The sequence below is a fragment of the Triturus cristatus genome, chromosome 2_2, assembly GCF_964204655.1.
Source record: "Triturus cristatus chromosome 2_2, aTriCri1.1, whole genome shotgun sequence".
NCBI lineage: Eukaryota > Metazoa > Chordata > Amphibia > Caudata > Salamandridae > Triturus > Triturus cristatus.
In genome coordinates, this window is record NC_140582.1 from 212,720,673 (window position 1) to 212,864,851 (window position 144,179).

The following is a 144,179-nucleotide window of genomic DNA, read 5'->3' on the forward strand; positions in this document are numbered from 1 at the left end:
GAATATTGAAAATGCTTCTGTTATCTTTGAAGTTGCATCACAGGCAGTGAGCAGCGGCACTGCTGGAGAGTTGAGATGTTTTTTTCATCCTGAGGGTGAAGGCAAAAATGAGGAGCCCGATAGGTACCCGTCCCTTTAGACACCTGCTCTTTAGAACTGCCGGTGCTGAGAGTTCGTAAATGCCTCCAATAATCGTAAGGGTCAGGGATCCACAAAAGCAAGCAACCATCCTGACGCATGTCAATGTAAAGTTCAAGCCGGGCCAGCTCTGTGTCAAAGATAGCTACCTACCTACCCTCTTACAACTGCTCCGAGCGACAACCCTGAAATTTAATCGTTCGTGCGTACACTGGAAGGGTCGGGCTGGCCACATTTTTTCGGAGGCTGGCTGTAACTTTCTTATGGGAATGTAGTGGTCAGGGAGAGTCTTTCGGGAACTCAATACAAATGGCCATATTTAGGCGCAGCGCTGCGCGGAGTGGCAAGGTCGGGAAGCAGGTGCGGTCACTGCAGAGGGGCGGCTGTGGGGGAGGTGCTGGGGAGGGGGAGGGCGGTGCTGGGGAGGGGGAGGGCGGTGCTGGGGAGGGAAGGGGGAGGTGCTGGGGAGGGAGAGGGCGGGTTGGGCGCTGCGCGGGGAGGCGGGCTCCTCTCCTCAGAAACACACGGCGATGTCTGTGTAGCGAACAGAGCGAGGTTAGCCGAGTGCCAGCCGAGAGTGGTGCAGGCGCTGTGGAACCGCCGAGAGGGGTGTGCGGATGGTGTACCGAGCTGTGCCCCTGACACACCGCCCGAGGCTCTGGACTCACCGCCGCAGGGGACGGGTGGCTCCCACCACTGCTCTTTGCGAAGCACTGGTTCCCAGGGAGGAAGGGTCTGTGAGCACCAGAGACGCCGCAGCACACGGAGGAGGTGTGCGGTCTCCTGGGACGGGAGAGCCAGGATCACACACCCAGGTGAGTGAGCGCCGAGCACTGCTTTACCGCGCAGAACAAAAAAACGAGACCTTTCGTGGTCCAGGGAACCCCATGCTTTCTCATCCTTGATTATACCACCTGCTGCACAATAGGTAGTAAATCTGCTCACCCTCCACCTCTTTGTCAGGGGTGCTCGTTGTGGTAAGATATGGAATGATATGTTGTGAGTTACATCATGCATAACACCTTTGAGGAGGCGCTGAAGCGCTTTGCAGACGGCTAAGACGCTACTGCGTTGGTGATTTCAGGAGTCACGGTTTCCCATAGCGGGTGGAATCATGGGTGCAGCGCATCCTTCACTCGCGTCCCTGGCTATTGGACTGTGGGTAAAAGAGTAACTCAAGTAGGTGCAATGATTATCTTGACTATGAACAAAGTACTGTCGCGTGTAAAACGCGATAAATAGATGCAAATACAGCTTATTGTGTTTAAAAGCTAGATTTGAAATTACACAGAAGTTTCTTTGCCATACAATGTGAAAGGTCGATGTGAAAAAATGATGGTATGCATTGTTGTATTAATGCAGTTTGCATGCATAATATATTTACACTGCGAGATAGGGTAGCAGAGCTTGTTTTAGAAATGTGCATTATAATTACAAAGTATGCATTAAAGAAGATTTTACAGGGTTACCATACCCATGCCTCCGCAGGTGATGTGCTGCCTAGAGTATCAGCAGTCAGTAAAAAAAAAGTGCTTGCAGCCAGTTGTGTCGTTCTAGCGCGCTTGCAGCTGGAAGTTTGTGTAGTAGAGTATTGAATAACTCACTGAGCCATACGGCTTGATTTAAGCAGTTTTAAAGCATCCGAGGGGAAGGGGTGCTGGAAACGGGCTTCTTGAGCACAAAGGTCCGTGCTGCAGGCGGTGGTAGAATTGTGTGCTGTTTCCATTGCTAAGCAGAGGTTTCCACAGAAATTTCCAGTTGTAGGGTGACCCTTGCAGACAGCGAGCAGGAGATGTGGGAGAGGGGAATTCCATCAGGCCCGAGACTCTGCACTCCTGTTTTAGTGCCTAGTAGACCCACTGGCAGTGCGTGTGTTTAATTTCAAGCCACTGAAAAATAACTGTCCTTGGAGCTAATTTCTGCCTCCTAACGAGCAGTAGCCTTTCAGTGCACGGGTCCGTACGCATAATGCGCCACACTGACTGACCCACGTCAGAATCTGGCCAACCACTGTCCAGACTCCAGCCCATGCTCACCTCACCGACCACCACCCACAGTGACTCATCTCTAAACAGCCTGAGACGTAAACAAACACATATCAGCAGACCTCTTCCTGTCACCCACTAGCCAGGGACAGTAGGGGTCCGGGCGCCTAGATTCCGAAAGCGCCACGAAACTTCCAAGCTGTAGTAAGCGCTATTCGTATGCACATAACAAAGGAATGGGGGGGGGGGGGGGGGGGAGACAAGGTAGAGCCAGACGAGAAGTGACAAGTGGAATATTTTGTGAGGTTTAATTGCAATGCGTCAATATACTCCATGTCAGGCTGTATATGGCGACAAAATGCTGCTTAAGTGGCCTCATACTGTATTGCAGGGTGTTGTGTTTGAATCCCAGAAACCTCTGGCGACATGTGATCCTCGACGTTTATTTGTTTAATTCTAAATTTAGCCCCGGGTGACTATAGGGCAGATGCAGCCTTGAGGCCAGCTCTAGAGATGCCTGCGCTGCTGACCACTGGGGACCTGGGAGGAGGGGCCGTGGGGGAGGGAGGGCCGTCTGGACTAGGCAGCCAGAGTTGGTGAATCACTCCCGCTGCACATTGTAAAGCAGGGGTTAGGGTGTCTGCTTTTCATGCTGATTCAGAAAAACAAACCTTGGCGATGCTAGCATGCGTGTGGGCTCACCTACATTTCTTATCTGTTTTAAAAATCTGAAATACAGCCTGCTGGCCGATTTGTTATTGTCGGGCGTTTTTTTATCTTTATTCTTCAAGTAGCGACGTCATGCATTGCATTATTTTTTGTTAAGGCAGACAGACATCTGTGGGTTGGTGGCGTAAATGGAAGAGACGGTAAATCAAGTAAAGTTACCTGAGGAGTGGGAAATCGTAGGCGTATCTCTGAACGTCGCAAAGGGGGGTCCGCTCAGCTGAGGGGCGAACTGGTCTTCCCAGCTGGCCAGGGTTCGGATGAGAAGACCTGCCCCGTATATATATGTATATTTCTTAACTCCAAATTTACATACCTTGAATATGTGTGTGTGTGTGTGTCTCAGTACATAGATGAGGAGTTAAGAATAGTAACTCTACTTCTCTGTGTATACCTATCTTCATGCAATTGTGGTAGTCAATATGCTAGTTACATTTTTATATGCTAATAATTAAAATATGATGCTTCTGTAGAGAACCATCGTAGGTGGCTTATACGAGAAACGCAGGGCAAATGATGACTTTGATGAAAGGGAGGGATGGGATGAGGGCGTCTGGACATATTTTGCTCTACAGAATAGCGTTAGATTTCTAATATAGGGCAGGGTGGGCACTTTCAAAGATTCTGAAGGCAATGCGCCGCTCCACTGGAAGCCAATGAGGTTCACGCAGGTCAGTGCTTAATTATTATTATTTTTTTAAAGTGCCAGGGCCCTATCCAGGAGGCCATTGCAGTTTGCTCTGCGCATTGCCCAGTCAGTACTGCCAACGACAGTACTTACACAGCTACTAACCATCACACTGCTACAAGTGCGACAATTCAGACTTGTCGAGGCCCCCAAAGCTATAAGAATGGCTTGGACGGCAGATATTAGTTGCTTTTAATGTATATTAAATTATTAAAAAAACTGTTTATTCTGCTCATCTCTAAATCGCAAAAGCCGTGCCCACGTGGCATCGGTCATAAGTGCTGGTGTTGACAATTAAGTGCTGGTGCCGAGCACTGGATACCACCTGCTCAATTTAAGCACTGACACAGGTGAACCTGAGTTGCGTATATTTGATGAGGGAAAAATAATCTGGAGTCCAGTCCTGAAGCCCAGGTTAAGAAATGACAAACCTGGAAGGGTAGTATTTCAAATGGAATGGACCACCAGGAAAATATTTTCCTTTCAAATGATGTTCAAGACAGTGTATCTTAAAGTAGCAAATGTAATATTTTTTATTCTTCTTATCATAGAAATGCATATACACAAATCGTGCAGCCAATGCGTTTCGTTAAAAAAATATTTCTTGAACTTCCTCAGGGCTCGTTAGTATTAGCTTAAAATAAATGGTGAGCTTCAGGCTCAAGTAGCATTCCAAAATTGTTTGTAATACTCATATATCTGAGTTCCTTCTAGTTTTACATATCCATTTGTGCCCAATTTCTTATGTACACAACAATGAGGAATGTGCTCCCATCCAATTGGCCTCCACAAACGTCTCCCACAGCCGCCATCTTGAGGAAGTCACGGAGGCAGGACTGGAAGGGTAGAACTGCCCTTCTGAGGTGGCCAGAAGACCAAAGTTTGTTGCTTCTGCCCTCCACCATAATCTCCACCTGTGACTCCCATCTACTGAGGAATGGCCAATGGATATGATTTGGAATAATTTGGTGGCTCACCCACATCATCCACCTCTTTAAAGAGGATTGGGTCATCGGCACATGTGTCAAGATGAAGGCTGGTTGACGGAATGTGAGCAGCCAGAGGCTGAAGAAAGACACTAAGAACATGAGTGACAGGGAGAAGCCCCGGGAAACACCATTCAAGATGGACTTTGCATCAGAAAAGCTACAGGAAATGGGTAAGATTTGCAAATGTCTAGTGGGATATGATCTAATTCGTGGAAGAGCTGTGTTCAAAATTCCGCTCTCGTTCTGAATTGCAGCAAAATGGCCTACAGCGCAGCGTGCCATCCATTGTCCATCTAAGATCTGCCAAAGAAGAACACATGACTGGCTCCACCCTGGGTGAACGGAAACCCACATGAACCTTGTTTAGTCAGTTGGAGTATGTTGTCAAAAGCTGGACTTTCTGCCTCACAATCCTTTGTATTGACCTTGGACAGAGAAGGACAATAGCCAAATGGGGCAAAGTCTCCCCAGATCACTTGGTTCGAGTGTCTGGTTTCTCAAAGGACTTTTTTTTTATCTGTTCTTGTTATGCACACATCAATCCAATTGCACTGTCCTGCAGCGGAACACGCCTCTCATGGAGCAAAGAATTCCTGTACCATACAAATTAACAAAACATTGATGTTCTTAAATGCCAGTACATATTGCGGAACTGGTGAATCCTTGGCACAATCTAAAGCCCTGAAGAAGTCCTTTGTTGACGAAACACGTCGGCTACTGGATTTTATCTCTTATTTCATTGATGTATTTTTATACACAAAGAAAATTAATAAAGGGCTAATGAAGAAAGAAAATTATGACATCTACATTGTCTATCTGTTGCATACATGGGCACAGTGATCATTGTGTTTGTCAATTTAAAAATGTATCTGCTGAATTGCACATGTAATTTACATAATACATTACTAATCTTGAGTGCTGATCCATTGTTTGCCAATTGTATAATGACAGATATAGAAGAGAGCAGAACTTGCGGCAAGAAGTAAACCACACAAGCATCGTTAGGAAATCCAGGCGTGATTATTATGTAGATTATCAGAAACTTGGCGGTGAACAGTTCAAAGTCTACTCATTAAAGAACCAGAGATGATGCTGATGTTAATGGGCAGAGGAAATTATATTATGTATAATATTCTGAACCTATTAATGAAGGATATTAGGAAGTCGGATGCATAACTTCTGGAGGAGAATGATCTCATTTTCATTAGCATTTAAGGAATATAGTTCATCCACAGTCTTATGTACGTTTCCTGCTTGTTCGAGTTTACAGTTTTCTAGAGAAACATGGATCTTTGTACTTCACCAAGACTTTCTTATCACCCTTTCAAACAAGTTTGAATATTGCTCACATCATCACTCCACAAGCATGGTCCTGCATTCATCGTTTCTTCCTCAGTCTTCAGTTTAGCTTATTCAGCATTAGATGAGGGTGGTAGTTGTTGGTTCAAAGTCATTTTTGATTTGATAGAATAAATGCAGATTAAAGGTCGGTTTATAAAGTTAGGAATGTTAGAATAAAGCACAGACAGGTTGGCGTTCAAACAATGGGGTGCATTCGCCATCTAGGTGATATGGAAAAGCTGCAGAGACCAACTTGACAAACAAACCTCACTTTCAATGGCAATGGGCAATGTAGAAAAGTATGTGTCTCATGTGCCATGAAGCATCTGCTGGAGGCCCAGAAGATGTAAATATGAGGATGTCAAAGAAGCTGTCCAGGATGAACCTGAAAGACTGCCCATGCAGAGGTTAGACTCTCAAGACACAAGGCGATTGATGGTGGATTCAAAAGGAACTTGTGCAACCATTTCAGCTGACTTCCTTGTGAAGGAAGCTTTGCATCCCTGTCAGTTTACGCTAAGTGAATTGAAGCTTAATGATTTTAGGAGAGTGGTACTTTGAGTCATTGAGTGTGGGATTTACCTCTAAAACAAAGAACCCCAGATTTCTTCACCGTGATGTGAACATTATTTCCCATTCTATGGCCATCTCAATTTTTCTACAACTGTCTATATTCTGGGTTTGCTCCAGGCCTTGAAGGCTCCTTACATTTACTTTCAGTTGCATATAATGCTGAGGGATGTACATCAAGCTTGTGCTTTTGTCAGCATTTAGGGTAAGTGGAAAACATTTGCATAGGTTTGTAGCTGACAGTATTAAATCTCCTTTGAAGACATCTGCTCACTCCTCTTGTAAAGTGAGTTCTTCGGTCATTCATTGAAGATGGATAATTGGCTAGTGATGCCAGTCTAAAGATCAGTCTCCTCAGACCAGTCCACAGACAACCATTGACCCCCCCCCCCCTTCTCCCCCATGGAAGGAAATGATCGACCCAAGTCCTCCATCACAGGCCTCCATACACATCGCCAGGGCCACAGGAATTACGCAACAGAGGAGGGCCAAGTTATGTGACTGGGTTGATTAAATTATGCTGCAAGAAAAGGCAAGTTATGCGGAATAATGCTCCACATTTTATGGTAGTATAACTTCATTATTTTATTTTGTCATTTTTACACATTAACTCTGTCTGGGCAAAGGTTTCACCTAATTATTACATTTTTTACACCCACATACGGCAATAAGCAACTGAAAGGTGACCAGTTAACCTATCTGCATGGCCTTCCACTGCACGGTAACCTATGTAGCCTCTTTTTAAGTAACTTTTGATCCATTTTATTTCCAAACAATTTTTTAAGATCTGCAAATGCTCATGAAAGTACTATGGCCGCAGGATCGCATAACTCTAGCGTCCCTGCAGATAATACATTGCCAAGTTATCACGTTAACCAGTGCTAACAATGATTAAACAAGTCCTCGCTAAGCAAACAAAGCTGGCTGGGGAAACCTCGGAAGCACGTGGAAAGGCAGCCCTGACCCTGAAAGGCCTTGTGTGCCAAGCAAAATGGTACGAGTGCGCTTTGCAACTGCTGATAATATAACGCCGACTATAGCCACACTGTATTGGGAGCAAAGTGGCACGGTGGCCACGAAAAAGTGACCAGCTGTCTGGCGTTTTAACCCAGTCATAAACACCTAGTCGTGTGATCCTGGGCAAAGAGCCTCAATTCTTGTATCTGCTAAAAGCAGGGGCATTTGGAAATAGTAGTACACACCACGAAGCATCCGTGTGATCGTGCACACATACAGGAGACTTGCCCCTTCTGCACCTTCCCCACTTGTTGCACATCCCCCCTCCCCCTTCGTCTCTACTGAGACCCTAGGCGCCCTGTGTATACGCGGACAGGCTTTCGAAGTGCGTGACTGGGTCGTCCCACTGAAATTTGCATCCAGACAGGTGCCACAATTATATGAATCGTTTTTTCTCAATTCTGTGGTTGAAATGTATGCTGAGGCATCCAGGCCATTTCACTCCTTGAATGCTGTATTTTGAAGTGCTGCATTGGCACAGACCGATGTCCCTAGACACACACAAGTTGCTTCAGGCAATATTAGAATATGCACAATCTAAGTGAATTTGGCGATCGCTGCTGAGAACTAAATGCAACTTCCAGGTCTCTTGTTGAGATTGTACCTGCTGTTCTCGTTCTCCTCGCAGGGAAGACTAAATAAACGCGTGTGGGTTGTGGTAACAAGCGCCTGTTGTTTACAGCGCCTTAAAACTGCAGGCCGCTGAGCTAGCTCATGGGTCTGGGCGTCCACCCAGAGTCTTGCCCACAGGTTTGACTTTATGCTGGGTGGAAACTGTTATATCCTTAGCTGGAAAGAATGATTCCCCTTGAGTTATGCAGCGATAAGACAGTGGTTGGGCTAGAACTGTTCCCCGTGTGCTCAGTGCTGCCATGTAAATAGCCTGTGTTATTCAGACAAGTGTTACAGTATTTGGATATGGAACATGGATGTAATCTGACTGATTTTTCCTGTTGTTCGCTCTTACAAATGACCCCAAGCTCGCCACCCCCGGGGATTCTTAATTCCCTCAAATAGCTACTTCTAGCTGGACTGAATCTCGGCTGCTTTAAAAGGCCGTTGTCGGTGTGGAGATATGCTTGTATTGGCTGATCGAATACTCGGCTGGGGAGCAGTTTAGTGCCCTCTGAGGCGGAGAGCTTTCCTTGTGAGATTGAGAAGCTGGGATAACCGTACCTGCTGGCAGCACTGACGTACCCAGGCTGCAGCGGGCACCAGTGCAAGCGAGGTACACGTGCCCTCCCCTCACGTTCATTAATGTGTTACTAAAACACATCTGCTGACTGGTTTAGCCGGGTCGTCTCTCCGTGGGCTCCCTGTGCCACTGTACCTGCTGCACTGTTAACAGCTACTCCGCTACTTGGCAGTGGAACTAAAGTGCGCCTGTTGCGCGATGACGCCAGAGACGTAAGCAGTGCGCCTGGGCCCCAATGCAAGTGAGGAAGAAGCCCCCCTTTATCCCCAGCTAGGCAGTAAAAGATAGGGAGCGCAACAAGCCCCTGCGGCGCGGGGAGGGGGGTGTGGGGCACTAGCAGGACCTCCATCATTTCAGACGGCCCCAGTCAATGAATGTCGTGAATCTGAGCCATCATCACATTCTGCAGTGTGTGTGTGTGTGTGGGGGGGGGGGGGGGGGTTGAGAGGCATACTTGCTGTACGCCACTGATTTGGGTGGAGTGTGACCCTCCCTTAGGCTCTCGTGCCACGCACCTGCTGCACTATTGACAGCTCTCCCCTGCCACAGATGTTGAAGGTTTTGTTGATGCATCATCTGACCGGCAGACGGTGCCCACACCGTGCCGTGAAGTAGCAGTTCCGACCTCTTTGTCCTTATCGATTTGGAACATATGTCGGGGAAACCTTCTCGTGTAGGGAATTGCATCGGCCTGGGAGTTCGGGAATGCAAAGATGTGTTCTGAATGAAAACATAATGCAGTGATGTCCGAGTGGCTTCATCTGTGGGGTGTGTCTCGGCGGCTTTAATGACGTGTTGGGTGATGCTGGCTTGCTGAAGGCGTCCGGGCATCAGAGACGCTTTGAGAGTTTCCAGCGACCTCCAAACAGATGCTTTTGGTTACACTGGGGTCTGAGCGGCTTCCTGTGTTTACTACAGCCTGCCTTCCAGAAACACTTCTACTTTCAGCGTAGTGTTATTTAAGTCCTGATGTCTATCTTCGATGCACACGTTGTTTTTCAATGTCGACCCAAAAGGCTTTGTTTTATGTTTATGCACAGCAGCACTATGCCCTTTATATAGCGTTTGCAGCTTCGGAGCGCTGTAATAACTTATTTTCTGGCGTTTATTTTGTCAAACAAGGAAGGTTTTGAAAAACTTAATCAGCTTTTCCCACAGGCATACATGCGACCCGTAGTGTGTACTGACAGACTTTTTGCAGTGGGCACATTATCCCACTGAGCTGTCTGCTGAGAATATGGTGTACACCCATTTAAGATGGATTATTTTACCCAGAGCGTCTTTTTCACACTCCCTGTTGGAAAATACTTGAAGAATATCCGAGCCCTCGCTTTAAAGCATTTGACGTTTAGCCGGGGTGGGAATTTTCTTTGGATTTTGGAACATTAAGTTCTTGGTTTATAATAAATTAAACAGGATTATGAATACCAGCAAACTAGGAAGAAAGCCTGCATTGCATAAGGGATTTTGGTAACTTGAGAGATCTGAAAACCGACCACATGCCTTGTTTGTCACCACTGGCGAAGGAGGGTCCAGAGAAATTCGGTCTGGACATGGAAAGATTAAAACACATTCCCGTCCCAGCTCCACTGCCTATGTTGTGATTAGCCCCAGATATAGTCTCCATGGACAAGAGTCACGGCTTCTTCCGCGTTTGCTTTTGTAGAGCAGAGCATGAACAAAAAAATTGCCTGTTGTAATTTCCTTGTTGTATTAATGATTGATTTGGGAGCGGGGGAAGTGTGCAAACACTAGGCGTGGAAGATAAGAACTGAGTAAACAATCAGCCTTCTTTTCTGTATTGAGCAAAGGGATGTGCCTTAAATGCACCTTTTTTGTTCGATGGTTGGGGCTAAGAACGCGCCATGTTTAGTTCTAAGTGTACCCTGTTTCTTTTTTATAGAGCTTGGATCTTCCTTTCGGTCTTTAGAACGAGATGCCCACAAGGTTTGCAGAGTGCAGAACTAACTTGGGAGATGTCTATTTTTGGTTGAATGTGGACAATCCAGGTTAGTCGACGCTGCAGTGTACAGACAGTTATCCACAACTGTTTTACGAATGTAGCCCTGTGTGGGTGGTGTGGCAACAGGGGAGTTTTTAGGTCTCGCCTGACCAAGCGCATGCGCTGGTCTGGCAAGACTTATTGAGAGGGCTCCAAAAAGTGCTACCAGGCCAGCCTAGAGCTACAGTGCATGTGAGCGGGCGCGCGCGCCGCGCTTTACCGCGATTACTTTCACTTTAGCGGCTGCACGGCTGCTTTGATGTGTGATCGTGATGGCGATCACTTTCACTTTCGCGGCCGCAGGGCCGCTTTGCATAGCCAATAGGTCTCGCTTTTGGGACCTTATAAGTATTCAGTTATGCAAGTGTTGCATAGCTAAACACTTATAAGGTCCCAAAGGCGAGACCTATTGGCTATGCCAATGCTTGTTTTTCTTCCAGCTGTGCTGTTGGTAGAGAGGGTCAACCTTCTGCCATTCATTCTGACTAGCCACAAAAAGAAGCAGTCTTGCCCAGTTAGTCCATGTCTTATCTGCATCATACACAACTCCAGACCTATTTCTGCCAGCCAGGCATATTCACGGACTTACATGTTTCGCCCCATTTGCTGGCAAGACATAGGCCTGTGTCTGGATACCCACATAATCTAGTGTTCCTACAGTTCTGAGGCCCAAAGAGGCTAGTATTCATGCTATGTTTGTTCACATTGTGTGGAAAGTGATGTGGCCAGAAAGCCAGCATTACACGTTTTTTTGAGCGGGTCTGACGGACATGCGTATGGTTTGTCTTTCTATAATGGGACAAGGGAGAGCAAAAAGAAGCTTAAGGCATGCAGTATAGAGTTTACCTCCGTAGAAGCTTGTAACATAATGTTGCAAGCATTCCTGTCACAATTTTTAGGTCTAGCTTTAGCTGTATCACCAGCCTCCTGTTTTCCTAAACTTTCCTAAATAACATATATATGCATACATACAGGGGCTTTCAGTCAGCCCTTGTTATTTTTTTGTCTGTTCAAGTGTCATTCACCTTTTGCTTCTGCCCAACACAGCTTACGTCATGGGCAGTGGGTCTGCCCCCATCACCCATTGCCTGCCCCACACTGAGGATGACTGCATTTTGTCTCATCACATGTGCACAGCTGCTTGAAAAGGGTGGCACTTAGGTGCCAGTGCTGATACACTTAGAAGAGTGACCCAGCAGTCCATCTCTATATTTTTTTCAATATGTCGTTAATTTTTTCCGCATATTCCCTATTTTTGCACACAAATTCAGTGTATGCCTGCCAAGGCCAGCTCTGTTGCTTTTGCAATGACAGTTTTTTTTACAAAAGATGAGCGGGGAAGCCAATCTGGAGGATATTGGACAAGGTAAAGCTTTCTGAGTAGTGGGTTAAAATATTACTGATTAAGAAGCAGCTAAGCTACTTTTAAGAAGTTTGTAGCTTCTGGGGAAGAGCTTTCTGGCTAGATGTAGATCAACACCTAAGGCAAAATGATAGCCTTTCAAAAAAAATGAGTGTCTAAAATTTCACTTAGTCTGCCCACCTCACAGATAGAGAAATGCCTTGGGCAGAGCGGCGCCGCTGACTGGCCCTTGATAAAAGTTTGAGAAGGGGAAATGTGTATGTATCCGTTAGGAGTCCAGGGTTGCCTTGTGTCGTACATTTCACATACAGACTCACTAATGTGCTAAATTGAGACGTCAGCAGACGTTTACCTTTAAATTTTGAGCTGTTTCTAAACAGCCACAGGCTGGGCGGCTCTGCTTCCAAGTAATACTGTGACCCCTTCTTCCTAATTGAAGAATCTGGACACGTTGCACTTCCAGTGGTCGGTTTAGAGGCGACAACGCAGGCTTTCATGGTGGCCACGTGCCTCAAATACTTTTACAGTTATTTTTTAAATGAACAAGCCTTGCTTTCATTTTTTAGCATGATCACAAGTGCATTCATTACGCCTCGACATATCAGCTGGGGCTGTTTTCTTTTTCTCTATGCATAGTTGAGAAATTGTGAGTTGCTGCCGAGTGTGGAGTTGGTGGTTTCATAAAAGAAGATTTCCTATTCACTTTATAGTACAGATATGAAAAAAAACTGCCAGTTTTCTTTCTGCCTCTTTGTGCTTAGTCATTGACTAGCATGTTTCATCACTAGGCGCTTTGAGCAGGAAGGCCTGCATCTGGATACCCACATCACTTAGATTTGCAGTTTGTGCACACTGTGCCAATAGACTCCTCCTACTTATCACTGCCTAGGCACAAAGAGGATAAGGACTATGTTATTTGCTTTGCATAGCGAGGGATGTGGCATAGCGGTTCAGCCAGGACAGCTCCTTCTTGGAGTTGCTCTGATGGGTATGCCTGTTGTTGCCACTCTCCTGTAAAGGAATATGGAAGAACGAAAATACTGTGATGGAATACAGCACAGGGGAAATGAAAGCAGCAACTTTTTAACAGAAAAGTTGAATGCATCACAATTACAGCATACGGTAAGAGGTGAACCACCTCAGAGACGGGCACCTCCAACATTTTCTTACAGCTCTTTCCCTTCTGGCTCCTCTTCTGGTAATCACGAGGAGCTATAATTTGATCTCCACACTCACAGCCCCACAGTGTTTTCTTTTTTCTTTCTTTGTGGGAGGGGCCATCTCTTCATGAGCCTGATGACTAAGTCCCCAGAGAGTGTTCATGAAAGTGCTGGCTACTCTTCTGGTGAAATTTCTCAGTGCGGGTGAGGGAGATGGGAGGAGGTGGTTTCAGAGGACCGTGCCACCTTATGGATCAGCTGAACTCTTATGTTCATCTCCTCCAGAGTCGGTCTATCTATTGTCGGGTTGCCGTCCACGTCTCCTGTTTCCCATTGGTGCCCGCCACCTGTTCTTAGGGTTTTGCATCTACCTCCTTCTGAACCTCTCGAGGCACTCTTCTTGAGGTTTGTGTTCTTTAAGGTTATTTTATGAAAGTTGTCGGGGGAGATATGTTCCCCAAATTGTGTTCTCCCCTTATTGCAGGGTGTTTCCTGAAATGGTGATCCACACGTTGTGCAGTCCGTTCCCTGCAAAAGTTCCCTTCAAGCAGAATTTGGACAAGAAAATCACTCTGCCTTCTTTCTACCCAATCCAGTATTTAGGAGGAACAAACATTTTACTGTGGATGTGCACAGGGTGATTGCAGTTGACCTGTGTAGATGGATGATGTTTGGTCTTGTGATTCCCGCTGGGTCAATTTTGGATCTGCTTAGACGGGCCTTAAACCTTCACTGCCTTTTCTCAGCCGATGAGTCCAATCTGTGATTTCTAGGGCTCAAACGTCGCTTAATACTGAACTTCCTTCCTGCGTTCAGCAGAAAACTCCGGGAGAGATCTCTGCCTCTTGGGTTGAAGGACAGCAAGTCTGAATCTTTGATATCCGAAGGGCACGCCCCTGGGGCTTGCCTTTGATGTTCTCCAATCTTTATAGGTGGGTGGTGAAGGAGAGATGCATTTGGCTCTAATGCGTTGGCTTTCGTCTCCTTGGGCCGATAGTGCTTACTTTTGTTTCATTTAAATTTCACGTGTAATGACAACATTTTGGCCTTGTGGTGTTTCTTGGGCTGTTGACATGTTCAGCCAGAGGCATTGACTTAGAACATCCTCTTGATGTGTGGAAAGGGATGAGGAAGTGGTTCCAGGAGATAATGGCTGAATTCCTTGATGGAACTCTTCACTAATCCTGGGCCATCTTCCTCATCACCCTTCTCTTATTCCCAGTTTCATCCTGACTGATCGGTTGACTTGGTTGCCACAGGGTGTAGAGCACATTTGTAGCCCCTCCCTGAATGACGGAGGAGGATTTACTACTTCATGTGTCTTTGTATTTGTACTATTTTTTTATGAATTAATGACGAAAGATGCCTGTCTGGGAGGTGATTCACCTTATAATTGAAGGAATGGAATGAGGTAGATGGTCTCGGGAGTAACGAAAATTACTGCAAAGAAATTAGGCGATTACACGTGTTGGAAAGGATGAACATGGAAGCTGATCTGAAAGGTAATTTATAAGGTAAAGCTTTCACGCGTGTGGATAAATGGGTTTCTAATCGCATCGTGCCAGTGACTAAGCTAATTTTGAGAACTTTGACATTTCTGAGGGTGAGCTTTTACGTTTTGGTCAATAATGAAGGCAGAGTGATGGACCCTCTGGGGGAAAAAATGGTGCAGTGCTTCTAAAATGTTACTTGTGCCGCAGGCCCCAGTTATCCAGAGGTCTTCAGCTGAGGTGGGCCAGCTAGGACCCCGACAAATATTTGCGAAGAGTTGAGAATCTAAGTGCTCCAGATTGTACTGGACTGAACGTTTCTTATCAGGACGTCTATAAAATAGAAAACTGAGCTACCATCAGACATTTACTATTCATATTACCCAGCTGCTTCAGCACCACAGGGCGAGCTACCCTGCATTCTCCTGGCACGGCGCCACCTTCAAAATTCGAAGTATCCCGACACATTGCAGAGCCAGTGGTCGGTTTGTGAGGCGTTCATGACGGCCACGTGCCTCGAATATATTTCAAGTTATTTATATTTAAATGAACAAGCGCGCTTTCATTTTTCAGCGTGGTCACAAGTGTGTTAAGAACATGCCCCGGGACATTAGCTGGGCTGAGTCCTGGCTTTAAGCAAGGTGGAGACGGGGGTGGTGGCGCGATCACGAAGCAACCGCAGACCTCCCTATTCCCCCTCCCCCTGGGGGGGATGCCCTGACACAAAGATGAACATTCTGTCTTCTCATGATGACACAAGGAAAAGGAAGCAATTTAAATTTCTTGTATATACGTATTTCCATAAAAGTAAGAGGGGCAGTGTTTTTATTTATTTATTTTTATCTTGGCTTTGACTGCTGACTACAGAAAGTTTATGGGCAGCCACTTCCTTCTTCGGGACTATCGGGATAGGAGAAATGTGTTGGGGAAGGGTTTGTTGATGCTGCGCAAGACCCTTGGGAAGGGCCCGTTTGTCGCTGAAAGATAATGCACCAATATTTATATCTTATAGGCGGACCCCCGACTCTGCTGCTTCGATTAAAAGTGTATCTCTAGGTGTCCCAAAGATCAGCTGTGCTGCACATGTCCGAGCTGATGCTCGAGTTTGTGTATATAGCGCTTGCACTGGTGAAAAAGTGACAAGTGGGCGTGCTAGTTTTACTGGTTGAGTATTCGAGGTCCTTTGAAATGAGGGGAACTGCATCCCTGTTTCCAGGGGCATTTTTGGCCTCGTTTGAGTTCGACAAACCTGGTGGCCCCAAAAAGTTCAAGTGGTCCCCTGTACCGGGCTTTTAAGATGCTCGGGACAATATCGTGTGACAGTGCACGTGGAAGGTTTTCCTGGGCTGAATTAAGGGTAAGAAGGAAAGCACCCCCTTGTAATTTTATAATAATTTACAGTTCTGAAGTGAGTACCATAAACTAGTCTTGGAGAGGCTGCAGGGCTTTAAGTGGGCCGGGTCTTGCTGGTGCTCAGCACCGGCATTGCTAAAAAAAATAGGTGCCAAGTCTGGTGTCTATCGGGCTCTCCACTTTTGGCCTCGCCATCGGGGTGAAAAAAAATCTTAACTCTGCAGCAGTACCATCCTTCGATGTAACTTCAAAAAGACTCGTTATAGCTCTTTCACACTCACTATTTCTGAACTGAAGCATTTTTAATATTCTATACAACAAAGCCATAGTTATTGCTTATTTATCTTATGCAACTAACAACCATTGGAAAAAAACAATAGTCTTGGCTTGTTGTAGGTGTAAAGGTGTAATGTTTCTTGTTGTTTTATATATCTGGATGCAGTGAAGCCGCAAACTACCACTCGGGTGGAACACTATGCTAAGCACAGGTTTTAAGCTTCCTGTGTTTTTTAAGCCACGCCCTTAATTACATCGACCACGCCCCTTTGAGAGTCTCTCCCCCCCCGTTTTTTAATCCCACTTAAACCCGTGAGAGGCGATATGTTTATTTGTTTTGGCTGTCTCAATAAATATTGTGTTATAGTCACATTTATTCAACGGTTTTATTACTTAACCCAGTGTTATTTGCTTTTGAAATCTAAGCTGGCAGAAAGGTAGTGTTAGGTTGATTGGGGATACAGACCTGTGACTTTCTTACTGCAGCGAAACTATCTCTGCAGCAGGTGATCAACCCGTTGAACTTACTTATCAGCCTGCCTCCATCTATCCGTGCACCCTATCAGAGAGGGGCTTTTATAGGTTAATTTGGCCATTCCTTGTTTGGTCACTTTTTTTCCTGCTACCAAGTAGCTGGCTACCTGTTTTCTTACAGGAATAGGTCGTAAAAAACTCTTTGAAAGAGGGCTTTAAAGCCTCCACGGTGAGCGTCCTTAAGGAATGCTAGGCCGGCTTCTTGCGCTCTAGTCATTCCAGTCCTAGTTGTCGGCACAACCGCAACGATTTAGTTGTTGTAACTTATTTAAGGTTTTTTTGCACCTGGGTTTTTCCCACTGATTCCTAATTTCACGGTGAAACAGAACTCGTAGCTCTGGTGGTGGGTGCATGAGTGCGTGGTTGAGCCCAGTGGTGGCAGGGGAGAGCACAGTGTGCATGTTGGGCAGCAGATGACTGATTTTATCACTGTGCTGCTTTCGGACACTCAAATCCTTGCAGTCAATTCACAAGACACACTTTGCTGCATCTCCACCCAAGGAATGTTAGCGTTCCAACTCAGCAAACTAGGGTTAGCCCCTGGTAAGTCTAGTTAGTTTGGGGAAGCATTCATATTTGTAACATTTTCAGGCAGGCTTCCATCCAGGTAGGTGCGTGGAAATGGCTGCACTCTCCGCCATCGATGACCTGGCCCTAATTGTTGATTTGAGTGGAGTTGGCGCGCTTGTGTTAATACATCTGCAGCCTTTGACATCATTGATCATTCGATTATAGTGTGAAAACCATCTGACATTGGCATAACGTCAAAGCTCCAGAACGACACTCCTAATTTTTAGAGGATCGTAAGCAGATTGTAGCTCTTCAACAATATATAGAGCAAACGAGTGAAACGTCAATTGTTGTGACCCGCAAAGTTCCATACCATCACCTCTCTTGTTTATTATCTATACGACATCTCTTGCAAAGTTGTTAGCAGAGGATGGGACCTCTTCCTTTGTGTTTCCAGACCATACGCAAGTGATTGTTCATCTCACCATTGGGTCGTCCTCTTCCAGTGCGTTGCCCTCTATGCCCAATTGCCAATCTACCACGTCTGTCTCTCTATCAATCATTCGTTGTTGGATGTTCTTCAGTCATATGAAACTTAATCCTGACATTACCAAGTTAGTACTTGCTTTTTCTCAGGCCTTTCTTACGCTTGACCCATAACTGGAAAATTTCCCTACTCCTTTGGCTTCTGTGCATAATTTAGGAATTTTGTTAGATGCCAAGTTGTCTTAAAAACTAAGGTCAATCCTGTCTCAAACATGCTTTTTGCATTTGTAAATCCTACAATCTGTACTTCCATTTATTGAGGCAGCAAATTATACTGCCATAGTTAATGTCTTGACTCAATAAAAGCTTGAATATGGTAATGTGATTTATCTTGCTGCCCCTGAAGCACTGGCTCACTGACTTAAACTGGTTCAAAATGTGTCGGGCAGGCTACTCACTTACACATAGAGAAGAAATCATATGATTCCTATATTGTCTCAGTTGCACTGGCTGCCCTTTAAGCAGTCTGATTGTTCAATTATTTTCAAAACCATGATTGTAGTGCATAGAACTATTTACCAACACTTGGTTTTCTAGTGAAGAAATTCTCTTTTTACCCTCCTGCTAAAGATCTATGTTCAGCACATGCCTGTCTTTTGACCTTTCCCAAAACAGGAGTATGCGAGTTCGGAGACTGCTTTTTCAGTCGCGACAGAGTGAGATCAGAGCCGAAAGCTAAGGGAAGACAGTTCTATATCTTAACTAACTTCTTTTAGGAAAGCACTGAAGACATGTATTTATTTTAAACTTTTTCTTTTTAGCAGTGTCCGTGATCTTCGGGCTTAGCAACGGCATGGTGCTTTAATGAACAAGTGTTTTACTAGTTTCTGCCATTGAGTGTAGAACATAAACCATAGTTTCTGCCTTTGCTCTTACGCTACAATCATCCCCTGTGTCTGTCTCTGACCTTTTTGAAGTGCTCTTACTGATATTACACCACCTAAAAATCAGCCGACTGAATAGGTAGGTTCCTGTTAAACAGAATAGGACATTGTTGCTCTGTGGTTGATGGAGGTTGTTTTATGACAGGGAACTGTTAATCAGAGGTGTAGAGGGCTTGATGTGATGGGTCCAGCCATAGTCTGCAGACTGGGTCAGAGCAGTGGCAGTCATCAGTGTTGTCTAAGGTGGAAGTTGGCATGGCCTGAAAAAACCCTGCAGCAGAGCAGAGGTTCCAGGAGTTCAGGATAAACTATGGATAGAAAGACGGCTAACCTTGGTCGGCTGACTGGATCTCCGAGGCCCTATGTAATGCCATGTTAGGGAATGAAACGGCCTAGAACATGCGTTTCTACACCCCGCCGGTAATGTTGGGAAATGTCCACTCAGCCTTAGATGTTGTGAGAGGTAGTCCTAGACTAGAGACTTGTGCCTTGAACATAAAATGACCATCCAGCAAAGCTTTGGCAGTAGAGCAGATATAGAGGTGGTTGATGGAGGCAAGATGCCGGATACACCACAGCACTCTTTGTTGTCTGGTAGGAGGGGCAAAGCCGCATCGCACTTAAAAGCTAATGTTACTTTTTAGGTCTCCCCTGACCCAGCGCATGCGCTGGTCTGGCGAGACTTATTGAGAGGGCTCCAAAAAGTGCTACCAGGCCAGCCTAGAGCTACAGTGCATGTGCGGGGGCGCGCGCTCCGCGCTTTACCGCGATTACTTTCACGGCGGCTTTGATGTTTGATCGCGATCACTTTCGCGGCCGCATGGCCGCTTGGTATAGCCAATAGGTCTCGCTTTTGGGACCTTATAAGTATTTAGATATGCAACTGTTGCATGGCTAAACACTTATAAGGTCCTATTGACCTATGCCAATGCTTGTTGTTTTTATGTTGCTGAAGAAGAAGGCTTTGCATAGCTGATGTAAGAAGCTGTTTACACTTGGCAGTACCGTGCAATTTACACTTGGCTGCCAAATAGCTCTGGATTGCTTTCATTGTATTTGCAATTCTTTTTTATTTTTTTACCGTACCTAAGTAGCCAGAGTTTATTTGTCAGCAATTATTCTGTGTTTATTTTGTGAAATACCGCACCGAGGAGCGTACAGGTTTTCATAGAGTTGTTTATTCAAGCATAAAAGGAAATGGCATCTTACCCTTTTGTATGAAGAGCCGCCTCGTTACCACTTACCGGCAGAAGGGTGGAAGCACACATGGGCCTGCTAGGAGTGAATGAATCTTCCCTACCGCTGGTTTCCAGCCAGACAGAAAGCACCATGGACCATAATAAACTTGGAAACCCCCATTCCCTGTGTGCCACCTGATGTGGAAATATTCTTTTTTATTTTATCTTGGCAGCTCACTCCACGTGCAGGCGTGACAGTCTTCTTCCCAACGCCTTCGCTGCCACTCCTAGTGATTAACTCATCAGAGATGTGACTTACACCATTCACCAGTTTCAGTAGCACGTGTTCCTTTCCAGTGCTGCTCGAAGTTTAGCATTTTTGGCTTACAAGAACTTCCTCAAAATCTAGCCTAGTTTAAATCTGTGAGTTCCTCTTGCAGCCGCAGCCAGAAACTCTGATTTGTAGCCTCGAAATATGTTAATGAAGTCAGTGGAATAGTCTTTTTTTGACTTAGTGCGATGGAAGTACAACCTTGACAGGGTCTCAGTAAGATTTAAGCCAATTTTAGTCTTCTGCGGGCAATTCACTGTGTTAAAGCCTAGATAGTGCCTACAGCAATTTAATAGACTTCTGAATGTACATCTCCACCCAGCCTTTCCTATGATATGCCGTATTGTTTAAATGATGTGAAGGAAAGTTGTATCCCTGTGACTTTTTTGCCCGTAAGCATTTAGACGTTTGCCATATATATATTTCAGTTGTGGAAGTTCTATCTCAAAAACAAAGTTGAACTGGTCAACACATGCATTATAGGTTATAGTAGGCAATTACTAATGGGTAACAGTACAGACGGGGACATTTGACATTCTTGGACTTCCTTTCTCGCTGTTTTGATTGCAGTTACAGATGTAATTGGACGTGCTATGAATATCTTATTGTTAAAGGTTCCTAGACCGGATTTGGTGCAGGCATCGAAGTCGTGCCTGTCTATAGCACCAGTAAAGTTTTTCTTCATGTTTTAGAACTGTTAATAGTACTTGGTGTTAAAAAATAACTACTATACAGCGTAGTGACCTGTGATTTGTCCTGATACGGTGTCCAACACTTTTTAGTGATTAGCTTATCAGGGTATTTCACCCCAGACTTTCTGACAGTGGGGTTCAAAAATACTTTTATTTAGTTTCCCCTGCATATTACCTTATCCTTTGCTGATTTTGGGCCTGTCTGTGAGTAGAGAGTCAGCTCTTCCATTAATAATTTGATGCAAGGTTGGATCACTGTGTTGAGTCCATACTGTTGACCTGGCCTGGTCAGGCCTACAACAAAAATGATCTCCCCCCGTCAAATAGAAGGCAGGTAACAATATACCAACAAATAAAGTCTATCTCCACTCATTGTCTGCTCAGGGTTTACCTTGATTTGAAGGTGATAAATTGCATTTCTGAAATACAACTGCTTCCCTTTAAGGGGGGTGCTGCGACCAGGAGATGCGAGCACGGAGGGCAGATTTTTTATGGTCACCATCAAAGTTTTGGATGGTGTGTCACAAGGTTTCTTAGCCATAGTGCCAGCTCAGGCCATGGCTCTCTGCTAGATCTGCCACTACCAGTGCGTGGGGAAAAACAGAGGCAAGAACAAAGCTTATCAACAATATTGCTTTCTTTTGAAACCTATGTGGGTAGCAGATAATCTGCCAGCAGACTTGGGGTAGTTGAAAATGGAGAGAGCTTTTTTTTTTTTTCAGGTGAATTTTATATATCGACCTAAAAGCATCAGAAACTTGCCCTAAGTAGGGCAGGAATTCCGACATAAGCCCACCAGCCATGCACTGGCTGGGCTGTTGGCAAAGTTTTTCAACGGGTGATGTCAGTGAGGCTCCGCAACCCTGCCTGTATATGGGGGTGGGAAACCAAGAGCAGGTTGGATGGGACAACTGCTGATTTTTAACCAGCACCCCTCTTTAAACCCCCGCCCCCCACGCTCCTTTTTAATGGCCAGTTCAAACCATTTTTGACTTTGGATTTTGTTTGCATTTAGCATTGAAGTCAATTATGCTCGTTAGGATTTCACTTTTTTATGTGATTATTTCTTGTAATGATTCCAAACTCATTGACATCAGTATGGGGAGGGGGATTAACAAATGAACGTGCTTCATTCACAGTTGAAAGATAGTATGGAGGTTGGTAAATTTGTGTGCATATTTGGTAAAGTAAGCAGGCAAGCAAGACGTTACATTTCTTTCAATGTAATCCTTATGTGGAGCTAGGCCGCATTCATGCAATGCCATTGTTGTTGCCTGAAATAATTCAGTGATATAATTTCACCTTTGGGAGAATGCTTCCTCATGAGTCCACCAGAATGAGTAGTGTGTTTAAAACAAAAAAATTGCCATTTCCTGCATATAAAATTATGGACGAGTTTGTTGCTCTTGACCTAATATGATTCCGGTATCCCTAATGACCACTCTGAGCAAATCCGCTATGCATGACATGGTATTTGTTTATTAAGCCTTGGACAGAGAAGTTTGGCATCTCCACAGCTAAATGCCACACCCTACAGCTTTTAGAAATGGACCACCCCATGCCTGTAATGTTCTTTATTTACATGCACCAGGGGAAGTCATTCCCAAGCATCTAAATTCTTTTCTCAGTGTTGTAAAATTCACACTTTGCCATTGGATCGCCTAGACACCCTTTGCAATTGGAGTTTCCACCAGGGTCGAGATGAATCTGTGGTTAACTTTGCAACCAGTATAAGCAAAGCACTCTTTAGAAGTGTGATCCATGAGCTCTGCTTCGCTCGCAGGCTTCCGCTGCTCTTTCATTGGTCATGAGCCTGTCTTAGAATTTGTGTTGCTGATACGTTACCTTGCAACCGGTTTGTTATCGAGCTTACACTGTTGTGTTACATTTTCCACCGCTGCCAGCCTCACCCCGGCATTTCAAGCATGCCTCCGATACTGCGCCATGGGGCGCCTATTGGTGTTTGAAAAGTAGTGAAAAAGATGGGGCAGGTAGGGTCTTGCCGCATATTTATTTTATCCTACATTCGTGCTTAATTTGAGCTAGGAGTTTAAGGTTCAGCCACCTTTGGACAGGCATGCTCTGTTTTCTGTATGTTCAAGAGCCCGTGAACCGACGTGGGCATGTTTGCCCTGTATGAAACCCCTAAATAGGTGAACCCTCCTGCAAACATAGCGCATAAAGAGCTGTAAGCAAGAACGACTGCCCCCTCCAGCAGCTGGTTTAGTGGTTAAAGAGCTAGAATTGCGGTGCAGTGTGGGCCCTGGCGCCACTGCATCGTCTGCACTATGGATTCCTGCGCCTCTGAACATGACGCATTAGTGGTGGTGTCGCACTCTTTCAATAGTAGGTACACACGGGTACATAGTGCCTGCACTTCTTTAAATTTAAAGGGAAGTACCTGCACTTCCCATCAAAGGTTCAATACTTTATTTGGGAGACACAGCACTTCTCAGTAGCGCACAGCTACTCTGGGGCAAAGAGTACCTACACTTGTTTAATTCCATTTCAGCCTCTGCTTGTGAGTGCTTAAGTTGATATATTTAACTCTGTGCCGATGCCTTCTTCGCGAGTGCCTCGGCGCTGCCCAGAGCTAGAGCGATAAAACGCTGTATTCAGTCCCTCACCCCGGTGCTACCCTTTGCCGACCAGTGTTTGTGCTTTGAGTCTGTCGATCCCTCATCAGACTCGGGCGTGGTGCAGACAAACTTTCTTTTTGAACTCGAGACGCATCAAGGGACCTGCTCGCCCGCCAGTGACTGCTCTTCACTATAATTACACGTCTTCAGGTTGTGTTTACCAGAGCTCCGTAGCTTGTTTCTGTTTGAAGCCCGGCTCTTTATTGCCTCCATTTTGCTGGCTCGTCATTGTGCGGACGGGGATCAAACAGGCGAGGTGATTGTCAGGTGTGTTCATAGCTCAGACCGAGCCTCCGCCGGTGCTTCCTAGAGCAGATAGATCCCTGCAGACAAATGAGGCCGCCCCTGGTATTTTAATGATGTCTGTCGATGCTAATCTCGCCCTGTCTGGAGTTCATGCCCGGAAGCTGGTGCCTGGTAATGGCAAACTTGAATGGCCATTTCTCTGTCTGCAGACCCTACCCGGGTCCGATGCGGTCTTTGTTGCATTGGACTTTATTAGCGCTTTTCGTGGGCCCCAGATCTCTTTGAATCCTGTCTCTGGTTCATTCGGTCAACTGAGCAACCAACCTTTACATTAAAAGCATCCTTTGTGCTGCATCTGACGCTTCCGTCAATTACCCACGCTCTTGTTTCTCTCACACATCTTATGTGTTCCCTTTATATAGAACATACCACTGGTTTACCAGCGTCATAGGCCCTGAAGCAAGTTTAGACTATGAGTTGCCTTCCTTCTGATTGGGTAGTAAAAGACAGTTGTAATAGGGGAGCTTTGGGCCCCTCACCCTGGGTTTCAGTACTGTGCCTCACTAAAGATAACTACAGTGCAGGTTCTAGAGCACTTCTTCGCTTCCACAGATGTATTTGGTAGCCACAACCTCCATTGCAGGTATTTGTCCTACCTTTATTTCTGAATTCAGCTGGATATGCCGTTGTGCCCAGGGCAAAGGCTCAGTGAGTGCAGGACAATTTCCACCCTACATCTGTAAGTAAATTATTCATAATGAATTGTAACCTCATAGTTATAAACCAGCTTTGAGGTCAGCGGCTTTTTGAATGTAAACCAACTGGGATTCATGTTTCCATATGGCAGTCAGTCCCTCCCTCATTTTTGAGAGTAAGTGTTGCACATGATGGAGGCCATCCTGCGTTCACTCCCAAGGATAAAATCCTCTTTTGAGTCCCATTACTGGCAAGTAGCATTTGGGGGCTTTTTGTCTAACATAAGTTCTAATCTGTGCCACCTCCCTTCTTTACAACTGTTGGGCCTTGTGTTGCTCCCTTTACTAGTTTAATTCAACAACACTACGTTTTGATGCCAAATTCACAAAGCTCACATTCAGAGGATTAGCAGGCATGCCAACATCACTCCGGCCATCACACCATACTTCTGCATGCATGGAGGAATAATGCTAGCATTGCCTGGCTGCAAGATGGAAGCTATGTTCGAAGGGACTATAAAGCCGTACTCTCATATAAGGGTTAGTCTTCTACACCAGTTTCCGTAGGACCCAAGATCTGTATCTTATGCACTCGAAGTTGCTTTTTATAAATTTAGATCACTCAGTGGGTCTAGAAAACACATTTTATCTAATAACACCTTTGCTTTTCTCAGAAAAATGCCCCACAAGCCAGAATGTGCCAGGATACGGTTGCTTGGACATTTACACATTATATATTGCTCTGGTACAATGCAGGTTTGTTCTGACATTTGGCTAAAAAACTGGTGAATAATGTATTTTTTTATTGATTATATGTCGCAAAGGTCAGTGCAAAATTGCATTGCATCAGTGCAGTCTCTATAATCGGGCATTTTGCTAGAGCGCTATTACTATCTTCGCTATGGTACTGCACGGTGGGGGAGGGGGGCTGTGCATCCTCACAAAAAATACTTGAAATGTGCGAAAATTACTGAAGAACCAGGTCACTGGGGTTGTGCACGGCTGAAAAATTAGAGCCCAAATAGCTAATGCCCCAGAGACAGCTACACTGGATGTCTATTATAGAAAGCATTGATTTTTAAATTATGCCCATTATGCAGGGATCATTCTGGGGCGGTGATGAAGCGAGTGCGGTCACTTGTTCAGTGTAACTGCCTCCTGAGGCCTGGCCTACCGCATGTTCACAAAAAGATTCTCCTCACTAACCAATTTAGCTTCGCAGATCAAGAGATATGTTACATGTATATTATAAGTATTTTTGGGCTTTCACGAAGGCTTGTTTACTCCGTCTTTCTAGTCTTTTCCTTATCGCTCTGCATATTGTAGCATTCAGTGGTAAGTCCCCTTAAACCGCCTTTGCGTGATTGGTCACTGCTGAGACTCATGTCATGCTTGTTTCCTTGTCATTTCAGTGCCATATTTCTAAACTTTTTTGGCTACACCTTTCTAGTGCACTATGGCATTCTTGGAGGACGTACCACATAGACCGTCCATAGTGTAACATTTTTATCATATCCTAACCTCGAGGACTGCATTTCTAACCGCCAAACTCATTAAATGTCTGTATAAGATTTTCTCCTTGTGTCTCATACAGTCAAGCCTCCAAACCTGACTCATCTGCTCTGACTCTGGAATATGTGTGTCATTTACGGCCACACTGATCTATAACTCTTTCCCTGAATTCTCCAAAGACCCCACTACTGAGAAACACCTTGGGACTCGACGTTTTGACATTCCTTGTATCTCACCTATAAGTTTCTATAAAAGTATGCGAGAAGCATTCCTCTCTTTTAGGGAGTATTGTCCAGTTTTTACAATCATGTCTTGGACGTTTTGACCCGGGATTCCTGAGCGCTTCCAGGTGATGACTTTGTTTCGCCTCCCTTGTGAAGGGTGCCACAGTGATGTGCTGGAAGTCTCTTAGAGGGGCAGAACTTTTTTCTGGACTCTGTGTGAGCTTTTGGAATGTCATGCCTCACTGATAAAAGGGAGTTCTCCAGTCACCCAAACTCCAAGACACTATGCAGAAGCTGCTGCTTTGTTTGTCTTTTTCTTGTCTCCACAGACAACAAGACTCCTTCGACTCTCTTTAAGCATTACAAGGTCATGGTACGCTTTCATGCATCAACAAAAGTATCGAAGACAACTTTCTCCAAATTCTTGCTCAGTTTTGTGACTGTGATCTCGAGCTGCACAACTCTCCTAATTCTCATTATCTCGTCTTCCTCCAATTTTCTCTGCAACCCCGGATCTCCAGTCAGAGGTCTGGGCAATCATCTGGTTAGTAAAAATATCATTCAGCATTCTGTTTCTTCAGCAGGTCAGACAGCGTGGTTGGTGTCCCGTGCGCTTGTATTGATACCCCTATTGTGCTGGTGAAGATTTTATCATGCAGATCCATCACAGCGAGCCGGCTTCACTCCTGCCAGCTGGTCATCTTCCTACAAAGAAGCGAGTAGACTTAGTGCCTAAAAATGGATGGATTATCAAGCACTTGAATGCAGTTCTTGGGGCAGGTGTTTGTGATTAGGATCATGATTGTGAAGTGTTGGGGGTGAATGGAAGGCGGCCCAGGCTGGGAATGGATTAATGGATGCGGGGAGATAATTGGTAATCGGGGATGGAGAGGCCCCTATAAATGGACTGAGAGAACTGAAGGGCGGCACAACAATGATGTAAATGGTACCATTGAAAATTGTTTTGAGAGCTTGGCGTTGGAAACAGACGAACATCCAGATTACAATATGTCTGATCCCATTTAAGGGCTTTTCCACCTTATTCATTGAGCATTTTTAATTTAATGCACTGCACAAGACTATTTAATAGATCTCGTTTGTCACTGGTTGATAAAGTAAGCTGGAATGTGATTGGATACCTGGTGAGCAAGAGATTCGATACATTGTAAGGAACAAGGTAGACCTTTCAAAACTTTTGTAGTTGTGAGAGCCAGTGTTGGTGACACTGCGAGTGCCGGTGACTGTGTTGTAGGAAGATAGGCCTTCACTGACATACGGTACTACAACGATAATGTGTTGGCATCCCTCGTTATTTTACAAGTTCTGCATAGTTTTACGGTTTCTTGACTGTGCAATAGCCTTTCATAAGGATGCCTGGTGGTGTAACAGGTTGGCAAGGATTCTGCAGCATCCACGAAATTATCTGAATGCCTTCTTTTCAGGTCGTTATTAGCTTTCGCTTTCTGTTTAGATAATTCCAGTTCTAATGGATCCATGTCAAAATAATCCAGTAATGTTTAGCTTAATTAGACAATATATTCAGTGAAAATTATTATATGCTCGCCTACTCGTCGTGTGGGATTTTTTTTTGTCCCCTTTTGAGTGGTTTTCTATAACACTACTGCAGTCTCGTATAATTCCATATGATTTCACAGAGCTCTTAAATGTGGCGGTTCTCGCTTTATTCCAGTCAGCCCCCCGTGCCCGGCTGCAGCAGCCTCTTGTGCTGGACACGTGTGTTTTATGCTCGCCCGCTTCGCTGCACTGAAAGCAATTAAAGCTGTGCTTGAACAGATGCCCGCAGCGGCTCGAATGTGACTTTTTAGACACGGGCGCTTCGCCATTTTGATGCAAATGCCCTGCGGCCTTCTCAATGACGACGGCGCGGAGCTTTATTTTCGTCTCTTTGTCGTCCTTCTGTGTTGGCGTTTGGCCCTCTCCCATTGTTTGTTTGCGAGTCCCCTGGCACGCCGCGCGGCCGTGAATGCCTCCATTGTGCGGCGTGCTGCCCGGGGCCTGTGCCCGCAGCTCGCCGTCCCCAGGAATCCGGCTAATGGCTTAATGGCCGCTGCGGGGCCCACGGGAGGCGCGCTTTGTGTGGGCGGCGCAGATGGAGTCGCTCCTCGGCTCCAGCCGCCACTGTGTCGGGCTCTGGACATCAGGTGCACGCGCAGGCGGCTGCTTACCCAAGGCCAGCTCTGTTTATAGCCGGTTTACTTCAAAACGGGGGATAGAAAGCGAGGGGGAAAGGCAACCGCATCTGCGCTGGCACAGCGTGTTCTGAGTGCACATAAAGCCTCTGGCATACAGGCGCGGCGCCGGCAGTAACAACTGCCCAAGTGTGGGGTACTTTGTATAGTCTGATGTCTGGCTGGATTGAGCCAGAGAGCTTTGTCATATCACGGACCGCGCTCAACCCTATAGTGTAATGAGCAGAGGTGCAACAGGTGCAGTGGCACCCGGAGTCCGGGGGAGTAGGGGATATTGAACCTTGACATCTTCTGTATATACTACCCTAACAGCTGTGAAATGGGCTGTGTTTTTTTGCGTGCACCAGGACCCTCGGCATCCTTGCTATGCTGCTGGCAATGAGGGGTGTTTTAAATTGAAATGTAAGTCAAACCTGAGCATGCCATTGATATGCCTTCTGCCAGCAGGATATTTGTGGTTTTTGGTAAAAATTAGTGTTCTGTGGGGGAGATTTGTTTAGTGCTGTACTGATAGTATCATGGCTTCAGAGCGCTGTCGAAAAAGGGCAGCAAGGGTGACTGGCGTGGGCCCAAGTGCTGTCCAGGAAACTGCGTACTCCCACCTCTTGAGGGTAGTAAGACAGCCGTAACTGGAGTGCAGTTGCCCCCCCTCACACCTGTAGGGCCCCAGTGCCCTCCACTTGGTTGACTAATGATGGCTACGCCCAGAGTTCAGTATTTTCAGGCCTTCGTCTGAAGAATTCTATCACATTCTTGAATCTGTTTTCTAATTGAGTTGGATCTTCAGTTCTGTGGTGCTTTCATGTATATTTGTTTGCATAGGTGTTCGAATGGTTGGTGGCATTTGGTTTGTGCATGCAGAGATCTTCACTAACTTGGTACGAGCCATCTGAGAAGATAGGTATCAATGTGGCCCGACATGAAGTATGCATCTGAGGTACTTGAGTGTATGGTGTAAACAAGATGGCCGCCGGAACGGAGCCCTGAAGGAGAGCTGCTGGGCTTCGGGATCAATTCTGTGGAATATCCCTCCCTGGCCGGCCCCCACAGATACCACCGACACCGTACTGAACCCGGTGACCCCGCTCACCTCAACGGTAGCTTCGGTTGCTCACTGGAGCAACGACTGACCCCACCACTCGTCGGAGCCTCTTCCAACTGCTCTCTCTCTGGAGCCGAGATGGGGGCGGTATTTGAGCTGCCCGGACTAGCAAGGAGTCTCACTTGCCTGGGGCTCTGGTGGACAACGGGCCTTTTTTGACTCGCCGATTCCCGCGACTCTACTCGTGGTCTCTGAAGAACAGGTTCACGGGCGTGAGACAACACACAGTGCCGCATCACTCTTCAACTGACGGAGAGTGTCACCCTCTAACCAATAACTAATACTACTGGGGCGTACCAAGGCTAATCACAATCCAGATGACAGGCACTGAATCCGGATAAAGTGCTGCTCTTTTGCCACTATTATTGTAGCCTGAAATGCATTTATTGGGATGCTATCTTCTCCGGTAACTTCACTGTCCGGAACAGTACGATCCCTCAAAATGGCGGCTCTCGCTTTTGCAGTAATGGCGGAAGCTGAGATGCCCGCTTTTCCACATGTACCACTTGCTCCACGATGACTTCAGCGGCCCCATCGTACAAGTAAGGCTCAGTCACTTCTCTGCAGCCTAATTTTAAATCTTGCTCTACCCTCGTGGCGATCTATCTTGAACTGCAGCCTGACCATATGATGGCGACCGTAAAACTGTGATACAGGCACCCTTGTGAAGCCCATCAGAGCCTTGGCCGTCTATGTAGGGAAATCAGCGATTCTCCCTCTTTCCGGCTCGCTTGCTGCAGCATATTACTTGTGGGGTTTGAAGGGGTTTCCTTGCCTTCGTGACGATATGGCCTGCAACGAAGCCTGACCCTAAGATGGCGGCCGTATCTCCATGAAACAGTCTCCTTTCAAAACTACTCTGAGCCCCAACCACCTGGGTCTGTACACCGAGCGCTTCTCCCCTTTCTCTACTGGGCCACGCTTGCACAATGACCATCTCGTCTCGCTTGACGCGCCTGATGCGGTGGATATGGTGCGCCGGGTGGTAGCCTTCCAACATGGGTGGCTGCGCCACCTCCGCCTGATGCAGTGAGGCCACCCCCGGGCCTGCACCCCACCCAAGCCCGCTCGCACCGCCAGGATCCTTGGGTAAGCAATGGCGCCGCTGAAAGCTACGCATTGCGGCCTGGGGGTGGAGGTGGCTGCTGCTGCGGTGGCCGAGTCGGGGCGGCTGCGCGAAGCACCGTTCGCAGGAGTAATTGTTGCTCCCACCTTTAAAGGAGAAGGGGCTCAAGCGGTGCTGATTAATTGAATCGTAGGGGCTTGGGGGGCTAAGACAGCTCAGGCATCTAGATGAGCCCTGCCTGACTTCAACATGGCGCCCAAGACGAGACTTGCCTGACCCTGACTTGACGCCCGCAGTATAGAAGAGGAACAACATGCAGGAGCGAAGCCACTGTAAGATGGCAGCCAAGCTACATACCCTTTCCTATCATGCCATCCTCATCATCTCCCTCCTCCCGTTTCTGGACCCAAGACTTTCGGTCACCCATGAACCACCCTTGAGTGCAACTCCACCTGAACACCTGGCTGAACGATGGCAAGAATTTCCTGCTCTGTAAATATGTAATATATAATTGTCCTAGCCTAATCGCTGTTAAAATGTAATCCTGAGTGAATTTGCAATTTGTATATATATTTATCTCTAACCACTAGTATATGTAGTAGACCTTTGTACTTACTACCATTCCTATGTGATTTTAGAGTTTATCTGTGCGTATCTCTTCCTTGAGTGACTTTACAACTTGTACATTTGCATTTTTTTCCCCTCCTTTCGCTCCACTTGTACATTTGCAATTCTTTTCCTGTTTATATCTCTTATGTAGCTCATGTAATCCAAAGTCCTTATGTAACGCAACTGGTTCTTTTGTAAAGCGCTCTGACACCTTCGGGTAATATTCGTGCTATATAAAATCGCATAAAATAAATAAAATATATGTTAACCAGACCACTTGTGGGGTGTTGGGTGAGTGTTATTTGGTAATCATGTAGTCATATATGAAGTGTAACGCTATTGTGAGCATGGTGAAGTCCAACCTTGGAGAATCTCTGAGCTGTGGTGGATGGGTCTGTGTTGTGTCTAATGTGTTCTTCTGGGAGGTCTGACTCTTTATTTATAGATATATAGTTTTTAAGCGTAGTGATAACAAATATATGGAGTATCCAAGCTGATTTAGATGGGTTCTCAGTGTTGCCATATGTTCAGTTGGATTTTGTGTATTCTTTACTACTGGGTGCTGTTGTGTGCACTGTGACATAATTTTACCTTTCTTATCTGAACAGTTTTGCACTCATGTGCAGCGCAGCCTCTTTGAATGTGTTCGGTTTAGAATTTTTGGGCTAACATTTTGATTATTGTTTTGCATGATGACGGCTCACTGATACTTAACTACATGACATAGTTGGTCTGTGTTAGATGTGTGTGCAGACAGTGCTTTAAATGGGCAGGTACGTAGTATCAGCACTGCTTTAATTCTGAAGTGAGAGTACAAGCACTTCTCAGCAGTGCCTTTTAATGGCAGAGTGCTAGTTGTTCTCAGCAGCAAATGGGTACTCTGGGACAAGGAGTACCCACATTTCTATATTTCCATTTCAAGCTTTGTTGTGCAGGCAAAGTCCTGTTAAATTTGTTGTATTGTGTGTTTGTGATTTGTTGCTAGAAGGGGAATTAAGATGTTAGGCCTTCACCCATCCTCTTTCCTTACCTGGGCCAGAGTCGGGCTATCGTGGGCCTACATCAGTTCAAAGTGGGGGTGATGGTTCAACCCTGTAACCGAGCTTCGGGCTCACTGCTGTGTGATCTTAGTCCAAGAGGCTTAGCGGTGTATGAAACAACCTGATATTTCACTGTTATGGGTGCCTTACCCTTTCCAGCATACAAACCACAGGAGGGTTTCTGTGACACGTTGTACATTACTTTTTTCCCTGCTCTTGGAAGCATATTTATTTCAGTGACCCTTTCAGAGGTTAGTGAGGATGGCTGCTTCCGTTGTTTACACCCCACAGTTGGACGTTACCCCAAACCTGCCGTATTTTATTTTGTAAAACAATAATGGACTACCAAGTTTATACCTATGAGTCAGTGGCATATGCCAAATGATGGGGCCCCCTGCAGAATGTGAAGAGGGCCCCCCTAGTCTCCGTTATCTCACGGATATTCATTGGTCTTGGGTGGAATGGGAGCCCACATAAGGGTTGCCCCCCTTCCCCGCGCCACAGGTTCTTACTTTGCGCCCTTAGTATGGGCAGGTCCTTATCACGTTTGTACTCTCCTGCACCTTCTGTCAGCCATACCTCTTATCTGCAGCCTCTCTTAGGAACAGGCGAGCAGCTGCATTTTATGTAACTTTGGCTTGACTTTAAAATGTACCTTCGTTTGTTAATGCAGCTTTAGAATGACATTCTCACCCCCTCTCTTATCAAATAAACCAACACCATCCTTAAACTTTCACTTGTGATGGCCCTCTGCACAATTCTGACTGTAAGCGAAAGGACTGTGATGAAACTATACATACAAATATAGAATGGTACTCTTTTTGCTTCACTCTCTTGAAATTCAAAGTGAGGTTTGTGCCTTAATATGGCTACACTGTTAAGTGTCCCTTTTGAATCAGAATGGTGCGGTTGGAATGTTGTTATGGTAATAAGTTGTTCTTTTGGTAGCCTTTTATACCACCTTTCTGGAGGTTCTATGCAGTATGGAGAAGAAAAAAACCAATTGCTGTCCTCATCCCTTTCTAATGTCAGTCTGTTTACTGGCCTTGGAAGGATGGAAGGCAAAGTTGTCCTTACTGAAGGGGAGCATTTAGCTCACCGAGCCACGCTGCAGTTGTTGTGTCACATCAGTGTTTTGATATGTTGTTTCATCACAATTGTTATAGCAGCAGACTTCTGATTTTACCGCACTACTAATAACCATATAATGATGGGTGGGAACGCTTGAATTAATGCCAGCCAATGACCTTGTTCTGCTTTCTTTCCATCAACTGTTGTTTTTGCATTTGTCACCCCGTGTGGGACGGGTATGCCCAGACGCGGGTCCTGTGCTCTCTATGCCACTGGAATCAAGCTATCCTGGCTGACTGAAGAGGGGTGAAACCCCGAAACCGGTCCTAGGATGCTTGTTTCCAGTCCAGGGAGGACCTGGCTTGGCAGTTCGGGCTGGACTGTTCCCATGAGGCACAGGGTCAAGACTGATTTGCATATGGCTGGGTTCAAACTGGAATGGCATGGTGAGCAAAAAAACGATGGATTTAGGCCCAGATCCCTGTACTGGGGTGAATGTATGACATTCTTCTGCATTCTGCCCATCAGCTGTTATTTTTGCATTTGCACTATCTTCGTGCTCCTGGTATCATATTCATATTTCATACTTTCTTGAAAATGTAACAAATATTGTGATTTCAAATCCTCATAGAAAATGATACGGCCACTCATTTAGCTGTGTTTGAGTGATGCAAGTCCTGTCCCTGTCCTTCAAACAGAAATGAGCAGGAGTAATGGATCCCCATGTTTATGTGATGTTGTGCATTTTAAAACGGGAATTAGAACCTTGGAGTGTTGAGAGCTGCATTGAAGACAACTGAGTAGCTCTGGGCTTATAATGTCTGGTTTAAGGCCAAAGCTCCAATAGTCCAATGTTTGTCTTCATGTTTTTCCCCTTTTTAATTTGGGACATTCTGAGTGGATAGAATGTTTCAATAACCCTTCTGCCTTGGGCTATATCGGTTGGTAAAGGCCGTTTTCCTTTTACTAAGCCCTTGCCTAAGGCTCGGGCCTATATCGCGGGTTTAGGGCCTTTAACAACTGGTTTAGCCCTCTGCAGCGGGCTATAGGGGTACACTGGTGGACGTTTGGACTCTAAATGTTGGCAGTCAAGTTTATAGATACTTATGGTTTTGATGTGACTTCTTGAGGCAATATTTTATATTTTTAAACTCAGGACTTAATTGTTGTCGCCATATGCAATAGCAGTAGACACAAATAAAATATTGAGAACAAATACTTTCCTTGATAAAACCGTAAAACAACATAAAAAGTTAAAACGATGACATGATTATTTTACGGTGCATGCATTTGCTTAATAGCTGAAATATCCGATATATTCTTCATTACGTGTTGGACGCTCCTGATGCTATCCCGTTACAAGGATAAAGTGGAGGCTATGTAAGCAACCACTTCTAATTAAGTAGTTCAAAGGCGAGGCCATATAGCAAAGTTTTACCCCTGGTTAGTCCTCCCATTGATAAGCCTAGCAGACCATCATTTTTTATTAAATCCACATGACCAAGAGCTTGATCTACTGAAAGGCTTTCTTGTTTTCGATGAAAGTTCTTCTTGATTTCAAGGAAGTGTCTCGTGGGTTATCGCGGTATACTTTCTAAATGACAGAACCGTGTAGTTGAACAACCCGACAATACCATGGGTTTCTTCCTGGCTATCCTTTTTCTCATCAGGACAATCCTTGACCTATTTAAAGATTTTCAAGCCGTGAGTAGTGGAAAATAAAATACGGCTGCCATCCACAGTGCCGTCTTTTTACCCCTGTGTAATTTTGGGTTCTCAGTGGCACAGTGTCATGGATAAGTCTGTTGATGCTCTGTGAAGCCACCAAAGGAAACTAGAGTGCATTACTGAGGGTGTTCCTGGGAGTCCAGAGCGAGAAAGAGTGCACCAGTTTGAGAAGAGCCTGGCTTACTATTCTCTAGTTGTTCTGATTCCCTTGCTGAAATGATTTCTGCTACCTGGTCCCTCCTTTTTTTTTTTCTAATATTCTTATGATCTATCATTTCAGTTTTATTCAGTTTATCTCTGCTTTCTTCCAGTATTCAATCCTCCCTCTTATGTTCCTTCTTTTGCACTTACTCCTTACCCCTGTCTCGAATTTCTTCTGCACTAGCTCTCTCTTCTGACTTTTGTGTCACTCCCCCTCCTCTACTATTATACTTTCATTCTTCATGGCTTTCCTTATCCTTGATAGATATATACATATTCGCTCTCGCTCTCTCCCCCCCTCCCCCCTCGTGCACTGCGATAATAGCCCCCTTACAATTCATTAGGTCTTGCCCATATTGCGTGCCAGAACCTGAAAAAGAGAATGGTGTTGTTGGTAGGCATGACCTGCTTTTTGCACATGCTTGTTCAAGTACTTTGGGTGTGCCTAGTTCTTTATATAGCACAACCAGAAAGGGTTTGGCACCTGGCTTCAGAGCATGGAGAAAAGTGCAAACTCTGTGGATCTGAGTCAGAAACATTTTTGCACACCTGAGTTGATCTTGCATGCTCAAACAGCGATTTCAGAATATACATTCCAGATTTATGGAATTTTACGCTTGAAATGTTTACAAAAGAGTGCAGAAACTCCCACTGTTTGGCACATGGCTGGTAGCAGGATTGTGGGTTTTCTTGGATGTAGCACCCTGCTAAAGCCATAAACACCTCTCAACTTGTAAGTGGATGTGTTTTCTGAACCTGGAGTAAATTTGAGTGATTGCGTTCCTAATTAATCTTCAAGGAACACCCCCACATTTAGTAGGAATTGATTTCTCCCGAGCAAAAATCCCTTCCCCAGGTAGAAAAATGAAAAAAAAAAAAAAAGTTACAGCTGCCAGTGAGCATCTGTTTCATGTATGTATGCATGCAGAATTGTCCACCTGTTGGAAACACCATATGCATAATTTGCATGCATTTGAGCCCCGCAGGACCGGTGCAACAATTGTAATTCCCCTGAAGTATTCCCAGCCATACTTTGTCAGTTCCAAAGCAGTTCTACATTTTACTCCAAGCAAAGGAGTAAGCAGAGGGCAAGATGATCTTCGTTGGCTTACTTGGCAGTTTGTTAATCAGGCCCTTCCATTATATGAGGGGTCGAACATTGAGGGAAATACCTAGCTTCAGAAGGGGGGCTTTAAGATCTAGGGCGCTGGGTTATACATCTAAATGTTCCTGATCTACAGGAACATTATGAAGAGGTTGGGGCATCAGATGGGCACCCAATTCCGAGGTCACGCTTTAGAAGACCCTATATAATTATGGTTGGGGATAGCCAGCCTGGGCTTCACCCGGCTTGTTTGTAAGGAGGAATAGGATCATGTGACTTAAGAACTGAAGGGTTAGTCAAGTTCACAAGAATCTAGTGCCTAAGTCACAAACTGCTTTATTGGTTAAAGTCTTTGGTGGAGCTTTGGGAACATGAGGGTAAATAATGTGTTTGATCCTGAAGTCCTTGGGATGTGGAACATTGTATAAAAGAGTCAGGGTGCAGTGTCTGCAAAGAGCAAACTCTAGAAAGAAAGTTTGCAGAACCCGAAAATATCCCAAAACACAGCCATTCAGTGTAAGTGAGACGGTAGCTCTTGACCAAGTCTAGTGTAGTGATCTAAGTTTGAAACAACTTTAATTTGTATATGTTATTGTGGGGCAAAAATATAACCGCTAATAGAGAGATTGTGGTGGGGCAAACATTTGCTTCCTGTCTTATCACTTATAAAAGTTGACATATTTCATTTCCTTTGTTCCACAGCGACATTGTAACCCTCGTTGACTTTTTCTTTAGTGAATTTGCTTTACTTACCTTTGTGTGTTTTTTTTTTTTTTTTTTTTCGTCTTCAGGAAAGGATGCCTCAGACTCCTACTTTTCCAACGATGTTTGACAGCAGTGGGAACAACCGGAATCTCTTTCAGTCAAAGGACAGCAGCTGTGGGGCTCTTTATTACAATGACAACACCCTTCTGTCGGGCTCTTTGGATGCGCTTATTCAGCATTTGGTACCCAATATTGATTACTATCCAGACGTAAGTGTCCATGCTTTCGGGATGTCTTTTGTGCCACTGGAGTTACTACTGTGGTGTTTTGTTGTGATATATTGGATACAAATGACAGCAGTAGTAGCATTCAGGCTTTGTCGGTGCTTTGCAGAGTTGGTCCAAGGAATCCATCGATGGAATTACCACACCATGATTGCTTTTCTGCGCCTTGGTGGAGTGGTTCAACATTCGGCTTGTGGCCACCAGCCACCGTCGTTCATAGCAAAACACTCTTACAGTCCAACATAGAGGAGGGAATGAAAGTAGAATCCTTGATGCAAAGTACACAGTAATGGCATCACTCTGGATTAGCTCGGGAGCATCAATGAAACATTGAGGAGGTACAGAACCCAGCAAGCACCCAGTGCCGTATCGGGAGAGAAGACTCAAACTCCACTCCACCCAAAACAACACCAGCAAGCGTGCTGCGAGGGAACTGGAGCACACAATAACTACACTCTGTTGACAAAGATAATACAACATGCTCCCACTTTCACACAGGCACGTGTTGGTGGCTGCCTTTAAAATCAGCACCTGATATACCACACCATCAGAAGTTAGCAGTGAGGGCGACAGGGAAGTGCACGCGGAAAGTGAGTGTAAGGACAAACCTAGCCAAGCCTAACTTGAGCAATAAACACATATAGACAGACTCTGGACCAAGCAGCACAAATGGAACCAGGGGTGCGGATACCACAGTTTTTAAGCTGAAAGTCATGGGGCAATCACCGTTGTAGTCCTCTTGTCACTAGGATGATAAAAGGTCACACAGCCAACAGACCTTCAAAAATGGTACACGTTGCACTAGAACAACCCCTCAAAGTGACAATTAAGCATTACATGATTCACCTCAAGGCACACTTGAAAATCTTGTAGAGTGGCTTGTTATTTCCTCATGAAAGGAACATATTGTGATCCGAGACACTCCCTAATGCATTAATTGCAGCCCAGTTAGCAAGTAACATTGGAAAGGTTTCAATCCATTTGCTGCTCTGTCACGTATAAGGTTCCGAGGCAGCCAGCGTCTGTGAGGTGGGTTCTATTAGCCTACATGTTTAGCAGAGGGGTCGGATGAGCGGGCAGGGGGTGCGGTGCGTAAACTTTGATTTGATTGCAGACACAAGTCGGTTGGATTGCTTTTAATGGGCCTGATTCGAAAATATTTTGCCCACATAAGATGTGGAAAACATTACAATTTCCATTGCAAACCCCTTGCCGTGATTAGCTGGATTAGTGGAGCTCTGAGATCTTATATTGCATGCAATACAGGAGGTGTGGAGTCCAATTGTCCTTATAAATACAGTTTAATACATCCCATGACTGTGTGTCTGAGTGAGTTTCAGTTTACATGTGGCTTCCAAATAAAACTTATAAATTACTTTTGTCAACAGAGAACATACGTGTTCACCTTTCTTCTCAGTTCCCGGCTCTTTCTTCATCCCTATGAGCTAATGGCGAAAGTCTGTCATGTGTGTATTGAACACCGGCGGCTGCACGACCCTGGAGCTGACAAGGTAAGATGATCCATTAAAACATATTTTTTATAGTAAGTTTTTTGAAACTCAGAAGCCACTGGTGCATGTTTTCCACTTGTCAAACATGATACAAGCATATGTTTCACTGCTGCTATACAAAGGTCACTGAGGCCGCGTGGCCACAGATTCATCTACCACTCTTGACCGTGGCAAGGTATTACAGAAATAGTAAAAATATTAAGAAGATGTATTTCCCAAGTTTGAAATGATTTCAAAAGCATACAATTTTAACCTGTGTGGCAGATGGAGAATACTGCTTTTCTATTCAGGAAGGAAAAAAATTTACATTGTTAAAACATAAAATATAAATACGTTTAAATGCTTGCTTTTGAGACTAAACGGGGGAATAAATTGGCAAAGCTATTGAGTTGCCATGGGTGTTCTGTACTTGTTGTGGTCAGTACAAATCACTTCCAGATAGAAATTGATGGAGCGGTCACAGGCCCCTCCTGGTTGTACTATCCATCCTATGATTAGAACGTTTCATTTTGTCAAATACCTAGAATTCATTAGCTGCTGCTAGGACAGGAATCACGACCACACCAAGACTGTGTAGGCACTGTTGTGGCAATCTGATATGTTTGCGAAAGTACCTCCCGTTTCAACGGGTTGCCATAGAGATTGCCAATTAGGAGCAAATAATGTGCTCAATTATGATTTGGAAATGCAATTGACTTAAAACATTTTATTTCAAATGTTGATGTATTGTAAACTAAGGTTAATTTGCTTCCTTGTGTGTTAGCCCTTTTTTAATCTGTATATTTATATGGTTGTTAACCAACAAATATAAACTATTTAGTTTAACAAAAAGTATTTCTGCCTAATAAACCACGTTAATCATCACTCGGAATTTGAAGATAAGAAACTGATTGATATTTGTACTCCCAACATCAATGAATGCCACTTTCCTGGGGAACTTATTTTTTTTTGTTTGAACAATGCAGTGACCTGATACTTTTTTATTATCACATTTTATGTTTTTATATTAACCTAGTAAATATAGCACACATTTAGAGGTAACATCTAATTGTTTATCAGAAGTAAGTCCCTTAACCCCACATCTAGCCTGTATGTGGTTAGTTTTTCACTAATATGTTCAAATGTCAAATTAGAAGAGATCCCAACTTGTCAAAACTCAGAACTATCAATAAGTCTTATATCTGTCGGCTCGTTACAGCTTTGATTTTGGGGTGGAATAATGCACAACTTATTCTGTAAGCAACATAGCATTGGCCAGAATGTTTTTTTCTATTTTTGGCTTGTGGAAAGGTTTGTTGTTGATGCATTGTAACACTCAGATGATTTGTTTGTCAGAGCCGACTGCGGAAAACGGCACCTCGGATCCTACAGCTATTGACGGAGTGGACAGAGACCTTTCCATATGACTTCCGGGACGAGCGAATGATGCGCAACATGAGAGACCTGACACAGCGTATGGGGAGCGGCGATGAGGTCAGTTTGCTGCTGAATGAAGTGTGGGAATAGTTGAATGCTCTGTCAGCTGGGTCACTGTGATTAGTGTCTCCTACAAACGAGGTCTGATGGCCGCCTTTAGATATATTGTATCAGAGTGTATTGTAATTGCATTTATATAGCACTTAATACCCTTGAAGAGGCGTCAAAGTGCTTTTTCGGCGAGTAGCACGCTACTCCGGAACCCACAAAGGATTAGTGGTGAATTAGTGTATGGAAATACGAAAGTAATTTGAGTGGTGGATATGTTACTCAGTTATTTGGATTGAGAAGGATAGTGGAGGGATAGAAGAGGGAAAAAGATAGACCAACATGTCCACCATTCAAGTTAATTTCATATTTCACTATACTAATTCACCACTAATCCTTTAGGAGTTCCGGAGTAGCGTGCTACTCTTCGAAAAAGAGCTTCAACGCCCCAGGTAATGAAAACCTCCAAGTTTCTAATAGATATAATTTACTTGCTACCCTCAGTACTGTTTCTATTGATACCCTTTCTGCACCCTCTCATAGAATTTCATTAACACTTTGTTGGTGGAGACAAATTGTTTGGTAGATATCCAAGGTCCTGCCTATTAGGAGACTTTTGGGCAATTCCAATGTGAAGATTGTGGTAGCCCCTTGACGCAATGCACCTGAAGGCCAAATTGTATATTAATTTATTTTCCTATTGTGCGTCTTGTCACCTGCCTTGTGTTGCCCGTGCTCTGCTACTCCTGTTTGGATTACTTCTACATACAGTGGGTGACAATATCACAAAATGCACACAAAAGGCTGATGGAGGTGGGCTTCCTGTATGTGGTGAATTGCTAGAAATGGAAAAGGGGCACCTGAACATAAGTGCTGCTGTAAAGGAGGCACTTTCTATCTTTTGGGAGAAATTATGAGAATACACTAGGCTGTACTTGGTGGGAGAAGGGACAGTTGGTGAGTTTAGGTGAAAGCATGTTGACTCTTTTATCGCAGCCTTCATTCCTGCCACTTGGACTCCTCTTCCCCCTGCTCGCCATGACTCGCTCAGCTCGGTCTACGGAGAGCATGAAGTATTTACATTTGGCTTCGAGCAGGAAGAGCTTTGGTTTAGCATTCAGTTCTCCATTTTAGAAAGATTATCTAACTTAGCCAGATCAAGCAAGCCCACTGTCCTCATAAAGTAACTGCACAGTTCAAAACTACCTTACCAATAAAAAAAATATCCATTAATTCTCACTTTGTAGCCACAGTACCTCTAAACTCACAAGTATGAGCGCAGATCTATATTCATAGTTTTTTTTTCATTCATTCATTTTTTTGGGCCCTCATTGTTTGATTGGGCTCCACAGCACACCTGTCTGCACTACACATTGGTACCAATTCTTTAAAAAAAAAAATGCAGTGTGTGCTTTGGCCCCACCCAGAGGAGAACTGCTCTCTCAATGGTGTATCATTCCGCCTTCCAGTAAGTGCTTTCCTTGGGATGTACAAGAAGCTATAGCGATGTAGTCATGCAGGGATTTTCTGCAACCAGATGTGCAGCCCTTCCTGGCGCCATTGTAGGGAATGGTCCGGTGTACCTCGATTGCGGTGCACCAAACAGACCTGAGGAAGGAGCGCAAACTTCTTAGGTGACGTCAGGAAACTTTGCCCACCTTTGCGAAGGTGGCAATTTTCTGACTTTGTACGCAAGTAGAAATTTCACCGCTCCCTAAAACTAGAGCTCACGCCAACGCTTGATTTGTCCAGAAAAGATCATTTACATTTTGCCAAAAATACATACAGCATTACTTTAACCACTTGTTAAGGCTTGGAGGTGATGTAAGTAGCTCTTAGAGCTCTGCGTTGTTTAATCAATGAGGAGATTGCTTTTGTGCCGCACATCATCCTTAACCCCGGCTTCTTCACGCTAATTGACCTGTCCACGTGTACAACGAAGATTGCGTTATCGCATTTATCAGTAGGACAGTCCAGACACCTTTACTCGGGAATGGGGTTATTTACTAATCTCCAGGCTGTGGAGCATAGATCCATAGCAGTTTGAACTTTCACCTTTTCACATTTCGACAGTGAAACATTAAACATTGCAAAATAACATTCAAAGCCACCACAGTCTTCGTTTCACATTGCCACAGCTCACAGAATCCACCATAACAATTGTGCTTGTTTTTCGTCCCTTGTTTACATGCTCGTGTGATGCAGCTTTGTGTTACAGTTTTCACTAGTAGGTCATCTTTGAGCTTGTGGGCGGTCAGATGTGCATTGCTGCATTATTCTGTCAGGAATACCCTTTCACATGTTTTCAGCAATCTGAGTGGGCGTTGTAGCAGGGCCAGCCTTAGGGCAGTGCGACCGGTGCGGCCGCACTGGGCGCTGACGTTGGGGAGAGGGGCTGTGGTTACCAGTATCTTATGATTAGAGAGATGAGGGGCACTTTTGTCGGGTGGTAGTGAAAGAATGTGAGAAGGCGGTTATGGGGCGTGGTGGCTCCAAAAGCGATTGTCGTACTGGGCGCCACCAGCGCTAAAGCCGGCCCGATGTTGTAGCTTGCTAGCGACGTGTGTATAGGTAGGGCAACATTCTGAACTTGCATTTCACAGTAGGTGGTCAGGTATTGGTGAGGGTGGCAGGTCTGAGAAGGGGGTTGGACTTAGAGGGTGAAGTGTCTAGGGCACTTCCCGAGAGAGGCCTGTAACTCCCTAAGGGACCAGTCCCCCCTTTTATTGTAACTCTCATGTTTTCCATGAGGTTTTAGTTAAAACTGCTTCAAGCCATCAAATTCTCAAGAGGGAACTGCAGCGGAGAATGAGGAATCACAGGACAAATTAAACCCAGAATAATCCACGTTTGTCGTTCCCAGAAGCTTGAAAGGATGTATTCGTGTAAGAGACCGCGGGCTGTGAGATCGGGCTAGGGATCTTGCGGGGGGAACCGAAAATTACAAGGGAAAATTATTCATGCACTGGAATCTAATTAGGCCTTGTAAAAAAAAAAAGTAACATCCCTGCACATCAATAGGTCGCTCACGTGAGGAGCAGGTTGAAGGAAAAAGTGTCCTTGCAAAGCAACCTTCTGCAGCCTGAGTAGATTCAGCACAGCAGAACACCCATCACAATGAATATTCAGAGCTAAACATGTATGAATTATCACTCACCTGAGTGTAGATTTTCTATTATTAACTTAAATATGATGCCACTTTGCAAATTACATTTAGAACGACACATTTTTTTCAGAAGATATTAGTGCCAACTATTTTGGCCCTTTACCTCAGCGAGTGGTCGCCGGATATTATGTAGGTCTGACTGATTGGCAGTTGTCTTATTCAAATACTCTAATGATGAGGCTATAAAAATAGAGTGTCAGAATATGCACTAGGCTTCATGAGAGGAAGTCCAAAAAGGCAAAAATGTACAAACTATGCTTTTAGATGGACCTTGCTTTACTGTCGATTTGTGGGTCTGACTACACTAAGAACATAAAATAAATATTCAGTGTTTACAGTTCACCAAGGCGTGTGGCTGCAGGAAGAACAACACAAATTGTTGAAGTTGAGAAAGTAAATATCAGCTTGGCACACTGGCTTTTCCAAACAGTGACTCAGACTGTATTTCCCAAGTGTGTGCACAAACCACGCCATGGGCATGGCGGTGTAAGTGGCTATCGAATGTACATAGAACTACATGTAGCATAGCTTTCTAAGGTAAAAATCTTTTCGGAGTACTTTATATCATTTGATTTGCTTTGTTTCAGTGCTTAATTTAAGCCGGTGGTTTCCGGTGTTTGGCATGTGCACTTAATTGTCAATACAGGCCCCTATCAGAGTCTGCCTCATGGTGGCACTGTTTGCCTTATTTAGAGTTGAGCACAACACTAGTCATTTATTAATTCATTACAAATTACCAATACCTGCTGCCCAAACCATTCAGCTTTGGGGGCCTGGAATAGTCTGAATTGTCACATTTGTAGGAGTGCGATAGTCAGTGGTTGTGTTTGTATTGTCATTGGCAACACTGGCAGGGGCAATGGGTGGAGTGAGTTGAAGCAACCTCCTCAGGAGGGCCCTGGCAGTTATGTTTTTTACAAATTAAGCTGCGTCCTTTCTGGTAGAGAGTATCTAAAAGCTATGTGTGAGTCTCCTCTTTACTATGGTGAAAACTCAGCCACGTGGAAGGTTTAGAGATTGACAAGGAAATGCTTAAGTTGAGATAGCTAATCACCTCCTTCCTGAAAGTGTTATCCTTTGAAGAGTAATTCATGTCGTTCCGTTATTTAAAAAAATTCCCAGACTGATTAGCGTGCAGAGCAGGGGCTACCACCTGGACGTTCCATTGCTCGCTACATGTAGCTGCTTAAACTTGAGAACTGACCGAGGCAACAAACCAAGTTAAAGTTGACATACAAATGATTAACTTTGGAATGAGCCAAGCATCTTCCACCTCTGCATCTTTATTGACGGTTTAAGCTGAGACTTCATGGACTGGACCTAAATTGCGGTCTTCCGCTTGGCAAATATCTATTGAATGTCATGGTTTGTAGCCTCCACCCAGTAATAGATGGCATCACAAACTCGACCGAAGGACGGTAAGACCGAATCCAGGGTTTTTACATTTGAGGACCATCTTTGCAGAACAATGCAAATGAGCCTCAGGCATCCAATATTTTTTTTTAATGAAATCGAAAAAGGGTGACATCTAATGCAAAGGTTTAGATCACTTGGCTTTGAGCCAGTATCTTACAAGTTGCAATTGGCCTCTGTCAGAGCTGTTGTTCAGTGATGTTTACTTTTTGGGATTTGTTGTGTTCAGAATTTGCAGAATTTTTGCAAGACTTGACCGTTCAATTCATTCCTATGATATTAAGCGTGATGTGTGACCCTTGCAGATCTACCGGAGGAGCGTGCAGCAGATCATCCAGAAAGTGATTCGGAGGCTTGCTGCTCTCAGCCAATACGAAGAACTGATCGCAAAAATCAGCGCACAGGCCACTGACCGGCTCACAGTGCTGAAGACCAAGCCACAGGCAATCCAGAGGGACGTTATCACAATCTGCAGTGATCCCTTCACTCTAGCACAGCAGCTTACGCACATAGAACTCGTAAGTGGTTTTAGCTGATTGCAGCGCTTGCTTATTTAAACCGCAATCTGTCTTTGTGTATTTCTGTTCCTCCTAAGCCCGAGCGTCACTTCACAAAATTAAAATGGAGCTTCCTCTTTTTATCTATGTATTTATTTGTTTATTTATTTGTGCAATAGGAGAGGCTCGCATACATCGGGCCTGAAGAATTTGTGCAGGCTCTTGTACGGAAGGACCCTTTGGACAATGACCAGGTAAGTTTAGCTCTTGTGCATCAAACTGAATGCTGCATATCCATCTACTTTCCATTCCCAGCTCATGGGATGTCTGTGGCACAATATAGAGAGACTGATAAATTCTCTTGGAATTTGAAAGGTATGAGATCTGGGAAAGCAAACAAATCTCTCCTAACCCTTACGCCACCGACACCATCCCGACACCATCCCGCAAGTCCTGTATGTCATGCTGCAGAGGTGCAGAGAAGCATCACTGCTTTATGAAAGTGGCATATTTGTGAGTTTTAGGTCTGGCTTGACAGTGCGACAGTTTGCAAGACGTATAGTTACCAGTTTTTTTTAAATATTCAGAGAGTGGACTTTGGCTCCGCCCCGAGGAGTATTCCTCTCTGACCTTATGGCATTAACTACTTGGTGCAGCATTCCACCTTCCCGGAAGTGCTTCCATTCGAACGCATGAGGAACCATTTTACATCACAAAACTACACTAGGTCATGGCACTATTTGTCTGCAAGGTGTGGTAGATGGCACATTGCCCCGGGTCTCCATAATAGCACATTAAAGCGGTGAAATGCTAAAGTAGCACATGGTGTCACAAACTACAGAAATGAATGACCGGCTGCATTTAGCTCCCTGTAGGAGCGAACGAGTCCGGTCAGTCTGAGCGCCAAGAAACGAGACTCTGTGTTGTGCGCTACATTAATGCTCATTATTGTTATAATCAATCAATCAAAACATTTATAAAGCGCGCTACTCACCCGTGAGGGTCTCAAGGTGCTGAAGGGGGGGGGTGCTGCTACTGCTCGAAGAGCCAGGTCTTGAGGTGTTTCCTGAAGGGGAGATGGTCCTGGGTCAGTCGTAGGTGGGTGGGTAGGGAGTTCCATGTCTTGGCAGCCAGGTAAGAGAATGATCTTCCTCCGGAGGTGGTTGTGCGAATCCGTGGTACGCTGGCGAGGGTGAGGCTGGTGGAGCGGAGCTGGCGGGTTGGAGTGTGGAACGTGAGGCGGCTGTTGAGGTATTCGGGGCCCGTGTTGTGGAGCGCTTTGTGTTACCCTTCCCAGGCCTCCTACTTATGCGTCTCAGTGTGAAGGTTTTGTCAAACTGGAGCTGAGGGAAGTAGGGGGATATTCTTGAAAGAAACTAAAGCTACAACCTCAGAGACGAACAGGTGGGTGTAAAAAACTGAGGTCCTGAAAAGGGTGCACCTGTGTTCTCCAGAAGCAGTCACAACAGGTTGTGTAAAGTCAGTGGGACTATAACTATTACTCTCCGCATCTTACACGAAGTGTGATGTACATCCACTCAGGAAGTGGGGGATTAGATCAACAAACCATATGCAAGATGCATTATTTTCCAGACAAACATATATATTTCAACGATACTATGGTGCGCCCAACCCACATTTTCAGGCAGGCATAGTCACCGGTGGTAAACTCTTCTCAAAAAATTCTGATTGTCTACAAACTAAAGCAAGCATTGGCAGAGGTCAAGCCTTGGCAAGCTGGTGTAATGGTTACATTTGGTTTTATTTTTAAGTATATGGCACAAACATTAAAAAAGATTGGGGAAAAAACACCCTGCCACCTAATTGACGCAGTTATAAGTTTCCATTTATAAATGTAAATATAAAACCAAATTAACAATTGCATATCATTTTAATAGAACCATAGAGCTTCTTTCGGGGAGGCGAATGTACCCTTTTTAGGTCGAAGCCTACCTAACAGCGGAGTTGTCTGGTTGTGAAAAGACTTCTTGTGTGCGTTCTGAACGCTTCCTGGGAATTAATTCCACCTATTGCTTACCATTGGCTTAGCGGTTTGTAACTCACATCTTCTGGCTTTCTGTTTTCTGGCTTTATTTGTTTTAGGCTGTCCAGCATGGCTCCGTCACTCGTCGTGGAACAAACCTTGTTCACAATCCCTCCTGGGATTCTCCCACACATGCCATTACATTTTGTTCCTATCTTGTCACATTTGCTGTAGTTCAAAGACAGAGGTCCAATGTCATGCTCTGTCTTGCAAGGGAGCTTGTTTACGTTTCTTTGTCTGACTTTAAAGTGAGAGGATTTATGCGACAACATTGTCAGTTACTGGGAAAGAGAAGTATTTTTTCTAGCACACAACAAAATGTAAATGTGTGTAATGAACTGTGCAAATATTTCAGAATATATCAGAATTATGAAAGCACAAATGAAGCACATTTACTTTGTAATTCAAAACTGTGATGGAAACAAACATTTTAATATGATGAAAACAAATCCGAATTCTAGGTGATTCAATTTCCACACACTGTTTGTGCACTGTGTAGTTTTATCAGTAAAACTGTATGTGCATAGCTAATTGTCATTTCAATTGAAAATGTATTGGCAGCAATGGCAGTGCCCTACCACACCATGCATACTTCACACTACACCACTCCACGTCTCTCTACTCCACGATGCAACACTCCACTCCACGCTGGGTCGCTCTATTCCACTCTGACACTACCCTCTATGACACTCCATGCCACTTTACTCCACTCCATGACACATTACTCCACTCTGCGCTGTGCCACTCTATTATATATGCACTCCATATATGCACTCCAGTCTCTGCCACTACACTCTACGACAATTTACTCCACTCTATGCCCTCCACTATACTCCCTTCCACTCTAGGGTGCTCTACTTTACTCCACTGAATGCCACCTTGCGCCACTCTGCTGTATGACACTCTACTTAACTCCACTCAATGCCACTTCACCCCATGCCACTTCAATCTTAGACACTCTACTCCACTCTACAATACTATGCCACTATACGTCACTCCACGCTATGCCACTTCACTCTAGGCCACGCACCTCCAGTCTACGCCAATGAACTCTGCTAAATTAAGTAATAATGAACAGCAGCCACGCTGGTGTGCAACATGGCTAAAACACATTGGCAAAGCCAATAGCTCTTGCAAAGGCGACACTTATTAGCTTTGCCAATGCTTGTTGACAGGGTTTCTACACTGGCTATTTTTTTAGACACTTTGTTTTGTTCTGTAGAAATTATTCTTATGCGCTGCATCATTTGCAGTGTTTTGCCCTTGTAGGCAACCAACGTAGCTATCCTCACAGTACACTATGTGCCCACAACTCCGCACCTGCATATTTTACTTGCAAGGAGATAGTAGACCCCTTACCTTCTGCCATTGGGGAGTTTCCCAAGGAGGTGGAGAACTTGCTTGTCATTTCCAAACCAATGAACATTTATTGGTGACAGTCTAGAGTAGCACTGCCGACATGGGGTAAGGTATTCATCAGCAGACCGCAGCACACCGTCTGCAGTATGTTGTACTGTGTAAACACCAACAACATTAAGCAGTATTGAAAATGTACATGTGGCCTATTTTCATCTCTTTCCTGTCCCTTTTAATTGTCTTAGAGCTGTTATGGTGACAGAAAGAAGAGCCGCAACTTAGGAGCCTATGTGGAGTGGTTCAACCGACTGAGCTATTTAGTGGCAACAGAAATCTGCATGGTGAGTAGGTTTCTTTGTCTTTGCAGTGCCTGCATGCTAAAGAACTAAGGTATAAAATGTTATTTAAGGAAGCAAAGGTAACTATTTACGAAGTTGGTGTGAGCAGTATGGTATGGAATACATAGGACCCATGGTTGAGGACACAGAAAGAAGCCCATTGGCCTCACAGCCTCAAGACCCCTGAAAATTGTAGGAAATCTGATTGACAGACTGATGGCTAATCAAATATCCCTAAACATTGAGGCCAATTAGCTGAGGCTTGAGAATCTTTCAGACCAAAAGACTGTTAGCCTATGGCCAATCGGAATGGACTTCAGCTGGCAAGGCAATCTGATTGGTCATTAGGTCCCTGTTGGATTGGCTTAGCTTCCAGCTGTCTTCCTGGACATTCAAGTGAATAGGGTGGGTGGAATTCAGAAGTGCAATTGGTTAGATTCCTTTCCAAGAGGGGGTGCACAGTAGAACACCTATGGGGAATGAGACACTATGGTTAACTCCCAGATATGCAGTCGTTTCACTGTTTTGTGATGGGGATGCAGCTCTGAATCTGACGTTAGATAGAGTTAGAAAACATGAGGTAATGAATGTTTTTCTTTCTTTGCTGCAGCCGGTGAAAAAGAAGCACAGGGCACGAATGATAGAATATTTCATTGATGTCGCTCGGGAATGTTTCAACATCGGCAATTTTAATTCCCTAATGGCAATCATCTGTAAGTACTTTCAGCCTGGGGATTTGCATTCAGAGCTCCAGTACCTAAATCACTTCTGACACAAGGAAACTGTGTAATATCAAAATGTGCTGAGGGACTTTCAGAAAGAAAAGACCTTGTGCGCTTGTCGTGCCAAAGCAAAATCAGCTTATCAGGGACCTGTCGGAAAGAGGATGCTGGGGATTGTATTGTAATAATAATATTAAATTGTGTTTGTATGTTTTACATGCTGCCACAGTTTCATTATATTTTAGCAAACTAACATGTTACTATATCCACAACTAAATAATCTATTTGCCTCAAAAGTAACGAAAGCAGAGCCATTTTGTTGACTGTTCACACTCGTGATTTGCAGGTTGCGAACAGACTGTGATAGCAAGTGCTTTACGAGGGGATGCAGTTAGTTCCATGTCAACAGGATACCGTGTTTCCAGCCTTAGGCTTTCATTTGACAACCTAATAGCGGCGGCTCCTCCGTTAAGGCGGAGGACCGTTGCCCCATTGCTCGCAAAGCAGAAAAGAAAAATTATGATAAAATCGTTGTTCTTGTTTTATTTTTTTGTAGAGGCGGGCCTAGGTTAGGGTGGGCGGAGCTGGTGGGACAGGGGGCATTTAGTCTAGAGGCAGTGAGTAGTTCTGTTCATGCAGACATTGGGTTCATCAGTTTGGTACTTTTCACATATTCCTTGGGATCCATGCCAAGGTTTAGGAGCCTTTACCTATACCGAAGTATATAAGTAAGATACTAAGAGCCAAAGTACTGATGCATCGTTTCGGGGAGATGTTCAGGATAGAATGATGTTCCATTGCTCCATCCTGTGGGAGGCTGTGAACCATAGAGGTATGCTATGGCCATCTGTTATTGGGAAACAAGTACTGCTTTTTACCATTGAAGTGATGCTGCCGAGTCCTGTCTCCCAAGTCATTATTCATTAACATCTGGGAGTGTTCTGTGAGCTTCAGAGTCCAGTGCATTGTTGCTGAGAATTTCTGAGGCATGATCTACTGCAGAATTAAACCCTAGGACACAAAATGTCTATTTACATTAGATGTTTGCATACAGGGAAATAATAACAAGGGCCTTTTGTAGGAACTCTGTTTCTGGGATATTTAATCTCTGCATTGGGAAGCATGTATTGCTTTTCCAGGTTTGGAATTTGTCACAAAATGTCTCTTGGAGGGCGCGAAGGATGAGAGTTGAACTCAGTTTGCATGCTGCCACAAAGAGTGTTTATTAGCATGGGTTTGAGAGCTGGATGCATCTCATGGATTTATGATCATTAGAACTTATGACTGTTAGCAGGATTGCAGCTTTGGACATTTATTTCTGCTTTTCGCCGAATTTGGTTGTTAGTTGTTACATGACTTTATCTGCCTGCCAATCACGTCTTTGCACAAATTGCACCGCTCTGTGCTCCTGCAAATATATCCAGCTGAATAAATGTGTTTTTTCTTGAACTCCTATTTTATTTTGATAGGAATTCCCCTTTAGATCACCGTCTGGCAGTACATATCTACTGGCAAATGAGCACATGCAAACACTGCTTGGGAGTAGGACCTTATGGAAGATGTGATCATAAGGTCATGTGTGGCATGGCATTTAAGCACAGATGGCCTAGGAAAAGGAAATGGAAAATATTTGTTTGTCGATCGTATTACTCAGTTACGAATGCACAAGGCGTAGACTGCAGTAGTAATGATCCAGCTCCTGTAAACACGAATCCGCCCTTACCATACCTGGCAATAAACAAACACCATAGCAATTGAGCATTTTAAATGTGGTGATTGTTTGTATTAGAATGGAAGTTTGGGGCTGTGTGCTGGGGAAGAGACTGTAGGGTAGTACAGCAATAGAGGAGTCCAACTTGTGACATCTGTCCCTTTTTGTTTTTTTTTTTGTTTTTTTTAAGTCCCTAATTTATAAGAGATTGCTCTTTCTTTATAACAATCTTGATTGGAAGAACTCTCACAGTTCAGTACTCCACTTGATGTGTCAGCAGCTAGAGTGCAGAGAAGAAAGGCACAGTGTTGTCTCCACTTTGACTCTTCAAAATAAAGAACATGTTATGTTCTTGTGAGGGTTTGTCACTGATGGAAGAGATCCATTAAATGAAAATCAGCTAATGTGAGTTGAAATGTGCACTTAGATGCCACCGTACAATATTTACTCTCATCACCTTTAAAAGAACCGAAGTTAACTTGGCCTCAAGGTTTGAGTTTAACCTAACAAATATGACTAAACGTCTAAACGAATGGTATTCAACCATGCTGTACCCAGAGTCCATATTGTATTTCCTGATGTGCAAGAAAGCATTAATCTAGTATATGATTGTTGCACTTGAGAGGTAGAGCCATTAATAGTTACTTTAAGTGTAATTAGATCTTTTGGAAATGTTGCTTTACATTTTTTTCCGTTAAAAAAAACAAAAAAAAACACCTAAGCAATCGACTAGATATTTCCTATTCTAATTCTCATTGCAATTGAATTTTTCTGAGATCATCAAAAATGTTGCCCTAATTTGGGGGGAGGGATTCTAAAACCTATTTTGCTTCCGAGTCACTTTAGTCACGCATTCATTTAGAATCATACATTGAGGCCTGGTTTTTCCAAAGAAAGGAATATATTTACAAAATTGTGAGCTTTAGTGAGCCTCTCCTCCATATTGTCAGATGTAAAAACTGGTCAACCCAGGTAAAAAGGAGCACGTGAATGCCATGGAGGCTGCACAGCAACCTTTGCGTTAACACTAATTTCCCAGGGTGCCAGATTTAAGGCTCATTGCCAGAACGCGGATGTTTTGTTGAACCTGACATAATCTCCACAGACTTTCTTTGACTACTTCGATCTCGCCTCTGCTCAAAAACTGCAAACATTCTAATCTATGCAGTAACATTTGTGCATTATTTTAGGTCGAGCCTAGCGCAGCGCTGCTCTGCTCAACTTTATGTAAGGGCTTTTAGAAAGATCACCTCACGCTCGCACACGCTTGTGCTTTTGTCCCAGGATATTGGCCTTTGCATGCGTCTTTTTAACAAGGACAGCACGCAATTGGGCAAAGTCGGGTGCGTGTCCCGCCTTTGCTCCGCCCACGGCCTATTGCGTGCGGTTACCCACACAGACACCATCTGGTTTGAATTATCGTGCTCCGAGGCGTGCACGATAATTGAAACCAGATGTCTCGCTGTGGTGCATGCGCACCACTCGTCTTTGCCTTACTGTGGGTTCAGTGGCATGGTTGCAGCTACACCAGCGCTGTTGTCGGGCCGTTGCAGGGAACCTCTGTGTAGGAGGGAGCCTCATGTTGCGGGGCGGAGCTGGTACTCGCGGCCACAGTAACAGTGTGCACCACTCCTGCTGCCAGCGGATGCACTGCTTGGCAAAAGGGAAGCAACCTCTGGGTGGCGTGTCTCGGTGCAGGCGGGCGGGCGATGATCACGCCTTCCAGGACGCAGCACGCGGAGTTCTCCAAATGCCTTGAACCTGCAGCGGACGATTGGCGGATGAAGGTATGGGAGAAAAGCATACGGCATCGGCGCCGCTATACAAATAAACAGGCATACACGTGTAGGATTGATAGTTCGGATCTGACCACGAGGTGTAGCTCCCGTATCCTTTATTACTTTCACTTTTCTCCGCTCCTCCCTCCGCTGTCCTATCCCACATAATCGCCTTGGGTGGGAGTTCACGATGATACACCCCTGCCACTACAAGAGTGGTGGTGCAGCCCACCACACATAACACTCTCTGGCTGGGAGCACACAGACTTCGGCAGTTCTGCTGGTCCTAGCCCTCGGAGAATGGGTGTCTCATCTGGTCTGAGCACACTTTTCTTCAGCGGTAGCGTTCTCCTCCTTTTCTGCACGGCTGGTGCAGTCGGATTTCCTTGGGAGTCAGCCCCCTTTCCTCCCCGTGATATCAGCAGGCAGCCCCCAGAGGGCGCTGACCATTCCTTGCACCCATATCAGGTTTGCTGCTTGAGCCCTGGTAACCTCGAGGTAGGCAGTAGCTGGCGTCTACTCCTGTTGGGTCTCCAACCCAGTGCATGGGCCAAACTTCAGCACCACTTCCCTTTCGCCTCTCTGCACTCAGGTCTCCTCTCTCTCGGGCTCAATACTGGCTTCTTTTGTGCTGTGACACAGTCCCCGCCTGGCTGGACTTGTGCTTCACTGGAGTTTATGGGCCTCCGGAGGGCAATACAGTCTTCTCATCTCCTGCAGTAGTGGCTGCCTGCCACCAGGGGGCACACAGTTCTCTCAGCACTAGTAGTGGGTTACAATGCTGAACCTGGTTACTGTAAAAAGAGTCGGGCTTCGCTATTGACCACTCTCCTGGCCTGAGTAGGTGTGGTGGGGTTGGGGGAGGTCACCGGGCCGTTATATTCACTTCTGGCTACTCTGCATTCAGGCGTTGAGGGGATCAGTAAGTTTTTTATTTCACAGGCGGCTTTCTGGAAGCATACTTTGGTGGCAGGGGATCACTAGAGGGCATGCAGCACTTTCCATACCGGTCTCAACTCTCCTTCACAGCCGTGGTCTCCTCTGCAGCACAGGACGTGAGTGAGGGGCCCTTCCCGCTGCTACCCACACTCTGTGAGTTTGTGCGGGGTGCTGTACAGAGTTATTTTTCAGTAATGCTGCTGTCCTCCGACCGTGTAGAAGGCATGGGCCTGGAGCCTCCAGGACGATCTCACCCTTCACTCTGCAGTCATGGGTTAAGTGCGCACAGTGGGCCCACTCTCATTTTCTTTCTGAGTGGGTGCCAGCATCCTGGCTCACTACAGGTTGCCGTGCCCGAACGATCCTCCTACCATGGGGGCCGCGCTGGAGGTTTGCATACCTGGCACACTCATTGGGAGGGCGCTGCTCCCCTCCCCTTTCCTCTCGTCAGAACTGATGGTGGCAGGCTTGCATGGGTGGCAAACGGGCACCTCACCAGGTAGGGGCATAGCATGCTGGGCTATGTCATACCAGAGATGCAGCTGTAGGCTGGGTCCAGACTGCCTGGTCACCAATGTGGTGTTGTGGGCCTTGGCTCACATGCTAAGTGGAAGAACAACACGGATGCTATTGTAATGGGTGCCAGAGGTTCCCAAACGTATTCGGCCTTCTGCCCCCGTTTCAGAAACAAAAATAATCAGTGCCCCTTTGAAAATATACCTTCTTTAAACGAAAAAACAGAAAGATGCAATGGCTAATTTGCTTTCTTCTATGTATATATATTTCTACCTACGTCCCTACGAGGTCTCGCCTTTGGGACCGTATCAGTGCTTAGCCATGCAACACTTGATGTTGTTGCACCAAGGATATTGTGTTGGATAACTAAACATTTATAAGGTCCCAAAGGCGAGACCTATTGGCTATGCCAATGCTTGTCCTTAATAGCTGTCTGCAAGGGATTAATTAATATGTTTGCACCAATGACCTGAAAAAAACAGCGTAAAGAATTCTCATTCGCTATAACTTTTACTTTTGTGTTACAGATCTTAGGGTCTCCAGCTGAGTCTTCTTTTAAAAGAATTTTACAAATGTTTGTAGTTTTTTGTAGGCATTCTACTTTAGATATCATGAATCTTCAATATTTCTCTTAGAAAAAGCCACAACTTTGGTCGTTTCGGCTGTTGTTTTTAAATAATTTACACCACCATAGGTCTATGAGCTTGTATGGACACTACAGTGGTATAGCTGTTCTGATCCTAAGTAGTACTGTTACTGGTCTGATCAATTACATATATAAAGAAGAGTTGTATTCTGCCAAGTTGGCTTTTTGGCAGATTTTTCGCCGGGGACTAGATATGTAATTACATTGCAGTCCAGTAGACGTCGCTGGTGTCATCGGGTTTGGCATTGGCAACTTTTAGATTGCAAATATCGGTGCCTACTCCCAGTGGAATGGAAATGTGAAATGTGACCGCCTTCTGATGCATTGACTTGTGCAGTTCCAGCCACCCCTCATATTCCACTGAGGGACAAATCCCAGGGGCTCCTCTTGGTCTACCCCTTCATTCGCCACAGTCACTCACCTGCAGAAACGTGGGCCATTCACGAGACTGTAGGGTGTGCTGCTTCACTTGTTGAGTTTCAGAAACATAACAGTGACACATGCCTTCTAGCCGCATTCTTCTTCTCCTGTGCTTCCTTGCTTACAAAGGTGGCCGTAGGGTATTTGCTGCCTGTGTGTCACGCAATGGCAGCTACAGGGATGCAGGACTATAGTCACACAATTGAAGGGGTAATGTCATTAATGTCATATGTGCAGCATATTGATGTGTAATAATGTCCACAAAAGAATGTATGTGCGAACCTGGTGCGTTTGATGACCTTGGGTCCGGAAGACTGAAGGCCATTTACGTTGTTTGTTTTCAATATGTATGTGTGATCTGTACACACAGGATGACTCCTTTAGAGCATTTTCATTGTTTCCATAGTTCATTTTATTGCCTGCTTGTTTTGCAGCTGGAATGAACATGAGCCCAGTCTCCCGTCTGAAGAAAACATGGGCCAAAGTCAAAACGGCCAAGTTTGACATTCTAGAGGTATGCCTTGCTATTGTTGCGAAATATTTGTTGGGCCAGGCCAGGATTTCCCATTTGCCATAATTGTGGAAGAATGCTATATCCCTTTTGGGGACCTGACTCATTAATTTTATGTAGAGGGATCTGAGGAGGGTTTTGCATGAAGAAGTTTGAAGACTACTGCTTTGTGTCCTGTTATCTGGCAAAATGACTGCCTCGGAGGTTGCTCAACTGAGATTTCTTTATTTCTAGTTGTAAGCGTCTTTGGTTGCAAAGCACAGTGTATTCGTTCAGGGGTCTCCAACCTTTTCTGTAACAAGAGCTACTTATGTTTAGTGAAAATCATCCTGAGCTGCTAATATTAGTGTTGCAATAGTGACAACATCAGACAAGATTACATTGATGGCCATCCTAAGCAAGACTACCAGCAGTGATCACCTCCGTGCAGCAGGCAGGGTTGCCAGAAGCAATGTTAATAAAAGCTTTGAGTTCTGCATGCCTCTGCACTTAAAATGCATGACAGTCATAGCTGCAATGTCTGTGGCACCAATGTTATGACATTAGTAATAAGTCTGCCAGAAACCACATGATTTATCACTCCAATATCGGCTTTAAATATATTTTGAAAATAAGCTATATTTCTCCAAACATCAGCTTATGAGATCTGAATATGCACAAATTTTGAAAGTCAAATATGCTCTCCAATTTTTGGTATCCATATATTAATTCAGCCAAGCAAAAGCTTCTAATTTAGAAGGCTGGTCTGCACACAGAAGAGCTACTTCCTGTTAGTTGGAGAGCTACCAGTAGCTCAGGAACTACTTGTTAGAGAAGGCTGTATTAGTTTATTGTGACCTGAACTCGGGGAAACAAATTGTGTTTTTCAGTTAAACTAGTAGTCAGTCGATGCTCTGCCACTTCCACATCTCAATAAATTAACGCAAGGAAGTACATAGTCACTCCGGAGACACTAACTAGCATATATTCTGTGCTAATCCTGATTGACTTTTCTCTTTAGCTCACCTTCCTGTCACAAGATCGAACCCAGTTTGTCAGGCAACCAGCCATATGATATACTGTGGGGTATCAATTGCATGCTAACCAATCCATGTATTCTTCCTCAGTGGGTCGCGTCATGCATTCCTGGCCATCCCCGGGGCCAATCCTCTGTATTGCTTGGCTGCCTTTTGTTTTCTATGTCAAAGGCTGTGGTAAATGTAGCTAATCATTTGTGGTATTGCTGGACAAAGCTGATCATAAAACTTTTTTTAAAGTGATGTGTGCTATAGTTCGGAAATGCTCCTATCGTATCACTTCTTGCATCACCAAATATGTTGGAAAGGGGCTCCGAATTTAGCAACTAGCCCAGCGATCAGTGTATAACGAAGTTGGACATATTAAACCGCGCCCTGCCATTGCGGTTACAAGTAAACTCCCCGCACAGATTATTCTTAGTAGGCTTCAGCTGAACAAGTCACCCATTTCCAGAGGCCACAAATGCATAGATTGCAGAATCCGCTGATTGTGAGAATCATCCAGGTTTTTAGGAAGACATCTATTCTACATGAGAAAATTAACTTGAAAATTAATCTTGCAGAATTGACCTTTTTATTGAAATCATGGGTGTTCTACTTTAGCGCCACATTTGTTGAATTACCACACGGAAGGTCCTCTCCACATCCAAAGAAGGGGCCTCCCAGTGGCTAGCCTGTTAGACTTCTAGTATTTATCATTGTACGGCGCTTGTTTGTCTGTAGTCCTTCTTCACTGTTGCTTGTTTTCTCTTCCTGTAGCATCAGATGGATCCCTCCAGTAACTTCTACAACTACAGGACGGCCCTGCGTGGGGCGGCCCAACGATCCCTGACTGCGCACAGCAATCGAGAGAAGGTATGTTCCATGCCTTACTGGTTAAGTGTGCATCAAGGAAAAATAGTGTATCATGAAACATTTCCTGTCTCCATATTTCGTTCCCCAAATGTGATTAAACTCCTAAGTATAATGGAATCAAATGACCATATTTGGAATGTGGATGGCAAGCATTATGCTCTCTGTAAAATTAGCAAAACAAATGACTGGTCAACACTGTTCTCCATCTGCCCGCCTGTCGAGGAATTCAGGGTATATTCAGAGTAGGCTTTATTTAAGCAATGATGCAATGCTTGTGCATTTATTTGGCAAAAACCCTTTTATTTTTTTGCTTGAATGTGCTTGAGTTGTTTAAAGAACAATTGAGAAGGATCCTTTTTCTGGTGCATTCTGTGGATACAGCCATATATTAAATGAAGTGAATCCTGGGTGTGTGCAGAAATTTGCAGGTTCCACGCAAACTTTTTTTTTTGCGGTACTTAAGCGATGCCTAACACAAGGGGGGCTAATATCGACAGGATATTTTTGCGAGGAACTAAGATGATGAACAATCACATGCTGGATTACATTTGTGTTGAGTTAAAGAAGAAGCGTGCAAACCACAATCCAAGCTTACAGACGCATGCACAGATGTGGAGACTGCGGTGGGGCAGAAAGAGGTAGTGAAACCTGCATAAAAGGCACATTTGGAGATGGTGTCTGCATCACTTTTATACTCAAATATTCTGTAACATTTTTAATATCCTCATTTGATCTCTAGCACCAGGACACTCTTGAGTAGCCGTGCGCTTTACATAACAGTTCATTCATTCCACATATCTTATTCTGGGATCTAACTTTCATAGCGCAGATTTTCAAACTCTATACAAGATTCACATTTTGGCTTCCTCTTTCCTGTGAAGAAATATTGTATGTATTATTGTATGCAATTCTCCATTCTCTGGATGGTTGCTACAACAGCCGCTTTATGGACTTTTTCCAGTGTAATGTACACATTGTGAAGTTTGTGATTAGACTAGAAATGATGCACATGTGAATCCACTCTTTAGAATGCTTTGGCTTCTAACCTGATTATTAAACTGTTCATTTTTGGGGAATATAGTCAGTTTATTGTAATCCAGTGTTTTTATGCTAACCAGGCTGGTATGGTTTCTGGCTATTTGTTCAGTATGTTGTATTTGTGTGATATGTACTCGGTGGCTTCAAGATGCTGCAGTGTCCATTTATGGATGTAATAGTTTTCTGGCTATGACACGTATATCCTCCAGTGCACACGTGTGTCTTTGTGGGGCTTCTGACCTGGATATGACATTGTAGTGCACCCCAAACGCGCCACCATTTGGAAAGAGGGACAGTGTGAAAAAAAGAATAGGTGGGATTTATTTGAAGTGGGGGCAATTTCAGGCAGGAGAAAGCTAAATTGCATCCTTTTTGTGGCTTTAAAAATCACGAGTCTCCCAACTGAATCTTTTCTGATGGCTTATAGGACACACGGATGTGTAAGTGATGCATTGCAAAGCTGTCAATCATGTATAGCAAAGTACTGTACTCTGTTGCTCAATTTAGAGAAATGTGGAAATAGAGAGTTGTTTACTGCAGTGTTGGCAAGTCATAGTTCTGTTCGAAAAATATTCCCTCCACCAGCTTCGTTGATGAGCTCGTTCATCTGTGTCCCAGTGGGCTGGGTATCTAAAGGTGAGATCCTAAACCCCATCTTGTGCCACAGAGCAGGCTTGGATATTTACACCAAATGTATTGATATAAACCTTAACTGAAGTCAACACACATAATGCAAAATTATATTATTACAGATATTAATAGATTTAAAAAAAAAAAAAATTTAAAAATACATTAATAGGCATGCCCATTAGGGAGAGACAGCACAAATGGGCGAACATCATTCAGTGACTATCCCATGCTTTAGGATTAGTGGACATAAAACCATACATTTTGTACCTTTAGCGAAAACAATCAAACTGTACACTTGGTGACGGCCAGTGCAAGTTTGACATTGGCTTTGGGCTTATACCTACAGATTAATCTGATGGAGTTTATATCTCTGGGGCCCATTGACAGCTAGTTTTGTACACTTCGATTCACTATGAACGCATGCATTCCGAGAAGGTCGGACCACGTATTTTTCTTTTTTCACGTTTCTTTCTTCGTCTAGAGATTTTGTCCGCAGCGTGCCCTGAAATCATGCTGTGAATCCAGTAGCTGGCCGCCTATTTCTACATGAATTATTCAGAATTAAGATACAAAGTTTGACTTTCAGTAAAGGGCAAGTGCATTCATTAGCGCAATTCTGTATGCAGGGGAAAGAGCCCAACTCTTAAATAATGTGTTATTCAAACACGCTGTAATGAAGCGTGTGCGCTTTGTAAGCCGCAGCTTCTACTGTTTGGAAGATGACAACAAGATTCACCGTCTTGACTGTGCTGCACAATAAGATGTTTGCTTTGGGTCCCTTCCAGAAATTGTCGCTCTTCAAGTTTCGCCCTAATCATATTGATAAATATTCATCTACGTAGACATTAAGAATTTGAGACCTTACAGGCTACCAGGTGTCTGCTCTTGACAATAATATATATAGATATAATTTTTGTACCTTTGGTGTACGATCTTGGGTACATTGTTGATGTTCTACAGACCTGACAGCTTCCGTTCCATGAGCATTTTAAATCCATTCCTTGTCTTATGTTTGCAAGCACCAGTGAGCATCCATTGACCTAAATGACAATCCCCAAGGTTGACATCCTTCTTTCAGGCACCTACCACTTAGTGAAAAATATCCTTCTGCGTGTTCCCCTTTTAGAGATTAAAGCTTTAAATGAGTCATAGGATTTTTGAGAAATAGTTTGTGTCTTCAAAGACCCATTATTTAACTGATGGTATGAGGTTCTTAAATAACACCAAAAGACAGGCGTGTCCAGGTCCATGTACACTGTCTTGCTGCTGCCTGATTCACACCGGGTTAATTTTGACAACCAAGCGCCACGGGGATTCTGCCTCACATGTTCAAAACTTTTTATTATCACTCTTTCAGGTCACAGAACACTAGGTGAATTGGACCTGGTGTTCACATGCAAAGCTGGTAACTACTATATCTCACCATTTTCAGAACCAGCATTGCGGTAGTGTGAGAGTTGAGATACTTTCTCTAATAACTTTTGGTCCTGACGAATTGCCACAAGACCCATTACGGGCTACTACAGGCAAGAAACATGTCGACCTTTTACACCACACATGCCCTTTAGGACCATTGTATCCAGTTAGGGCTTCCTGCTTTTAGTTAGGTTGGTGCACCCTAGGAATACAATTTAGGCAATAGGGTTGCCCTAGACCTATTTTAAGACACTGTTCTGCACTCCACTACCTAGTCCACATGCCCTTGTGTACCGAACGGCTTTATCAAAAAAATATCTCCACTAAGGAGCCCCTTTGCGGGTGCCCGTCGGGCATTGCAACACCGGCCAGACGAGGAGCAGGCCCAATGATGAAGCATGACATCCTTCAGGTGTGTGAGGGCACGTCTTCACAGACCTGAACACTCCCACCCACACTTGAGAACTGCACACCAGTCAGATAAACCAGTCTGTGTTTGGGAGTACATGTGCAGGACCTGCTTAAATAGCTCCTGGTTCTCCTTGTATAGAGAACCATGTACACTACACTCAGTAGAAGAGCACTTGATGTTTCCAAAGCAGTCTGTAGCTATTATTTAAGGATCCTCTAGGCTCTCACAGACGCACCTGAATTGGGGTCAAGTTGCCACACTGAAGCGAGGTGTGGAGGAGCTAGTGACAGCGCAGGCGTGTTCACACAATATTGGCATTATAGAGCTTGCAGTCATTCAATGAGATTAGATAGTGTCCTTTCCTCCTCATCATGCATTTTAACCTGATGATTGAGGCTTATAATTGAGGCGTGTAAGCAGGTAAGTGACCATATCTGTATAGTCTATAACTGTATGTTGTTATAACTCTCTGAATGCACCATTCATTGACCATTGTTACAGAAAAGCAAAGACAAGACCATTTCACTTCCTTGTTCCACACACCTCACTTCCCTCCAACTGAGTCAGTCATTCACTTTGCTGGTGCTAGACCTCATTCAGGAATAGTGTCTTGGCTAAAGACAATTATGTGCAGTTGCAAGAAGTCAGTAGCCACAAAGATCATGTTTGTTATTTCATGAAAAGTTTCTTGATTAAGGTAAAGAACCACCAAGGTCATCCGAGGAAATCGGAATCAGGAACTTGTGACGCCTGTTCTGCACAACATCCTTTTTCATCTATAATCTCCTACATAGATCAGGTTTGCGATCACTGTGATATCATTGCAACCAATTTGCCCTCTTAAATCAATTTTCAGTCTTTAAAAAGATACCAACAATCTTCTACACTTTGACTGTTTTGAGAAGACCATTTCTCCTTATCTTGCAGGGGAAGTATGGCCTCGCCCTAAGTTGCTTGAAGGTGGTGGTAGTCTGAACCACCGTCTTGTTTTCTTATTGCTAGCCCCTGACCACTATTCTAATTGTTAAAGCCAGGCAATTTGTTAAAAGACCCCTTCAGTCTGCAGCCCCTTAGAAAGAACATTGGAGCTTAAGGTACCATATTTTATTTATTCCTTTGTTGATACACTGCATTTGACAAAGAATCGCAGCATAATTACAATCGGTGAGGGATAGGCGACTGCATAGTGACACTCCCGCCTTGTGTGCTGTCACACCACTTATATATGAGATAGTTAGACTATCAACTCTTGGTTCACCACACACATTATGAAAATATTTCTTTTGTCAATGAAAGAGAAAAGAGAGCATTAATTCCCATGATGTTTCAGACCCCCCTGCAATATACTGGGGGCAAACAATTCCTACAGTCAGAATGCCTTTTAAAAAGAATTCTTTAAGTGCATGCATACTTTAGAATTGCCCCACCTACATCGTTTCTTTGATGCCCACACTGTGCCCCAAGGCAGATCCACTCTTGCACTGACCACCAAAGTTCATCACTTTTTTTCGGGGAAAAAGGGTGAAGATAAAATTCAAGGCGTTAATGAATCAGTGGCGACTTGCAAAAAATTATCCTTTGAACCAGATGGTTTAATCCCCTAGACCCCACCTTCCTTGTGCAGGTTTTCTTGTGAAATTACATGAAATTGACCAGCAACCACTGTAAAGGTTATATGGCTTTTATAGAGCATGTACATGTAATAATAAAATGCTATAATGTGTGTCTTAGTTATGATGTATGAAACACTTGTAAAAAAGAGAAACTGTAAGTAATTAAATACATTTTATTCTTTATTCACTTACGTTTTAATTAAGAACTGGTTCTTTATCAAACTTTTCATCGTAATATTTTTGTATAATGTATATTCAGAGTTCTTCATCTGCTTCCTCCTTAGATTGTTATTCCCTTCTGCAGCCTTCTGATCAAAGATATTTACTTCCTCAACGAGGGCTGTGCCAATCTCCTTCCGAATGGCCATGTAAACTTTGAAGTAAGTAGCCGCTTTTGGTGCTCTGAACAATATGGCCAGGTACTACCTACACCCCCTCCTCTCTTATCAAGACCCAGATAATGACATGAGAAGGGTTTTGGATGTGGGGGTCATAAGAACCCCCGGCTGTATTTATTAAACATAAAATTAATAAACCTAATTCATGTATACAATATTTACAAAAATTTATGCAGAAAATAAGGCATTACATTGATTACAATTGATAAGTACAGATGTCAGATGGCAAACCTTAACATAACTCTAGTACAAAGGTGTTTCCTATCTGAATCTAAAACATATCATTAATAATCATCACAGCATTTACTTTTTCTGTGTATCCTATTTGGGCCTATGGCAAGGTCACTAACTGGTGTCAGATCCTTAACAATTAACAACGCCCTCCAACCGGAGTGCGCATGCGCAGAGGGCCCGTTTACCGTGAGGGTACTCTTCCCCCCCCACCCCCCACCGGTTACCCCCGTACGCTCTGTATAATATCTCCATAAAGGGACCCTTGCAGTTATGCGTCGTTTACTGGTGCCATGGTGCACGTGCGGGGTGGCCAACCAGCCTAGAGAAAGCGTGACTCCCCCCACCCCCATCCAGCCAACCGGCTGTAACTGCCCCTGGAGTTCTAGGAGAGACCACTTGTCCCTCCCCCTTGGGCGACCCCATTCAAGAATGGTGCCGCCCTCTAAGGACCTTAAATTTTCTGCTCACCAATCATGACCAAGGAATAGCACTAAATACGACGATTGATGACCTGTAAACTAAACAAGTTTGGTAAAGAAAAACACAATTATGATATACACCATACAACCAATACATATACAAACCTGTGAAATAAACATAATTAAATCACAACACCAATATTTGCTTTAGGGGATGGTGGGTGGGGAAATCCAATTACAGCCTCCTAGCGAGGCTGGTGCGGCAGGCTGGGAAGCTGGGAGCAAAGAGACAGACGCCTGCGCTCCCCAGTCTTTTAAGCTACTTTCCATGCCAGGCTGGTCCTAACCGGCCTGGCGTTAGCCCATCGCGAACCCGGAAGTGATTCTAATCCCTTCCGGGTCACGCCCAGGACCCGGGACTAATGATGGGCGAGGGGCGCCTGTCGCATCACAAACGTGGGCGACAGGCTTGCCTCTGCGGTCTTAGGGTTCTGGCACGACCGCCATACCTTTTTCGTGGCCGATGCCGGCCCCTCCATTCTCGTCATAGAAGAATTAGATGAGTTATGTTTGCAGTCTCTTAGTGCGACAAACTGTACCAATCACCACTGGATGGTCAGAATTATCGTAGAATGTAGCATGGAATGTCTTCTAGATTCTGCTAGTGAGAATAATTCTGCATTGTAGTGGTTGGGTCCTTAAGTGTTCTAATAAAATTGTTTTCTTACTCTTGGTGGGCGACTGCACAAGTGGAGCCTCAGTATGATGTTGATACGGAGTCTGACTGGAATTTTAGAAATCACTAATTCCTTGCTTGCACCGTGTTAATTTAAGAACAATAAATATTTGTAATCCAGTAACCTAAGAGGGAGGCCATCGAATGTGCTTATTTTTTTTATTGAGACCATAGTAGATAGGCTTTAGATAGAAAAAATAAAATTAGAAAAAATAAAATAGGTACGAGTCGAGAATTTCTGGGGAAACAAATAAACTAATATTAAATATCCTACACATGCAAAAGGACTAAAGATTGAATATATACTTCCAAATTATCATGTTCATTTTATAAAATCTTCTTCCCATAGCCCTAGGCTTATTCAACTCATTATTTTACAGCCCATTAAGGTGTCTGTTAAGGAGCCCCAAATAAGTAAATATTTCCTGTAATGACTTATGTACTTTTAGAACATCTCCTCCTATCTCATTAGATACTTCAGCTTGGGGAGCCATATTCTGAGCACGGGGCTTCTGACAAAAGTCAGTTTTGTCCGATCACTGTGTGCGCGATCAAAGACCTGTCCTTAGTGATAAGCAGCTCCAAAGACTTACTCGTTGGTCAAAATTGACAATAACGAATCCAAACTTGAATTTATTTTAAACAGAATTGGGAAGATTAGGTTTACTTTGCGCCCTTGAGTGGTATCCTTTAGAATTTGTATCTGTGCTTATGTTGTGCACTGCTTGTTCATGCCTGTCAGTACATTGTGCCAGTCTGCTTCTGACTAGCTATGTATTCCATATATATCCTACTGAGTCATTGCATATTTTGGAGGGTTCAGTCCTTTTTCTTGGAAATGCACCAAATTATGTATTTTCTTTTTTCATCTTCGTAGAAATTCTGGGAGTTGGCAAAACAGGTCAATGAATTCATGGCTTGGCGAGAGGTGGAATGCCCGTTTGAAAGAGACCGAAAAATGTTGCACTATCTGCTCACTGCCCCAGTCTTCAGTGAAGACGGTATGTTAAATAGCACTGCCTGCATGCTTTTTGGGCCTTGTTTTTGCATGTGTTAAACGCTGTAGGATTTTTCATTTGCTGTGGCCTCCGATGTGTTCACGCTTACCCGAATATAACACCATGTGTACTTTGGCTGTCCCATCTTACAGTCTTGCAGAAGCACAAAAACATGTATCTTTCTTAAGCACAAGAATTCATTATGTAATGTATGTTATGTAAAGTGTTGCTTTAGCTGCAGCTCAATTCATCATGTTGCCGCTGTTAGCAGCGAGCGGAGGATCCTGCCTCCTTCACCATGCAGAGAGGCTGTGGTAGACTGTACTTCTCACCACAGAGCAATGTTGGGGACCACTCTCCTATTTGAGGTGGTGTTGAATAGTTTTTGCGAAGGCGGTATTAGCCGTGCCTCCCCCACACCCCCAAAGTAGAATGAGCCCCATACACAAAATGTCCTCCTGCTTCGTACAGCAGAGAAAAAAGAATACGGGCTATTAAGAGCATATAATTACCAGTTCAATATTATACACTCATGCTGAAGGCCATTAATGGTGATGAAAACATTCTTCTTCAAAGAATTTGGATTTTTTGGGGTTTGAAATATCCAAAACTGACACGTCTGTGTCGTATGTTAATCTGGCTAGACAATGGCAGCCCCATTTTCCAGGCACCTCACTGCTGTAGCCTGGTTGTTTGGCCTCAAGTACCCCACATAAAACAGAACAAAGTATCATAGCTAGGAATGCTTTTTAATATGAAGTGTCTTTGTTAGGAGTGTGGGCTGTGTGGAGAAAGAAACAAAAATCTATTAGTTTAAGAATTGAGGCTCGCAAGCTAGATCAGTGGGTTACTGCCCCAGCCACAGATTTGTGTGCTCAGCCTGACGATAATTTGAATCCTCTTTAGGTTCCACTGAGCCTTCCATCCTTCTCAGGTTGGCAAAATGAGAATACACATTTGTTCGTGCTGTAATTGAATAAGCCTACCAGAAAAGTCGTAAGGATTTATATTGTAGGTTTATGGAATTGTTAGGCAATAGTACCAATATTTCTCCATAGTCATACCATTTTTCATCTTAGGAAAGGTGACAATTACGTTGGAACACTCCTCATATAAATAAATGTCAAAGGCTGTATGTAAAAAAGTATACATTTTTAAATCCATGTGTTACTAAGATGCCCGCTTTCCAGTGCTTAATTTGAGCCAGTGGTTTCCGGTGCTTGACACCAGCACTTATTGTCTACACCGGTACTTATGACATTCTGCGTCAAGGTGGTGCTGTTTGTCTAATATAGAAACGAGCGCAACAATAGTTGGTTAATAATTCAATATACCTTAAATGGCTATTATCTGCCTTCCAAGCCATTCCTACAGTTTTGGGGGCCTTGAATAGTCTGAATTGTCACACTTGTAGGGTTTTATGGGTAGTGGTTGTGTTGGTTCTGTCATAGGCGACACTGACAGGAGTAATAGGCTGATGCAAGCTGCAGTGGTCTCCTGACTTTCACAAATTAAGCACTGCCGCTTCCTGCCTTCTCTCTCCACCTAAAAGTGAGCACATTGCATGTGGGTTATAGGGCCTTCTGTTAGCTCCCGGCATGTGACATTTGCCTTCTGTCCACGATGCTCGCTCACCTGCCACCATGTTCTCGCTGTCGGGGGAATAAAAATAGGTCAATAGGAGATGCATGTGTAGAAGCATCAGTGTGCCGTAAGGTAGAACGGGATGGAGCAGTCACCTGCTCGCCGTTTTAGGATTCAGGGGTCCTGAGGGGTCATGTAACTGTGGGTGCTTGCTAATAGCACTCCAAAACGACAGCTTTTCAGTAAAACCAATGAGCATGGAATAGAGGCCCTCTCTGGCCCGAGCTATAAACCGTTATTTCATGAATATTAATATTGGAAATTCTGCATAGTCCAGAACTCCTCTGTGATTAGTAGCATCAAGAAAACGTACAGAGACAGGAACATTAGCGTATGTATAAATTATGCAACATCCATTTGCATGGTCTCCGAGACATTTGTTTATATAAGCGTCTGTGTAGTGCGCCCTCTTTTGTTTCTTCCCAGCGCTAAAGTTATAAACTGTATTTAATGTCGACTCCCTGCTTACTTGTGCACTCTTTACATTCTCTTCATATACCACGAATCTCCCTATTCCTGGGACCATGGTTCGATTCCCAGCGCTGCGCACGTGGCACGGCTCAGCTGCCACGTTCTGACATAATTGTGCGTAACCTAAATTAGGGCAGCGCGAGAGCGAAGCCAGCCGTCTTGGTAACGCGTGTCCCTTGCCTCCTCCCTGCAGCCCTGTACTTGGCATCCTACGAGAGCGAAGGCCCTGAGAACCACATGGAAAAGGACAGATGGAAGAGTCTGAGGTGCGTGTCAGAGGTCATTGCCTGTCATTAATCAGCTGCGGCACAAGGGTAGCTGTGGCTTCCTGTGGTGAGAACAGAAACCGAATGCTGCACCATTCAGCACCTGTGCCTTGGGAGGCCGCGACTGTCGGGCTGGCATTAATGAAAACAATGTTGCCCGACATTTCCAGGTCTCCTGGGGATGTATTGGGGCCTAATTTTAGTGTTGTCTACTCTTCTTAGGGTCACTGCATGCATTAAACTTGACTTTCTGAAGTGTACACGTCATATCAACAGGACATTTGGCTCATTGTTTTTAGGCTAGTACATTGTTACATTTTATTGCCTAAAATAGGTTATTATATCGATTGTGAATGGGCGTATTCCAAAACTAAAACATTTAGCTTCTTCAGTATGGAGCGGCACTGGGTTATCGAATAAGGTGGATTTTAAGGTTATTTTCAAAGAAGAGGTAGAGTTGCCTTGGTGCAGGAAAGTGCACAGTGAGTGTGTGCCATTTTGGACTGTGAATAGGCCCACTTTTATTTATTTATTCGTTCATTTATGTATTCCAGCTGTGGTTTGTTCTGTCGATGGTGAATGTGAATTCACTTTACATCACTAGTTCTAGCAGTTTGATTGTAATTATGAGATGCTTAAATAGTTTGCTGCCTTGCACTTTGAACTTCCAGCTTAATGTATAAAATGACAGTTAATGGACTCCTGCAAGTGCTGTGCTGTGATCACCTCTGCCTTGTATCTAAGCACTTATTGAGAGGAGCTATTGCCCAGAGCCAGGCTTCGGAGCACCATCTGTGTCTTGAGTTTGTCTTAAGACAAACAGTTGCCAGAGTGTCATGGATCCTATTGGAAGAAAGGAAAATGGCCGCCTGTATCCCTGGTTCAGTGATGTAAAACAGCCATAATTGGCATGCAGCCGTCTCCTCACAAGTGAACTTGGGTTTCACTGCACCTTTTGCACTAATATTAGGTCTTCACATGCCTTCTTTTAGCTGACTTTTCCCTCAGTTTCCCTATCTCATCCCTCTCCTAGAAGCACGCCCGGCACATTAAGCCATCAAGGCCACCTGGCGATCATCATCAATTGCCCAAAGCTAGCTGAACAACAATCATTCCAGGCATAGCGCATAAAAATTACTCTCCACTACAACATAGGCTACCCCCCCTCCCTATTCCCCAACATGGGCACTGCAACCACCTCCCTGACAAACATCACTAGCTCGGTGCTCAGGGGAGCCCGGGGGCAGTTGTTTACAAAAGGGTGGGTGCCCGATGACGGGCATAGTCCACCTCCGCCCCCACTACAGCAACTAAATATTAATTCTGATCTCCGGTGGATATCCAGTACCATCAATGTCTCACTGGCAGCCAATGACAAAATCTGCAGCAGGGTGGGCCACTCACGCAGAGCAAATCCACCCTCTATTTATGCTCATGGAACATTAGTGGCCTGGCAAGTAAAGTTATCGATCCAGAGCTCCTGCTCTACATTAAATCCATTGACCTAATTTTGCTTCAGGAAACCTGGCTGGCATTTCCACGCCGGCAGTGAAGCGGTCTCAAAATGGCCACCTATCAGGTGGGCTGGCAACTTGCATATCATCAACCTGCACAAATGCGGCAGAGGAAGTCCACTCCACCTCAACGACTATTAATTCAGTTTAGCTCAGCCTCATTTTCGATGCCAACAAGGAGGAGGTAATAATTTTCAACGTCTACAACCACCCGAAACACAAAGAACAAGATTCGGAGCACCTCATGGACCAGCTTCTGACACATATAAGTAAACTGGACACTAACAACCTTATTCTTTCTGGGGATCTCAATCTAAACTTCCTAGGCTTCTTTTGCGGATGACAAAGTGATGGGTCAGTCCTCACAAAGGAACGTTCCCGAACAAAGCAGAAATCTCCACGGTAGAGCAAAAAAAACAGCCAGGCGCCTACTGGATGATTTGGAGCATATCAACTTTAGGGCGCTTAACAGTAGATTTTGTGAGGACTCCTATCCTGCGGCTTCCTATTGCTCTGTGTCCACCTGCTCAACTCTCGAATACATGCTAGTCTCCCTCTCACTGATCCAATGTGCCTCCACATTTTGTCTAGAGGACAGAGGGGACAATGATCATCGGCCGCAGGAGATGCTTCTTTTAGCAGCTGCATTGAAATGTTCGACAGAAGTACCATACTCCAGCTTTACGATTGACTTTAATAGAATCAAAACTGCACCAGCAGTCACGGGTGGTGCTTTAAACGGCAAAGGATTTAATACAAATAAAAGAAACATCCACAGGCAGCCTCACTAATAGATGAGAAAGCTTCACTGGAACCTAGCAAACTCTTTTTTTATGACCGCAAAAACAAGATTACACCAAACTACTAGGGAAACAGGATGGATTCTCATCGCCATGCGGAAACAAATGAAGCAACTCAAAAGGGCCATAAACAGCATACTGAGATCGCTGAGACACAATCCGGATTCTTACCTCCATCTACTACTCCGTCAACAGAGAAGCACCCTCAACACATTAAAATAGAACATCAACAGAACACAAGAAGACAAGTTCTGGGAACATTAATTCTCTGATATCAAATCTAAAAACAGTACCCACTTCTGGGGCATCTGAACACAATAATGCGTCTATCCCATGGGAGTGTGGCTTCCCACTTCACTGAAGAGACTTGGGAAGACTTTGCGTGCTCACTTCAATCGTCAATCTAGGAGTCAGCCCGCAAGCACGGAGACAGAAGGTACCCCGATCATAGATCTTCAGTGCAGCTTTACCCCTACAACAACTGACAATTATCAGCTCGATCCCTGGCCCTCCCGCACAATTATCACCAAAAGCAGGAGAGAAGGAGCCCCGGGACCCAAAGGTATCCCGCCGACCTTTTTCAAGCAAGATGCAGATTAGTGGGAAGAGACCCTGGACCCTCTCTTCTGTGAAATCAGATCACTGGGGAAACTCCCAGCCTCCTGGAAAGCTCATTTATCTTTCCACTACACAAAAGCGGAGACAAATCCTTAATAAAAATATACCACCTGGTTGCTATAATTGACAACAAGACAAAATACTTTGTACGCACTTTGCTAGATGAACTTCAAGTCTGGGCATCTGCGAGCGCAATTATTCCATTCAACCAAACTGAATTCTCCAAGTCCACAGGAACAGCAACCAACATTTTGGCCATGGCAAAGCTTCTAGACATGGCGAGGTCCTCTAAGCAGCCTCTCAATCTTTGCTTCATAGATATCAGAGCAGCATTTGACAACATAGACCGGGCTAGACCTTGGAGGAAACTGCCCTACTGGAACATATTGCGGTCTCTGCTGGACATGCTAATCCTACTCCACACAGACACCTACGTGCAGGTGAAGTTGCACGAAGGCACACACCCCTCTAGGTGAATTCCAACTACTTAAAGGGCTCAAACAGGGGTATGTTCTCTCCCCCCACACTATTCAACCTTTACATGGCGAACCTGACACAGATTTGCAATTCGCATGCCCCCATGTTGGGGGGGGGGGGGGGGGGTCACAGCGCTATCCAGCATTCTGTATGCCGATGATGTGGTGGTCCTGGTCAGCCACACACAGGTGGGCCTGCAACAACACCTCAATGCAATGCAGGCTTATGCAGCGGAGAACTTCCTGGAAGTAAATGTCAAGAAGATAAAAACAATGACAATCAAATGGGGCAGAAAAACGAATATGCAAATTCAGACTGCCGCAAATTACAAATTCCTAGGCATATTTATTGGTAATGGAGGCCAATTCGCCAAACAGCTAGAAGTGATCAGGAGGAAAGGGGTGGCTTTTGCAGTGATGCTGCGGAATCCAAAATTTAAACTGACCGGCCAGACACTGCTATCAATCCTCTAGGTAGCTCAATCAAAAATATTACCAACAAAAACTTATGGAAGGGAGGCCATGAAAAGCTGACATTCTAAAACCTTGGACAGCAGTCCAGTGCCTACAGAATCCTATTTAACCTTCCAAAGTACTACTCCGCAGCACAGATTCAGCTGGAGTTCGGCCTATCTAAACAGTCCATGGCAAAGTAAGGAGCATTCATAGTTGGCTGGCACAAGATCAGAACACCGTTCCTAACACTCTGAAACACCTGCTCTGGCAAGAGCTGCTGCACAGAAATACATTGCCGGCCGAAAGCTTCCTTCAGGAATCCCCTGCAAGTACTGAGCTGTCCCAGCTTTGGGACATCCCAACCAGTTATGCAACTTTCAAAAAAATGGTCCTGAAATCAATCAAAAGTGTCCCATTGGTAGAAGACAAGGCCACATTCTCAAGCGTAAGCCATGTCTGGATGACTATCAATGGCTACCACACACTTGCCCCTCAAAAATATTTTAGCCTAGGTTACTCTAGGAACACAAAGGAAAAATTCTTGAAACCTCATCCAGGCATACTCCTGTCTGTTCCACATCTTATACCTTGGCAGAGGAAGCATACCCCAACCTGCTGCTGCTTGTGTGGTAAAGGCATGGAGGATTTGCCACACTTACTCTGCATCTGCAATGCTCTGAAGTAAGAAAGGACTCGACTGCTCAAAACTCAGTTCAACTGAAGAGGGATCCATACACGGAGACAGGCAGTTCTGGCCTGCTTCTAGCCAGAGGACCCTCTGCTCCACTGGAGGCTAGTAAAGATTCTTGCACTGGTAGAATAGAAAATGCCAAAAGCCAGTCTACATACTGTACCATCTGCATCAGTCACCGAAGTGAGCGGGCTTCAACCCACAATCTTCGCACTTGGCTCATAAGCACGGCACGTTATTCCCCAAGATCTGGTTCATAAAACACTACTCCCCCGTGGATACATTGACAGGAAATCCCCCTTCTTTGATGGACATGCCGCACTTTGCACTTTCCCAGATTAGTTACACAAGGAAGAGTCTGAACACTGGTAAATCTGTACCCCTGGCTTATAAGAGTATACCACAAGATTCTGCTCATATACAGGATCATTCACTGACTGACCAATTTTAACTGTTAGTGCTACCGCAAAATTCTGCACTATGTAATTTTAACTGCGATGCAAATGTTTTATATCTATTTTTAAAAAGGCACATTATATATTGTATCTTATTTCGCTTTTTAAGCTTTGGCTGTATTGCACTGGTTTTAATTAACTATGCAAATAATAAAATTACTTATTATCTCATCCCTCTGCCATCTATCCTCCTTCCACCCTCTCTTCTCCATGTAAGTTCCTGTCTGTCTTCCCCTCCTGCCTCTAAGTCATCCTTATCTCCTTCCTCCTTCCCTTTTTTTCTCCTTGTTCCCCTTGAATGCATGCGTATTTCTCTTCCTCTATTCCCAAGTTGTCTCTATCCTCTCTTTTTAAGTATCCCTCACCCCCCAACACCCTCTTAATCTACTCGTTCGATCTCCTCCCTTACACTCACATCTATAGCTTGTCTTCACTTCTCCATCTGGCTTCATCTCCTAGCTTGAGTTCTTTCCCTGTCAGTCTTATTTCCGATGTCCTTCTCTTCCTCTTCTCTATAAACCTTTGCTTGTCCTTATTCCCTTCTCCCTTTCTGTCTCAATTTCTCTCCTTCTATACTTTACCCTTTTCTTTCATTCTTTTTTTGGACTTTTTTTCTCGTTCTCTGTTATCCACAACACACTCCTCCTTAATCTCTCCACCTGCCTCCTTATCCCTCAAGAGTATACACAGGGCACAGGCAGCCCCTGTGTAAGTCATTCAAAGCAGGTCACCTGCAATCTAACTGCAGCCGGTACAAGGCAGGCTGGATCCCCCTCCCAATTCTGGGCCTGGTGCAAAAGCACCGACTGCATGACTTACAAGTATGAAGACAACTTAAGGAACGGTGGAAAGATTAAGACTGCTCCAGGCAAACGAATCTCTGTCCTTACCCTAAAAAAAAGGACATTCTTAGGCCTATTTGCAGTATTTTGATGTTGCCACTAGTTTGCACGCTACAGCTGCCGCTATACTTCCTCCACTCAGAGAACTGTCGCCCATGGCCAAACTGTCAATATTTAAAAAATTGTTTAATACGCTGGATGTTGGAGCCTTTAGCTTGCTGTCCATTTTTCCTGAAGTCCTCCAACCTCTACCCACTGCTGCCATGTTGTCTTGTCATTTCCCCAATTATGTCATATGTTGCTTGTATGGCCCACCTGCGAGAACCCCTGTTAAAGTGAATGAACTATTCCGTTGAGTTGACCCCGGCTGACTGTACATTTCTCTTTTTATCTTTACATAAGTGATTGATTGTTAAACTAGAAACATTATCATCCTGTGATTCTTAAATTGGTCATTCACAGAGAGCTGTGTGTTAAACCCACACTGACTAGCAGCACATGAAAAACGCCGTTCCAGAGCTTTGGGATGACTTTGCCTCACATCCCGCATCTTTCAAATGAGCCAGGCTGCAGCGGGGGAAGCGGAAAGGCACTTGCAGTTTATCTTCTCTAATGGAGAAATCAATAACAGGATGGCAAAGAAATTCTCAATTAATTACCGGTTATCTAATTACTCTGATTAAATTTGCTCATCCCAGTTCTTACTGTATGATAAGTTGCCACCTCCCAAGACCAGCAAGAAGCTCCAGCTTAAACAACTCTCCCCATGCCTTATGAAATGAGCTCTGCCCTGGCCTCTGCCGGGGAAGACAGCCCATTCCGAAATATTGAAGTGGGCCCTAGCTCTGGGAGGCAGGGTTAGCAGTAAATCTAAAGATGAGGAAAATGAAACCGAGTATTGAGAATATTAGTAAGTGATAAGATATTACTTGATCGCCCTTTACTTCACCCATCCTTACAGTACAGGAGATTGACCGACTACCTTATACCAGCTCCAGACACTCTTCTCATACACGTATAAGAAACACAAGTGCTGCTAAACCCTTCAGTTATTCATTATCAGCAGTCTCAAAAGTGCAGCCAGAATCCTGGTAACACCTTCAACTTTTATTGGGAGACCAATATCGTTGAGGAGGATGAAGTGGCTGTTCTACAGGTGCATCCGGCAGGGTAGGGGCCTGACCATCTGCTTGGGCAGCAAACATGCCTTTCGTTTAATGAACTTTTCGCCTGCTATGGGGCTTTACAGGAAGACTTGTTGACAGCTTTGTTTGCCAAACACTGAACCCACACGGCAGAAATTGGCATTTCCTTTCTGAGAATATTCTGCCAGTACTGTAGTAGCACCGAGTGGCACTTGCAGTCCCCTTGTGGCACTCCCTTCCTCTTGGACCAGGGTTGTAAAGGAGGTTAGTGGTTATTTCAGGCACCCTGGGTGGAATGTCAGTGAGAGGCTTGTAAGCTGTTTCCAGCCCTTTAAACATGGTGAAATTGGCATTTGCATGATTGGCATATTTCATTTACGCATAAGTCCCTAGTATATATTACTACCTCTACCAAGGGCTTGTAAATTAAATGATAATAGTGGACTTCATCACTCATTGTGCCACCCACAAAAGTAGCTCCCTTAAACATGTCTCAGGCCTGCCATTTCAGCCTGTAGGGCAGTTTCAACCTGCCACATTGACCTGGCAAAATAAACTTTTGCCCCAGTCTCAAACCTTCATTTTTATTACTTATAAGTCACTCCTAAGGTAGGCCCTAACTTCTCATAGGGAAGGGAGCATGGTTTGTAAAATGTATGACAAATCTATGTAATGTTTTACATGTCTTGACTGTGAAAATCCTCCAGGGTCGTTTTTCACTGTGGTAAGGCTGGCCTCCTGTTGACTCGCACTGGTTTACCTTGCTGCATTTAATAAGTGATGAATTCAATTTGGGAGCAGCTAAAAACATACATATTTTACTAGTTTTAATAATAATTTAAAATCCTCTTTAATGGTGAAGTCCGATTTTAAATTATTATTTTGGAAATGTCACTTTTATAAATTTGGGATTTCTCTGTCTAGTGTTGCTAGGGCCTTTCTGTCAGCTTCCTCTGGGCTGTTGATGCCCATCCCACTGCCCTCCCTCCAACCACCACTGGGAAATGTGTATTGGAGTCAGAGTGGGGAAAGGGCCTGGGGTGTAGAGGGGAGTGGGTTTTCCTGACGGGATAGCTGGAAAGGAGCCCTTCCCTAATTACAGTTCAAATGGACCTGGCGTGCCCCTGCCTTTTGTTTCACCAGGCTGGAGCCAAACCCAGGGAAGATGAGACAACTGACCAGAAATTGTTTGTGTGTGTGTGGAGGGGGGGGGGGTAGGCAAAGGATTGTCTCCCACGCACAGACTGGCACTGGCAATTGCACCACCAGAACCTGAAATCTCCTGAACCTGAGCAGATCCAGAAGGAGGACTGTGCTGCTGTCTGAGGAAGAAAGACTGGACCTACTTACCTTAAACCCAGGACCCCAGAAGTGACTCAAAGGATCAGTTGGCGGACCTGTTAAAGCTACAGGGACAAACACATTTACACAAGGCATTTTCCTACACCTGCCCAACTGATCAGGGCTGCCTCTCCCCGCCACCCTATGAGTCTCCAAGTGCCTCCGTGAGATCCGGTAGGGGGGCGGGGGGGTCACTCACCGCTTTCCTAGGCTAGTATGTCTGCACGAGCGTGACCACCTTCTAGCCTCTCTCATCTTGGCTGCACGTTGTTCCAGGGTCTGCTCGCATCTCTCCGTAGGTCTCTTCTGCCGCCCCCACTAGTTCACTTCTGCGCATCACTTGGCTTTTCACTGCGGTTCGGGCCCCAGATGTCGCTCACCGCTTTCCCTGGCAGGTGTGTTTTCACTAATGCGGCTGGTGCTTGTCTCTCCCACCTTGCCCACTCGTCACTCCAGGGCACGCTCGCTTCCCTGCACGGGCTTCTGCTGGTTTCTTGTGTTTGTGCTTGATGTTGCACCCATACTTGGAAATTTCGTGTTCCCTGGTTAGCTGTGGCTATCACCACACCTCCTAGTCTGTTGTGGGGAGGTTTACATACAATATGCCCCAGGATTATGTTGGATATTCCTTGTTTAGCTGCCATCTTTGATTGGATGCCCCCTCATCGGGTCCAAATGTTATTTATAGGCTTGGTAGGTGTGTTGACTCAAGCTAGGAAAAAGTACCACAACAGTCAAATCCTTGGCTGCATTTTACCTCTTAACTATCTTAAGGACCGATGAGTCTTTATAAGAGGATCTGAAGAATCCACATGCAGATAGATTCCTTCTGTAGGTGAGTGCGCAGTTGTAATCCTTGTGAGAGTTATATCTCCAGTATGGCCCGCATTCTCTGTTGCGTGACTGTGGCTCTCACTGATCTCTGGGCAGTACACAGGTGGCTACTGCTGTCCCAGGGTTTAAGTATTCTTGCTCTACTCAAAACCTTTGATTCTCGGGTAGTCAGGTCCACCATCCAAGTCTTTACTGGATGTGATTATAGGTTTGCAACTTGGATACAGTGTGACAAGATCAGATAACTGTCAATGAAGTTTAGTGTTCAGTCAGAGCTGAAGTTCAGAAAACCTCCATCATCATTTACACTATAGATTAATGTAACAAGCATTAGCATAGCCAATGGGTCTCACCTTTGGGACCTTATAAGTGTTTAGCCATGCAACACTTGATGTTGCACCAAGGATATTGTGCTGGATAACTAAACACTTATAAGGTCCCAAAGGCGAGACCTATTGGCTATGCCAATGCTTGTTTGTTGTTGTTAAGCGTCAATGTACCTCTCCATTTGGTGCTTACTCCAGCCTCTCCTGAATTCAGACCCCCTTCCTGGTCGCCATCTTCAGATTCTTTTTCCCGCCATTGTGTCTGGAATCATTGCTGAAGCTCTGCAATCATCGAACGGAAGAAAGAAAACAAAAAGTTTTTGAGAAGATATCAAAAATCAGGGAAGGTTATCGCTATAGTAGAAGGAAAGGAATATGTTCCTGAGATTTCTACCGTCTTTCACCAAGAAAACCGAAGTTATTAGTATATATGTTGAGTGGAAGACCGAGAAGGAAGAAGAATGCATAGACAGGGGGTACCTCTGCTGTGCGTGCGATGGAGAAAACACCTTTGTTTCTGCCCAAAGTGCCACCACAAGTTGGCGCAGAGGGACAACTACCAGGTGTGCAGTGTTTGTCTGCCAAGTGATCACTGCTCCGATACTTGAGAGGCCTGCGCAGAATCCAAACCGAAGACGCTGAGGGCACATGAAAACCAAAGGAAAGCACACTACGCCGTGCTGGGACAGAAGGAAACAACATCTCTAAGAGACCTCGGACTATCAAGTGAGGGAGAGAATAATGCTGCTTAAGAAGTCAAAGGAGGGATCAGACGCCAGTAGAGAGAGAGAGACATCAAGCTGGAAAGCAGAAAGTCCAAGGAGAAGCAAACTGAGGTGGCGCTGATAAAGATGGGAGCGGTCGAGTCGAAAGCTTTGGACGCTAGACAACAAAAAACTGCCTTGGCGCTGAAAGTTTCACCGACCAAAGGCAGATTGTAGGGAGAGGTGTGGTGCAGTGGCCAGAGTGGCTGACCTGGAGCACGGGGCGTGCGGTTCGATCCCCGCCTCTGGGGGTAGTTCAGCCTAGCATCATGTGACTCTGGGCAATAGCTCACTTAATCTCGCCGATGGTCCCCTGCACCTTGAAACCCTTAACAGGTGATATGTTCGTGCTTTACAAATACGAATAATTATTAATGTTGAGGCATGCGTTCTCGAAATTGAGCGCAAGAAATGACAGTTGGAAGCCAAAATGGCCAAATCCAAAAGAAAGACTTCAATTCCTACCTCCAGTCATTTCGAATACTATTGAAGCCTTCGGCAGAAAGCACCCTCGGGGAACTGGAACCCCCAATGACAGCAGAATCGCAAGAAGAGGAATTTAAACATTTGTAACTTCGGTTCCTCTTCTTGGATTTTAGTCATTTAGGTGTTACTTTGTTTATTAAATTATACTGTATTTTTTAAGTCGTTTTGGGATTCTATTTGTTTGCATTTTAAACTTTATTAGTTTTAATACTGCATAAATATTTTACACATTGCATCTAAGTTTAGCCTTGCAGTTTTGTGCCAAGCTACCAGAGGGTTAATCGCAAGTTTATTTAGATTACCTTTGTGATTCACCCTAACAAGGATTGTGATTATAATTTGAGTTGTATTCTCTGAACAGTGTTTATTATCTGGCAATAGGCTGGCCCGACTGTGGCTTCGGGTTTGTGCCTCCTCGTGTACGAATATGCCTCATTGGGATTCTTTTATCCATGCTTCACCGCCGTCTCGTCCGCAGTGAGGTAAAGACTGGCTTTTCTGCCTCCACGGCCTGCCGACCCTCTTCATTCCATACCTCCAAGGACGGTCTTCGTGTTACAGTTTTAGCCAGAAGGCACTGTTGCAACTGGCTAAGTGTAAACGTGCTAAATTGTCTGCTTGAAAACTTTCTTACATTACAAAACGCTGCTCCTGTGGTTTCGTTTCCCGGAATAATATTACTTCCCGCATTTCTTGCCAGTTTATTTTTGTATCGCTTTCAGGTCCGTTTGGGGTTTCTTATGTACACAATAGCCGTGTCCTCACCTATTTGAATAAATTCATTTGTACGGTGCTCACCAGGAAGAATTCAAACTACAGGAAAGCCTGTCTTGTTTTTACCGGCCTGGGCATGCAAAGCGTCTACTGAGAGCTGAGATCACGTTGAGTCTCCTGGCAGGATTGTGAAACTGTGTCTGGCATTAATAATCCACATTAAGATCCCACAGGTTTTAGAAGCAATTGCATCTCAAATCTATGAATACTTACTTGGCATGGGTGAGCTGCTAGCGCTCAGGGCCTGCTATGCCACTGTGTTGACACTTCTACTTTCAACCTGAGCTCAGATTCTCCGATTTCCTATCACGGTCTTAATTCTCCTAACTCATTCTAACATGTTCTCTTAAAAGGTTTTTCTATAACGCTGTACTGCCGTTAGTATGGCCTCGCAGCGCTGAAAGTTCTGAGTACCTTAATGCCACGGTATCGAAGATTTCATCACAGACTAAAGTCTGCTTTCTATGTCATGGAACTATATATTCTCAGTTTCTCACACATTTATTTTTGAAAGAAAAAAATGCATTCTTTCAGCATTTATGTGGTTTAATCAAATATAACTTTTTGGAGAGGGCAAACTGAGTTCTCTTTTCATTTTTTTCTTTTTACAGCAACATTTTGCCGTATACTTTTAACATTATCTCAAAATACCCCATTCTACTGCAAGAGCTGGGATGGGAAAATGCTAGTTTGCGTTTTTCCTTCTAAATTTCAACAACGCTCTTAGGACCCAAAAAATGATAGTGTACAAACTCAATATTTTTTCAGTATTTTGCTATTTAACATTTGGTTTCCTATTTTGCACACTTATTACATTCTCTGCTCTGACATAAATGGGGGGGGGGGTGGGGGACACTCCAGGTGTCCAGCAACTTCCAGAAGAAATGAAGACTGGCTGTGTGGCTACACTCACCAGAGTGAGAGCACAAGGAGGCCTGCAGAGCTACTGAGAACCTTCTATGAATGAGTTTGGTATGATCACAGTAGACTGGGGGTTGTGGGTGGCGGAAGAATGCTTACAATTATGTTGAATGAGGACACTCGTTGGCAACCAAACTAGCTTACTGTAAAACTCTGTTTTTGTCCCATGCTTTCTGTTTTTTGTCCCATGCTTTTCGAGGAAGTACAATTACTAATTGTAGGACTATTGAATGAAATTAGTAAATTGAAGCCCATTCGTTAATTAGCAGATATATCTTTTGAACCTCAGGAGCGCAGCTACCGTTGATGCAGTAGGTGCAGTGTCACCGGGCGCCAGGGTGTAGGAGGCACCCATTTAACCTAAACTATGGCTGCCATTAATTATCCAACCAGGTGGTCAGGTGTCAGTTTGTCTTACTTGGATTACTGGCCAGGGAGCCCAGCTCTACCACTGCTGATCCTGACCTTAATTTATGCATGAGCAAATGTGTTTTATGTGTGCGCTCATTCTAATAAACTGCTTTTTTCTCCCTCTCTCCAGGTCAACGCTGTTAGGGAGAGTCTGATGTGCGGAATCCTCCTTTGCCGCAAGCAATAGTTAGTTCTGGCACTATGTGGCGTTTGGAAGGTGGAGGCATTGCAGCTGACGGAGACTTGCCATCACCAGGGCCAAAGCATGCTAACGTGACCAATCAGACCACTTCTCACAAACAGTAGATCAAAGGATTCCACGGTGGCTCACGCCAGGGCCTTGGCTTCTAACCAATGATGACTCGACCCCTTCCCGCCACCCAATGGGTCACCGGAATCATTCCACAGATACCCGCACGAGTACTTTTGAACCTGCTTTCCAAGTGACTGTTTGGTACTGGTCTCCAGACCTGCTGTTGATGCAAAAACCTCACACTTTCCATGCATTATATTTGTAAATATATGGACTCTTTTGTTACATGAGCCAGGTAAACGTGAAGGGTTCTAAATATGTACTATGAACTGTGAATGTCGGGCGTTGGTCGAGCTCCACAGGGATGCCAATGCCGGATATGTAGGAAGAGAAGACACCACGCCGGCTGTTGGGGGTTTTAACTCCGGTTTATCCACTTGATCCAATTTTTAGAGTTTGCTGCAGGCTAGCAGACCTTTTCCCTCCCAGAATGAATGAGTTAGTGAACAAGGACTATGAGTAATATAATAACAGGGACACCTAATATATTGGAGGTTAACACTGAAACCTTGAAGCTGAACTTTGTATCTTTTTCTGTTCCAAGCTGTCTACAGGACGAGGCCATTTTGCAATGCAGCTGTCCTAACATTTCTCTAGAGGTCCTTCATCGTCACGCTTCCTCGGTATACTCAATCCTTTGTGTTTGCCTGCTTTTTCTTGAATCACACAGTCGATGCTTACAAAGATATAGTCACAGAAAAGAACTGCTGCTGGAGTGCCCGCTGGAAGTCTCAAGAAAGAGCAATATTATGCTGTTGTTTGTGCCACCAGCCGCCATTTGCGCAGCTGCCTCATCCTCGCTTGTTTGTAAGGGGATTTGCTGCAGCTGTGACACAACTCCTTTCTTTGTGTCCCATTTATGTGATATCTTGTTTGTCTTGCTGTGCATTAGATTGCCTTCTTGCGCATCATTAGCTGCGGGGTAGGTTTGAGAACCTAGCATCTGAACAACACTCATTGATTGGTCCTTTGTGAAGTGAAACACATGCAGGGCATCAACAGTCTACAAAGTAGGAGGAAAGCACTGGACTGCATTTCTGCAGGGTTTCTAGGATGAAGTAGGGCTTTTAACTAGTGTTTGAGCTGCTGGAACGGGAACCATTTTGAAAAGATTGCACCTCAGATTTTGCTGATAGGGACCTGGTCTCAAATGTGCTAGGCAGCTCAAGGCCTGGTATCGACTACTTGCTTAAATTGAGAAGTCTTTCTCTTTTTTCATGCAGACTGGGCCACTGACCTTTCCTAGCAGTAGAAATTGGTGAATTTCGCTCTCCCGGACCCACTTGAATAGGTTTGTTGCTTTATGCATAAAATGGCTGAAAAAGGAGTGATTTCCTGAGACAGAACTTTTCTTTGGGGAAAGTAGCCACAGCGTTGGTTATCATCCTTTTATTGTTGAAAACACATTCATCGATGACAAATTTCATATAGTATTGGGACCGTCTAACATGTATGTCTTCTATTTGAATCCTGCCAAACCTCCTAGAACGAGTGTTAGTGAGTTTGTTCTTGAGCGAAGTCTGCATCTTGTGGCTTCTCTCCAGAAGAGCTATTGTAATCAGTGAAGTTAAGGAGTGAAAATTAACATTTATGCTGGCTGACCCGAGCACTATTTTTGACTAGCATTTTTACAGTGTTTGGCCAGAGTCGAGGCTGAAGTGCTCTGCAGCCGTGTGTTTTCAGTGTTGTGTTTTTGATCCGAGAACACGGACAGGGAGCTTTTCAGAGTAGTGAGACACATGCTTTATGAAACTTAGTGTGAGTAGAAACTGGTGTCCAGCGATCACTTCACAGTAGGGAGGATTCTGGAGAATTGGGCATGGATGGTCCATGCGCTTCAGGCCTTGAATGAAACCACTTTCTTTTGAGAGGTGGTTTGAGATGTAATTATCGGGTTTGGGAAGCTAACAATTATTGTATGGACATTTGAAGGATGGCAAGCGATGTGTTGAAGACATTTTAAATCCTAGGCTGTTGCAGAACAAAACTGGTCACAGATGCGCTTTCCTTTGCAGAATGCATGATCGGTGATGGACACAGTGTCACCCTGACATGTTGAGGCGTCACCCTCTTCAGACTCCACGAAGTCCATCCTTAACTGTTCTACAGTTTATTTAATATGGAGTGTTGGGTGGCAGCATTGCAGGGTACTCGAAAATGAAGGCACCGTCTCCTAACATTGTAGCATTTCCATTGTCTTTCTCTTTCGAAATGAAGTGGGTTTGGGGCGGAATGGGTGATGTTGGAAACTATGACACAGTTCTCACTCACAACATGCACAATGCCATGTATTTTGAATTTATAATAAAGGTTTTTCTAATTCATGGTGATTGAGTGAAGGCTGTGAAGGAACCAGCAGATTGCAGTAAGACGTCTGTCAAAAGCGAACCTTTGAACTTTTATCAGGATTTCTATGCTTGAAGCGTGATGCTGTTGGAGGGGATCAATCCTTAGTCGTGGTGTTCAGATGATCTTACCTAAGGTGTAGAAAAAGAAGACCTGTTTTTTGTAACGGTTAATGCTATCTTGTCCCGTATCATGAACAACAGAAGCATGATACGTCAAAACATTTTATCCCTAAATCTGATTACCAATTTAAGCAGGTTTATTCAAGTGTTGTGGCCACGCCCCAGTCTCTTTTTCCCCTCTGATACCCATCCTCTTTTTCTGCATATTTACTGTCACTTTTTTGTCTCCTGCATCAATTTATTTTTTCATTTTTCTGATTGTGAGTCTGGTTGAAACTTTGCAGAATAGCATCACCATCTCTGTATTGATGAGATGTTTAATAAAAATTATTTAAAACAAATGTTGTATTCTTGGACTCTAAAATGAGGATCCAGAAAGCTGGTTGATTGGTTCCAGAACGCAAAAGTATTGGAGCAGTATTGGGCAGAGTCATTGGTGCTTCCCCTTTACTTCAAGTGTAGACCTGACACTAGAACTTCACCGTTCTCTTTTATCCATCTCTGTAAATACCTTATCCTGTACATTACAGTTTCTCTCTTTTTTTAACACCACTTATCCAACCATGGCACTATCACCATCTTGTTCTTTTACTGTTGTTCTAGTTCATTGCAAATGTTTTTTTTTATTGTTTACACTGCAGTGTTTTAACCCCTTCAGCGCGGCGCGGATTACCGCGCCGTGCTGAAGGTTCCGTGCGCGGGCAGGGCCGTGACGGAGCGGTTCCGTCATGCGCACAGCGCAACCGCCGCGCATGACGGAACCACTCCGTCACTCGCATCGAAGGGGTTAAGTGGGGTGGGAAAGGTGGGGAGGTCTCTAAAAGGGGAAACAACCTTTTCAACACGGCTTTAAATACACGTGCCGTTTCCACACAAATGAACAACGCTTGCCTTAACCAGTATATGCCTTAACCACGCATATGCGTGGTTAAGGCAGTCAGTGTTCTAGCTGTCTAAGCGGGCAGGTTAGGAACCGGAAGGGTAGACCTGCAGGAAAGGCCAGGATGAAATTGTGAGATAAGTTGGGATGGGGCTGGGGGGGGAAGGCGGGGTAGGTTTTAAGTGAGGGGGCCGGTTTTAGGGCTCACGGTGCAGAGCCGGGTTTGGGGTAGGTTTTAGGGTAGGGACAGTTTTAGGGCTCAGGGCAGGAGGGAGGGGCAGTTTTCATGGCACGGGGCAGTTTTCAGTGCTCAGGGTAGGGGGTCGGGGTAGGTTTTAATGTAGGGGACGAGTTCTAGGGCTCAGGGGAGGGAAGGGGCAGTTTTCAGAGCAGTTGGGCAGTTTTTGGGTTTAGGATTGGGGAGAAGGGTGTCAGGGTAGTTTAAGGTTTTAGGGGGTGGGTGTAATTGTTTAGAGCCCAGGAGGGGGTTGGGTTAATTATAGGACTGGGGCCAGGGTTTTAGCACTCGGGCCGAGGGGCTGGGTTGAGAACTTTACCACACATCCCTTTATCAAACATGCCTTTACCACAAAATTGTGTGGTAAAGGCATACGTGGTTAAGGAATGCGTGGTAAAGGTATGCCTGGTAAAGGAATGCATTGTGCAGATGCATTTGTTGTTCGGGCTGCGTGGAAGAGGCACACTTGGTTTACCCATGCGTGCCTCTGTCATACCACCCGCTAAAAGATGCACAGCCTGTGTATATGTTATAGGGAATTTGTAGAGTGCATGGCTGCCCAAAGGCTTCCCAGCGCTAGGCATAAAACACAGTAGAGGCCGGAGGAGCGGAGATAAGCCAAGTCTTCAGTTTTTTCCTGAAGGTTGCTTCTGTAGTTATGAATCTGACTTCCCCGGTGTGAGAAGTTGGCCTGGCATATGCTGGTCACTAGTTCTAGTGGCCACCTTGCACCAGTCCAATTCGACTCTTGGTAGATAGGTTTAAAGACAACCTTTTAAAAGAAAGCTATCCTAGTGGTAGCTGTGGAGAGCAGCCTTCAGGCTAAGTCTCTGAGGAATGTAAAGCAGCTTGTTTTACCTTATAATCTCTTGAATTACCAAATGAAAAGACACCACACAGGTATATATATGAAATATATATGTATTTATTACTAAATATACTCTACTAATCTCTTTATGAGATTAGTCCCAGGTAAACATTTAAAAGATCAACATTTCTCAACAAATTAAGCACATAAATCACTGTAGCCCTAGGGGCGTACCAGACCATATACTAAGTATATGGTATAACAAATCCGACAAGCAAAATGAAGAGGCCTAGGGCCTTGGGAATCGCTGGGGCTTCACTGCTGTAGTGTTTTCAGGTAAGTAATCAGCCCACAGGAGGCGCGTGCAGTGTCTAAACACGCACGCAAGTTTCTCATAGACTTCAATGCAAAAATGTCGCGATTTGTATTTTAAAGTTCTAGGGCACTTCTGAGTGGACAACAAGCACACAACTTACAGGGTAAGTATTTCGATAGCCAATGCACACTTGGGCACCGTAATGCCAGAGTTACCTTACCCAGGGAGTCCGGGTGCACAGGTGTCCTTTGGTGTCGGGTCGCGATGCTGATTTCAATGGGAATCGAGGTGTTCTTGCTGCTTGTGTCGTCGAGAGAGGTGTCCGTTCGGTTCCAACGATGGATTGGAGTTGCAGGCGACCTGGAAATTGAGGGGACAGAGTTCAGAGTCACTTGCCAGTGACCGGTGGCCTTCAGGGTAGATGACCACAACTGTCGCGTCGCTTTCGTCGCTGATGGTGTTTTGTCTCTTCGCCCACGTCGTCCAGGAGGGATCGATGACGATCAGCAGCTGGAGTTGGAAGCTCCCACGACGTCTGCAGCTGTTGGCGGTGTCGGCACTCGGATTGGAGCCAACAAACCTTGGCAACTGCAAGTCTCGTGTAGAGTGAAGATTGTGGATGGCTCAGACCAGCAAGGTCCGAGGGACTTACCCAGCGAGGGTAAGTGAGGGTAGGCCCAGAGCAACCAGGCCAGCCCTTGGAATAGTCGAGGATGTCTTCAGGAGGGCTACTAGCCAACGGGCAAGCAACTGCGAAGACGCCTTTGCAGGAAAACTTCAGCAACAGCCCACGGTCACTTGGGACGGGGTAGGCCGCTGATCTTTGGTTCAGTACCTGCTCGGGACTTGGACATTAAGTGGTCCAAAGCACAGGTTTGTAGTTCGTCATTCAGGGCTTGCACTCGAAATCAGTGCACGGTTCCCTGGTATTGTCGTTCCTCGTCACTCGTGGGGTCCAGACACCACAGCTTCGCTGGGGACTCAAAATGGCCGTAGAGAGGTCAGGAAATCGACTTCAGGGGACGCAGGGACTTCGGGCTCCGGCGGGAGCGGTAAAGTTTGCAACCGTTGTTCAGTCCTTAAGGTACCTGCAAAGCAGGGGAGCCACTCCTTGGCTCCAAGGGAGATCCTTCGGTCTTCTAAAGGTAGTAGAACGTTGAAGGGACCGGATTCTTCTTCGTAGAGCGTCGTCCAGGTGTAATCTGAATTGCATTGGCAATATTTGGTATCTTATACTGTAAAGATGGGAGGGACTAGCTCTATGGCCACTCCTCTAGGAGGGCCAGGGTAGGGGTGGTTACATCCACTTCCCTTTGTCCAGTTTCGCGCCAGGACAGGGGCAGAGGCCCCTGAACCGGTTTGAGCTGGCATATGCACAGAGGAGCCTACTGCTCCCCCAGTGCAGGACTTCAAAGGCACTCTAAGAGTGCACCCACCCAGCTCCAATACACTAAATCCTGTCTGGAAGGTTGTGACACCTCCCTGTGACAGGAAACCCTTTGTTGAGCTCCCTCCACTGCGAGTTTCGGTCAGCAGCAGGAGGGCAGCCCGGTGTCTGTGCTGGTGGCATCCATTTTGTGATGCCAGGGCTCTAGAAGATTTCTACCGTTTGGTACAGTGGGTACATGTCGTCCCCTCTAGTAGGGTGGGATCATACTCCCACACCAGTTACTGGTGTGGGGGTAGGATTCCAAAACGTTTGACACCAAACACGACATGTTTTGATGCAGTCATTCCAAAGTTAGCATTAACCGGGAGGTTATAATGCACTTAAGAGTATATGGTTTAACCGCATCCACAAACAGCAGCAGAGAATAGACTCTGCCAGCTGCAGAGGGGTCCTGCTCAGGCAGAAGCACCCCCTCACATAGTAAACCACGCACCCTGCCCTTGGGATTGATAGGGCCTACCATAGGGGTGACTGATAGGTTCATATGTGTGTGTATGGTGAGATATAGAAACCTATACCTCAGTGAGGAGTGCTAACACTACCTCACACAGGCTGCAGTAGCAGGCCTGTGGTGTCAGATTGAGAATGCTTCCCAGGGGTGGCATAATACATGATGCAGCCCCTGGTAGGCCTGTGAAGTACCAATGCCCTAGGTACCATATACTAGGGGCTCACAAGGTACCACAGTATCCAATCACTAGTGCATCTAATATGCACACCAATCATTTTTAGGGAGTAAGCAGATAGGCTGGGGTCCTGAATAGCAGGATCCCAGCCAGACTAGTCAAACACCACTCAAACACCAGGAAAAAAGTGGGGGCAACCATATAGTCAGATTCCACCTTCCTACACCCGGGAAGTGAATTTCATAGCTTAGGAGCCAGGTGGGAAAAGGATCTTCCACCCCATCTGGCCCTTTTTTTTCTGGTAGTTTTTAACAGGCACTAAGGGCTGGACCTCAGGCATCTGTTGGGGAGGTGTAAGCCCACCAGATCTCTGATCTTGCTAGCTCCCTTAATTATTTATGGCTCTGTATGTTAGACAGAGTTCTTTGAATTTGACTCTCGCCCAATGTAAATTTCTATGATACTTTCTCACTGGTTCCTGCATTGGGGTCTGACACAGAAGTCTGACCGCTGCGTTCTGGACGACCTGTAAATTCTTGGTGATATATTTAAGTGCGCCCAAAAAGAGTGAGTTGTCCTAATCCAAACGTGAAGTGACTAGAGCATGGGTACTCACAAACTTTCTGTTGGGGGCCAAAATTACAGTATGGTTTGTGGCCGAGGGCGTCACCAGTAGGGGTGGGGTCAGTGGGGGGGCAGGGCTAGAGTAAAAAAAAATCAAGCCTGTTTCAAAACATTAGACAATGCGACAATGCTGTATTTCAAAAGCAGATGTAACTACAAAGAGCACATTTTGACAATACATTTTTATTAGCAGACAATAGCAATCCTAAGAGGCACTGCATAGCTTTATACACACTTTGGCCCAAATTCCATCACAGTCTCTCTGTCAGTCTCACTCAGCCAGTCAGTCTCTCCATCAGTCAGTCTCTCTCTCTCTGCCAGTCAGTCTCAGTCAGTCAGTCTCTCTCTCGCTGTGTCAGTCTCTCGGTCAGTCTCTCTCTCTCTGTCAGTCTCTCTCCCTCAGTCAATCTCTTTCTGTCACAGTATCTCTGTCAGACAGTCCCTCTCTGTCACAGTCCCTCTCTGTCACAGTCCCTCTCTGTCACAGTCCCTCTCTGTCACACAGTCCCTCTCTGTCACACAGTCCCTCTCTGTCACACAGTCCCTCTCTGTCACACAGTCCCTCTCTCAGTCAGACAGTCCCTCTCTGTCAGACAGTCACTCTGTCAGTCTCTCTCTGTCAGTGTCATTCTCTCTCTCTCTCTCTTAGTCAGTCTCTCTCTTGGTCAGTCCCTCTCTCTCTTAGTCAGTTTCTCTCTTAGTCAGTCTCTCTCTCTTAGTCAGTCTCTCGCTCTCTCTTAGTCAGTCTCTCGCTCTCTCTTAGTCAGTCTCTCGCTCTCTGTCAGTCAGTCTCTCTCTGTCAGTCAGTCTCTCTCTCCCGCAGTCAGTCTCTCTCTCCCGCAGTCAGTCTCTCTCTCTGTCAGTCTCCCTGAGTCAGTCTCGATCTCGTAGTCAGTCTCTCTCTCTCTTTAAATAGCAGTATTTATTTACTATAAACAGACACTCGACAAAACCTAAACATAGATTTTTAGATCGAATTACGGCGATATATACACATAACTGACAAAGATCGCCTGGTTACAGGGCTTTAAGTGGGATGAAAAACCTGGGGGTTCTCTCAAAGGGCCATGACCGATAAAATTAAGGGCATGGCTTAAAAACATGTAAACACAAATCTGTGCTTAGCATAGTGTGCCATCCTACTGGTATTTTGCTGTTTGTCATTGGATCCAGATATATCAGATACAACCAGTAACATTATACCTGCAACAAGTTAGGACTATTGGCTTTGGCAATGGTTGTTAGTTGCATAAAATAAATAAGCAACAACTATGGCTTTGTTGTATATACATTTTTAATATTGAAAATGCTTCAGTTCTGAAAAGATGAGACAGTGAAAGAACTTAAACAAGCCTATTTGGAATGACATCAAAGGCTTTGTGCTGCTGTTGAGTTGAGATTTAGCTAAGGGCAAAAATGGAGACCCAAGTGGTTGTTAGTTGCATAAGATAAATAAGCAAAAACTATGGCGTTGTTGCTTATAATATTGAAAATGCTTCAGGTCTGAAATGATGAGACTGAAAGAATGAAAACAGTCGATTTGAACTGGCAAAGGCTTTCTGAGCAGTAGTGCTGCTGCCGAGTTGATGTATATATTTTTTTCACCCTGAAGGCAAAAATGGAGCCCCATTAGCTACCAGTCGCAGCACCTGCTTTGAAGCACCTGGTCCACTAAAAGCCCTGCCTGTTACCTCGGGAAGAACAAACTCGCATAAAAAGTACATTTAGCTGATGATTAACTCACGATTGGTCACAGAATGCGGCAACAGCGCCATCTACTGTTGCATTCACTTTAAATTAATATGTAAAATCTAATCACTCGTAATAAATCGAAGAGAAATACATACATAAGATTTTAAGCCCCCTCGAAAACCCCAAAGGATCTTTACCTTTTGTGTCGGTGCATGAACAAGGTATAGTTTTTCTTAGCTGTAGGGGAATCCGCTCAAGGTACTTGCGGAGCATTTTGAGTAACCCGAAGCAAGTACCCTCCACTTTATTTGCTTTGGTCTTCCTGGTCAGCTCCTTATCCATCCAGAAGCCGAGATTTTTTTATAGAAATACTCTGGACTGGAGCGATCCCTAAGCAGCTTGGCCAACTGGATAGAGGCCTGGGGACTCCTGAATTTCTGAGGACCATCAGTTCACTTTTGTCCCCGTTCAGTTTCAGACCGCTCCTTGTCATCTGTTTCACCACGTTTTCAAGGCAAGGCACCCGCTGACCCGATTCCCCATTGATCCTAGAATCAAGTGAAATCACAAACTGGGTGTCGTCCGCGTATGAAATCATAGAAATGCCATATTCCTGAACTATGTCACCCAATGGCCGCATATAAATGTTAAACAACGTAGGGCTTCGCGATGAGCCCTGTGGCACAACGCATGCCAGCGGCTTTCTGTCTGTGTAATTAAGGGCATAGATTAAAACGTGAACTAAAATCCTGTGTTTCACAAATAGTTTTGTGTTTGTGCCTCAAAACAGACCACACAACAACAAATGCCTAAAAAAGCCAGAACTATTGAAGTTGCTAATGCTTGTTAGCAGTTTTATCTAAATGAGTAACAGCAATGATTTTGTAAAATTATTAAATTTGGTAGCTTACAAATGGCACATAGGTGACCATCGATCTGTAGAGAGGTCAAAGATTGAATGAGCATCTATTCTGAATACTATTTTAACCCACTGACAGGCTTTATGAGAAATCTGCATTGCTTTCAGCCTCAGCTCTAGAGCCGTCACTCCTGCTGTTCTTGCCCACCAATCCTCCCACCACAACCTCAACTCACTCAGACACCTACTGGGAACTCATTTTGCATAGTCCACTGTACAAGAGCACTATGTTGCATGACAAAAATACAATAACACAACATCTTTAAACAGCAAATAGGCAATACAAGATGAAGCAAAAAAGGTCTGTATTGCTGACATAAATTACCTTAAGGTTTTGACAGTTATTTAGGAATCAAAACGTATTTTTGCCTGTTAAGTTGAGGGACCCATTTAAAAGTTCTTTCTTAGATCAAAGCCTACCAGAAAGCACAGCTGCCTGGTTTGCTGTAGACATCTTGGGGACAGTCAGAAAGCTTCCCTGGGAATGCATTTTGCCCTTAGCTTACCATTGGCTTTGTTAGATTGTGAATCACATTTTCTGGCTTTCTATTTGCTGGATTTATTTGTTCTTGGCTGTCCAGGGCGAGTTCCTCGATCCCAAGGAGTAAATCCTTTTCACACTATCTCTCCTTGTAATCTTCCACATGTGATCCTTTTTGCAATCAGACATCTAAATCTTGTTACATTTACTCTGCATTCAAAGACAGAGGTCAAATGTCAAGCTCTGTCTTCCGTGGGAGCTTGGTGTTTACTTTTCTTCGTCTGACTGCAAAGTAAGAGAATTTATATGGCAATCTTGCTGGATACTGGAGTTATGAAAGGTTTTTTCTAGCACAAAACATTTAAATGAACGGTGTATTTCAGAGTATATCAGAATTGGGAAAGCACAAATGAAGCACATTTTCTGTTCGTTCTGAAGTGTGTTTGAAACAAGTACTTTAATATGAGCAAAACAAATCAATACACTAGGTGATGTCATTTCCTCACATTGTTCGTGTAGAAGTAAAATTGTATGTCTGTGGAGCTGTAATGGCAATTTCAATAAAAAATGTGTTGTCTGTAATAGCAGTGTGCTACCATGCGATGCATATTCCTCTCTACACAGTGCCACCCTATACTGCACCTCACCACTCTATGCCACGTCACTGTACTCTGAAGCAATATACTCTACACCACTGCACTCAATTCCACTCTATGCCACTGCACTCTAAGCAACTCTTCTCTGAAGCACTACACTCTACGCCACTGCACTGTACCCTGCAGTGGTGTAGAGTACTTTAGTGCACTCTATGCCACTCTACACCTCTGCGACTTTACACCACTGTACTCGGCGACTTTCTTCTCTGCAACATTTCACTCTATGCCGCTCTACTCTGCACTAATGCAATCTGTGCCAATGCACTCTACGCCACTGCACTCTGCATCATTCCACTCTGTGCCACTGTACTCTACACCACTGCACTCTGCCACTCTGCACCACTCCATGCCACTGTACTCTGCACCACTGTACTTTACAATGCACCACTCTAATGCTTACTGCAATGCTGAATTGTATGCCATCTGAATTCTATGCCACTATAATCGGCAACACTCTACACCATTGCACTCTACACCAGTCCACTCCACGCCACTGCACTCTACTCTGCACCACTCTACTCCACTGCATTCTACACTGCAGCACTGTACTCTAGGCCACTGTACTCTACACTACTCTACACCACTCTATGCCATCGCACTCTACGACTCTACTTTGCAACACTGCACTCCTCGCAACTGTACTCAGTAAAACTGCATTCTATGCCAATGCACTTCACTCTGCATTCCTCCACTCTGCGCCACTGTACTTTGCACCACTGTGCTCTACACCATTCAACACTACTCTCCACCACTTTACGCCACTTTACTCTGCACCACTGCACTCTACAGTGCATTATTCTTATATATGCCGCTGCATTCTATGATGCCGAATTCCAAGCTGCTGTACTCTATGCCATTGCACTTCACTATACTCTGCAACACTGTGCCTATGCACGTTACAAAAGTCCACTCTCCTCTACACCACTAACTCTTAGCCATGCTGAAAAGTATCCATGCTGGTGTTCAACATGGCTAAAACACATTGGGAAGCAGATGGCTGTTGAAGAGGCCATCTTCTTTGCCAGTGCTTGTTTTAATTACTGCCACCTGCTAAGTCTCAGACCTGACAGGGTGTGCCCCAATTTAAGCCCTGTTCATTGTATATTTTTTTTCCAATAAATGTTTTTTTTTTTTTTAAAAGAAGTAAAGCGCCTAGCAACGCTAGTAGTGTTCTGTACAAATGCTCAAATAGATTAGAGGGAGCTCCTGCCCAGTTTGCCAGGTGTGCCACCTTTTCAGCCACACGATGCTCACGCAGCCTGGATTTATAAACTGTTGTGAAAGCTGTGTATAGGAAGAGCATCGGTTGACGTTTGTGCGGAAAGGACCATTTGGTCAACAAGGAAGTGCGTAAAAGAACAAGAGGTCCAATTAAAAATGATCTGACCAGAGGCCCCATTATCAATGTATTAATTATTTGCCCTTGAAATTTTGTCGTATTGTAGCGCGCAAATGAGGCCTCTGGGCTCCTAACAGCACAAGAATGCGAGAAAGTTGCTACACTGATAGTAAATTAGGTTGGATAGTGGTGATTTTTCATTTTAGTGTGAGTGGATCTCTGAAATCAGGCGTTTGGTGCCTCTGAGGTTGGCTATAAAAATAAAGTCGAAATATGAGCCATGGCTAATGAAATGGTGGGTACAGTTGGAAGCAAGTGAAACTCCCTTTATTAGGTGCAATAAGAAGCTAGAAAGGTGGTTCTCTTCAAGAGGCTAAAAAGGACAGTCAGGCCTTTGATTGAGCAGGTCTGAATCATGCCTGCTGCAGCAGGTAAATGGATGGAGCATCACAGTACAAGAAGGGGCTGGGGCTTTAACACCCCCCTTCCATCCTTTCAAGGGAACCCTCAAACGCCCTTGTTCTGTATAAAGGATGACTGCAGGGAATTTTGGACGCTGCTAAATGAGGATGATGTCCCCATGTTCAACCTTCGAGTGGAAAAATCCTTAGCCTAAGATAGGCTGCTTTTGAAAGTGGCTGAAGAGCATCTGTTGTAGGATGTATCACAGCGCAAACTGTCCACTGTCTCAGAAGAAAATAAGCATGGGAGGACATTATTTGCATAGGCCAGCCCTCTTCTCAGTCCAATTATGCTGCAATTGCTGTGTAGTGTTACTAGAGGGCAGCAGTGTGAACATAAGCACACAGTGAGGCCTTTCTTCAGCTTGCTGACATACCTCTTCTTCATGTTGGTCTTGCAGGGCATATGGAATGAAGGAGTGAGATGACTGAGTGAATGAGGAATGGCAGGCCTGTTTTTGTGGAGTGGGGGTATGCTTGGAAGGTATCCCACCTTTACCCAGCAGGCATGTCATTCTGTGTCCCCATCACCCTTCATAATGCACCCCAAACCTCTTTTAATACTGCTCCCCCAAATGTAGCTGCCATCTCCTAAATCGGATAGTGTAATGGGGATGCAGTAAAAAAGAATTAGAGTTACCCACCCTATTTAATCACCCCTAATGTGGACTATTGAACCACTGCATGAGTGACAACATCTGGCACCACTCTGACATCTCTTCTCTGTCCCAGGTGTCTCCTCCCTCTACGAACCCCACTTCTTCGTCCCTGGTATCCCACACACCCACCCTTGCACTCCCCCTATACCTATCCCCTGAGTCTACCCACCCTACACTCCAACTCACTTAACACCTGTTCGCCTTCTTTCACCTGTCACTGATCCCACCCCTTGCGCTCACCAGACCCATGCTACTTACCAACCACTCTGCAATCATCATTTGCCAGGCATGACTCCACTCTTACACAGCACGCACACGTACACACACACACATTTTTCTTTCTTACCAGGCAGGCCCACCTCCAGGTTATCTCTGCTGTGCCATTATCTGTCACCTGGTGCTGATCCCGGGATTTGAACCCTGGTTGTCTGGGTGTAAGTCAGGAACTTCCCCACTGGACCACACTGGCTTCTTCCCTTTTAGTATCTTATCCCTATATCATGGTCATCCTTTTAATGTGTAGTGGAATCCACAGGCAATGTCACCAGGCCCTGTGTGTTGCATATAGTTACTGCTGCAAGGGTCTGGAACACAAAGGAGCCATAGCTCAATGGTAAGTCTTGTTACCCCAGTATTGGAACTTTCATAGATTCTCATGCTTTGTATCATTCCCCGTCGTCGGAATGGGAGCCTCGGTAAACAAAAATATATATATATCATAACCATAGAAACAAAAGAGAAAAATAGGCCTAGGCCTCATCTCATTTTGTAGTATATCACCCTCTTTGTGTAAAAGAGCCCAAACTTTTGCCAGGACCAATCAGCACAGCCTCACCCCTTGGAACCTTCCTGAGAGAGCTCAGAGCCTCAGATTTTTCTACCGCACGTTGTGCTAGGGAGTCTCCACTGAGCTCTGCTCAGTTTCTCAGAACTTTACTATTAGACATCTTTATTTGCCATCTTTTGTGACATTATGTCAGAAAAGGAGAAGAAAGCCTTATTCAGACCTTGTGCTTCTTGTGGGAAGAAGAGACTTTTTGTGGAAGATAAGCATGAAAACTGTATTTACTGCCTATACCCGGAACACAAGGCCACAGACTGTAAAATTTGTCAGACCTTCTCTACCAAAACCTTGAGAGACAGAGAGGGTCGGTTGCTGACGTGGCTGCAGAAGCTGAAGACCAGGACGGAGGTTCTCTCTTCGGATGAGGAGGATTCAATTTCAGGCACCTCCTCCAGGAGATCTAGGAAGAGGGGTAGGTCATCTCCCTCCACCTCTGCGGAACCCCCTCTCAAAGCCCCTCACGGGATCTCTGAAAGGTCTGAGGAGGCTGGTCCCATGAAATCTCCTCACGGAAGTGTAAAGGAGAGGCAGGGACGGGCTGCTGGTATGGACGTAGCCCTTAGTGACCAGAAGGAGGTTGCAACATCTTCTCCTCCATCCCAAAAGGAGAAACCTGTGAAGAAACATGCTGCAGGAACTCCTCAGACAGTTCCAGTGATAAACAGCGTCCGTCGACGCTGGCTAAAGCAGGTACGTCGACGACGATCTCCATACTTAAGACTGTTTCCATGGGGTCGTCGACGGGACCGTCGATATCTACTTCATCGTCTACGACGGCTTCTTTCTCGTCTTCGACGGCGGTGTCGACGACGAAGACCTCATCGACGATGACGATGACGACGACGACGACGAGTTCGTCGACGAGACCGTCGACGGTTGCCCTGTCGACGATGAAACGTGCTCCGTCGACGAAGAAGAAGACTCCGTCGACGACCTTACCGTCGACGACGATTCCTGTATCGTCGACGACCTCATCGTCGACGATGATTCTCGCCCCGTCGACGACGACTACCCTTCAGTCGACGATCTCATCGTCGAGTTCGTCGACGCATGGAATCCCTTTGACAACGACTCCGTCGACGGGACCGTCGACTGGACCGTCGACGACGAAGAATTCGTGATTTGCCATCCAGAGGTTAAAAATTACGCCGGACATGACTTCCACTAGGCGGGTCACGCCTTTGCCACCATCCATGCTTCTCGATGACTCGGAGGAGGAGGAAGAGGATGGGCAGCCCTTCAGACCTGAATGTGAAACAGCAGGACACGGATGCTGAGGAGTTTTATGGTCCAGAGGTGCAGGAGGAGCGACAAAGCTTTTCACAGGAAATACATCCCCGCTCTCTGAGGCAGGATATGATAGCCTTGCCAGTGGCTTTAGTGACGGATTTGCAAATGATGCTGCAAGACTATAAAGGTCGTTTTCCGTCACTCCCAGACGTCACACCGGTGCGCCCATCTACGTCTGTGGTACCGCGAGACATGGCAATGGACTTGCCACCTCTGCCTAAGGATATACCTCGTACCACTTCAACGGTGGTACCGTTAGTGGTTCCTCAGTTTTCATATTCGGAACCTGCCAATCAAGACACACAAGATTTGGATACAGATGATGACGATGAGGGGCATGTGATCCCCCTTACTGATCCAGGGGATCCGGATGGGGACGCTGATGACACTGGTATGCAGGATCTGGATGCTGTGGGCCGGGAGACAAATATATCGCCTCCAGCAGATATTGGTGGTTTCCATAATTTGATGGAACGGGCATCCAAGAGGTTTGGTCTGCCCCTTACAGTGGAGCAGTCTGACTGTTTCCTATATGACTTTAAAGCACAATATAGAAAGTCAGTCAGATCAATTCCCATCATAGAACATGTCTGGGATGAGGGAATTAAGACGATGCAGAATCCTGCGACGGTCATCCCGGTTCTTCCCCGGCTGGAGAAGAAATACAAGGCCCCTGAGGGCAGTCCTGCATGTCTCTTAGGACAACCTAAGCCGGATTCCGTAATATCTCAGGCCGCGCAGAGCAAGTCAAAGAATCCATCCACTCCGTTAACCACGCCTCTGGATAAAGAAGGCAGTAGGCTGGACAATGTGAGAAAAAGATTCTCCACCATGGCCAGCTTGTTGGTCCGTGCGGCTAATTCTTTGGCTATTCTAGGCAGGTACGACCGCCAGATGTGGTGCGACATGGAGCCGTTTATGGACCAGCTACCAGAGTCGAGTCAAGAGGAAGCCAAGCAGGTTCTCATGGAAGGGGAAAGATGCTCTTTGGAAGTCATTGACTGTGCGATGGACATAGCCTCTACTGCTTTCAGGGCTTTGGCAGGGTCAGCGGTCTTGCGCCGTCAAGGCTGGTTGAAGGCGACCTGGTTTCGCCAGGAGGTCCAGAATAAGATCTTGGACCTTCCCTGTGACGGGGAGATGCTTTTTGGTAAGCATGTGGATGACGCCCTCCAAAGCATAAAGAAGGACACGGACACAGCTAAGTCCTTGGGGTCTTTGAATTATCGCAAGGTGCCATTCAGAGGAGCACGGGGTCGAGGGTTTTCTACTTACAGAGGAAACCAACGTCAGTATTCCACACAATCAGGACAGTCCTATAAAGGTCAATACTCCAGCCAACGCCAAGGTCATTCGGCGTCTTTCTCTCGTCAGTCCCAGAGAGGACGTCAGAATCGTCAGGGACGAGACAACGCCAAGAGGCAATAGCGGCCTCCTGGCTCTGGCTACTGTTCCTCCCCTACCCAGAACACCGGTTGGGGGCAGGATCTCTTTTTGTCTGGACAGCTGGGTTCTTTTAACATCGGACCGGTGGGTCTTAAATATTGTTCAGAGTGGCCATAGGTTGGAGTTCCAAGATCTTCCTCCAACAAGAGCTCCGGACGCCTGTCCATCAAAACATCTCCGACTATTGCATCTCGAAGCCCACCAACTTTTCATCAAGGGGGCGATAGAGCCCGTACCTCTTTCGCAAAGGGGCAACGGGTTTTATTCCAGGTTCTTCCTGGTTCGGAAGACGGAAGATACATGGCGTCCTATACTAGACCTAAGGGAGCTCAACACCTATCTCATCAAACTCTCTTTCAGGATGGTCACTCTCCAAGATATTCTACGGCTACTGAATCCGGGAGATTTGTTGGCGTCCCTGGATTTGGAGGATGCATACTTCCACGTTCCGATCCACCCAGCTCACACGCAATATCTACGCTTCACAGTAGGCAAGAGCCATTTCCAGTTCAAGGTGCTTCCGTTTGGCCTGCGGTCGGCACCTCGGATATTCACGAAGATGCTGGCACCAGTCGCGGCCTTTCTAAGGAAGCAGTCCTTGGAAGTGTTCCCATACTTGGACGACTGGCTCATCAAGGCTCCGTCGTTCAAGGGAACTTCTCAGGCCGTGTCAACTTGCATACGGTTGTTCGCCCATTTGGGTCTTCAGCTCAACAGGTCCAAGTCGGTGCTGATACCCTCCAGGTCACAAAAGTTCCTTGGGGCTATTCTGGACACGAAACTATGCACGGCTCGTCCTTCGGAGGAGCGTCAACGCAAACTGACCGCCTCCTCTCGTCAAATGCTGCACAGGAGATATGTATCGGTTCGACGGTACAAGTCCTTACTCAGATCGATCTCATCCTGCATACCTTTAATACCGCATTGCAGGCTTCATATGCGTCCTCTGCAGGAGGAGTTGGACAAACAATGGCTCCAGGCAGAAGGGTCGTTCAACGACAAGGTGTGGATAACACCTGCTATGCGCAAAGCCTGCGAGTGGTGGCTGGTGAAGGAGAACATCGCAGGAGGGTTAACGTTTCGGATTCCTCCTTCGCCTATGGTGGTGACCACAGATGCTTCCTTAGAAGGATGGGGAGCTGTACTCCAGGAGCTTCAGGTCAGCGGTCACTGGAGTCCAGCGGACAGACTACGCCACATCAATCTCTTGGAGCTGAGGGCCATTCACTTAGCCTTGCTGGCGTTCCTTCCCAGACTTCAGAATCGTGCAGTGCTGGTCCAGACAGACAACACGACGGCCATGCACTATATCAACAAGCAAGGGGGAACAAGGTTGCGGACTCTGTCCAAGGAAGCTCAGAGATCTGGGATTTTGCGATCTCTCACAAGATCACTCTGCAAGCCGAGCACCTAGCAGGGTGTCTCAACATCACAGCGCATGCTCTAAGTCGACAGACGGAAGTGACTCACGAGTGGGAGTTACATCAAGCCACGCTGGAGGCAGTGTTCGAGAGATGGGGTACTCCGACCATAGACCTCTTTGCGTCCCCGGAGAACGCCAAGTGCCGGTTTTACGCAAGCAAGGTTCCCCATCAAGGGTCTCTGGGGAATGCCCTTTCGATTGCTTGGTTCGGCACATTTTGCTACGCCTTTCCTCCCATTCCCCTCATTCCTCGAGTTCTCAGGAAGGTCAGGGCGGAACCATGCAAGATGATTCTCATTGCTCCAGCATGGGCGCGGCAGTTCTGGTTCACGGAACTCCTGCTTCTCTCCCAGGATCGCCCGATTTGCTTGCCACTGATTCCATCTCTGTTGTCGCGAGATCAGGGGCAGGTGCTCCATCCGGATCCGAAGTCACTTCACTTGACAGCGTGGCTCCTGAACACAGAGAATTCCGTCATCTGAATCTCTCCAGGGAGTGCAGGGATGTTTTATCTCGGGCGCGGGCGCCAAGCACTAATAAGACATACAGGGCAAAATGGAAGAGATTTTGTCTGTGGTGCCACAGGAATAAACTCCATCCTTATAAGTCCCGGCCACATCAGGTTTTGCCTTACAGCCTGTCACTGGCTAAATCAGGTTTGGCGCACTCTTCCGTCAAGGTGCATTTGGCTGCCATATCCCGTTTTCGACGGAAGACATCGGGACCATCTCTACGGTCCGCAAGGATTGTTAAGCAGTTCCTTAAGGGGTTATTTCGGATGTATCCTCCGGACCGACCACCCCCTCCTATCTGGCAGCTTAACCTAGTACTGGCTCAACTGATGAAAGCGCCCTTTGACCCAATTCACAAGGCGGACTTGAAGTTCCTGTCGTGGAAACTAGCCCTTCTCTTGGCATTAACTTCGGCTAGGAGGGTTAGTGAACTCCAGGCTCTCTCTATAGTGGAGCCTTTTCTGCAGTTCAAGAGGGATGTGCTGATTTTGAGAACCAACCCAAAATTCATCCCGAAGGTGCCTTCGGAGTTTCATCTGAATGAACCCTTAATTTTGAACTCCTTTTTTCCGCGTCCTTCCACCCAGGCGGAACGAACATTGCATTCTTTGGATGTCCAGAGATGTCTGAAATTCTATCTCGATCGCACACGCTCTTTCAGGAAGTCTACACAGCTATTTATTGCTTACAGTGCACCACGGAAGGGGTTGCCGCTCGCCAAGAGTGGCATTTCCCGCTGGATCTCCAGTGCAATTCAATACTGTCATCAGGCTGCGGGCAAACCTTTGGATAGAAGGGCCCGCGCTCATTCTACGAGAGCGATGGCATCTTCAGTGGCTCTGTTTGCTGGAGTGGCTATCAAAGACATTTGCAGGGCAGCAACGTGGAGCAGTGTACACACCTTCACGAAACACTACTGCCTGGAATCGGTGGGACGAGATGACGCTGCTGTGGGTCAAGCAGTCCTCCGGAATCTTTTTCAATGAGAGGTGAGCTTTCCCGACAATCCCTCCATCCTGGTAAGCACATTTGGTTCAGCGATAATTGTTTTTTCATGTAAACTGAGATGGTTGTGTAAGGCCATGTGTCTTCCAAATGTGCTTTTCTGATGTACTGCTTACTATTCTGATACAAAGCATGAGAATCTATGAGAGTTCCAATACTGGGGTAAGAAAACAAGTTACTTACCTGTAACTTTGGTTCCCCAGTATTGGTAACTTTCATAGATTCTCATGCGCCCACCCACCTCCCCTGGGAAAGCTCTGCCGGTTTACTGAGGTAGTGGCTGTTGGCACAACGGCTACGAAAATCTGAAGCTCTGAGCTCTCTCAGGAAGGTTCCAAGGGGTGAGGCTGTGCTGATTGGTCCTGGCAAAAGTTTGGGCTCTTTTACACAAAGAGGGTGATATACTACAAAATGAGATGAGGCCTAGGCCTATTTTTCTCTTTTGTTTCTATGGTTATGATATATATATATATTTTTTTGTTTACCGAGGCTCCCATTCCGACGACGGGGAATGATACAAAGCATGAGAATCTATGAAAGTTACCAATACTGGGGAACCAAAGTTACAGGTAAGTAACTTGTTTTCTTCCTTTGATGGCACAGGCTCACACAGGAGAAGGATTTGAATCCTGCCAATGCGTTCAAAGTATCACATGGGAGTAAATGTTCATACGGTGCTTTAAAATTCATTTGCTAAGTTTATTTCCACTAGGTAAATTTCCACTAGGTAAAACAGAGAAGAAAAGTGGCCCCTCTTTTTGGCACGTGCGCCCCAAAATGTCACATCTTTTCCCTCATGACCTCCTACCAACCCCCCTTTTTCTCAAGTAGATGCAATAGAGACCAAGCCTTATCTTCCATTATCAATGTATTCATTCTTTGCCCTTGAAATGTGTCGTATTGTAGGGCGCAAATGAGGCCTCGGGGCTCCTAAATGAGCGCAAGAAAGTTGCTACACTGATAGTAAATTAGGTTGGATAGTGGTGACTTTTCATTTTGGTGTGAGCGGATCTCTGAAATCAGGGGTTTGGTGCCTGTGAGGTTGGCTATGAATAAAGCAGAAATATGAGCTATGGCTAATGAAATGATGGGTAAAGTTGGAGGCAAGTGTAACTCCTTTATTAGGTGCAGTAAGATGCTAGAAAGGTTGTTCTCTTCAAGATGCAAAAAAGGACGGAGTCTGGCCTTTGATTGAGCAGGTCTGAATCATGCCTGCTGCAGCAGGTAAATGGATGGAGCATCACAGTACAAGCTGGGGGGCTGGGGCTTTTAGACACCCCCTTCTATCCTTTCAAGGACACCCTCAAACGCCCTTGTTCTGTATAAAGGATGACTGCAGGGAATTTAGGACCCTGCTAAATGAGGGTGGTGTCTCCATGTGCAACCTTCGAGTGGAAAAATCCTTAGCCTAAGATAGGCTGCTTTTGAAATTGGCTGAAGAGCATATGTTGTAGGATGTATCACAGCGCAACCGTCCACCGTCTCAGAAGAAAGTAAGCATGGGGGGACATTATTTGCATAGGCCAGCCCTCTACTCCAGTCTAATTATTATGCTGCAATTGCCGTGTAGTGTTACTAAAGGGATGCAGTGTGAACATAAGAGCACACTGAGGCTTTTCTTCTGCTTGCTGACATACCTCTTGTTCATGTTGGTCTTGCAGGGCATATGGAGTGAAGGACTCAGATGACTGAGTGAATGAGTAATGAGTAATGAGGAATGCCGGGCCTGTATTTGTGGAGTAGGGGGTATGTTTGGAAGGTACCCCAAAATTACCCAGCAGGCATGTCATTCTGTGTCCCCATCACCCTTCATAATGCACCCCCAAACCCCTTTTAATACTGCCCCCCCAAATTCAGCTGGCAGCCCCCAAATCAGATAGTGTAGTGGGGGGTGCAGTAAAAAACGAATTATGGTTACCCACCCTATTTAATCACTGCTAATGTGGACTAGGGAACCACTGAATGAGTGACAACATCTGGCCCCACTCTGCTCTGACATCTCTTCTCTGTCCTAGGCTCCTCCTCCCTCTATGAACCCCCCTTCCCTGGTATTCCACACACCCACCCTTGCACTCTCCCTATACCTATCCCCTGAGTCTACCCACCCTACACTCCAACTCACTTAACACCTGTTTGCCTTCTTTCACCTGTCACTGATCCCACCCCTTGCGCTCACCAGACCCATGCTACTTACCAACCACACTGCAATCCTCATTTGCCAGGCATGACTCCACTCTTACACAGCACACACACACACATTTTTCTTTCTTACCAGGCAGGCCCACCTCCAGCTTATCTCCGCTGCGCCATCATCTGTCACCTGGTGCTGATCCCGGGATTTGAACCCTGGTTGTTTAGGTGTAAGTCAGGAACTTACCCACTGGACCACACTGGCTCCCCTTTTAGTATTTTAGCAAAACATCCCTACATCATGGTCATCCTTTTAATGTGTAGTGGAATCCACAGACAATGACACCAGGTCCTGTCTGTTGATTATAGTTACTAAGGCAAGGGTTTGGAACATAAAGGAGCTATAGCTCAATGGTAAGTCTTGTGCCTTTGATGGCACAGGCTCACACAGGACACGGGTTCGAATCCTGCCAATGCGTTCAAAGTATCCATGGTGGTAAATGTTCATATGGTGCTTTTAGATTCATTTGCTAATGTGGCATCCTCTGATGTTAATGTAGTATAGCAACTAAGTAGTGATGTCATGTACATGGTTGCCTTGGTTTTGGAATGTATACTTTCAGGTTGCTCTGGACCTGATGCCTGAACTGAATGTGGTTTGGATGGGTTCTTCATTCCTTGGAAATAAACTTAACCTGCCCTTCATCACTAATTTGCCTTCCTCGTGACTCTTCAAATATTAAGAGGATCTTACACTGGCATAGTCGGCAGCTGGAATGTGAAGGAACCCAACAACTTCAACTTCTTGAATCTTCAACATCCCTAAAGGCACTGTACTTCCTGCACTCTCTATGGGATGCTTATAACATTAATCAACGTAAACAAAATGAAACTTGAAATTTACGAGGGGTTGGGAGCTTCGCGGCACACTTACCCCTTTTACTATTATTGTGGGTTGGGAGTTGTTCTATCGGGTGTGGGCTCACCCCTCTTCAACTCTCAATTCAGTGCGGTCTGATGCACCCTTGCCTGCTTTTCCTTTCAACACTGTGCTGTGGTCTGATGCACTCTCGCCTGTCTTCCCTGCTTCTGAGTTCGTTCTCTCTCTCTCAACAAGCTGAAACAAGCTCAAGCTGACAGTTTATTTGGGGATATTAATCTACAGATGTACTTTCAACTAGCGGAAGTTGCATTTTAAACATCAGCGTTAATTGGCAACACAGGATTAATTGGCAACACTTATCGAAGAATATGTTTTGCAAACAGACGTCACGGTTACAAGAGGGGGTTTGACCTCGTTTCGTTTATAATTGCTGTGATTAGTTTGGAAACGTTATTTTCTTCTAACGTCGCTGTCAACAAAACTTTCATTTTCATACTTGGTTTTGTAAGTTTGGTTAATACTCGAAGTTGCCTTTTGAAAAGTAACGTTATTCAAGCATCTTCTAACTTCAGCGTTTCAACAAACTGAATGCTTATCTGTAACCTGGGAACATAAATATTCTAATCTGCGCAGCCACCGATAGATTCTTCAAAGCCATAGTGAACATCTTCATCAAGTTCTTTCCTGACATCACGTTACGCGCGCATAAACAATGCGTAGAGCGTAACGTGACATCCATTTTAAATGTTGTTGAAATAATCTAGGGCATATCAGCAACAACCGGCGATAATTATCGCTAAGCGCACTTAGCGCTAGGATAATTATCGCCGGCTAGCGTGGATTTTTATCGCTGAGATAGCGTGCTACTAGCAACGCTTATCTCAAAAGTGATAAAATCCTAGCGCTAACTGCTTAACGTGAGATTATCACTGGAAACCCAGCAATAATCTCACGAAATGTGGCGATAGCTTGTTGATAGGGCCCCACAAACTTAGCCATGATATCCACCTTCCATAGGATATCATGGCTAAGTCAGTCCTGAAGCAGGCGTAAGGAAAGTAGCGATAACAGGGGTTATCGCTACTTTTCTTGCCGCTATGCTTCATAGCGTGGGGCTTGATGATAGGAGAAATGTAGCTTAGCGACATTTCTCCTGTCATGTCAGGTCAGGAACGCCCACGTTGCATCACATTACAGATGCAAAGCTGGGCATTAAGAATTTGTGGCTAATGCAAGGTTTCACGCGTTAGCGTGACCTTGCTAATTAGGCGATAAAATTATCGCCGCTTTTCAGCCGAAAACGGCCGCAAAAGCAGCGATCATTTTCTATCGCCGCCTTGTAAATATGCCCCCTATTTTAATCGTTCATCTCACTCAAGGTCATGTTATTTTATATGCTCCAGTCTCTGCGTTCCCTATGAAAGACATGAAGCTATCATCGCGGTGACTTTCAGCAAGTAATATATATATTTTTTCTATGCAACATTGCCATCTAGTGGTTTTTAATGGTATTTTCAGAATTTTATAACTTCTTTGCAGCACTCAGTGTTATTGTTAACACGTCATTGTACTTCTTTCTCTACAAAGGAATTTCATAAGCTGACAGATTCAAATTGGTGGTTTACACTTAGTGTGTCATTTCTGTGGCACACCCACTTATATTTGGTGTGTAATTTCAGTGGCACACACACTTAAATTTGGTGTGTCATTTCAGTGGCACACACACTTAAATTTAGACCTGTTTTTCACAATTTTAATGTCATATGTGTAGATCACAATATTTGGTTGATACTTTCTTAAATTTCTACATTTTGAACGTAACTGTATTTATGTAGGGCAATTTGTAGCCATGCAGAATGTAACAGCCCCTCCTTTTTTTTCTAATGTCTCCTGGTGAACCACTTATCAAGTGGCAACAATAGAGTAGAGTCTTTGAACGCTATGCCAAAGTGTGTGGTGTGAGTCTTAGTGCTGAACGTAGGACATCTCTTCTCCTTCATTGTCTTGGATCCGAAGGACAAGATGTTTTTCACCATTTGCCTGAGCTTAATGATGCAGATAGCACAGGTCTAAATGAGTATGAAATCTGTATGATGAAACTAGACAAACACTACTTACCAAAAGTAAGCACAATTTTAGAGAGATACCAGTTTGCTAAAAGACTTCAAAATGATGAAGAATCAATTGAGAGTTGCATAACACAACTCAGGAAACTGGCCTCCTCTTGCAAGTTTGGCAATTCATTAGATGAAAGGATTAGAGACCAATTCATGGTAGGCTGCAATATAGAAAAGGTCCAAGATGAGCTTTGGCTGAGGGATGAATCCTTATTGGACGAGATAATTTAAATCGCCAAAAGAGTTGAACACTCTCTAAAATGTGTTGACACTCTAAAGAAAGACAAACCAGTCTCAATTCAAGTTGTTAAAAAAGAATCTTTAACCTTGCCCAAAACCTGCGACTCTTCTAAACTCAAAAAGAATTCAACCATTCCTAAATTTCTTAGATGTGACAATGTTGGACATTATGCAAATGATAAAAAATGTCCAGCTTTGAATGTTTCTGTTCAAAATGCAAGAAGAAAGGGCATCTGTCTTCTGTGTGTAAGAGCAAAATACCTTCCTCTTCTATCAAGAATGTAGATACAGATATTCTTGAGGAAGACTTTGTCTGCGGACAAATTGTGGTTCAAGTGAACTCCACGTTGGAACACAAATCTTGTCCCATTGACACCATTCAAGTAGAAGGTGAACCCACCAAAGTCTTATTTGATTCAGGACCTAAAGTCACTATAATTTCAAAAAATGTCTTCCAAAGTAAGCTTGCTCACAACACTTCTCTCTTCAAGGCAGACATACGTCCTTTGGCATATGGTAGGGAACCAATTCCTTTGCTTGGTTACTTCCTAGGTCTAATCGAGTACAAAGGGTGGTATGTCTCAGGAAAGGTCTATGTCTCACAAAAGGGCGACAGCATAATCAGCTGGTTCCACCAGGGAGATTTGGGTGTAATGCTAGATGCTAGCAGTGCTTCCCCTATCAAACTTAAAGATAAGGTTCAAGCAGTACAAGTAAAATCTAAAGATACAATTGAGTCACGCCTCAAAAGCAAATTTCCAAAGGTGTTTAGAAATGAACTTGGGTGTCTTAAGGGTTTCAAGTTACACATTCCTATACGTCCGAACTCACAACCTCACAGCTGTAAAGTCAGGAGTGTACCCTTGGCTGTCAGGGAAGAGATGGAAAAAGAGTTGGTCAAGCTTAAGGAAGGTGGAATCATTGAGGAGGTCACTGGAACTGATTCGATATCTCTGGTTGTAGCAGCCCATAAGGCCAACGGTTCACTCCGTTTATGTGTGGATTTGAGGCAACTCAATAAATGTGTGGTGGTAGATTGCTATCCACTACCTAGCATTTCAGAGTTACTAACATTGATGGGAGGTGCCAAGATCTTTAGCACCATTGATTTGGCATCCGCCTATCACCAAATCGAACTGGCAGATACATCTAGAGACTTCACGTCATTTATATCTCCGTTTGGGACATATAGATTCGTCAGGATGCCTTTGGTTTGGTGTCTGCGGCCGCTGTCTTCCAGCGTGCAATGGAGAAGGTACTCAAGGATTGTAAGGGTGTTTGCGTCTATCAGGACGACATACTTGTGTTTGCCAAAGATCATGTTGAACACGAGAACCGACTCAATCTTGTTTTGAGTAGGCTTGAACTAGCTAATCTCACGATAAAATTAGAAAAGTGTCATTTTGGTGTTTCCTCTATTAACTATCTAGGTCATACAATTTCAGGAGATGGCATTGCTCCTAAGTCTGATCTGGTGGACACCATTTCTCGCATGCCTCCTCCGTTGTGTAGAGAGGAACTCGTGAAGTTCTTCGGAATGATCGAATACTACAACAAATTTATTGAAGGTTTTGCTGAAGGTTGTACCAATTTGAGGGGGCTTCTAAAAATGGGGTCTGAATTCATTTGGACTGAAGGTTGTGACAATGAATTTACCTCTCTTAAGAATAAGCTGAATAATGCACCCAAACTTAAAAGCTTTGATCCTTCAAAAACTTCTATAATCACCACTGATGCGAGCCTTAAAGGGTTAGGGGCTGTCCTTCAACAGGAGGTTGGAAATGGTTTGGAGACCATTATGTTTGCTTCACGAGGTCTTAAAGATCCGGAATCTCTGTACTCTGTTAGCGAGCGTGAAGCCCTTGTTGTGTTTTAGGCCGTCAGGAAGATGAAAAAGTTTTGTGGGGAACTAGATTCGTGCTCAGACCAGATCATAAACCATTATGTGAGACCTTTTCCAAGAAAGGGACTGATCTGATCTCAAGCAGAATAAGGAAGTGGGTTATTGCCCTCCAAGAATATGATTTTGAAATCAGGTATATTCCTGGGGTGGAAAATTGCATTGCTGACACTCTTTCAAGATTAGTTGATACTTGTCATGATGACGTTGTTAATGATGATTTTGATGATGCTGATGTTCATGTGTGCTCAGTTACTGGTCAGATTGTTAGTGAAAGTCAATGGCAAACCAAGCTAGCCTCAGATCCAGTACTGTCTGAGGTAATTTCTCTCATCCATAAGGGTTGGAACACAAAAAAAGATAGTTCTGAGCAAGCTTCAAAATTCTGGGGTGTTTAAAAAGAATTGGCTGTGTGTGACGATCTACTGGTACGAGGGACTAGACTTATACCTCCTTCTGAAATTCGTAAAACACTCATAGACTTAGCTCATGAGTCTCACTCGGGTATATCCAAGACAAAAGAGAGACCACTGGCCTCCTACTGGTGGCCTGGAATGGATCTACAAGTGGAAAGAGTTATTAGGGACTGTATGGTGTGTACCATGAGTGGGAAATCAAAGGTGGTGAGGGTACAACCAATGGTTATCCGACAGCTTCCACGTGGACCTTGGGAGGAAGTAGCCTTAGATATTGTGGGTCCTATCCACTCAGATGGTCATCAAGTTTTTATCTTGGTACTTCTTGATTTATTTTCTAGGTGGCCTGAAATTCATTTTAGTAGTAGCATAGAAACTTGTCAGGTGATAAAGTTCCTAGAAGGACTCATAGCCAGGGAAGGATATCTGGAATCAATTCTTACAGATAATGGGGTACAGTTGGTGTCAAAAGAAATGGAAGCATTCCTTAAAAAACTAGGGATCAAACACAAGAAATGCTCTCTTAACCACCCAGAAACCAACGGAATGGTGGAAAGGTTTAATAGAGTGCTGAAAGAGACAATCTCTTGGGCAAAAGGTGCTGGTCTCAATTGGAAGGAAGAAGTTCTTAAAAAAGTGGAAAGTTATAGATTAACCCCACATAGCTCCACTGGAAAGTCTCCTTTCTTTCTTTCCAAAGGTAGGGCGCCTTGTACTCTAGTGGAACCTTCCTGGGTTAGGCTTCTTGAGGAATCAGTTCCTAATTCTCTCTCATCTGATCCTACGTCAGGATGGCGTAAGAGAGAAGAAGCTAAGTGCTTGGCTAGAAAATCACACTTTGACTTAAAGAAGTCTACTAAGGTTACAAAAGTCAAAGTTGGAGATATGGTAGTCATAAAAGTTCCTGGTACAAAAAATCAATTTTCAAAACCTATGAAAGTTATTAAGATTTTTAATAATGCTGTGAGAACTCATGATCACAAGATTTGGAATTTGAATAGAATATCTCTGTGTCCAAGTTCCTCCACTTGTTGTAAAGATTTTTCTGCAGGTAATAGTGATTTCAATGGTGAATCTTCTCGACGTGTCTCTACCAGAATTGTCAAGAAAACTGACTATTTAAAAGACTATATATCATAATTGTTTTTTTTTTTAAAGGGGGGAAGATATGTGGCGTCCTCTGATGTTAATGTAGTATAGCAACTAAGTAGTGATGTCATGTACATGGTTGCCTTGGTTTTGGAATGTATACTTTCAGATTGCTCTGGACCTGATGCCTGAACTGAATGGGGTTTGGATGGGTTCTTCATTCCTTGGAAATAAACTTAACCTGCCCTTCATCACTAATTTGCCTTCCTCGTGATTCTTCAAATATTAAGAGGATCTTACAGCTCAGTTTATTTCCACTTGGAAAAACAGAGAAGAAAAGTGGCCCATCTTTTTGGCACGTGCGCACCAAAATGACACAAGTTTTCCCTCATGACCTCCTACCAACCTCCCTTTTTCTCAAGTAGATGCAACAGAGACCAAGCCTTATCTTTCATTATCAATGTATTCATTCTTTGCCCTTGAAATTTGTCGTATTGTAGCGTGAAAATGAGGCCTCGGCGTTCCTAACTGAGCACAAGAATGCGAGAAAGTTGCTACACTGATAGTAAATTAGGTTGGATAGTGGTGATTTTTCATTTTGGTGTGAGTGGATCTCTGAAATCAGGGGTTTGGCGCCTGTGAGGTTGGCTATGAATAAAGCAGAAATATGAGCTATGGCTAATGAAATGATGGGTAAAGTTGGAAGCAAGTGAAAATCCCTTTATTAGGTGCAGTAAGATACTAAAAAGGTTGTTCTCTTCAAGAGGCAAAAAAGGACAGAGTCAGGCCTTTGATTGAGCAGGTCTGAATCATGCCTGCTGCAGCAGGTAAATGAATGGAGCATCACAGTACAAGCTGGGGCTGGGAACACCCCCTTCCATCCTTTCAAGGACACCTTCAAACACCCTTGTTCTGTATAAAGGATGACTGCATGGAATTTGGGACCCTGCTAAATGAGGGTGATGTCCCCATGTGCAACCTTAGAGTGGAAAAATCCTTAGCCTAAGATAGGGTGCTTTTGAAATTGGCTGAAGAGCATCTGTTGTAGGATATATCACATCGCAAACCGTCCACCATCTCAGAAGAAAGTAAGCATGGGAGGACATTATTTGCATAGGCCAGCCCTCTTCTCAGTCCAATTATTATGCTGCAATTGCCGTGAAGTGTTACTAGGGGGCAGCAGTGTGAACATAAAAGCACACTGAGACTTCTCTTCAGCTTGCTGACATACCTCTTGTTCATTTTGGCTTGAAAGGCATATGGAGTGAAGGACTGAGATGACTAAGTGAATGAGTAATGAGGAATGACTGGCCTGTATTTGTGGAGTAGGGGTTATGTTTGGAAGGTACCCCAAAATTACCCAGCAGGCATGTCATTCTGTGTCCCCATCACCCTTCATAATGCACCCCAAACCCCTTTTAATACTGCTCCCCCAAATTCAGCTGCCAGCCCCCAAATCTGATAGTGTAGTGGGGGTGCAGTAGAAAAGAATTAGGGTTTCCCACCCTATTTAATCACCCCTAATGTGAACTAGGGAACCACTGCATGAGTGACCACATCTGGCACCACTGTACTCTGACATCTCTTCTCTGTCCCAGGCTCCTCCTTCCTCTATGAACCCTCCTTCTTTGTCCCTGGTATCCCATACACCCACCCTTTCACTCCCCCTATACCTATCCCCTAAGTCTACCCACCCTACACTCCAACTCACTTAACACCTGTTTGCCTTCTTTCACCTGCCACTGATCCCACCCTTCCGCTCTCCAGACCCATGCTACTTACCAACCACTCTGCAATCATCATTCGCCAGGCATGACTCCACTCTTACACAGCATGCACACGTACACACACACATTTTTCTTACCAGGCAGGTCCACCTGCAACTTATCTCTGCTGTGCCATCATCTGTCACCTGGTGCCGATCCCGCGATAGGAACCCTGGTTGTCTGGTTGTAAGTCAGGAACTTACCCACTGGGCATACTCGCTTCCCTTTTAGTATCTTATCAAAGCATCCCTATATCATGGTCATCCTTTCAATGTGTAATGGAATCCACATGCAATGACACCAGGCCCTGTGTGTTGCATATAGTTACTACTGCAAGGGTCTGGAACACAAAGGAGCTATAGCTTAATGGTAAGTCTTGTGTCTCTGATGGCACAGGCTCACACACGACAAGGGTTCGAATCCTGCCATTGCGTTCAAAGTATCACATGGTGGTAAATGTTCATACGGTGCTTTTAAATTCATTTGCTAAGTTTATTTCCACTTGGAAAACAGAGGTGTAAAGTGGCCCCTCTTTTTGGCACGTGCGCCCCAGAATGACACATCTTTTCCCTCATGACCTCCTACCAACCCCCCTTTTTCTCAAGTAGATGCAATAGAGACCAAGACTTATCTTCCATTATCAATGTATTCATTCTTTGCTCTTGAAATTTGTTATATTGTAGCACCAAAATGAGGCCTCGGGGCTCCTAACTGAGCACAAGAATGCGAGAAAGTTGCTACACTGCTAGTAAATTAGGTTGGATAGTGGTGATTTTTTCATTTTGGTGTGAGCGGATCTCTGAAATCAGGGGTTTGGTGCCTGTGAGGTTGGCTATGAATAAAGCAGAAATATGAGCTATGGCTAATGAAATAATGGGTAAAGTTGGAGGCAAGAGAAAATCCCTTTATTAGGTGCAGTACGATGCTAGAAAGGTTGTTCTCTTCAAGAGGCAAAAAAAGACAGTCAGGCCTTTGATTGAGCAGGTCTGAATCATGCCTGCTGCAGCAGGTAAATGAATGGAGCATCACAGTACAGGCTGGGGCTGGGAACACCCCCTTCCATCCTTTCTAGGACACCTTCAAACACCCTTGTTCCCATAAAGGATGACTACATGGAATTTGGGACCCTGCTAAATGAGGATGATGTCCCCATGTGCAACCTTCGAGTGGAAAAATCCTTAGCCTAAGATAGGCTGCTTTTGAAATTGGCTGAAGAGCATCTGTTGTAGGATTTATCACAGCGCAACCGTCCCCCGTCTCAGAAGAAAGTAAGCAGGGGAAGACATTATTTGCATAGGCCAGCCCTCTTCTCAGTCCAATTATTATGCTGCAATTGCCTTGTAGTGTTACTAGAGGGCAGCAGTGTGAACATAAGAGCACACTGAGGCTTCTCTTCAGCTTGCTGACATACCTCTTGTTCATGTTCGTCTTGCAGGGCATATGGAGTGAAGGACTGAGATGACTGAGTGAATGAGTAATGGCTGGCCTGTATTTGTGGAGTAGGGGGTATGTTTGGAAGGTACCCCAAAATTACCACCCACCCACCCTTGCACTCCCCCTATACCTATTCCCTGAGTCTACCCACCCTACACGCCAACTCACTTAACACCTGTTCGCCTTCTTTCACCTGTCACTGATCCCACCCTTTGCTCTCACCAGGCCCATGCTACTTACCAACCACTCTGCAATCATCATTCGCCAGGCATGACCACACACACACACACACACACACACACACGCACACACACAACCCCCGCCAACTTGTCAAGTTCACTTTCAACGCTTCAAGGAGAGTATTCTCTCTGCTCCCGCTCTTCAAGCATACATGGAGGGTAGTGATACAATAATTACAGTTGATGCAGGTTCTTATGGCATGGGTGCAGTGCTATCACAAAAGGCAGGCAACAATGAACTTACTATTGGGTTTGCTTCCAGACGTATGAGAGATGTTGAACTGAGATATTTAGTCATTGAAAAAGAGATGCTTGCTTGTGTTTGGGGAGTTGAAAAATTCAGACCATATCTGTGGGGGAGAACATTTTGTCTGAGAACTGATCACATGCCATTAGTTGATATTCTATCTGGTAACAAGATTTAAAAAATCTACTACTAGGTTAGCCACCAAGTTATTAGAATTCAATTTCTCTGTACAGTATATAGCTGGAGGAAAGAACATCAAGGCTGACTTTTTTATCCAGACTTCCTGCTCATGAGGATAAGTCAAATGAATCTGATGAAGATATGAGGAGTGTATCATTGCTAGTATTGATGATACTGTGATTTGTCCCGACTTGGATGAATGGTGTAAGGCATTAGAAAATGATTTACCACTTAAACAGGTCATGGATTTTGTTGTAAAAGGATGGCCTAAGGAAAGGTCTGTTGATTCTGAATTACAACCATTTTGTAAGATCGCAAATGAATTATCTCATGAAGGCAAGATCTTAGTCAGAGAGGGTAAATGAATTCCTCCCTTTTGTTTCTGGCAGAGAATCCTAGAAACTGCGCATTCAGGTCATTTAGGTATGACTGCCACCAAACGCAGAATACGCAATGATTTTTGGTGACCTTCTGTAGATCGAGATGTAGAATTATTGGTTAGTAACTGTACACAATGTTCATACAGTAACAAACACTTGTGGGCATATTATCAAGGGCGGCGTTAAAAATTATCACCGGTTTAGCGACAGAAAAGTGCCGCTAAAGTGGCGATAATGGGCTTGATAATATGCTCTTGAGAATTCCAGTAGAAGTCCATGTTCTGGTGTAAACATGGGCTTCTATTGGAAATCTCCAAGGCATATTATCAAACCCATTATTTCCGCTTTAGCATCAGTTTTCTGCCGCTAAACCGGCGATAACTTTAACGCTGTCCTTCATAATATGCCCCTTGGTTACGCATTCTCCCTCTACCAAACCTTCAATTTCTCCTAACAAGGTATGGCAAAAAGTAGCTGTGGATTTTCTAGGTCCATTTAATGTACTTCCTAATTGCATGAAATATTTTGTAGTTCTAATTGATCACTTGTCTAGGTGAGTAGAAGTCATGGGTGTTTCTGAACCAAACACTAAATCTGTCATCAGATTTCTTCAAGATGTTTTTAGCAGAGAAGGTACTCCTGAAGAGTTACTCACAGACAATGGAGTCCAATTCACCTCGCAACTCATGCAAGAGTTTTTAACAATAATGGGCATTAAACATTAACGTACACCTTTGTATTTTACTCAAGGAAATGGAAAAGTTGAAAGATTCAACAGGGTTCTAGTTGAATGTATTCAAAGTGCTGTATAAGCAAAAGTAGATTGTGAGACTGCTATCAGGGAAGTGGTATGGGCCTATAGGACCACTCCTCATTCAGTTTCAGGTTGTGTTCCTTTTGAACTAATGAGAGGGAGGAAAGTAGTTTTCAAGGACAAAATATTAGCATTCAGGAGACATTTCGACCTTCAATGAAGTCGACTAGTTCTGAACAAGTCTCCACCCTGCCCAGGGCTTCTTCGACCAGTAGTTTCTCAGAGTTCTGTCCGATTGACCTGTCCAACTCCCTCAAAATTCTCAGAGCCCTCAAGTCTGGCTCGCCGAATGATCCGTGCGTGGCCATATTACTCTCGGACGTGGCAGATACCGTCAACTCTGAGGTTAATTTCTTGGTCAACCAATCACTTAGGGAAGCACATGTACCCAGGGCATGGAAACATGCTTTAATTTTGCCACTGCTTAAAAAGCCATCCCTTGATCCGCTGCTCCCTGAAAATTATCGACCTATCTCGCTTTTGCCTAGTCTGGCTAAAGTCTGCGAGAAGGCGATCACGTTCCAACTGACCAATTTTGTCGAGGCGGCAGGTGTCCTCCATCCGGCGCAGTCTGGCTTCCGTGCCTCCTACAGTACCGAATCCGCGCTGCTGGAGGTTTCGGAATCCATTCGAGAGTGTCTGGACGCCGGTGGGAGAGCAGCATTGATACTGCTTGATCTCTCGGCGGCGTTCGACACGGTGCCTCATGCCATGCTCCTCGACCGCCTCTCTGACATCGGAGTTTCTGGGAAAGCTCTGTTTTGGATCAGCTCTTTTTTGGAGGGTAGGATGCAGCAGGCTTGGATCCCTCCCTGCGCTTCGGTCCCTTTGAGGGTTACCACGGGGGTACCGCAGGGGTCATCACTTAGCCCTCTGCTGTTTAACATCTATATGACTCCGCTCGTTTTTCTGGCGGAGTCTTTGGGGGCTAAAGTGATGGCCTACGCGGATGATACCCAATTACTGTTCACTTGGAATAAGGTGGACGACTCTGTGGTTAGACCTCATCAATGTTTATCTTCCGTCTTTCAGTGGCTGGCCAATGCACAGTTGAAATGTAACGAGGCAAAGTCAGAAGTCCTGCTTTTTGGCTCTTTTCCTTCTGAGTTCAGAGCAAGACTCTGGCCTTCCGGCTTTCCTTGCCCTCCGGCAATTAATGGAGCTGTCAAAAATCTTGGCGTATGGTTCGATGAAAATCTGAACTTTGCCTCGCACATAAGAAAACTTGCTGGCACCTGCTTTGGGCTTCTGAAGAGCCTTAGGAAGTTTTTACCCTTGCTCCCAGTGAGGGACAGAGAGACGGTGGTCCGTGCTCTGCTTCTCTCCCGCCTCGATTATGCTAATGCCCTCCTGGTAGGTTGCCCGGGCTACCTGGTATCGAAACTGCAGGTGGTCCAAAATTCGGCAGCCAGACTCCTGGGAGGTTTGTCCCCCTGGCAAACTGCTCGAGCTCAACTTCGGACACTTCACTGGCTCCCCGTGGAATCTCGCTTTAAATTCAAAATGCTCTCCATTGTTCAACAGGCCCTTTATGGTTTGGGCCCCAAGTATCTGCAGGACAGATTCTCCTTCTATATTCCTAGGAGAAAGTTGAGGTCATCTGCTTTGCTCCTTATGGAGACCGCCAAATTTAAGCATGTACGTATGGGGGGCAATTCGTTTGCCCGCAGAGCCTGCCTCGCATGGAACTCTCTTCCCTTGGCTTTGAGGGCTATCTGTGATCCGTACTTGTTTCGAAAATCCCTGAAGACATTGCTATTTTAATGGACATCTGCTGCTTGGCCGCCTTGTTTGTTGTTAGCGCCGGGACACTTCCGAGTAGCTGTGCGCTCAATAAATTAAAAATAACATAACACTCTAAATCCGTTTTGGAAATTGAATTATTTGGATAATGAATGTAATGTGGCAAAAAATTCTCTCATTGCTAAAAATCGTAGTGATGAGGCTAGTGTTCGCAGGTGTGAGAAACTCACTATGCCTGTTTAAAAAAAAAGAAGTCAAATTTGCTGTTGGAGATCTGGTCCACGTTAAGGATCCCTTGTTGCTACAAAAAGGTAAATCAAAGTTCAGAGATCCTACACGCATAGTCACAATTAAAGGTAACCGCGCCAAACTAGACAATGGCCAGTGGTGGAACTTTGGTCATTCGGCTAAATCCAATTTTGTATATGATTCACATGTCAACAATGGTCAGAATCTGTCTGCTGTCAGAAGGAGTTCAAGATTTAGGAGGACTCCTAGTAGATATCTTCAATAGGAATATTTTTGTTGTATTGGCTAATGTGTTATATTTTATTCTCGTTTAAAGGAGGGAGATATGTGGTGTCTATACATTATATTTCACTGCACTTTCTTTACATACATAATTTAGAATGTTGCTTTGTGCTGGTCAGTATATTCTGTGCACTACTTGTTATGGAATGTTAGGGCCAGGGATTGGGACTGCTTTACAGTCAATTGGAGCTACCACCTTGAGCCCTCTAAACCTATATGCTTGTGTATCCTGTTTATTACAATAAACCTGTACAAGGATTGAAGACTCATCGTCTATGTGATTGACTTTACAACCTACAGAAGAGAGCACACTTCATGTTGTAATAGTTGCACATGCCTAGAATTGTTATTGCTGAAGTTCTGCTCACTCCAACATTCCAGTCTCCATAGAGATGCCTGTGTGTAGGCAGCTAGAGACTGAAGGCTGGATGAGCTGGATGCATCTGTTGGTGGTGCTATCTTGAAATAAACAAGTCTACAAACTTCACAGTGTTTGTCTAATTTAACACTGCTGACGAAGAAAAGCTTGAAGGGGACAAGCCTGCGCACCACCAATTCCCTGTGAACCCCCGGAATTTATATTTTTGCCATTACCAGCGTCGAGTGTGGAACAACATCTTAATTCACCTTTAATTGTATCGTTAAATTGGACAGTGGCTATGTGGTGATTTACTCACACGGAGTGACAAGCGACTTTGCCTTAAAACAGTTAAGCGGACTTTGTCTCTTCGCAACAGTGAGTTATGTTGTGCAATGTGACTTTGGCATGCGCTTTCAAAGAAACTGTAACCTTTTGACTGTGTGAAGAAGATAGCTTTGTTCGTTTCTACGAATAATACTGTTTAAAGTAAAACGCTGTGTGTGTGAGACTCAGACTTGCGCACGTGTCTTACTATTTGGCTACAGCGGTTAACTTTATTTTTATTTTGTTTACCTTTAAATCTTGCCAGCTCGCAAGTGACCGCGCCTGTTTTTCACTCGCGCTCACTCTGCTCGAGCATCAGCCTTCTTGAACCAAGCGTCTTTCGTCATCACATGTTTGACGTCATATCACGCATCAACGTGCGACTATTTTGTTTTGTTGATGTTTCCATGACAACACCTTAAACTTACATCAACGGAGATTTTCACGTGTTTTCGACTGGGATTTTTCAGCTATTTAAACGCAACCTTTCCTAATGTGGTTTTTGCATATAACAGACTGCTTTTTAATATTAGACATACATAATTCAAACCAATCTTTATTTTTGTTCAGCTCTATTTTTTTTTTTTGTTTAATCATTTCACGATTTGTGCTGCATTTCTTTAAGAATGTCTTCAACTTCAATGAGTCAACCACCTGCATTTTTCTGCGAAAAAGGTGAGCCTTTGCTTCCATGGAAGCGATGGAAAAAACTTTTTGATTCTTATTTAGTAGCAATTGGAGGAGAAAGGTTCTCAGCTATTAGGAAACAAGCAATACTTCTCCATAATTTAGGTGTTGAGGGTCGCAATATATATGATAGCATTGATGAACTACCTATTGGTGAAGGATCTGGTGAACCGTCTGATGTCTTTGAGATGTCTATGAAAATGTTAGAAAATTATTTTGGTCCACGCATAAATGTTGTTCTTGAACGACACAAATTTTTCATGAGGATTCAAGCACCAAATGAAAAAGTTGGAAATTATGTGGCCTCTTTAAAGACACTAGCTCGAACTTGTGAATTTGGTGAATTAACTGAATCATTAATTTGTGATCAATTAGTAAGATCTACAAATAGTTCTAGAGCACAAGAGAAGCTTTTGTCAAAAAATCCCTCCCTGAAGGAAGCTATTTCAATTGTAGAAGGTGTGGAGAACACGTCAGGATGGGTGAAGGAAATGAAAGAACATAAGACTTCCACAGACAGTGCTCTTACTCCTAGTAATATTCACAAAGTTTTTAATCTAGATGTCCAACAAACTTCTTGAGGAGACAATATCTGTAAAGTTATTCAAACCCCTAAAACGAAAATCCACATTGAACGCGGAAAAATCAAGTGTTATCGTTGTGGAAGTGTTAATCACTCTTCTAACTTTCCTAATTGTTATGCAAAATCTGCTACTTGTCTCAAATGTGGTATAAAAGGTCATTATGCTAGAGTCTGTAGGACTTCTGGGAAAGTTCACTGTCTTGAAAGTGTTGAAACTATATCTGTCAATCCAAGAAAGATCGTATCTAATGTAAGAAGTGATGGAGTAGTTGATGCTGATCCTATATTCATGCCTGAATGTGACATTAAAATTGGGGAAAAAAGTTTTATTGTATTGGCGGATTCAGGTTCTCCCTTCACAGTGATTGGCAATGAAATGTGGAACAAAACTTTTCCAGATATTCAGTTGCTTGCGCCAGATATTAACCCCGTCAATTATGGGGGAACACGTATTCATGTTTCTGGTTACACTGTTATAAGAATACATTTCAAAGGCAGAGAAACCATTGGTAAGATATATGAGGCACATCGGGCGACAATATTTTGGGATGGAGGCATCAAAGGGACTTGGGTATAATCCTTAATCCCAATGCTCTTAAGCCTTCTGACCAAGTCATGCTTAATTGATCATAATTCTAGCTCCAACAGATTCTTTGATGAATTTCCTCAAGTTTTTACGGATTATCTGGGGCTGTTGAAAGACTTTGAGCATCACATTGTCCTTAAGCAAAATGCGGTGCCATGTGTACATAAGGTTAGGAAAGTTCCAAATATGATGATGACTCCCCTGAAAGCTGAGATTGACAGATTGATTGGTTTAAATGTAATTGAAGAAATTGAGTCATCTGAATGGTTGGCCCCGGTGGTTTTGGCACCTAAGGATGGTGGAAAGAGTATTCACGTGTGTGGACCTCAGAGGTTTAAATAAATGGATATGGGTGGATCGTCAACCTCTTCCCAATATTGCTGAAACAATCACCATGCTCAATGGAGCTAAGGTTTTCTCTGTACTCGACTTGTCTTCGGCGTATCATCAAGTGCCACTTCATCAAGACTCAAAACATCTGACGTCTTTCGTAACACCATTAGGGGCGTTCCGTCAGTATGCCTTTCGGTTTGGCGTCAGCTGCAGCATGTTTTCAACGGATTATGAAGATGGTCATAGGTGATGTCGAATATCATTTTTTTTCAAGATGATATTCTTGTTTATAGTAAAGATAACAGTGAGCACGACACCATATTGAGGATGGTTCTGGGGAGATTATCTGACAAGGGTCTCACTGTTAACAAACAGAAAAGCAAAATTGGGGTATCCTCTGTTACATACCTTGGCCATGTAATTTCAGGAGAGGGCATTCAACCAAAACTTGAACTCGCGAAAAGTATTGTTGATGCACCTACTCCCTGTGATAAGGAACAAGTTAGATTCTTCCTTGGATTAGCTGAATTTTACGCAAAATTCATCAAGGGCTTGGCATCTGTTGTAGAACCAATTAGAAATCTATTAAAGAAGGGAACCCGATTTGAATGGAATAAGGATTATAGTGATGCTTTTTCTTATGTTAAACAGGCAATCAGCCAATTACCCAGCCTTGGCCATTTTGATGCTAAAAAAAAAACCTCTGCTCACCACTGATGCTAGTCTATCTGGTCTGGGTGCTGTACTCACACAAGTTGATGCTGGTGAGGAGAAGGTAGTTGCATTTGCATCAAGAGCATTAAAAAAGGCTGAGCAGCAGTATTCATGCACAGAAAGAGAGGCACTTGCAATGTGTGGGCTATTAGACACTTTAAATTTTACCTTTGGGGAATCCCTTGTATTGTAAGATCTGATCCTCGCCCTCTTGTGCAGGTGTTCTCCAGTATGGAGAGTGAAAGATTAACCCCAAGATTAAAACGATGGAGTGAAGGTCTGGAGGAATTCAATTTTCAGGTACAATATCTTCCTTGTTCCTGTAACAAAACTGCTGATTGTCTTTCCAGATTACCCTGACAAGTTCAGGAGGATTATGCTGCTGTTGAGTCCATCAGTGTCTGTTGGGTTAGAGAACCAGCCATCACTCAAGAAGAATGGGTTGAAGCCAAATCTCATGATTCCCTGTTTCCTCTTGTTAAAGAATTTGTAATAAAAGGTTGGCCTACGCACAGTAAAGGTATTGATTCTGGGGGGCGTGGCTTCGGAGCCGAGGAGAATGGCCGCCGTCTCTGGGAGCTCCGTGAGGGAGTAGGATGACGGGCCGCCTCCAGGCATACTACGCGCACGCAGGCAACACCAAGCCGCTTCCTCATGCGGCGGAACACTTCGGCTGTGTTCTGAGCCTTTCTAGATGGTGCTGGACGATTGCGCTACAATGTACCGCAAAGCTTTCCTCAGAGCGAGGACCCTCAGTAAGACGCGGCCGCCATCTTAGATAATTAGCTTTCCTGCTCCACATCGTTATGCTGCCTGCATTCACCAAGTTGTCACGTTGAAATGACATAGGCAACATTGGAAACCGCTTTTCCTCATTACTACTGGAATTTGTGGGCAATTTTTTTTCACGCTTTTGTAATTTTTTGGCGCTGTTCTTTTTTCTCTTCAATTTTTCTAGCTTTTCAGGGCGCCATTTTAGAATTTTCAATTCAACTTGCAGATTTTTCCTTTTCCATAGCCATACTGGACCATTTTTACTTATTCAACTTTAACTTTTCCCTTGTCGCTGGACAGCATATTTTTGCTCCTTGATTGAAATAACATTTTTAGTCAGATTTTTGGTTTCCTTTTTCCTCAAGAGTAAATGACAGACTGCTTGATACCATTTTTGACTCTTTAGTTCTACTTTTAAAATAGCTCGCTCTAATCGCTCTTCTTCACAGCAGCTAACTGCGCCTTCTCTGTCATTAGAAGATGTTAATCCTTTTAGTGTATTACAGGATAACATGGAGGAAAATCTTAATGACTCTGGTGGAATAAAAGGTACATCTACTACTACTTCTCGCTCGAGCAACAAGCCTAATTCCAAAATTCCCTCCACATCGGGAAAACGAATAAAGACAAATCCACCTTCCCCTACTAATTCTGCCTCTTCTGTTTCTTTGGACCTTTTGCTTGAGGAAATACGTTCTCTCAAACCATATATGGCTGAAACCAATACCCGACTTCAAAGGCTAGAGAACAACTGGTCACATACCGAGCTTCGAGTTGCGGATCTTGAAAGAAGAGTAACTTCTGCGCAGGTTGTCTCAGACCAGGTCCCTGGCATTCACAAAGAAATTCATTTTCTTAAGCGGCAGGTCGAGAATTTGGAAAATCGTAATAAGCGCAATAACCTACGCATTTACGGTTTGGCGGAAGGTCTTGAAGGGTTCCCTCCCCCATCCTTCTTTCAATCTTTTTTGGCAACGCTTTGGGTCTTCCTACCTCTCCTCCATTGAACATTTAGCGAGCTCACCGTTTGGGTCCAGTTTCCCGCTTATCTAATTCTTCTACCTCTTCCTCGAAACCCAGAGGTGTCATTTTGTACTTTCTAGAATATACTGACCTCATTAAAGTGATTCAAGCGGCTAAACAGAAAGGGAAAATTACTTGGAATGGCTCAAATCTCTTTTTTGCTCAAGATTACGCTAAGGCTACTGCAGATCGACGCAAACAGTTTCTGGACATGAGACCGGCCCTGCGTGCCCTGAATGCCCGATACGGATTGTTTCATCCTTGCCTTTTTAAAGTTACCCACAACAACAGAACAACAAATTATGAGGATCCGGCTCTCCTTCAACAATTTCTGAACTCTCACAGAGTCGACTCCATGGACACTCCTGATCTATAACTGTTGCCTCGTTTCTTAATGGGTTGTTGTTATCTGACGTTTGGTCCTTCTTTGATTGTTTTGTTTTCAATATGTTGTGAATTATCATTTTTAATGTCTTCTCTCTCTTCTTTTTCTTAGGTGAAGTTCTGTGCTCCCATGTTGTTGTGTATGATGTTTTCGCCTGGAGGTGTTCCCCTTTGCTGCGCCCTCTTGGGGTCCTCCGTTTCGACGTGCTATTTTCCTTATGTGGCTCTTCCATCCCCATTTCTTTGGTTTTTTCATGGTATGTCAGTTTGACATTATTTTGTATCATCGATTGTTTGACTTGTTTTGTTTTTCTGTTCAATGTCTCTTCTATCTCCTTTATTCCTGTTCTTTTTTCTCCAAGTCTTTTATCTTTCTTCCTTCTTTCTTTTCTTCTCTTTTCCTTTTTTTGCTGTTTGTTAACTTTTAATCACTTTTTTGTCTTGGTTCTTTCTCCCTTTCCTTATATAGTATTTTTATCTCTACACTTCATAAAGCTCGTTTTGTAACTCTTGCCTTTATTTATATCTTTCTCTTTTCCTTCATTCTGAGGCCATTTTCTAATTTTATCTTATGTTTTCTTGCTCCTAGGTAATAAGGTTTTATTTTCCTATATTGATTGCATATTGATTGTTCTTATTATGTTTGATCGACATTACTTAACTATGTTTATCTTCTATGTGCAGATTCTCTTTAATAGTTTAACTCTAGAGTTGTAACATGGAATGTTAAAGGAGTGAGTAACCCTATTAAAAGACAACGCGTGTTAACCCATTTATCTAGATTAAATACTGATATTGCTTTAATCCAAGAAACACACTTATCAGATGCTGAAGCAGCTAAATTGAAAAGGAGCTGGGTGGGTCATGTTTTTTCTTCCCCAGCTTTAGGAAAGAAGAATGGTGCTTTGATTTTATGTCACAAAAAACATCAGTTTTCAATTGCACATCAGGAAAATGATCCTGATGGTCGTTGGGTAATTGTTAATTACTTATTTATCAAATACCCTTAGTTTTATTTAATTTTTATGCACCTGTTACTATTGATAATACATTTTGGACTCGGATATCCGACAAGCTTCTTCTGTTAGATGATGATTATGTTATCTCTGGAGGTGACTGTAATCAGGTTCTAGATCCTATATTAGATAGACATTCTTCTGCAAAATTTTCCATTTCTAAGATGCATTCACAATTTACCTCTGCTATACGTCGTAAAGCTTTAATTGATATCTGGAGACTTTGTAACCCAGACTTACAAGAATACACCTTCTATTCTCCTCCTCATAACTCACAATCTAGAATAGACTATCTCTTTTTTAGCAAACCTTTATCTCAACTTGTCACTCATGCTGAAATTGGTTCCATCCTCATCTCGGACCATGCTCCAGATTTTGTGGATTTTGACCTGCTGCCTTTTTCTCCTAATGCCGGTAGATGGCGTTTTAATAATGCATTATTATCAGACCCTAATTTCACAAGTCAGTTTAGCTCTTTTGCTTCTGAATTCTTTTCTATTAACTCCGTGCCGGACTCTTCTCCGGTAATGATTTGGGACTCTTATAAAGCTACAGCCAGAGGATTTATTATAAGTTTTGTATCACGGAAAATAAAGTTTTTTGAAGCCAAAAAATTCTCAGTTATTAGCCAAGATTAAGCAACATGAACATTGTTATTATCGTTCCAATTCCGAATCCTCATTAAAAAATCTTATTGAAGCAAAAATTTTGTTTAACAAATCTACTACAGAGGCTGCATCCTCTTATCTCTTCAAAAGTAGTGCCCGGTAAAATTGAATCCATACGTAATAGTGTAGGAGAGTTGCTTTTTAAGACAATGATATTCTAAATGAATTTGTTTCTTTTTACAAAAATGTGTATACTCCAGAGCATCAACCAACTTCAGATGCACTCCTCCTTCTTTCAATCAAAAAATTCCCCTCCCCCTTGTGATACTGATTTTTCCTTATTAGAAGCGGACAGTACCTTAGTTGAGATTAAACATGCTGTATCCGTACTGAAAAGAGGTAAAGCTCCTGGTCCTGATGGGTTTACTATTGAATTTTACGCTCACTTCGCTGCTCTATTACTTCCCCATCTCTTATTACTTTTTCAATCTTTTGTCAAGGACGGTTCCTCTTCAGGATCTTTTCAAGAAGCCGTAATCTGTTTAATTCCCAAGGATAACAAAGACCCTGCGCTCTGTAAAAATTATCGCCCAATCTCCCTAGTTAATTTGGACTATAAGATTTTTGATAAAATCCTCGCGCTTCGTATTGATCCCATTCTGCCGAACCTTATTGGATCCGAACAATCAGGATTTATTAAGGGCCGTTTATATTCTGATAATTCCAGAGTCTTCTTTAATATTTTAAGTAAAGCCTCTTCACTTGATTATACCATTGCTGCAATAGCATTGGATGCCGAAAAGGCATTTGACAGGATTGGCTGGGATTTTATGTTTCATGCTCTCCAGTGGATCGGATTCCCTACTAATTTGATTTCTCTTATTTCTTTACTTTACTCTGGCCCTAAAGCTTCTATTTTTGTTAATGGGAAATCCTCTGAATATTTTCCGCTTTTCAGAGGTGTTCGTCAAGGTTGCCCTTTATCACCGCTTTTATTTATAATTGCATTAGAGCCCTTCTTAACGAAAAGTAGGTTAGATGATAGAATTACCGGTTTTAACCTTGCCACTATTCAGGTTAAAATGTCTGTATATGCTGATGATATCCTCCTGTACTGTTCAAATCCCTCAACTTCTCTTCCAGCCTTTCTTTCTCAAGTTGATAATTTTTCTCAACTCGCCGGATACCGACTTAATTCGGATAAATGTGAAGTTCTTCCACTAAATGTTCTCTGTCTGAAACAGGATTTCGTTTCCACTGGTTTCTCCTGGAAGTGCACTAAAATAAAATACTTAGGTCTATGGTTCTCTCCCACCATTCCAGAAACCTTAAAAGAAAACTTTGACAATCTTACAAAAAATTTATCTGCCTCTATTGACCGATGGCATCCACTTTTTCTTTCTTGGTGGGGACGCATGGACTCTATTAAAATGATGCTTTCGCCGCTGATTCTCTACCTTTTATCTATGATCCCGGTTCATATTCCTGGTTTTTATTTAAAAAAAATTGATTCTCTATTAAACAAATTTCTTTGGAAAAATAAGACTCCTCGAATTGCTCTCAATGCCCTTAAGGCTGACAAAACCTCTGGAGGTCTCAAATTTCCTGATTTTAAAACCTATCATTATGCTTTTTCTCTTAGGCAATCTTCCAGTTGGCTTTCTTCACATCAAGGTGCTCATCCTCCTATTTGGTTGATTATTGAAAAACACTTTATAGCTCCTTTCCACTCTAATGAATCCCTTAATTTTACTACCACTATTCCTTCTTTTCGCTCTCAAGTTATTTCTCACACTCGTAAAATATTAAAGCCGCTTCTCCCATCCTCGTATCCCTCCTCTTCTTCGTTAGATTTGCAACCAATCTGGCATAATCATCTGTTGCGTATTAAGAGCCGTATGTTTTATTGGAAGTCTTGGAGACTCAAAGGTTTACTTTGGATTTCACAATTAATATCAAATCATACTCCGTTATCCTTCCCGGAACTTCAATTACAATTTTCTTTACCTTCTTCATGTAAATCCCAATATGATTCTCTCCTTCCTTCTCTCTTACAATATCTTCTTTCCCTACAGCCTAACCCAAATATTCCTTCTAAATGCTCCAGTCTTTTTCCTTTATTATCTACTAATACATCAGCTTCCTCTTTATATAAGACCTTGCTTTTTTCTTCTGATAGATCCAAGGGGAAGGCTGAACTGGCTTGGGAGAGGGATCTTGCAGACTGTTGGACTATCCCATTTTGTGATAAATTATGGTCAAAGATTCACAAAACATCTAGGGCAGCGAATACCTTTCAGACTCTTTATTTTGTGTACAAACGCCTTCTTCTGACTCCTCTAAAGTTAGCTTCTTTCTCTTCAGACTATTCCTCGTCCTGTTGGTCCTGCAACATGGCTTCTGCTGATTTAAAACATATGCTCTTTGACTGTCCCTCCCTTTCCCGTTTTTGGCTCCTAGTCAGGTCTCAAATTAATTAAATTTTCAATACCCACACTCCTTTCTCTCTATCTAACATCTTTTTAGGCTCCTTAGCACCTTCTTGGCCTCACCCGTCTCCTAATCCCTCTTTAATTGACTTATTATTAGCTATAGCCCTTCATTTAATAACCTCCAACTGGAAACAAGCTGAAAAAGTTACTTTCAGAGCCTGGTGGAATGCTGTTTGTTTCCATCATAGATTGGATACAAGCAATGTGTCTCATATATCCTTATCTATTAAAAGAGATCTTTTATGGCTCCTCTTATCTACTTACCTGACTGATGTAGCTTCTAATTCCGCCATTGCAGTGAACACTCCAGATGAAGTCAGAAAACCTCCATAAGTCCTCTGTTGTCTTTTTTAGCTTAGTTCTAAAGGTAGATTTTGAATGACTCCTTTTTCTTTTCAATTATTGTATCTTATGAATCTAAGAGTACAGTATATATATTACAGTGTATGTACATGTAATAGAGTTTCAGATTTTGATAACGCCTTTTCTTTATATTGTTTTTATTTTCCCTTCCCCCCTTATCCTTCCTCTCCTTCTCTTGCTTTTTCCTGTCTTATTATTAATAGGTTTGATGGTTTAGATTTATTATATGGTGATTTTTCTATATAAAGTTACCTTTGTTTGTATGCTACAATTTTTCTTTTCAATAAACATTAAACTTAAAAAAAAAGGTATTGTTTCTGAACTTATGCCTTTTTGGTCAGTTAAAGATGAGTTAACTCAATTACATGATGATCTGATGCGTAGGTAAAGGTTAATACCTCCTTTAAATCTGAGATCTAAATTAATTAATCTTGCTCACGAGGGACACCTAGGAAGGAGTCTTACTAAGATACGGCTACGTGAGAGGTATTAGTGGCCATGTATGGATCATCAGGTTGAGGAGGTAGTCAAGGATTGTCACCAATGTTCTTCCAATGACAAATCTAAAGTTGTTAGTACTGCTCTTTTATCACCTGTTGAGGTTCCTAGTCAACCATGGACGACATTGGGTTTATATCTCATGGGCCCTTTTGACTTGTTAACACCATCAGAAAGATTTGTGATTCTCTTAGTAGATTACACCTCCAAATGGGTCTCTACTAAGTGTGTGAGTACAGTTAACACAAAAGTTATCCTTGACTTTCTAAAAGATGAGTTTGCTTGTGAAGGCATTCCCAAATGTCTTATCACAGACAATGGAGTACAATTTGTTTCCAGTGATATGTGGAATTTTCTGGATGACCTTGGAATTATGCATCTCAAAACAGCTCTTTATTCTCCACCGGCCAATGGTGTTGCTGAACGTATGAATCGTGTTGTTAAAAGTTGTGTACAAAGAGCTTTAGATACTAAGACTCCTCTCAAAGACGTATTGCGTGATACTTGGTCGGCTCATCGTACTACTGTCAACCCTATCATGCAAAATTCTCCTTTCCAAGTGTTGCGAGGGAGACAAGCTCACTCTAAATTGAATCTGAGACGGTTACCTCCCCAAAATGTTATTCCCTTGGATAAAAAGGAGGTGGATTACATAATTCAATTTTATCAAAGGAAATACAAGGAACGGTATGATTCAAAGAATTCTGCAAAAATCAAAATCTGGAATATTGGTGAGTGGGTCTTTGTCAAGAAACCTAGGTTGCACAAAAAAGATGTTATAACCATGCAGAATGGTTGTAAGTGGAATATGTCTAGACTCGTAAAATTCAGTGGTGTTAGGTCTTCACCTTCTCCACGTTTTGATTGTTCTTCACCTGGTTCTGGTTTACCCAACTCTGTTGTGGTTCAATCTAGAATATTTCCTCAAAGATCACATCGTGTTCCTGCACGTTTTAAAGATTTTGATCTGAACGTATCTTAATCGTTTTTATCTCTTTTATTTTATTAATGCTTTCTTTTTCCCATTTGCTTTTGTTTCTTTTCATATTAGTATAGGGGATGTGTTGTAATTGTTATTGCTTACACCCAGACAACCAGGGTTCAAATCCCAGGATCGGCACCAGGTGACAGATGATGGCGCAGCAGAGATAAGTTGGAGGTGGGCCGGCCTGGTAAGAAAAATGTGTGTGTGTGCGTGCTGTGTAAGAGTGGAGTCATGCCTGGCGAATGATGATTGCAGAGTGGTTGGTAAATAGCATGGATCTGGTGAGGGCAAGGGGTGGGATCAGTGACAGGTGAAAGAAGGTGAACAGGTGTTAAGTGAGTTGGAGTGTAGGGTGGGTAGACTCAGGGGATAGGTATAGGAGTAGTGCAAGGGTGGGTGTGTGGGATACCAGGGATGAAGAAGGGGGGTTATAGTGGGAGGTAACTGGGTGTATACCAGGGACGAAGAAGGGGGGCTCATAGAGGGAAGAGGAGCCTGAGACAGAGAAGAGATGTCAGAGTGGTGTCAGATGTTGTCACTCATGCAGTGGTTCCCTAGCCCACATTAGGGGTGATTAAATAGGGTGGGTAACCCTAATTCTTTTTTACTGCACCCCCACTACACTATCTGATTTGGGGGCTGGCAGCTGAATTTGGGGGAGCAGTATTAAAAGGGGTTTGGGGGAGCATTATGAAGGGTGATGGGGACACAGAATGACATGCCTGCTTGGTAATTTTGGGGTACCTTCCAAACATACCCCCTACTCCACAAATACAGGCCAGCCATTCCTCATTACTCATTCACTCAGTCATCTCAGTCTTTCACTCCATATGCCCTGCAAGACCAACATGAACAAGAGGTATGTCAGCAAGCAGAAGAAAAGCCTCAGTGTGCTCTTATGTTCATACTGCTGCCCTCTAGTAACACTACACGGCAATTGCAGCATAATAATTGGACTGAGATGAGGGCTGTCCTATGCAAATAATGTCTTCCCATGCTGACTGTGTTCTGAGACGGTGGACGTCTTGATCTGTGATACATCCTACAACATATGCTCTTCAACCAATTTCACAAGCTCCATCTTGTACTGTGATGCTCCATCCATTTACCTGCTGCAGCGGTCATGATTCAGACCTGCTCAATCAAAGGCCTGACTCTGTCCTTTTTTGGCTCTTGAAGAGAACAACCTTTCTAGCATCTTACTGCACCTAATAAAGGGAGTTTCACTTGCCTCCAACTTTACCCATCATTTCATTAGTCATGGCTCATATTTCAGCTTTATTCATAGCCAACCTCACAGGCACCAAACGCCTGATTTCAGAGATCCGCTCACACCAAAACGAAAAATCACCACTATCCAACCTAATTTACTATCAGTGTAGCAACTTTCTCGCATTCTTGTGCTCATTTAGGAGCCCCGAGGCCTCATTTGCGCGCTACAATATGACAAATTTCATGGGCAAAGAATGAATACATTGATAATGGAAGATAAGGCTTGGTCTCTATTGCATCTACTTGAGAAAAAGGGAGGTTGGTAGGAGATCATGAGGGAAGAGATGCGTCATTTTGGGGAGCATGTGCCAAAAAGAGGGGCCACTTTTCTCCTCTGTTTTTCCAAGTGGAAATAAACTTAGCAAATGAATTTAAAAGCACCATATGAACATTTACCGCCATGTGATACTTTGAACGCATTGGCAGGATTTGAACCCTTGTCCTGTGTGAACATGTGCCAACTGTAGGAGAGTAGGATCTGCTTCACCTGGGTACCCCCACTTTTTGCTGGTGTTTCACTTTTTTCCGACCTTAGTCTGGCTGTGGCCCTGCTAATCAGGACCACAGCCTAGCTGCTTCCTCTCTAAAATGGTTTGCATGTACATTAGGCACATATCTAATTGGATTCTGGAGTGCCTTATAAGCCCCTAGTATATGGTATACTGTGTACCTAGGGCATAGGTACCTCAGAGGCCTACCAGGGGCTGACGCATGTATTATGCCACCCCTGGGAAGCACTACAAAATGGCACCACAGGGCTGCTACTGCAGCCTGGGTAAGGGTGTGCTTGCACCCCTTACAGTGGTATAGGCTACCTATATCCACATATATATGCAGACACATATAAACCTATAAGTCACTCCTATGGCAGGCCTTGACAATCCTGAAGGCAGAGTGCTTGGTTTTGTGTGAGAGGGTGCCCAAGCATGAGCTGAGCCGCTCTGCAGCTTTCAGAAATACTTCCTTAGGGCTGTTCTGTGATACAGCCATACCATATACTCTTAAGTGCATTATAACCTCGCGGTAAATGCTAACTTTGGAATGGCTGCATCAAAACATGTCGTGTTTGGTGTCAAACGCTTTGGAATATTACCCCCCACCAATTCTGGGGGGCAGGGGTAGCATTCCACCCTTCTAGAGGGAGAGACATGTTCACACTGGTCAAACCCGGTAGGACTTTCCTGAGCCCTGGCATCACAAAATGGATGCTTCTGCCACAGACACGGGTCTGGCCTCCTGCTGCTGACCAAAACTCCAGCAGGGGAGGCCTGGACAATAGGTTTCCTGTCGAAGGGAGGTGTAACCACCTCTCCAGACAGACAGATGTGTATTGGGGCTGGGTGGGAGCACTCTCTGGTACTTTGAAGTCCTGCACTGGGGGCACATATGGTGTCCCTGTGCATAGTCTAGTTCAAACTGGTTGCAGGGGCTACCTGCCCCTGCTCTGGTGCGAAACTGGGCAAAGGAAATGGGTGTAACCACCCCTCTTTCCCGACCCACCCATAGGTGGGGCCTTAGAGTTAGTCCATCCCCTAAACTTAGTATAAGTATAGGAATACAGTCCCTGAGACTTTAGATTACCCTGGACGAAACTCTGCAACATATATCCTGGACCTTCGACGTTCTATCCTGACTAGAAGACTGAAGAAATCTCCCTTGGGGTCAAGGAGTGACTCCCCTGCTTGGCAGGCACCTAAGAAGCAACTGACCGGTCTGCATCGCTGAAGCTCCCGCCGGATGCCAAAGTCTTTGCATCACCAGAGGTGGATTTCCAGACTTCCTCGAGGCTACCCTGAGACCACAGCAAAGCTGAGGCCCGTGGCTATCGTGGGTGATGTGGAACCGTGATCCCTGGACACCGTGAACTTTTGCAGCAACACTATCTTTCTGGTCCTTCTCGAAGTTGTTCTTTGGGCTCCGAGTAGCCCCAGCCTTGAGCAACTTCTGCACCAAAGATTGCTGACCTCCACTCCACGAGTGACCCATGGGCCAGCTTCAAGTGCGACTGCTTGAGGCTCCTTCATGATCACTAGCCTGTTGGCTAGCAACTCCTTTTCTACTTGGGCTTTCCTGGTTGCTCCAGACGTGCCCTGACTTACCTTCACTGGGTGACTCCTTCAGACCTTGTTAGTCTGCACCGAAGTCCTTTCTCTGAATTCCAGTGATTTGCCGTTGCCAAGGCTTGTTGGGTCCATTCTGGTCGCCAACACCGCAGCACTCGACAGACTTCGTGGGCAGCTCAAATCCGGCTCATGGACTTTGTCGACGCCTCCTGGACCTCGTGGTTGAAGAGTCAAGACACCCATCAACTCACCTGAAGCACCCGACATCTGTGGGCATTGGTCCATCCTGCCCGTGGTCACTGGCTAGTGACCCAGACTCTGTCTCCTCTGCTTTCAGGTTCCTTCCATCCTAGATCCAAGCTTGGATCTCTTCGGACACTTCTCCTCTTCACGGCAGCAGCAGTTCTTTGCAGGCTTCCAGTGAAATTGACGACGCGACCCGACACTAAAAGACACCTATGCACCCGGCTTCCCTGGGCGAGGTAACTTGAGTACCCCGGTGCTCCCATGGGTGCTAGCTCTAGAACTTCTTAAGTCCAAAAGGGTTTAGTCCTGACTCGATTCGAAGTGTCCCTTATCTTTAAATTTCCAACCGCGACATTGCCCATAGAAGCTAACGGGAACCCGCGGTTGTGTTTACACATTGCATACAGTCCCCGTGGGTCCCCTGTGTCACTACCTTGGGTGGTTCCTTGGGGTCCCAGCGATTATACAGGCTCTAGGCCTTGTGTCTATCCCAGTCGTGGTTCTTATACTACTTTTTTGGTATATGGTTTGGTACGCCCTAGGGCCCAAACGTGTATTTGTGCTATTACTGATAATTGTTAACTTGTAAACAAAGTACTTCAAACTCCAGTCTCATAAAGAGACTAGAGGGGTGTGCTTTAACCTAAATACATATATTTTGAATATATACCTGGTGTGGTATAGACTGGTAAAACAAGCTGCTTTACATTCCTTCAAGACTTTTCCTGAAGGCTGCTCTCTATAGCTACCACTAGGATAGCTTTCAATAAAGTTTGTCTTTAACCATTCACCATAAGGGGTTGTTTGGACTGATACAAGGTGCCCACTAGAACTAGTGGACAGCATATATCAGGCCACCTTCTCACACCATCAGAGGCACAAGACGTACCATTGAGCTATAGTTCCTTTGTGTTACAGATCCTTGCAGTAGTAACTATATGCAACACACAGGGCCTGGTTGTCATTGCCTGTGGATTCCATTATACATTAAAAGAATGACCATGATATAGGGATGTTTTGATAAGATACTAAAATGGAAGCCCATGTGGTCCAGTGAGTAAGTTCTTGACTTACACCCAAACAACCAGCGTTCAAATCCTGAGATCGGCACCAGGTGACAGATGATGGCGCAGCAGAGATAAGTTGGAAGTGGGCCTGCCTGGTAAGATAAATGTGTGTGTGTACGTGTGCGTGCTGTGTAAGAGTGGAGTCATGCCTGGCAAATGATGACTGCAGAGTGGTTGTTAAGTAGCATGGGTCTGGTGAGCGAAAGCGGTGGGATCAGTGACAGGTGAAAGAAGGTGAACAGGTGTTAAGTGAGTTGGAGTGTAGGGTGGGTAGACTCAAGGGATAGGTATAGGGGGAGTGCAAAGGTGGGTGTGTGGGATACCAGGGATAAAGAAGGGGGGTTCATAGAGGGAGGAGGAGCCTGGGACAGGGAAGAGATGTCAGAGTGGTGCCAGATGTTGTCACTCATGCAGTGGTTCCCTAGTCCACATTATGGGTGATTAAATAGGGTGGGTAACCCTAATTCATTTTTACTGCACCCCCCCCTACACTATCTGATTTGGGGGCTGGCAGCTCAATTTGGGGGAGCAGTATTAAAAGGAGTTTGGAGTGCATTATGAAGGGTGATAGGGACACAGAATGACATGCCTGCTGGGTAATTTTGGGGTACCTTCCAAACATACCCCCTACTCCACAAATACAGGCCAGCTATTCCTAATTACTCATTCACTAAGTCATCTAAGTCCTTCACTCCATATGCCCTGCAAGACCAACATGAACAAGAGGTATGTCAGCAAGCAAAAGAAAAGCCTCAATGTGCTCTTATGTTCACACTGCTGCCCTCTAGTAACACTACACGGCAATTGCAGCATAATAATTGGACTGAGATGAGGGCTGGCCTATGCAAATAATGTCCTCCCATGCTTACTTTCTTCTGAGACGGTGGACGGCTTGCGCTATGATACATCCTACAACAGATGCTCTTCAACCAATTTCAAAAGCAGTCTATCTTAGGCTAAGGATTTTTCCACTTGAAGGTTGCACATGGGGACATCACCCTCATTTAGCAGGGTCCCAAATTCCCTGCAGTCATCCTTTATACAGAACAAGGGCGATTGAGGGTGTCCTTGAAAGGATGGAAGGGGGTGTTTAAAGCCCCGGTCCCGGCCCCAGCCCATCCAAGCCCCATCTTGTACTACGATGCTGCATCCATTTACCTGCTGCAGCAGGCATGATTCAAACCTGCTCAATCAAAGGCCTGACTCTGTTCTTTTTTTGGCTCTTGAAGAGAGCAAACTTTCTAGTATCTTACTGCACCTAATAAAGGGAGTTTCACTTGCCTCCAACTTTACCCATCATTTCATTAGTCATGGCTCATATTTCAGCTTTATTCATAGCCAACCTCACAGGCACCAAACACCTGATTTCAGAGATCCGCTCACACCAAAATGAAAAATCACCACTATCCAACCTAATTTACTAGCAGTGTAGCAACTTTCTCGCATTCTTGTGCTCATTTAGGAGCCCCAAGGCCTCATTTGCGTGCTACAATACGACACATTTCAAGGGCAAAGAATGAATACATTGATAATGGAAGATAAGGCTTGGTCTCTATTGCATCTACTTGAGAAAAAGGGGGGTTGGTAGGAGGTCATGAGGGAAAAGATGTGTCATTTTGAGGTGCACGTGCCAAAAAGAGGGGCCACTTTTCTCCTCTATTTTTCCAAGTGGAAATAAACTTAGCAAATGAATTTAAAAGCACAGTATGAACATTTACCACCATGTGATACTTTGAACGCATCAGCAGGATTCAAACCCTTGTCCGGTGTGAGCCTGTGCCATCAGAGGGACAAGACTTACCATTGAGCTATAGCTCCTTTGTGTTCCTGACCTTTGCAGTAGTAACTATATGCAACACACAGGGCCTGGTGTCATTGCCTGTGGATTCCATTACACATTAAAAGGATGACCATGATATAGGGATGTTTTGATAAAATACTAGAATGGAAACCGGTGTGATCCAGTGGGTAAGTTCCTGACTTACACCCAGACAGCCAGGGTTCAAATCCTGGCATCGGCACCAGGTGACAGATGATGGCGCGGCAGCGATAAGTTGGAGGTGGGTCTTCCTGGTAAAAGAAAAGTGTGTGTGTACGCGTGCGTGCTGTGTAAGAGTGGAGTCATGCCTGGCAAATGATAATTGCAGAGTGGTTGGTAAGTAGCATGGGTCTGGTGAGCACAAGGGGTGGGATCAGTGACAGGTGAAAGAAGGCATACAGGTGTTAAGTGAGTTGGAGTGCAGGGTGGGTAGACTTCGGTATAGGGGGGTGGGTGTGTGGGATACCAGGGATGAAGAAGTGGGGTCATAGAGGAAGGTAGGTGGGTGGGATACCAGGGATGAAGAAGAGGGGTTCATAGCGAGAGGAGGAGCCTGGGACATGAGATGAGATGCCAGAGTGGTGCCAGATGTTTTCACTCATGCAGTGGTCCCCTAGCCCACATTAGGATGATTAAATAGTGTGGGTAACCCTAATTCTTTTTTATTGCACCCCCACTACACTATCTGATTTGGGGGCTGGCAGCTGCATTTGGGGGAGCAGTATTAAAAGGGGTTTGGGGGTGCATTTCTGTGTGGGTTGCTGTTGCCAAGGCTTCCAATACCGGGCACCAATACTGCAGCACTCGACATCCTTCATGGGACAGCTCGAATCCAGCTCCTGGTCATCCTTGACACCTCCTGGTCCTCGTGGCTGAAGCGTCAACCTTCACCTTCTTCACCTGAAATCACCCGACATCGGTGGGCATCTGTCCATCGCCTTCCTGAGCGCTGGCTAGTGACCCAGACTCTATCCCCTCTGCTTTCAGGTTCTTCTCATCTTCGATCCAGGCTTGGATCTCTTCGGACACTTCGCATCTTCGCCGAGCAGCACTTCTTCGCCAGCTTCCATTGAAAATGACGACGCGTCCCGACACCATTTGACACCTATGCACCCGGCTTCCCTGGGTGAGGTAACTCGACTACTCTGGTGCTCCCGTGGGTATTGACCCTAGAACTTCCTAAGTCCAAAATGGTTTGGTCCTAGTCCACCTCAAAGTGTCCCTAATCTTTAAAAATCTCACCGCGACTTTTCACTTAGAAGCTAATGGGAGCTCACACTGCACACGGCCCCCGTGGATCCCCTGTGTCACTATCTTGGGTGGTTCCTTGGGGTGCCAGCGATTCTACAGGCACTAGGCCTTGTGTCTATTTAAGTCGTGATTCTTATACTACTATTTTAGTATAGGATTTGGCTCTCCGCTCGGGCCTGACGTGTATTTGTGCTATTTTACTGTAATAATCTAAGTGTAACTTATGTGGTTTGATCTCTAGCCTCATAAAGAGACTAGTAGTGTGTGTTTAGTAATAAATAAATTTATTTTATATATATACCTGGTGTGGTTGCCTTTCATTTAGCCATTCAGGAGATTATAGACTGGTAAAACAAGCTGCTTCACATTTCTTCAAGACTTAACCTGAAGGCTGCTCTCCATAGCTACCGCTAGAATAGCTTTCAATAAAGGATGTCTTTAACTTATCATCAATAAGGGGTTGTTTGGACTGGTACAGGGTGCCCACTATAACTAGTGGACAGCATATACCAGGCCAACTTCTCAAATATCACTTGCCTCAAACTTTAATCATCATTTCATGAGCCATAGCTCATACTTTAGCCTTATTCATTGCCAACCTCACAGGCACCAAACCCCTGATTTCAGAGATTCGCGCACACCAAAATGAAAAATCACCACCATCCAACCTAATTTACTATCAGTGTAGCAACTTCCTCACATTCTTGTGCTCAGTTATAAGCCCCGAGGCCTCATTTGGGAGGTGGGTGGGATACCAGGGACAAAGAAGGGGGGTTCATAGAGGGAGGAGGAGCCTGGGACAGAGAAGAGATGTCAGAGTAGAGTGGTGCCAGATGTGGTCACTTATGCAGTGGTTCCCTTGCCCACATTGGGGTGATTAAATAGGGTGGGGAACCCTAATTCTTTTTTACTGCACCCTCATTACACTATCTGATTTGGGAGATGGCAGCTAAATTTGGGGGAGCAGTATTAAAAGGAGTTTGGGGTGCATTATGAAGGGTGATGGGGTAACGGAATGACATGCCTGCTGGGTAATTTTGGGGTACCTTCCAAACATAACCTCTACTCTACAAGTACAGGCCATCCATTCCTCATTACTCATTCACTTAGTCATCTCAGTCCTTCACTCCATCTGCCCTGCAAGACCAACATGAACAAGAGGTATGTCAGCAAGCAGAAGAAAAGCCTCAGTGTGCTCTTATGTTTATACTGCTGCCCTCTAGTAACACACAGCAATTGCAGCATAATAATTGGACTGAGAAGAGGGCTGGCCTATGCAAATAATGTCCTCCCATCCTTACTTTTTTCTGAGACGGTGGACTGCTTGCGCTGTGATACATCCTACAACAGATGCTCTTCAGCCAATTTCAAAAGCAGCCTATCTTAGGCTAAGGATTTTGCCACTCGAAGGTTGCACATGGGGACATCACCCTCATTTAGCAGGGTCCCAAATTGCCTGCAGTCATCCTTTATACAGAACAAGGGCATTCGAGGGTGTCCTTGAAAGGATGGAAGGGGGTGTCTAAAGTCCCAGCTCAGCCCAGCCCATTCAAGCCAAACCCCATGTTGTACTGTGATGCTCCATCCATTCATCTGTTGCAGCAGGCATGATTCAGACCTGCTGAAGCAAGGGCCTGACTCTGCCCTTTTCTGCCTCTTGAAGAAAACAACCTTTCTAGCTTCTTATTGCACCTAATAAAGGGAGTTTCACTTGCCTCAAACTTTACCCATCATTTCATGAGCAATAGCTCATACTTCAGCTTTATTCATAGCCAACCTCACAGGCACCAAACACCTGATTTCAGAGATCCGCTCACACCAAAATGAAAAATCACCACCATCCAACCTAATTTACTATCAGTGTAACAAGTTCCTCGCATTCTTGTGCTCAGTTCTAAGCCCCGAGGCCTCATTTGTGCTCTACAATATGACAAATTTCAAGGGCAATGAATGAATACATTGATAAAGGAAAATAAGACTTGGTCTCTAGGGCACCAACTTGAGAAAAAGGGGTGTTGGTAGGAGGTCATGAGGGAAACAATTTGTCATTTTGGGGTGCACGTGCCGAAAAGAAGGGCCACTTTTCTTCTCTGTTTTTCCAAGTGGAAATAAACTTAGCAAATGAAATTAAAAGCACTGTATGAAACTTTACCACCATGGGATACGTTGAAAGCATTGGCAGGACTCAAACCCTTGTCTGGTATGAACCTGTCCCATCAGAGGAACAGGACTTACCATTGAGATATAGCTCCTTGGTGTTCTAGACCCTTGCAGTAGTAACTATAAGAAACATACAGGCCCTGGTGACATTGTCTGTGGATTCCATTACACATTAAAAGGATGACCATGATATAGGGATGTTTTGATGAGATACTAAGAGGGAAGCCAGTGTGGTCCAGTGTGTAAGTTCCTAACTTACACCCAGCTAACCAGGGTTCAAATCCCAGGATCAGCCCAAGGTGACAGATGATGGTGCAGCAGAGGTAAGTTGGAGGTGGGCCTTTCTGGTAAGAAAAATGTGTGTGTTTACATGCGTGTGCTGCGTATGAGTGGCAACATGGCTGCCGAATGGTGATCGCAGAGTGGTTAGTAAGTACCATGGGAATGGTGAGCGCAAGGGGGTGGGATCACTAACAGGTCAAAGAAGGCAAACAGGTGTTAAGTGAGTTGGAGTGTAGGGTGGGTAGACTCAGGGGATAGGTGTAGGGGGAGTGCAAGGGTGGGTGTGTGAGATACCAGGGATGAAGAAGGGGGGTCATGGAGGGAAGTAGGTGGGATACCAGGGACAAAGAAGGGGGGTTCATAGAGGGAGGAGGAGCCTGGGACAGAGAAGAGATGTCAGAGTAGAGTGGTGCCAGATGTGGTCACTCATGCAGTGGTTCCCTAGCCCAGATTAGGGGTGGTTAAATAGGGTGGGGAACCCTAATTCTTTTTCACGGCACCCCCATTACACCATCTGATTTGGGAGATGGCAGCTAAATTTGGAGGAGCAGCATTAAAGAGGGGTTTGGGGGTGCATTATGAAGGGTGATGGGGGTAACGTTATGACATGCCTGCTTGGTATTTTGGGGTACCTTCCAAACATACCCCCTACTCCACAAATACAGGCCAGCCATTCCTCATTACTCATTCACTCAGTCATCTCAGTCCTTCACACCATATGCCCTGCAAGACCAACATGAACAAGAGGTATGTCAGCAAGCAGAAGAAAAGCCTCAGTGTGCTCTTATGTTCATACTGCTGCCCTCTAGTAACACTACACAGCAATTGCAGCATAATAATTGGACTGAGAAGAGAGCTGGCCTATGCAAATAATGTCCTCCCATGCTTACTTTCTTCTGAGACAGTGGGCGGCCTGCGCTGTGATACATCCTACAACAGATGCCCTTCAGACAATTTCAAATGCAGTCTATCTTAGGCTAAGGATTTTGCCACTCGAAGGTTGCACATGGGGACATCACCCTCATTTAGCAGGGTCCAAAATTGCCTGCAGTCATCCTTTATACAGAACAAGGGCGTTCGAAGGCATTCCAGGGTGTATTGAAAGGATGGAAGGGGGTGTCTAAAGCCCCAGCCCAGCCCAGCCCAGCCCAACCCCATGTTGTACTGTGATGCTCCATCCATTTGTCTGATGCAGCAGGCATGATTCAGACCTGCTGAAGCAAAAGCCTGACTCTGACCTTTTCTGTCTCTTGAAGAAAACAACCTTTCTAGCGCTTCTTATTGCACCTAATAAAGGGAGTTTCACTTGCCTCAAACTTTACCCATCATTTCATGAGCCATAGCTCACACTTCAGCTTTATTCATAGCCAACCTCACAGGCACCAAACCCCTGATTTCAGAGATCCGCTCACACCAAAATGAAAAATCACCACCATCCAACCTAATTTACTATCAGTGTAGCAACTTCCTCGCATTCTTGTGCTCAGTTATAAGCCTGAGGCCTCATTTGCGCGCTATAATACAACGAAATTCAAGGGAAAAGATGAATACATTGATAAAGGAAGACAAGGATTGGCCTCTATTGCACCTACTTGAGAAAAAGGTGGGTTGGTAGGAGGTCATGAAGGAAAAGATTTGTCATTTTGGGGCTCCCGGGCCAAAAAGAGGGGCCACTTTTCTCTTCTGTTTTTCAAAGTGGAAATAAACTTAGCAATTGAAAATAAAAAAACCTTATGAACATTTAACACTATGAGATACTTTGAAAGCATTGGCAGGATTTGAACCCTTGTCCTGTGTGAGCCTGTGCCATCAGAGGAACAAGACTTACCATTGAGCTACAGATCCTTGGTGCTCTAGACCCTTGCAGTAGTAACTATAAGCAACTTACAGGCCCTGGTGTCATTGCTTGTGGATTTCATTACACATGAAAAAGATGACCATGATATAGGGACGATTCGATAAGGTACTAAAAGTGAAGCCATTGTGGTCCAGTGGGAACGTTTCTGACTTCTACCCAGACAACCAGGGTTCATATTCCGGGATCAGCACTTGGTGATGGATGATGGCGCAGCAGAGGTAAGTTGGAGGTGGGCCTGCCTGGTAAGAGAAGTGTGCGTGTGCTGTGTAAGAGTGGAGTCATGTCTGGCGAATGGTGATTGCAGAGTGGTTGGTAAGTAGCATGAGTCTGTTGAGAGCAAGTGGCGGCATCAGTGACAGGTGAAAGAAGGGGAACAGGTGTTAAGTGAGTTGGAATGTAGGGTTGGTGGACTCAGGGGATAGGTATAGGGGGAGTGCAAGGGTAGGTAGGTGGGTGCTACACCAGAGACAAAGAAGGTGGGGTCACAGATTGGGGAGGAGCCTGGGACAGAGAAGAGATGTCATAAGAGAGTGGGGCCAGATGTGGTCACTCATGCAGTTGTTCCATAGCCCACATTAGGGGTGATTAAATAGGGTGGGTAACACTAATTCTTTTTTACTGCACCCCCACTACACTATCTGATTTGGGGGCTGGCAGCTGAATTTGTTTGGGGGAGCAGTATTAAAAGGGGTTTGGGGGTGCATTATGAAGGGTGATGGGGACAAAGAATGACATGCATGCTGGGTAATTTTGGGGTACCTTCCAAACATACCCCCTACTTCACAAATACATGCCAGCCATTCCTCATTACTCATTCACTCAGTCATCTCAGTCCTTCACTCCATATGCCCTGCAAGATAAACATGAACAAGAGGTATGTCAGCAAGCAAAAGAAAAGCCTCGGTGTGCTCTTATGTTCATACTGCTGCCCTCTAGTAACACTACACGGCAATTGCAGCATAATACTTGGACTGAGAAGAGGGCTGTCCTATGCAAATAATGGCCTCCCATGCTTACTTTCTTCTGAGACAGTGGACGGCTTGTGCTGTGATACATCCTACAACATATGCTCTTCAGCCAATCTTAGGCTAAGGATATGCCACTCGAAGGTTGCACATGGGGACATCACCCTCATTTAGCAGGGTCCCAAATTGCCTGCAGTTATCCTTTATACAGAACAAGGGCGTTAAAGGGCGTTCGAGGGTTTCCTTGAAAGGAAGGAAGGGGGTGTTTAAGGCCCCAGCCCAGCCCAAACCAAACCAGCCCATCCAAGCCCCGCCCCATGTTGTACTTTGATGCTCCATCCTTTCACCTGCTGCAGCAGGCATAATTCAGACCTGCTGAAGCATAGGCCTGACTCTGGCCTTTTCTGTCTCTTGAAAAAAACGACCTTTCTAGCTTCTTATTGCACCTAATAAAGGGAGTTTCACTTGCGTCAAACTTTACCCATCATTTCATTAGCCATAGCTCATACTTCAGCCTTATTCCTAGCCAACCTCACAGACACCAAACCCCAGATTTCAGAGATCTGCTCACACCAAAATAAAAAATCACGACCATTCAACTTAATTTACATTCAGTGCAGCAACTTCCTCGCATTCTTGTGCTCAGTTATAAGCCCCGAGGCCTCTTCTGTGTGCGACAATACAACGAATTTCAAGGGCAAAGAATGAATACATCGATAAAGGAAGATAAGGCTTTGTCTCTATTGCACCTACTTGAGAAAAAGGTGGGTTGGTAGGAGGCCATGAGTGAAAAGATTTGTCATTTTGGGGCGCACGTGCCAAAAAGAGGGGCAACTTTTCTCTTCTGTCTTTCCAAGTGTTAATAAACTTAACAAATGAAAATAAATGCATCATATAAACATTCACCAGTAAGGGATACATTGAAAGCATTGGCAGGATTCAAACCCTTGTCCTGTCTGAGCCTGTGCCATCAAAGGCACAACGCTTACCATTAAGCTATAGCTCCTTGGTGCCCTAGACCTTTGCAGTAGTAAGTATAAGCAACATACAGGCCCTGGTGTCATTGCTTGTGGATTCCATTACACATGAAAAGGATGACCATGATATAGAGCGATTTGATAAGATACTAAAAGGGAAACCAGTGTCGTCCAGTAGGTAAATTCCTGACTTCCACCCAGACAAGCAGGGATCAAATATCTATTGGCACCAGGTGACGGATGATGGTGCAGCAGAGGTAAGTTGGAGGTGGACCTGCCTGGTAAGTAAAGTGTTTGTGCGTATGTGCGTGTGCTGTGTAATAGTGGAGTCATGCCAGGCGAATGTGATTGCATAGTGGTTGGGAAGTAGCATGGGTCTGGTGAGAGCAAGGGGCGGGATCAGTGACAGGTGAAAGAAGGGGAACAGGTGTTAAGTGAGTTGGAATGTAGGGTGGGTGGGCTCATGGGATAGGTATGGGGGAGTTCAAGGGT

The 144,179-nt window shown here is 44.6% G+C and overlaps 1 protein-coding gene across 1 annotated transcript; it reads left to right on the forward strand.

Annotated features, from left to right (window-relative positions):
• Positions 1-636: 636 nt before the first annotated feature.
• Positions 637-84,559, forward strand: RASGEF1B (RasGEF domain family member 1B). The gene is made up of 14 exons (XM_085641244.1): positions 637-953; positions 37,208-37,390; positions 38,794-38,916; positions 40,252-40,389; positions 45,265-45,477; positions 45,636-45,710; positions 49,102-49,197; positions 49,805-49,907; positions 56,361-56,440; positions 58,213-58,308; positions 63,702-63,797; positions 66,082-66,205; positions 68,511-68,583; positions 81,568-84,559. The coding sequence occupies exons 1-14, from the start codon at positions 756-758 to the stop codon at positions 81,590-81,592; spliced, it is 1,623 nt and encodes a 540-aa protein (XP_085497370.1). The 5' UTR covers positions 637-755; the 3' UTR covers positions 81,593-84,559.
• Positions 84,560-144,179: the final 59,620 nt, after the last annotated feature.

Coding starts and splice junctions, on each gene's coding strand:
- RASGEF1B (XM_085641244.1), top strand. CDS start 756: ATGGTGTACCGAGCTGTGCCCCTGACACACCGCCCGAGGCTCTGGACT. Junction 56,441..58,212: donor CCAAGTTTGACATTCTAGAG/GTATGCCTTGCT, acceptor CTCTTCCTGTAG/CATCAGATGGATCCCTCCAG. Junction 66,206..68,510: donor CCCAGTCTTCAGTGAAGACG/GTATGTTAAATA, acceptor TCCTCCCTGCAG/CCCTGTACTTGGCATCCTAC.